This window comes from Rhinolophus ferrumequinum, chromosome 16 (genome assembly GCF_004115265.2).
Source record: "Rhinolophus ferrumequinum isolate MPI-CBG mRhiFer1 chromosome 16, mRhiFer1_v1.p, whole genome shotgun sequence".
Lineage (NCBI taxonomy): Eukaryota > Metazoa > Chordata > Mammalia > Chiroptera > Rhinolophidae > Rhinolophus > Rhinolophus ferrumequinum.
The window spans coordinates 8,380,761-8,524,278 of NC_046299.1; the positions used below are offsets into that span (position 1 = coordinate 8,380,761).

Consider the following 143,518-nt stretch of genomic DNA (forward strand, 5'->3'; position numbering starts at 1 on the left):
TTTCTCTAGAACCACGAGGAACATCTGAATAAAAAGGTCTTGTCACACTTTCACTTAATCCTCTTAGTGACCCTGTTAAATAGCTACAAGATAGATACTATTATTTTCCTCATTTTATACCTGAGAAAATGGAAGACTCAGAGAACTTCAGTAACTTGCCCAAAGTCACATAGCCATTGGGTAAAGAGAGCCACACCTTGCCTGTTGGAACTAAAGCCTGTTGGCGCCTGCCTGTTGGCGTTTGAGATTCAGTTCTGTGTTTAAAATCATTGACGCTGTTCAGTGCTGGGACCCATGATTTTCCTTCAGTTAAAACGCATAAACTGGATGGAGCTGTCAGGGGATCACGCCCCTTCCCTCATCCCAAGAGTAACAACTCTTACCGATGTCCTTGGATTGTTCTATATTTATTCTTTCAAATATTTCTTTTATGCTATGGACATTATTGAGATAACCTTAAAGAATGAAGTTCAGTTTTGCAGGAAGCTCAGAACCACATGAGGAGGGCTCATTTGGCACTTAATTAGCCTTTATTCATCTAACTTCTCTATGGGATGAAGGAACAGCCACCCATTAAAAAACAAGTTATAAAAAGAGAAATTCTAAATCTTTAAAGGGGAGGGACTCATGGCAGCGAGGGTCCCCACCTCTTTCCCCTTTCTTCTCCCACAGCCAAAGGGCTAGCGACACAGTTTGTTTCTGGAAACTTGGGGGCACTGGCTCCTTGTGGCCTCATTTTTCTTTCATCCACTGATGCATCATTACTCAAGTGAAAAAAAGAAGAACATCTCAGGGCTTTTGAAAAAAAAAAAGGTAACTACTCAAGACGTTTTGTAAAGGGGGGAACATTGTGACGAAAAGGGCCCCCAGGAGGTGTGGAGGGTTTGTGAATGTGGCTCATCTGGTGGTTCTTTCAGCTGAAACCTGGTGCTGGTGTTCGGAGTTCAGTTCAAACTGTCACCTTTAGTTCTTGCTGGCTTTTCTGCCCTCGGCCCTGAGCCTCAACAGATTGGGGCTGATTTACCTATTCACACTCCGCCATGGAAGTTCATTAATAGGCTTATTAGCAACACCGCTCACAGGAGGCCATTGACAAAGGGGTTCCAGCCGCTTGAAGAGGGTAGAGAAAAAAACTGTGAAGAGACTATTTTCTCATTCAGATGCCTCGCTAGTGTGAGAGCTTTCTTAGACCCTCTGAGGTCACTTGAAGCCTACATATGATGACAGAATTTTTTTTTTTTTTAAATTCCACACATGCTTTTGCTTTTCTCAAAACCGAAGAGTTTGCTGTTGTTGGCCTGTGGGCTTCGCTCACTTAAAAATGAACGCTCTGAAGGGAGTGAGGGGCTCTTGATGGGTTGGTGTCGTTTCATCCCTATAAAGGATAAAGTCTGCCAACTGCACCTGGACGTTCAAGTAGATGTTCTTATTTGTCATTTTCAGTGGAAGGCTTCCTTTTTGTTCAGCGTTCATAAAGCTATTGATGACTGGGGATAGGGACGATGGCTTTCTGCACCAGTAATTTATGTGAGAATGTGTTAACAGCATTTTCAATGGCTCATGGATACGGCACAGGATGGGAAAGGAATCTGTCCTGAGCCACTAGATTTTCCCATTGGAGGGTAATATAAAGATGTAAGAGCCAGCCTCTCTTCTGAGCAGGGGACAGTCACATCTCTTTTTGTGACCCCAGGTCCGAGAACCTGAAAAGGTATTGGTTTGTTCAGAACAACCCTGGTGGGAGTGGATGGCTGAGGGTTACCTGGCTGAGGTGTCAGTTAATTAAAAGGTTCTGGGACTGACACAGGTTAGAAGACTTGACCAAAAACATACCCCTTCCCCAAGCATATAGACTGATAATTCTGCTTGCAGATCAGACTATCATTTTTGCTGTCAAATTTCAAAAATATAATTTCATAGCCATTTGCTTGAAGTATTTCAATGGATTTGTTATTGCTGACTTTTGTGTAATTTACACAAAAGTTTTCTATGATGTATTGTGAAGAAAAATGATTTCCTAATGATGTGGCACCTTGAAAGAAATATTTTCGTAAATGTTATGAAGTGTGTGATGTCAGTGACCCATGAGCAACTGTATTTATAAATGCAGGGAAAGTTGATTTTCCAGGTCAGTTTTGTTTTCACTGCTCCACCTATCTTTAGGCCTCAAAAGCATTCTAAAGCACTTCTGGATTTAATGAGCTTTTCTAACGAAAAATAATTAAAGTTTTTATCCATACTGCCTTGAACTTAAGCACCATGGCTTAGGAGCTGGATGAGTGAGGAGGGAGAAAAAGCATATTAAAAAATAAATTATCCCATAGGCATAGCGTAGTGAAAAAGGTAAATGGAAAATATGACATTTAACCAGTTACAGCTTGACGTTCAGCTGAAGAATTTGATTTTACAGTTGAAGAATCTACGATTCAGAGAGGGAAATTGATTTGCTCAAGGTCATACAGCTATTTATAGCAGAGTTGAGTCTTTAGAATCTTTCGAATTTCTTTTTATTAATCCAAATATGTATTACTAAACAACAGATTTTTGTTGCAGTTTTTGACTTTTTCTACGACAGACTCAATGCCAGGCTCTGTCAGTAACCAGCTGTGTGGCTCTGGACAAATTACTTAACCTTTCTCATCTTCAGTTTCCTCATCAGAAACTGGAACTATTATTCTGCAGGAGTGGCTATGCTGATTAAAAAGAATGTGCCCTACCCACAGTAGGGCCACAGTAGGGCTCGTTTCTTCTCTCATTGCTATTGTTTTGAAGAACAGAAAAGTGCGATGTCCTGCAAACGTCTTCAGGTTGTTTCCTCTCCTCCCTAAGTGTCAGTTGCATTATATTCCTCCTTCCAATATCATTCAGACGCACTTTAAAGTCTCTTGAGGGGTAGGGCAGGCATTCTGTCATTTGTTTTTCTGACTTGAATTAAAACAACGTAGCACAATCATCTGGCAAACCGTTGGTCAGTCTTAACTCCCAAGAGATGGAAGAGGGCGGTGCGCGGGACCCAGCCTGATTCTCAGAGGATGCTAAGATGCTGCTGCAACTCTCGGTCTGGATGGTGGCGGGGCCCCTACCCTTCCCCGCGGGTGTCTCGGGCGGCTCGCAGGCGTCGGGAGCAGCGCGGAGTCGGGGCGGCCCCGCGCGCGGCGCTGATTGGCAGAGTGGGCGCCGCCGTCCAGGAAACGGCTCGGGTTTCAGCGGGGGCGTGACCCGCCGGGAGGGGGCGGCGGCAGCCGCGGCGCGGGCGGCGGCAGCGGAGAGCCGAGCGAGCGAGTGAGCGAGTGAGCGGGCGGGCGGGCGAGCGAGCGAGCGCGGCCGCCACAAAGCTGGGGCGCCGGGGGGTCTGCGTGCGGCGTAGCTGGCCCGGCGCGGCGACTGCTCTCCAGGCTGGCGGGGTCCGGGCGCCCCGAGGCCGCAGCTCTCCTGGGCGCTTTGAGCGTACGCAAGTTGCGAGCAAAGTTTGGTGTAGGAAACGCCAAGCCTGAGTTCTTTCTTCCTTTCGCTCCCCAAATCCGAGGGCAGCTCGCGGGCGTCATGCCCACGCTCCTCCTCAGCCTGGGGTGCGTGTGAAGCCTCTGAGCTTTGGCACCGGCGAGGACCCCAGGCCACTTTTATTTTTTGGAGTTTCCCGGGAGCTCGTCGCTGGCTCCATCCCGACCCACGCCGGGCGCGGGACAGAACCGATCGCGGAGGAGCGTTGCCATTCAAGGTAATCGCGGTGTCGGGCGCCTGGGGGAGCCTCGCCAGCGGGGAAAGTGGGCGCCTTGGGAGCTTGGGACGCCGGGTGTACGCTCTTCTGAACGGAAGGAGAGGGGCGCTGGCACTGGAGGCTGCGCCCTGTCCTCCCTCTTTGGCTGCATAAGTGATGGGGGAGCAGGGTGCGTGCTGACGGCTGGCGTTTGAGAAGTTCTGCCTCTCCCACCCCCATCCAGATGCTGACATCTGCCTCTTGGCGCTGACGCCCCCCTCCCTGTCAAACTCTGGCCGGCGCTGTCCCGCCGACCGGGCGCGATCCTCCGACCCCAGAGCCGGCGGGCGAGCGGCGGGGCTGCCTTTCTGGTGGCACAGCCCCGCAGGTCTGGGGCTCAGAGGGGCATCTTCGGGGTCCCTCATTCCAGGACCCGGGGAACGCCCGCCCTGTCCCATCCAGGCCCTGGCGGGGGGCCCTTCCCCGGGAGGGAGTCGCTGGGATGGGGCGGGCGACAACTTCGTAGGGTTGGCGATGCTCGGGGTGGCATCTTTGGGTAAGGGGCTGCTTCGGTTCTACAGTTTCAGTGCCGGGCGCCCCTCGCCCGCAGCCGCCTTCGGCGCTGCACGGAGCTCAGCACACCTGGGGCTAGGGGGCGAACTGGACCGACTTTTTCTTGTTCGCTGCCTGCTGCCGTTCCGAGATGTCGAAAGCGCAGGCGAGTGCTAACTTGCGCGCTCATTCTTTCAGCGACCCGGCTGTGCAGGGGAATCCACCGAGGCCCGGCGAGGCGGTGGCTCCGACCCACGCGGCTACAGGGCGGCGGGGCGCAGGGGTCTGGCCCCTGGGCGAGGACGAGCCTCTGCCGCTCCCCTCGCAGCCGGCTCCCTTGCAAACTCTTCTCTGGGCCTTCCTTCTGCTCGGCCAATTCAATAAAACCTGCCCTTAAAGGCAAACCTGCTTTCACACTCTGGGCACCCATTATGTGTTTGGTGTGAAACGCTATCAACATTTAAAACCCTATTGTCCCCTTGGTCCCAAATCCCTGTAAATCTTCCTCTGGCCTCGACTCATTTTCATCTGAAAAGCCTGTTTAGTTTGAATAGAAAAGCAATCAGGCGCCCCTCTCCCTTTCCCTGGAATGTTAGTTAAAATGCAGATTTCTTTGAGCTCTTTAGCGCCCGGAGAAGGGGGAGAAAAACAGGATATTCCAGGCAAACAAATGAAAGAAATGCTACAATGAAACCGGGTTGGTGATGGTGAAGAGTTTACCCCGATGTGCTGCAAGTTCTCTTCAGTTTGCAAGCGTGAGCCGGGAGGGGATTGTGGTCCTGCGTCAGCCTGCATTTTGTGTTTTTTGAGATTTCAGTATGTTGAGGAATTCCCCCAACCCCAGATTTGACCACTTAATAGCTGCGGCCCCTGCTCAGCCCTGGGGAAAAGGGGAGCAGCAGGGAGGCTTTGAGTCAGGAGATAGGTCTGTTCCCTGGGCATCCCCCACTTGCCTGGCACTGTTGACTTTCCTGATGTGAACTCTCCCAAGAACAAAGCGCCCAAGTGCTTAGCATGGGTGAGCCACCTCTGGACAGATGACTGGTTAGAGGTGGAAGTTCAAAGCGGGCACTGTGTCGGCTTGCCTTCTTGGAGCATGGGGGGTTTGGGGATGTTCTGGTAAATTGGGAAGCCCAGCATAGAACTGGCACAGAGACTACTCCTCAGCCAGGCTTTCTCGCTTGTCACTTTGCCTGTCTTTCGGGGGCAGGCTTGTGTGGAGGTGAAAATGGACCAGGGGAGCGGGTGGTCATGGAGGGCCATCCATCACAGGGAGGGTGACGACTCCTCCCACGGCCAGGCTGAGAAGAGAGTTCCCTTTCAAGGGGAAAAATAAACACGCTGGGGCTTTCACTGAGGCTCAGACTCCAGGAAGGATTATGGTATTGAAGGCAGGAAGCCGGGATTGTGGTCGCCAGCAGCCTGCTGGGCCTGTGTTCCCAACACTGAGCCTCGGGACCTAATTATCCTGCCTAGGAGGTCCCTCCATACTTTTGTCCACTCTGGTGAGGACTTGTGCATACCTGCCACCTTAGGCCTCCAGAGATTTCAGGAGGGGGCTGCTCTGGGCCGGGACAGGTGGGTGAGGTGGCTGCAGAAGCAGCCTGGGTGAAATCTCCTGCTAGGATTTAAGATTGTTCATGAAGTTGTGTGAGAGGCAGAAAATTCCCACGCATTCGGGAAATGCTCAGTAAATCAATGAGAATGTTTGTGTACTTTCCTCCCACACGTATGTAGAAATAGATACGGAATTATCTTTAGCGGCTTTTAACTTGAAGAGGAAGGAAAAAAGTTTTGGGGAAAAAAAATCCTTCAAGCGCTCTGAAAACACGGTGTGTACACACACCACGCACATGCATGCGGTCGCTTTTGCCGTGAATCACACCATTTCACATGTGCTGTCTTGGTAGCAGAGATTTTCTTTTTCCCTCCTCTGGAAATGGTGCAGCGTCCTCTTTTCCCTTACCCATTTTAATGCTTAGACAAGGCTAAAAGGAGCAGTTTCTCTGATGTAGCTTTGGGGAGGCTCAGGCAGTGTTGAAATCCTGTGTCACACTTTGAAACGCCAAGTCGGCAAGCAAAAAGCACAGGGTTTAAAAGATTTTTATATTAAAGGTCTCACTCCCCAACCCCCGATCTTATAAAATGCGGTTCGTTCATATTATTCACAGACTCTGTGATTGTTTTAATCAAATTCTCTAACGTTTGTGCATTTCAGCTGTACACTTAGTAACTGAGAATACTGAACAAATGTAAAGTCCTTTGATTATTTTAAGCTTGGAAAATTCTCTTTGCCTTTGGATCAAATGGGTGAACAGAATAGTAAGTTGAGCGCCCCCTTGTAAAATGTCTACTCTGAAGTTGAAGCCAATAGGTTAGCGTATTGAAAGTTATTGGCCCAATCACACACCATGACAATTGTCGACATGTCATCATCACTAAGAAACTCCTGCATTATTCATCAGAGTTCACATCAACTCCATTTCTTAACCCACTCTGTGGAGCTCGAAGACATTGACTAGGCCTGGGCTGCCATCAGTCACAGTGGAAGGGGATTCAGTCTGCGTTCGAATCTCTTTTGGATCAGCTGCTTTGAATGCATTGCAGTTCCGTTCATTCTTCGTAAGTGGCGGCTTGCTGAAAGACTGCATTTGAAAATGAATCTTGACAAGTGTAAACTGGTGGGAATTTTTGGTAGCTTTCCTGGGATTCTTTTCATTTTGCTGCCCTCCTTTCTTCCTGAGCACTCACTCCGCTCAGCTCCAGCCCCATAGAAGCAGCTGCCTCCACGGTTCAGCTTGCTCAAGCCCACTTGGCCTAAGAGAAGTGAATGAGGCTGGTTATGCCAATCTGAGAGTTGTTAACTTGCTTTTCTAGTTGCCCTTGAAACTCAGGTCACGTGGCTTTTGCTTTTCGAGGGCGGTAAAGGTCACTTGGATAGGAGAAGAGCATACACTTTGCCTAACTGAAGTGGCCGTGCGTATCTGTGTCCTGTAGCTACTCTTTTTACCTGTTTCTTAAAAGTATGCTTTTTCAAAGATCAGCCTCACACGTTTTGTGGACCTGTCTGGTGGAAACACCTGGGACTCTGAGGTGCCAAGGGAAGACTTTTGCAGATAATTAAAAAGAACTGTTTGCGGAATAGTTGAGAAGCTGACAACGGTCTGAGCCCACTTGGGTTTAATGAATTGGCATTGGGGAGGATTTCACTGACTCGCCGAATCTCTTTCCTCTAGAGGCTGCAGCGGAGGCAGCAGCAAGACCGGCAGTGGCTGTAGCAGCCCCGTGGTTCCTGAGCCCACTGCAGGCTGAAGGCTTTGCTGGCAGTCCATGCTCGTAGAGGAAGTGTGCAGATGGGATTAACGTCCACATGGAGATATGGAAGAGGACGGCGCATTGGCACCGTAAACATGGTCAGCTGGGGCCGCTTCATCTGCCTGGTTGTGGTCGCCATGGCAACCTTGTCTCTGGCCCGACCCTCCAATTTAGTGAAGGATACCACATTAGAGCCGGAAGGTAAGTTATTTAATTTCACTTTCAGGGTACCAAGTTTGTTTTGGGATTTGTCTGGGGAAGTGGCACTTAGGTCAAGGCCCGTTTCAGAATCAGCTGCCCTTGCATTGGATACGAGTCTTCTAAGAACAAGGGAGAGTGGTTCCCCCCACCCCCCGTGGAGTTAGAGATTATGAGGGAAGGTTCTTTTGCTGTCAGACTGCAGCAGAGTGGTATAGTTTGGTGGTGTCTTGGTGTGTATTTCTCTGTGCTGGGTGAGGGAGGCTGGCAGTTCACCTTTATTCAACGCCCTGGAGAGCTCTGGAAGGGGGAGCGTGTGGTGAATGTCATCTCCAGCTTCCTGCAGTAGTAGTATCACTGGAGGGAGCGTCTTGCTTACAATGTAAAGAATTGCTATTTCCTGACAAAAGGCGCCACTAAGGGAAATTGCCTACATCTGAAATGCTGACATTTTATTTTCATTGTCTAAGGAGAAAAGCTTCTGAAGTTCAGCACCGAGATGCTTGACGTGTTAGATTTTTTTCTTTAAAGCCATTCTAATTCATAATACTTAAGCATTACATCACAGAGCGGCAAATTCTATTTTAGTAAATTTGAAAGCAAATATACATGGGCGTCTCCCACACCTATGAGAACTTCCAGATCTAACAGGGCATGCATTTGGTGTTTCAGCTTGGGAAATTCAATTTTAAAGGCCTAAAGGCCAGTTGTGAGCACTAACCGAGGCTGAAGTATTCAGCTGGGCAGATTTGGAACCTCTTTCCCAGGTCCTTCTGTGACGACGGGTAGCCAAGCCTCTACTTGGTGCAGCATTGAAATCTGTCATCAGTTGGGAATATTGGTAGCTGACTTATTTTTCCAGTGGTAATCCGAGAATAAAACGGCAGATCCCAGCACTCATCGCCGCTTAATGAACCTGTTTGCTGAGAGCCCACCTGGTCCCTGCTTAGCTTCGGGGGCCCGCCACGGTCCTGAGTGGTCTGGGGTCAGCTCAGCTGGAAGAGGACAAGAAAGCCCGTCCAGGACAATAGGGGAAGGAGGGCTATGTTCCCGTGTGAGATAAGTGTGCTGAGAGAGGGACTCTCCATGAGACCCTGTGCATGAGTCATAAAAGGATAAGTAGGGCAAAGCTTTCTAAAACGGAGGCACTTACGGTACTACCTGAAGCAGGCAGGTAAATGCGAGAGTGAGGCCGGTGCCCTTTTTTCTAACACAGAGGTATGGCGGTTTCATAATGAACAGGTGTGGTGACATCGCAGTGACTGCCATGTCCCCAGGAAATGAATCTGGTAAGAGTTGGTGTCCGAGGCTCTAGCTGTGATGGTTTTGGGACTGCTTCCTTGTGACATGTGCTGTGACACAAGCACGAATGTTATTTGCAGTGGTGATGCATTTGAAAGGGCTTAAAAGTGAGGGAAAAGGTTCCGGGTTTCTGAAAGTCATGCCTGTACTTCTTTAATTTTGCTAATAATTATGATGGATGTTTCCCTAATTACTGGTTTTCCCCTGAGTTCGTGGCTCAGCACACACCGCAGCCACTGAGCTTGGACTGCCAACGGTGTGAGCCCAGCACCGGCCCAGGTTAGGAAAAAAACTGTCATTTTTCATTTAGACTTTCAGGGCAGCATTATTGGGAGTTTATTTCAACATAAAGTGTAAAATGGTCCCGGAGGACTTCTTTTATCGTATTTAATTATTGAAGAAAGTTTAAAATATGTGTGTACATGCAGGAAGAAAAGGTGAGGGAGAAACAGTGGGCAGGAAGGGAGTCCCCCCGCCGCGGTTCTTTGTGTAAAAATTTGTATCCAATAACAGTGTGAGTTGAAAGCAGGTCTTCCTAACCTGGGTTCTGAGGATGCATCCGGGGGGAGGTCCATGAATTCCCTGAAATTATAAGTAATATTTTGCAGATGTCCTTCTGTGCATTTTTCTGGGTTCATAGTTTTCTGTGAGGTTTGTGTCTAGGGCTGTGAGAGGTTTAAAAAAAAAAAAAAAGGTTTTGTGGAAGGTGCAAAACCCTGTGAAGACGCAGGTGGCTTTGGAAAAGCATACAAACCCCTGGACCCTCACCTGCAGGTTCTCTTTCTGTTATCTGACGGTTTGATAAGATGATCTTTAGGGTCTCTTCATTAAATGTTAAATGAATATTAATATCCTCAGAAGCCTTCTGATTACCTCCAAAGGTTGCTAGGAGATTTAAATGTGCCTGGGCATAGAGAGAGCAGTTAGCTCAGGGCCTCCCATCCTACCGTCCAGTAGGCAGCCAGGACATGCTATCCTCATTATTCCCAGTGAGCTGGGCACATGTGTCTTCCCATTCCAGTGGGCTGGCCATATCAGTTGCCACAATGTCATGAAACGTCTAGGCTTTTGGAGGCCGTCGAGAGAAGAAAGTTGCTCTCTGATGGAGAGGCCCTTCGTGTTTCTAGGCAGCTGTGTTTGCTTTCTATAGGGTCTGAGCTTGGCTTGTCTCTTAGCCCAATACTGGCAACTGGTTGGAGCCCTAAGACGAGTTCTTCCATTGCATGCAGTTTTGCTTTGGTGTCAGAGGTTATTAGGAATGAAATGTAATAATAGATGAGAAAAGAGTTTTTAACAACAGAAGCGGACTGACTAAGGCAGCTCCAGTTTAGGCTGTTGTAGTCCTGCCGGATTGGGGGTGGGGGTGTGGTGGGGGTTGAGAGAGAGGGAGAGAAGGAGACAGACACCCTTTGGTGTGTGTTTGTCAGTGCCTGCCTGTCCTTCTCTGTTACTATAACTATAGCTTTGGTTAACAATAAGTTCAACCTTGACCTTCTATTGCACAATGCCTTATCTTGGAAGACTTTGTGGTTGGCTAATTTGGAAGCTTAGTTTAGATAATGTCTATTGGGCTGGATCAGAGGGAAATGTGTCCAGAAAACAATGCGATTCAGTTCTGGGAAGGAGCCTGAGCCATGATACGAGAGGATTCTTTTCCAATCGTCTAGGCTTTGTGCAATATCACGTCATATGTCATCATAGCATCTATCATTTCTCTTCTGGACATTTTCTGAAGTGGTAACAGTAGGGTTGGGTCTACTCAACTGACTTAAGAAGAAAACAGTTTCTAGAAGATTTTAATGGTTAATATTCCAGATTAAAAATGGCTATTTTCAACGGGTCGTTCATTGCTGTAGGGGACCAGCTGAAGGGTGGTCAGTTAATTGACACAGTGGAGGGCAGTCCTCCATGCTGAGTATTGCTCCATTGATTAATATTCTAATGAGTTAATGTATGGTCAAGCTTGATTACCCTGGAGAGGAGGCAACTCTTACTTTCAAGTTCTTCCTTACTTTGTCACCTACTCGGGTTCATTAAGTCAGTGTTGACATTAAGACATCTTTGTTTACACCATCCCAGTAGGAGCTAAAATGAAAGGGCTTTTCTAGCCCCAAACCTTTAATTACTTTCCCACCCTCCACAAAGTGTGATTCTGAACAGCAACAACTTGGGAAGAAAGTAGTTTGCATGTTTTTTGTTTTTTTTTTTAAACCGATTTCTGGGTAACCTTCTGAGAGGTGATGCTGTCCTGGTCCAGAGTTGGTCCCCAGTTCAATAGCAGAGAGATCAGTGAGGGTTGTGCATGGAGTGCTCCTTGACTCAGATTATTCCAGTATGGTTTTATGTCTTTGTTAGAAGTATTGTAAATGCCATAATATCAGCCATACGCATTTAATTGCAAGTTAAAAGAAAAGAAAAAAGAATATATCCGCATACCAAGAGTGAATGATTTAAAATAATCTTCTGTTTTGTATTATCTGCATCTTTGTTCCTCAGTATGAGTGTTAATATTTAAGAGTTGACTGTAACTTGATAGCTTAGGAACAGGGACTTATTCTTGGTCAATTAAACCAAATGCAGGCTTATGCAGTTAAATACACAATGAAGTACACATTCTTTATTAGTATATAAAGTATTTCACAATTCATAGACAAAGAGCTGTGTTTAATATTACTTCTAGAGCAAAAATTTGGCAAGCCCAGAGAACTGGTATTTGTATACTGTCTACACTGGCTTCCTCTGACCCCAATTCGTGTGTGTGTGTGTGTGTGTGTGTGTGTGTGTGTGTGTATGTGTTGCCTGTATATTTGAACCAGTTAAAACACTGAGTACCTACTAGGTGACCAGCCCCACCTCTAGGCCATAACTGAAGACTTGTTCCTTTCAAATCTTTCCGACCCTGTTGAGGGTGAGAACTGATAACCAGAGTTCAATATGGGATGTTTCCAATATTAGACTTAATGAATAATTACATGGTTATGAAATAACTGGGGTAGTGTTTAAATAGGAAGTTTTGTTTAATGTTCACATTCTTAATAAAACGTATCTAGTCGCTCTTTAGCTTGCCAGTCTGTTTGGGTGTTTACTTATCCAGGGTAATTGCTAAAGGGCTACCACCCTCTTTCATCAGAGTCTGACTTAATTTTATATTTCCATTTAACCTGTCTAATTTCAGTCTTTAAAGGAAAATGTGGGAAATTGATTTGGGGGTGCCAGCATGTTAGAGTAGGTAGGAAACAGATATCTGGTGTGCTACTCCTACTGTACTGGTTGATTCTTAGCAAGGTGACTTGTTATAGTAGGCAATTCAGAAATTAGGTTTTGAAAGTTTTTCAGGCTGTCCCACAAATGGTTCTGGTCCAGTGGGTTTTACGTGGCTGTGCAAAAACACCCATGGTCTGTATTATTATTATATTCTCCTTGAGGGATGACTTAAGCCTCAGGTTTCCCATTCTTTTTATCCTTTTGCTATATCCAGGTGAGATTTAGAGATGGCTGTGCTCTTCCAGCTTTCCAGGCATTGAAAGGCTTGATGGTGCTTACCAGGCCACACCCTTACCCCATGTCTTTTTCCCTGTCTCATCTTCTTCTTCACGTCGTTTCTTTTAACTGATGCTGATGGTGTGAAAAGCTCTATGTGACTGAACATCGAGCTTGATGTATAAGGGCTGTACGTTGGCCTTACCTGAAGGTTTCTGATCATTATATCCAAGGTGAACAAACCCCTGAGAACTCAGCTTTGACTTGATAGGGGCTCTTGAACTGGAGTTTTTACAGCTATGTATAATTCATGTTCCATTTGGGGGAAAACGTTTATCCTTATGGGAAGCCTTAAGGCTCTCTGGCAGCCTCAGAGTCTCCACAAACTGGCTTCCTCCTGCCTACCCAGGTAGACCAGGAGTGACCCAGCCCGGTGCAGCTCTGGCCTTCTTGGATTAGGAGAGGTGGAGGAAGTAGGGAAGGTATCCTGAGGCTGAGTTCTTTAAAAAGGTCTGGTTAAATGTGCTGCTGGCCACTTCTCTGTGGTGGCCAGCATGTCTTGGAGATGTCTCCTTCTGAAATTAACAAAGGGACACTTTCCCCAAGTTTTTCTGTTTCTTTTTGCTTGCTGTGATGCATTACTAACCCCTGTTGAGGGCATGATAGAAAAATCCAAAATGGTAGCCACATCAGTGGTGCTTGCAGGCTTTCAGCGGCCTCCCTTTATGACTTCAGGCTTTTACCAAAAGGATACTGAATTATTGGGGTGCAGACCACAGTGGTCCTTGAGTCAAGGAACACAGGCGCACTTCAGGTTTTCCGTAATGTTGGTTCTGGGAAACTTGTACCATGACGGAGTTTTAACATATTGGGTGTGAGCTGTTGTCATTTATTCCACTTTGGAATACCGTAAATGACTACGCCCCACTCTGGACTTTGGCCACGTCATGTGAATTGAATATTAAAAATTTCAGATTCTTTTTTGACTGTACTGAGTCAGGGAACCAAGCCGTGGCATACTCTGTCCTTTAACCCCTCGTCCAGCTAAAGAATGGTAAATTCCAAGTCATGTCTGAATGGAATGCAGGCATATATCAAATTTCAGGTTATGGCGAACGTGTTTTATGAGGAGGTCAAAAAATAGCTTATAAGGAAAATACTGACAGATTAAGGAATGAGGACAAGGGATGTATTTATTTGTTTGATTTATATAGCACCTTTCCTTGAAAGAAAGAATTCGATTCTGAGCCTTATAAACTCTGTATAGAGTGTCATGATAATATTTTCTAACACTACAACTTGTAGATTTCTGTATGTGGCCTCTTTTTACCCATGACTGTTTACTGTTAAGGTTTTCCATACATGACCAGCTGTAATGTTTTAAAACATATCAAGACGTAGAAAAGGCCAATTTTGTGTGTTGGGGCGTGGAGTGGGGTGGTGCTATGAAATGAAGGTCTTTGCAGTGACAGGTTTGGGGTTTAAACTTTTTGAAAACCCTTCAACTTGAGATTGTTAGTTGACGGTGAGATTGCCCCAAAGAAGTGTGGCTTTCTTTAAGGCACCTCCTTCCTGTCCATTGAACCTCCTGGATTTCCACCAAAACATGTTGTTTTCTTAGCTGACTCAGGTGGGTGCACCATTGAAGATGTATCTTAAATGTCGTAAATGTTTCAAATTGAAAACCGCTCAATTCTTTAAAAGACCAAGAATCCCTTATAAAATTAACCTAAATTCTGCATCGGACATTTTTTAATATAAATGAATACAGACATTTTGAATGGCATGTGACGTGCTTTCTGGGGACATAAACTCACAGAAGGAACTTGGCCTTTGGAGCTAATTAAGTCCGGTTTGCGTCTCTCCACTATCTACTGGTGCTGTGACCTTGGACAAGTTAGATAACCTCTCTGAGCCTCCCTTTACCTGAAATGGGGCTGATAATATCTATCTTGAAGGGGGACTATGAAGATTAAATGCAGATGGGACGTGAAGCCGCTACTGTAATTCCTGGCCTGTGGTAGGTGCTCAGTAATGATAATTTCCTCTCTACTCCACCCCATTTCCTTTCCAAGGTAAAAACCTGATATAAGAATTAAAACCAACATTTCAAAGATGTTTACCCTACAGTGAAATGATAAATCTGACAAAAGCATTTACATTAATTAAAATAGAAAGAGCTCTAGACCCTGGGTTTGTCCAACCATTTTTATCATCTTGGGTGTTTGCATGTCTGGACTTAAGAAATGTGATCGATCATCTTGCCACTTGCAGTTCAGATGGTTCAGGGTTGACATTTTTTTTCCCTGTTGAAAAAAGTCAGTTGCAGCTAATGCAGTCATAGCAGGACATGTACTTCTTGAGGAGCCATGTGTTTTGGCAAGGAAAGACTTTTCTGTTTGAGGCTTCCAGTGGGTTGTCGTTAGGCCCTGTGGAGCCTGATGCAGAGAAGGCTATGGGATTGGTTGAGGGTCAGGTGGGTGTAGCATGCTCTGCATCTGTCCTGGCTCGTGAGGGGAGCGCCACAGTATGTCACCATCATCCCTGCCACGTTTGCTTGTAGTGACTTCGCCTGGTCAGCCTGCTGGGCATTCCTAGGTACACAGGGAGCTGGGCTTCCAGTCTTCATGGAGTTCAAGGAAATTGTTTTGGGACCTACAGTACTCGAGGGGGAGGGGCTGGGCACTCATTTGCATGTTATACCCCTGGGATATAGCACTTGATAGGAGAGTCTGGGGTGTGGGGGCGCGATTTCCCAGTTGACTTCTTTTTCATGTACAGGAAGATCTTTCCTGCAGTACTCTGATGGCCTTCTCATTCTTTCCTAAATCTCTACTTCTTCCCCACACATTCACACTATTCACCTATAGCTACTTGCCTGAAAAAAAATCATAGGCAATAAAAACATTCCAATAATGACCACTTTGTGATTCTTCTAGAATGGCCTCCAGTGGAATGTAGCTTATTGGTAAGAAGCAAACCCTCTCTGCTGCTGCCCAGGAGACAAGCAGGGAAAGACTGCTCTGAGCCCCAGTTAGTGACCCAGGCTAAGTCACACGGAAGGAGTTCAGGACAGGAGAGGCTGGCCTGGTATTTGTCCATTTGCTCATAAGCCGCCTCGATGGAGCAGAAGCAGGCCCTTCCCAATTTTTTCTTGTTCCAGATGCTTCTGGCAGTTTGCCCTGGGTCCTACTAAAAGTTAGGCTTTTTGGTTGTCACTTTCATATTGTGTCAAGCTTTTCCTCCCAGCATTTCTGGTTTGTGATTGGGTCAGGGCCCATCTGCCGTGTACCTGGGGCTCCTGTAACCTGTGGTCCTGGAAATGCCAAATGCCAAGCCCTACCTGGCCCCTTCTAATGTCAGACTAGGAAAGAAAAAAAAGAAAAGGGAAAAACTCCGAGAATGAAAGGACAGAAGAAGCAGCAACACCTACACGTTTAGCTTTGGTCAGGAAGGGTGTCCCAGGGGCAAAGGGGCTGGGGTCAAGAGCCCATTTTTAAAGCAAAGACCAGTTTGGTGGTTGGAAAAAAAAAAGTGAACTCTTGAGTGGTTCTAGCTAGATGTGGAGGTGAGTGGAGGCTGGTTTAGTTCGCTGAACTTCACACTGGCCACTGGCACAGTGAGTGCAGGACACTCGGGTCACCGGTGTTCAGAAGGGGGGTTCGGTGTGGAGAGAAGGTGTAGAATGCTTGGTTGGAAGGAGAAGGGCACTTCTCCCTCTTAACTTTGCAGCCCAGGTGCTGTGACAACTCCCAGATCTTGGCTAAGACGGCAAAATTCTTGGTATAGTGTGCTTTTCAGGTTGCAGGGTGACTGCTCTGACTTCTAAGAGTTTGTTCCCCCAGATAAGTTTTTTGACACCTTACTACGTGCCAGGTTCTGTGGGCATAGAATGGCAAGCAAAAAACTGTCTCCAGTCCTGTTGAGTGGGGGACACAGGCATTGGTCACATGACTGCAGAAGTGAGGGCCAGTTTCATTCCCAGGTCACGGTCCTCTGAGGGAAATGCATGGCGTGTCTCAAAAGGGATTTGGGAAACCCCAATGAGGCCTGGGTGCTGGAGTGACACCAGTGGTGCTGGAGTGATGAGACGCCATGTGAGGAGGCGAAAAGCAGGCCAGGCTAGGCTGCTGGGCCTATGCTCCATGTTAAGGATTTTTCTGGAAAAAAAAATCTAACTTTGCAGCTTCCTGAGGCTCATCTTCAAGGAGGTGGGCAGCCACCTTGATTCTTCAGCAAACGCAGCCCGCGTCAGCCCTCCTCTGCACCAGCCAGATGAGCCGGCTAGGTTGCTCTGTTTGAAAAGTGTCCAGGGCCTGGTCTCTCTGCTGTCCACTGTCACTTGGTACAGGTGGTGTCCACCCTTATAGGTCTGGCAAGTGAGGAGGTGGTCGTGGGCAGCCCCCAGCCTACACTTGTGTGGGTCATTTCAGCCTGCTCTTTGACTGTCTCTTTCCTGAGGCTGCAGTTTTCTTGTTAGGCCACTGTGGAGCCCGGGAGCTGGCCCGAAGGCTGGGCTGCCGGTGTGTGTAGGGGGCGCGGGTTGGCGGGGCGAGCAGGCGCACCGGGGCTGCGCAGGGAACACCCGTTCAGCTCCCCTTTTGTTACAGGCCTCTCCTGGGGACACCTTTCTCCCTGGAGAGAGGTCACCATCTTGGTTTAAAAACAGGAAGCCAAGGTGCTAGGGAGCCTTGCACAGCCCTTCCAGATCAGATGCTCCCCAGGATTCTGAAAGGGGCACTCTGGTGGGGTAGGGACGCTTCAAAGTTTGTTTGTTTCTCAAAGCTTTTACCTCTATGCAAATATGTGGCTTAGGACAGGGGAGAAAGGTTAACCACGGTGGCGCCTATCTTAATTTGGAATTTCCTGAATTAATGTGGTTTCAAGTCCTCTGGCACAGGATTCCCCCAGGGGGAATTTTCTCTTTTCTCTGCAAATCACCGAGAGAAAAGTGATCCCTGTGGCTTTGACCCTCCTTTCTGGGTCCTGCCGGGCAGAGCCAGCTGGAAAAGTGCCCCCTGCGCCTGACATCCACTGAGGGCAGCCTCTCCAAGAGGTCATTCCAGCTGCTTGCTAAAGACCCCTCGGGCTACGAGTCTGCCTTCATCCTGAGCACGAGTGCAGCGCTGGCCAGGCCCGAACTCGTCCTGGCCTGAGCTGCCAGATCAAACCCATTCAAATGAGGAGGGCCATCTGTTTCTCAGTATCCAGCTGCTGTCCCTTCATTTGCAAATGCCTGGGATGCTGCTGGGGGGACCAGTCTGGGGGACACATCTGCAGGCTCTGAACGAGTGTTGGAATTGGGGTCCTGCTGAGAGAAGAAAGGCCAAGCCCTTTAAGTAAACTTGCTGAACAATACACCCGAAAGTTCCCAGTTGAAAAAGCATGAGGCAGCCTTGCCCTCGTGGAATAACTTTTACTCCCCCTCTCCCCACTTTCCTTTTTAATTTTTCTTTTGTCCCCGGGGCCACTTTAAAAGTATTCATTTATTCAGAAAGTTCTTACCGAGGAGGAGCCTGTTCCATGGGCTTGGGGAAAATGTCAAACAGGATTTGGACATCGATCTGACCTTTCAGAGACTTACAGGGCAAATGTGTCCACTGACTCTGCATCATTTATGGACTGTGTATGTCAGTATCGGGCATGGGAGCGAGCAGGGCCCAGCAGCAGCTTTCAGCAGCCACAGGTAACACTAAGTGTGAAAAGGTGACGGTCCCTGAAAACTCGCTTCTGGAATGTAGTCAGACTGCTGGCTTCGGGGCACGCTCACTCGAAAGCAGACCGAGTACTCCACCCGCTGTAACCCAGGTTCTCAAGCTCGTGAGCTATGCGCGGTACCACCCCCCACCCCCCACCCCATGCTATGGGGCTGTGATAAGTCACCTCTGAGCCCTGCTGGGATCCTGTTCTCAGGGGAATGGTGAGGGGTTACTGTACTGCCACACACCACTCTCAGGCGTCTCAAATTGGTTGGCTGAATGAATAGCAGATGGTATTTTAACCAACCACAGGCCTCTCCCCTTACTAAAGTGATCAAACAGGGTACATGGGTGTTGATGACGACTCACAAGATCCTTGGATGTTTAGTTCCATTTGGGAACATTCCAGAAATCCCCACTTGGGTAACGGACATATATTTGATGTGACAGATTTGTTCATTTGAAAGAAAACCCTGTTTTAAAGTCAGAGGAATGCAAATTGAGGTTCCCCTGTGGTTGGAAAAAAACATTGTGCTGATGAGTCAGTATTAATCCACAAGCCACAAACAGGGACCCAGGCCTGCCCTGGCCAGTGTGGAGCCACAGGCAGGCAGGGGGACCCCCGCCAGGGGACCCCCACCGAGGTGAGGGCTGCTTTCTCTCAGATGTATCCCCACTTTAGGGTTTATAAAGGCGGCCCCACGCAGCCTCTGGTTTTGTCTTGTGCCTGACTGGCAGCAGGCGAGCCCGTAGGTGTCTTCCTGTTCTATAAACCAGGACGTTGAGGCTCGGCGATGGGAAGGGCCCCCCCAGGTTGACAGGGTTCATCACAAACTCTTGTCCTTGGACACTGGAGCTGACTGGCTCACAGCGTGGCCCTTGGACCAGCACCATCAGCGTCACTTGGGAACTTGTGGGGCATTCAGAATCTTAGACCCCACCCTATTCCTACTGACCCAGAAACTTGGGAAGTGGCGCCCAGGAAGCTGTGTTTTTACAAACTGTCCAGGTGGTCTGTATGCGAAATAAAGTCTGAGAGCTGTGTGCTGATTCTCCCTTCAGAAGCGCTCAGTTGAAATGGGTGGGTAGGTGGGTAGGGGAAGAAGTACCTGTTGTGTATATACCAGGTGGAGAAACAAAGGCCTTGGTGTGTTGGAGATGGGAGCAGTGCAGTCTGTCTGAATGGGAATCAGGAATTTTCCCAGGAAGGTATTTGAGATGGGCTTTGCAGGCTGGATAGGAGCTTGCCAGGTAGAGTTGTGGGACGGGGGATGTAGGTAGAGGGAACAGCGCCTGTGTGGACAGGCAAGCCTCAGGTGTGAGGGAGACGGATCTGGGGCCGGGAGCAGCCAGGGCCTTGCAGGTGATGTCCCTTGAGTTTTCCCCTGTCAAAGCGTGGAGTGGTCTGTTTCTTTTTTCTTTTCTTTTTAAAGTGGAGGTTAGATTTGCTTTGCATGAGGTCACTCTGGTGCTCCGTGGTGGGTAGGACCATGGGTGATGGGTTAGGGGGCTTACAGAGGTCTTTTGGAGAGGTGGTAGAGGTCTGGAGTGGACCTGTGGGCGTGAAATCTTGCCCTTTCTTTTCAGAGCTGTTTCAGGGACAAAATTAATAGGGATGGGGTGTGGGGACTGATGGGTTGAGAGGCAAGAGGGACTAGAGCGGCTTTGGGGCCCACTGGGAGCTTGGCATGAGGTGCCCTGGCGACTGCATTCAGCAAGGAGGAGGAGGAGGAGGAGAAGGAGGAGGAGGTTAAAGGTCACTTGCCTATTTTGGATGAGGCCCTCTGTAGACATCCAGGTAATGCGTTCCCTCGGGCACGTAGAAATATGAACCTGCAAGCAGGGACTTGAGTGGCATTAACTTGGAGGGGGTGGGGAAGCTGCAGAGATGGAGTTCTGAGATTATCCACAGGTACGGGAGGAGTGGGAAGGGAGGTTTCCGGAAAAACAAGACGACCTCCATGGAACGTTCCCGTTCTTAAGAAAGCTGCACGCATGCACGCACGCACACGCACACGCACAGAAAACAGAATGGCCCTGTAGATAGGTACGCACTAAACTGTGTGTTGGGGCTCTAGAAATATAGTAGAAGGTTCCTCTTTTCTAACGTCCCCATCTTTCCCCGTTGAGAAGACCTGGTCTGGTCACGTGGCTTTTCCTTCTTCCTTGCTGAGCCTCCTGCAGCTGAGGAATAATGATTTCCTTTGGAAGGCTTCCTGGTGGCAGATCCATGTGCTAGGGGCTTTCTGTGCACCATCTCATTTCGTATTGTTCTTGGTTTGCAGGTGAAGAAATGGGAAATGATTAGAAAGGTGAGGGGCTTGTCCCAGGTCACACAATTTGTAAGTGGCAGAGTTGGGACTTGGGTTTGTTCTACACTCTGGTCTGTACTTCTAACACCTCCAGCCTCTCCTTGCTTTTTCTGAAGAGTCCCCAGGGAGGGGACAGAAATGACACTGGAGCCTTAATGCTCAGGGACCACGAAGGGCTCAGGGAATAGCCATGGGAATCGAGGGAGCACCTGATTAGAAAGGTGGCTTGCCCCTTTATACAATAAAGAGGGCTGCCACAGGGGCAAGTGCTGTCATCAGGACTCAGGGCAGAGGGTTAGGTTTTCAGAACCGGAGATGATGTGTGTTTATTGTACAGGTGACACCTCTGCAGGGCCACTCTTGTCCTTAAAGATTGTGTCAATAAAGGTCAGGCAAATCCCGCTCATTTCTTCAACTGCTCGTGAGGCCAAACACCTTGGCTCCCCTCCCCCGATCATTCCCGTCCTGCTTTCGATGACATGGAGTACAGAACCTTCCAGCTGAGAGAGGTTTCCCAGTGGTCTCTGTAGGTCGGCAGGGCCAACGTTTCAATGCCGTGGTGTCCCCTAGAACAGTGTGCCCTAGGAAGCCCTGTAGGTCCTAAGAAGTGCCAGTTTCCTCTACCATGTCTGGCGAGCGTGTCTCCGGAAGGCAGGAGGTTTGGAGTCTGAATGGGGGAAGGGCGACTGCGTAGGTTCCTCATTGTACATCTGACCTGAGGGTTGAGCCCCTTTGGCATAACCTGCGGTGCCAGGTTCTGCTCCCTGGGCACTACTGGGTCATCGATGGCCTGTATGTTTGGGAAATGCTTTGTGCACACAGGGTTCAGTTTTGAAATTCTCGCTCAAAAAGCTGCCACTGTCTAGTGATTTTATGCAGGCGACATGAGCTTACGACTTACATGTATCCTGGTGGCCCAGTGGGAATTTTGCTCTCTTGAATGTGAGTTTGATGCCAAGTATTGTGACCAGGGAGAAAACCTCCCCTTTTGTCTCTCTCTCTCTCTCTCTCTCTCTCTCTCTCTCTCTGTCTCTGTCTCTCTCTCCCCGCCCCACCTCTCCTCTCTCTCTCCCGCCTCTTTTCTTTACCCCCTTTTGGAGAACACGATAATTAACAGCCTAAAATGTCAGAATCACAAGGAGAGGGGATGCTGACAAAATAGGGCTTGCATATTTGGCACCTCCCTCTGAAATGAGTACATTCTTAAGCATGGTGCCATTTCTACATTTTTCTTGTCTCTTTCAAACTCGGAGAGCTGTTCACCGTGTTTGTCAAACACAGCCCTAAATTATACGAGGGGTGTGCCTAAATATATAATTTTTAATGGTTACCACATTGGAGACATTAGCCATTATCCCATCTGATCACGAGGAATGTGAGCCAGTCTGGAACAGGCAAGCTACTGTGGCAGAGGTAGCTATTAGTGGTGGTTACGGCCCCGTGATACTGACAGGGAGAGTTTTAAGTCCTGACGTGTGTCCACAAGACATTCTGACAGTTGACTGGAAAGAGAAAGCTGCAGCCTTTCACCCTGCTTACTTACCAGCCTTGACTTCTTTCTGTGCCCCATCTTTATGCTGGCAGCGTTTCTCGAGGAAGAGAATTTTCATGTTTTCTATTGTGCAGAGTATTTGTCTCTCCCTCCCCCATTTCAGGACAAGTAGTACCTATGCCTTATAAGGCCTCCGTTTGATGTCAGGCTGTTCTTCCTTCTGCAAGTCTGTTCTTGTGAAGGGGAAGCTTTGAGGATGTGTGAGCTGAAACAGCCAGCTCTGCCGCTGCCGTCGTCATTGTCTGTGTGTCAGCAGGGCCCCCATGCCAGGGCACGCAAGGGCTGTCATTTCTGACTTGATGGTGGGGACCTCAGTACCTTTATCTCTTTCTGTTGGTAAGTTTTGATGCCAACTAGGTTGACACTGTGCCATAGCAAAGTGCCTAGTGCCGTACAACATTGAAAAGCTGCTGGAGTGCCAGGTGTCTGTCTGTCCAGACTCCCTTGATTCAAGCTTGTAAAAAAGGCGCCAGAGGTGCTGTGTATATGGGGGTTCTGGGTGCTGTTCCAATGGACAGAAAATCGGGTATCGGCCCGTTAAAACGTCTCACCGGGACCGTGGCGTGTCCACTACAGGCCATCTTAAAGACCCGGAGGGGCGAGTTGAGGTCAACTGGAACAGACAGGACCAGCCGCCACTTATTTGCCTGTGTTTTGTGTACTGTGTGACATTGCAGTGACATTTGCCGCTTCATTCTGTGTGTTTCTTCTGCCAAGCCGTTGGCAGCCCCATGCAGCAGTGATGTTTACTCCGCTTGTACAAGGTGGCAGAATACCTGGACGGCACCTGGAAACCCAGGCCATCTCACTGGTCTTGCCCCAAATGCTCAGTTACAGTTCCCGTGGGAGCCCCGAGCTGTGCCAAGAGCTCCAGGTCTATCCCTGCAGCCCCAGCCCACACCCGCCTCCACAGCACACGCCTCCGCTGTCTGACACATACCTGCCTGTTGTCTGTCTCTCCCTCTCCTCCCCTTCTCCTCTCATTTCCCTCCTTCTCTCCCAGAGGAATCTCTTTCTGGATTTCTCTCATTCTCCCCCTTTCTGGAGGAATGTGTTCAGGGCTGAACACTCCTGACTTTTCTGAGAGGAAGAAACCTCAGGGGGATGCATTCTAGGGGTGACCCCATGGTATTCTTGAAGCTGGGGTTCCTGTTTCTTAGCTGTGATTAGTCTTGACATTTGAAAAGACACCGTCCTGAGGAAACCCCAGAAAAGGCTCAATTTGTGAAATGTGATCTAGTTAGTTGTCCCATTGGCTTTTTTTCTTCCTTAACTGTTTAAATCTGTTGTCCGTTCCCCATGAAACGATTGGACAGGGCAAGACGTGGGTTTCCCATCTGTTCTCTGTTTGCATTTGGGCGCCATTTCAAAAACCACACGGGAAAAGTTTATAGGCAAACATTATAAAAAGTGACAGTCTGAAGTGCTGCTATCGCTGGTTTGGCAACATAAAGTGTTACCTGAAATAACTTACTGTTCCAACTCTCGGTAGTGCTTCAGTTGTCTTAAGATGACATTGGTGAAGAATTCAGCTGGACATGTACAGTGCAGTCACATAAACCACAGCCTTTTCTGGATTTCACAAGCTTTCTCCTCCTAGGGCTTTACTCACACACAGCTAGAATTGGTTTCCCTGGGCTTACTGCCCGACAGGTATATTCATGCAGCTTGTAGCTCATGACTTCAGCGTGACGTCACACTGAGGCAGGAGGTCATGACCTCTTCTACCCTGATCTGCTAAGGGACTTGGAGAGTCAGGTAGCCTCTGCCTCAGGTTCCGTCTCTTCCCAGCCCAAGGCCCCTCAGTTCTAAATTCCCAATGGCTTTGGGGGCATAATGGCCTGAGGAATTTCTTAGAGGGGAGGGAAGGGGACCGAGCTCAGGGCAGGAATGACACACAGACTATGCCATGTCTGCTGTTATTCACACCTTTCCTTTTTGGACTAGGTATAGAAGTGCCCATCTCTTTCTGCTATTTTTAAATATCAGGGTAGTCAATTTATGGAAAAGAAGCTGTGCGATCACATGCTGCTGGCGCTTCTCAAATGTTTGAAACTTCTGGGGATCAAGTTCAGATGGATGCAACTAAACGTCTACAGAGTTGAGCTGTTGGCTGCTAGTCGTGTGGTGGTAGCAGGTAGAAACAAGTGTGTTGAGCCCTCCCAGAAGGTAAACTCTTCGCCTTGTTTGTCTAGCAATTTTAGGTAACAGTGACAAAGAATGGCCAACACTAGTGTGTGTTTGTTCCACCTTTCTCTCTTCTTTTCAAATTTTAATTTGTATCGTGAAAGATGTGTGGAAACATACTTTTTTGTATGTCTGTGGAAGCCTCTGAAGGAGCATTTGGTGTGTAGCACAGTGGCTTCTGGAATCTTCCCTTGTTGTGTTTTGGCAAGAAGGGATGAAGGAAATGTTGGACTGTGAGCCCGTGTGGGTTTCTCCCCTCACCTCTGCCTTGGAAAGGTTAAAGGTGCCATAGCACCAGCGCCAGTAAATCCAGCGAATGTTAATATTGCTCTAGGAGGTACTGTTTAAATCTCCCAGGGAGTACTTTACCCTGTGTCAGCCATCAGGTCGTGTAGTGCATCTTGGAGTCAAGTGAGGCACTGGCCTGTGTGGGTGGAAGGCGATGGAACTTAGGGAGGCTGCTAGGGTATCGCAGAGGCAGGGTGCTGACACCCTCGAAGTCAGGGAGCTGGCGAATTGTCATGGCTTCCCACAGAGCAATGGGAGGTAAATGCCACTGCAGGGAAGTCACCCGAAGGACTCAAGCATGGAAGAGAAACCAAAGCCCCAAGTGGTCTCACTGCAGGGGTGGGGACAGAATTGCTTCCACTGAGCTGGCTGTTTGGGTTCCAGGCTGTGTTCCATTGTTCTTGGCACCTTGGCCTGAGATGTCTTTGATACAGGGACCTGCAAGCGTGGCCCCTGGGAGCTGCTGGGTGGCATGGGAGGGGAGCATTGTGGCATTGTGCCCCATCATGTGACCCACTGGCCCTCCCCCTGACTCACTGTCCTCCCTGTCCTTGGCATTATTTCTCCCCAACCTCTCTCCCCTTTCCTGGATTTCTCTGGCTTTTAACGGCCCCTCCGCCCCTCCCCCGGTGGTGCACTTGGAGTCCTAACATATGCAGAGATATTGCTGGCTTCTGCTGAGGTTCACCAAGGATGCCGGGGACCCCAGATGAGCCTTTTGTGAAATGGTCACTTAGGGAAGGGAGGAGCATAGCTTTCTGAATTTACCACGGCAGCAGTTCCTGGTTTCAGACTTTGAAGGTGGAGCGCTCAATTGTGTGCATGAACATCGTTCTTATTGATGTATTTTGGAGAGTTATTTTACTATCCTTGAAGCTTATCACCGAATCAGAAGACTGGGTGACAGTTTTGAATGGGTTTAAATGGAAATGAAAATCATTTTTAGTACCTCAAGTCATCTTACTGGTCCATTGAGATGGGAGCCCGTCAGGAAAATCATTTTGTATCTATGGAGGTACAAATCCAAATATTCTCTGATTATCCTCGGAAAATAGTGGTGCTTGAGGTCATGGCGAGCGTCTTCAGCCTTGAAGAATGACAGTGATGGTGACTGTCGTGGAACCAACAAGTAATAGTTTGGAAAATCAGTTTCATGTGGTTGGTTGGGTCCTTATTAGTAATAATACCGTGTTATTCGGGCATTTTTCTTGCTTGTCAGTAGATGACTAACGGATGAGAGATGAAGCGGGAGCGGAGTGGGGTTGGAACTCAAGGCTTCCACGTTTCATGCAGGGCAGCACCCACTTACCTAGCGCATCTCCGGTGTGTCTAGCCCCCAGGGAGATGTCGTCCCTGCCCTTGAGGCGCCCCGTACCATGCTCCTCCTCCTCCAACAGGAGGTGGTGTCCTTTTGGTGACACTGGTCCAGCATTTCAGGCACCCTTGGTTTCAGCAAGACTGTGTGGTTTACCTGTTTCAGGTGAAGGAAAGGATTTTCAGTGAAATGCTTTCTTTTGAAAACGGATAAATCATAACTCCATCTAGTTGGGAGAGAGATTTTTCTGCATCGTAATTCCAAGTGTCTGTTTTTTAAACAGTCTTAGAGCATGCCATTGCCTCCATGAAATGGGGACATAGCTTCTTCTTATCTGAAGGCCAGGACCGAAGCAGTTTGGCTGCCTGGGTCCCAGTCTCTTCTTTAAGAGAGGGAAGCGTTACTGCTTTTATCCAGCCACTTCCCTGCTTAGTAATCTCTTGATGACCAGTTCTGGCTCAGAGGAAAGCAAATTCCGTAACATTCTCGGTGACTTGCGCATCGCACAATGTGGTCTTAGTAAATATTATTTTATGACCCAGGCTAATCAATGTAAATTTATTCTAATGATGTGGGTGCTGTTTCTGTAATTAGTTGTTGGAAACAGGGGACCCAAATGACATCTGATCTTTGCTTTGAACAGGTGTAAAAAGGTTTGGACCATGTGGCCTTTGGCGTCCTGTCCTTTCTGGTGTTCCATGAATCTGTGACTCTAGGACGCTGGAAGTGGGAGATGGTCTGAGATTTGGGGTCAAACTGAAATTTTTTCCTCCCTTTTTTCCCCTCCATCCCATATTTCTCTCCCTCTCCCTTTTCTGCTTAGGATCCAGAGTTCAAACTATCTCTATTAGTGACTCAGTTCTGCTGCATGAGGACTTATTAGCCTCAGAAGCTGTGGCCTGAGGACTTGCCCACTGAGTTCCCAGCAACAGCTCTTTCCCCGTCACTTCTCTTTAGAGACGCTTTCCCTGACCATCCTGTACCACTCGGGTTGGCAAACTTCCGGTAAAGGTCAGAACTATAAATATTTTAGGCATTGCAGGCCATAGGCTCTCTTGCAAGCAACTGCACCACTCTGCTGATGTTAACACGACAGCACCAGACAATGACAACAATTTTCATTTTGCAAACAAATGAACATAATCGTGTGCCAATAAAACTTGTTTATAGAAGCAGGCAATGGTGGGGGTTGGCCAACTCCTGCTCTAGAAGGAGCTCGTACCCACCAACGCCCTGTGTGCCACCTCGCTGTGTATTTCCTGGCACTTAAGACCACCTCCATGCTTTATATATTTTGTAGATTTTACGTTTATTGTCTGTCACCCCCACTGTCACTAAAGCTCCCCAACTTTTAAGTGCACGGACTAGTCTTGTTGGCTATGGCTCCCTGTGCATCCAGAATAAAGTGTGGCCCATAGAAGGTGTTCATTAAATAATTGTTCAATGAGAAACACAAACGTTTGGAACGTAACCTGCCTGTCTGTCAGTTGGGGCTCTCTGCCCTTGTTTTGGGGCGTGTTCATTCATGTCAAATTTGACTTCTGTTTTCTTCCTTTGGTTGGGCTTCTCTCTTGATGTTCACGTCCTGTTCAACAACCCTCTTGGCTTGTATGCCTCCGTGTTGGCTGTGGTTGGAGGTGGTCAGGAGGATTTTTAGAACCAGATGCATGCCACCCTCGCTGTTCCTTCAGCATGGGACTGAAACATGAAGTGCCTTTATTTCAGTCTTATTTGGGAGATTTGTATAGACCACACTCAGAAGGCAAAACAGTTGCCTTGTGATGTTGCCCAGATTTGGAGCTGCCCCAGAGCTCGGAAGCTTTGTGTGTTCTGGGCCTGGGACTCCGGGTACCATTCGTAGTTCTCCCTGTGAGGTATGAAAGCTGACCCATGAACCCTCGTGGGTGCCATCAGTGGCTCTGGCTGTTCTTACAGGCTCATTGTTCCTTCTCACTTCTGCTCACAGAGGTGGCATGGGTTGGGCCCCCTTGGGTCCCATCCTGCCCTGCATATTTGGGTACTGCGATCCATGTGTGTGCCACCTATGGCCCCGGGGGAGGGAAGGGACGCCCAAGGAGCCACGAGACCTGAGCTCTCCCTATAGGATCTTGGTGTCTCCTCAGGAGACAGGACAAGTTGATCAAGGGGGTGGTGAAGTGGGCAGGTGGAGGAGGAGGGTGGATCCACTTCGCTCCGGGTCCGGTGACTGATGACAGTCTCTCGTCCAGGCAGGCACTGCAGGATTTGGGCCTTGAAGGATGAATTGAGTTTGGGGGCAGGAAGTGGGGAAGGAATGAGTAGTCCTAAGGATTCACAGGCAGGGGCCTGAGGAGGCTGGAATCCAGGATGTGTGGTGGGGGCTGGCGGGCAGGGCAGGATTCTCTTTCACTGTGCAGTGCCCAGCGGTTTCACTTCAGGATCAGTTTGAGCTCCATGGAGACCACCTTTGGGCTGTCTGGGGCATTTTCCTCTTTTTGTTCTTGGTGTTAAGGCCCGCAGGCTTTTATCATGTTAAGAGAAATAGCTTGTCTCAGCTCACCCAGCACGGAATTAAATCTCCAGACCTGCAAAGTTCTGATCTGAGAGCTCATGAAAATTCAGATGGCCATTTTGTAGAAGCACCCATTGGTTTCCCTTGAGTTTGAGGCATTTCAAGAAGCTTGGCTTTGTGACAACAGGCAACGTCCAGCTCAAATAAATAGAGGTGTGTGTGTGTGTGTGTGTGTGTGTGTGTGTACACAGAGCCATGCAGTCATGTTGAATGACACATTTTATAAAACGCACGTCCTTCCACATAAAAAAACACCCCAATAATGAGATTTCTCTGGAGGGTTCCGTTGCAAGCAGGCTCTGATTGCCAACTGACTTAAAAGTTTTCTTGTACAATATCCATCCATGCTGGCTTTTGGGTTTGTATTTAAATCCCTATAGTTTGTGGTAATAACTAAGTGGGGCAGCTTCTGCTGGGTGCTTCCTCTGGTTCATGTTTCAGATACTCAGCTCTGTGTGTGAAGGCCCTTTTCTTGGGGTTGCATTTCCTGGGGTTTTGGGGAGAGGCCAATGCCTGCCGGGGCCATTTGCAAAACAAGAACTGCTGTCCTGCGAATAAAGGGGCCTCCATTGACCTTTGTTGGACGTTCTCTCCTTCTGCTCCTTCCCATCTGTCTCCATCTTCTCTCTCCCACCTCTCTACAGAGCCACCAACCAAATACCAAATCTCCCAACCAGAAGTTTACGTGGCTGCGCCCGGGGAGTCGCTAGAGTTGCGCTGCCAGTTGAGAGATGCCGCCAGGATCAGTTGGACTAAGGATGGGGTACACTTGGGGCCCAACAATAGGACAGTGCTTATTGGGGAGTACTTGCAGATAAAAGGTGCCACGCCTAGAGATTCCGGCCTCTATGCTTGTACTGCTGCTAGGACTGTAGACAGTGAAACTGTCTACTTCATGGTGAATGTCACAGGTGAGTTGGCCTGCGAGCCCCTCTGCTCTCTCTCTTCTCTGTAGCCGTTTTCTGGGTAAAATTTCATTGGACAAGTGAAATCATAGTGGGATCTGCTGATTGGATGCCAGGCACAGAGCTTCATAGTTTGTTACCGATCTGCTTCTGAAGTTCTTCCACAGGACCTGGTGTATTAGAGAGGCTGGTTGTTAAAAAGGACACGATTCTCATGTGCAAAGTAACATTTTTCTTTTAAGACAGCATGCTTTTATATAAGTAAAAACATATTCCCCCCAGCCCCCCAGACCCCCATACCAGTGGCGTCCTTGGCATTTAGAGTATAGGACTGAAATTTGGATGCTGAAGATTTCTCAGCCCTTTTATTAAAATTTGAGTTTCTCTCCTGGATTTTTTCTTCCATGCAGTGAGGGGGGACTGCATAGACCCCTTGGTGGCCAAGTTTACAGTTTTGCTTCCAGAATGTTAGTAAACGGTTGGAAGGCCACACAGGGGCTAAGTTTTTCTGGAGACTAATTCCTTTCTTGAAGGGAACCCTGAACACTAAAAGGTTGTGCTGGAAAGAATCTTTGGATATTATGCAATGAGTAAATTTGCTGGGGAATGAAGACTGTTTGAAGCTTAAAATCCAGATTCAGTATATCTAATTTTATAAAATGTTTAAATAACATAAAAGCAGAAAACATTGGGAATCATAATATAGGCCAACTGTCATCATGGAGAGAAAATTTAAGCCATTAAAACGATCTTAACTAAACATGGTCTCAGACTTTTTGCGTGGGTTCCTGGGTTGTTGAATTCCCTATCCGGAAGGACTAAGTTGTAGATGATTGTGGCCTTTTGCTTGGCAAAAACACAACCATGGATATGTTCTTTTGAATACAGATGCCATCTCATCCGGAGATGATGAGGACGACACAGATGGCTCCGAGGATTTTGTCAGTGAGAACAGTAACAACAAGAGTAAGTAGCAGCCGTCTCTGAACGTCCCGACAGAGGATTGCTCGGGGGCAAGTCCCCACTCTCACCTGTCTTCTTGTTGGCTCTTCTCGATGCGGTGGCTGCGGCCCCCACCTTTCTCCGCTGTGTCTACTTTCCTGACTTTCAAATCTGAGAATAAACCAGTGTTCCTGTACACGCTTCTCTACTGTTTGTCCTTTCTTACCGTGTCAGTAGCTACTGTCTTTTGAAAGTAGTTATGACTTGTATTTCCTTGGTTTTCTTTTTATCCGTTGGTGTCTCACTATTCGGAGACATAAAGCTAGTTGATCCACAGAACATCCTGGTTTTCTTTATAACCATCGATGGTGCATGGCTTAACCCAGTGGTTCTCCACTGGGGGCGATTCTTCCCCTTTCCCCTTGTTGCGGGGAACACTGGGCAATGTTTGGTTTTCTCAGCGGGGTGGGTGGGAGGCTAGTGGCATGAAGTGGGTAGAGGCCAGAGGTGTTGTGGTTAAAACATCCTACAATGTAGGGGAATGATCTGATCCAAAGCGTTGACAGTTAATGTTGAGAAACCATGGCTTTTGTAACATTATTGCATGTGGAGCAGAAATAAGGAAAGCGGGCCTTACTTTGCCAATAGGAAAGGGGACCAGTGAGTGCTATTTGCCTATTTAAAGGCAGTGAACACTGAGCATTGACACATAGGAGGCCTTTACTTGGTGAATAAGAACATGGCTGCTCAGAGCTGGGCAGCCTGGGTTCACAGCCTGCTTCCCGAGTTGGGTGAACTTGGGCAAGTAATTTAACTTCTGTGTCTTAGTTTCTTCAACTGTAAAATGGGAATGATAACAATACCTGATGGGGTTGTAAAGAGGGCTAGGTGAGTTCATATTTGCATAGTGCTCGGAAAAATACTTGTGAGGGTTTGTTCAATAAAGAAGGTAAAACATAGCATTAGTTGTATTTTCCCATAAGGTGGCTGGAATGTTCCCAAAGTGATTTTATGTTAGTCACTGATGTTTGTTGCTTAGATTTATACTCTACATTTTCTTAAAAAGGATTTTAGTAAGTTTATTAAATTTAAACAAGGGCTAAATAATAAGGCAGTTAGATATTAAAATAGGCCCAGGGCTTTTTCAAGGAAGAAGAGAAAATTGATCTTGTCAGGCGTCTGGAATAATGTGTTTCTTAAGTGGGGAATCGATTAGTCTCTGCGTCTCCTAGCAGCTTGGGCAAAAAGCGAAATATTTTGGTTTACCTAAGTTTTCACTTTCTGGCAAGAGAAAGCTTGGGACCCGGATCACTAGCCTCAGCGTCCTCTGAGAACTTACTAGAAATGCAAATTCCCAGGCCCCACCCCAGTCGCACTGAATTAGAAACGCTGGGGGTGATTCTCACAGCTACAGTGAGAACCACTGGCCTAGGGATTCATGTGTACAGATCTGCTTCAAACAGGAATTTTACTGTTAGAGATCTCGCTCATAAAACCGTGGGTAATAAGGTGGGTGAAAATCTTTTCCACTGTGACTTGTACCAGCCTTCTAATAAGGTTATTATATTTTAATAATAAAACCCCGGTATGTCAGAAGACATCACTCACTTCTAATTAGTTCGTTGGCTCCAGCAGGGGAGGCAATGAGTGACCCTGGCAGTGATGATGAGCTCCTGCTTTGGGCAGTCTCTTTGATGACTGCTGGCTCAGTCAGTGCCCCCAACAACCCAAAGAGGGAGGGGTGTCGTTCCTGGATTTTTTTTTTTTTTTTAAAGTTTTCTTTTCCAGTTAATCCTGTTTTGTCAAGTGGAAATTGATGAATCGGTGCACAAAAGGCAAAGCGGCAACTCAGTTGTAGGTCTGTTGCATGTTAATCACAGTGCCCCTCCCCTAATACCCAGGGAGATGGTGGGGGAAGAGTGAGGATGCTAGCACTGTTATTTAGAGCTCTAAAGTGGTACCCACATGTGGGTGTCATTGTTACTGATTGGGACGCCATATTCCATCAGCTCGGTTGTATTGGCATGCCTGGGAACTGTGTTTTCCTGGTGGCCTAATAGCATGTTACCATGAACACTTGGGAGATAATGACATGTAACAGCAAGGAAGAGGTTACATAACAAGTAGGCCCAGTGAACTGACTCTCTGTCTCATAATTCAGAAGGATTAGCTGCTATGGACCTCCAGGTTTTCATCCCGAACACTAGCCCCGACTGCCCCGTTCCCAGGTAGAAGGGCCAGGAAGTAGAGTGCTCCATTTAACGAATGCCAGTTCTCATTGAATGAGTCGCCATGCCTTCACCTTGCAGCCAGGGTTCTTTGTAATTAGCTCTCGAATGACACCAACTCTGCCCCGAAATGGGTGCTCTGTGGTGATTAAGGGCTGGTGTTAGCTGTACCAGAGAGATACTGCTGTCGGGAGCTGCCTCTGTTTGGTGCCTGTGAAACATTAGACGTGATTTAAAGTGATAGCAGTTCTTAGCTGGCTACTCGGCCTCTGCCATCTGTTCGTGTGATTAGGCTGGTCTGATTCACAGGTGCAGCCTGGGGCAGCTGAAATTAAGCAGCTGTGGCCTGGGTGGACAGAGGAATGCCATGGCCAGTGTAATTGGCAAGCTGGGGAAAGGGATGTTGCCATTAAAACAATTTTTTTGCCACCTCAAGTGTCAAATGCCTGACCTGATTAATAGGGAAAATTGTAGAAGCACCAAATTCTTTGCATTTTCAGCCACCTGGAAAACACCCCAGTGTCCAAATTGATTCCTTGGGTGCCTTCTGATTGTCTGGAAATGCCACTGGGGTGTGTTGGAAAGTTCCTCTTCAGTGAAGTTAAATGATGCTTCAGTGACCCTGTGCTGACAGCATTGCTCGGCTTTTCTGAACCTTTTTTTTCTCTGTGGGGGTTGGTATCTGTTAATTCTGTAGCTCTTGGCTTGAAAAATACTCTACTGCGGGTTGTTCCCTCTGCTGGGATGCTGGATTTTTGTTCATATAATTTTGGTGGTTAACTCACTTTTGTTGGAAGGCAAGCTTATCTCCGTGGTAGAGTTCTTAGATTCTGTACAGAAAGCCCAGTGGTCAGATACAGTGGCAACAATATCCGTCAAAAATTAAGACAAAATTGTTGAAGTTTCGCCACGAAAGTTGTATCCGTTGACATCAAGCTCTGATGGGATTTTTGTAGGAACGTTCGGCAGCCTTTACAGCTCTTGATCTCAACTCTTCCGTCATCATGAGACGCGGCTCAGAAATGGGCTCCTCTGTAGAGGGTTTCCTCGTCTACACGAGCAGATCGAGCGGCTCGATTTTGAGTGGTTGTGTTCTGTTCTCTTGTAGCATGTTCAGTATCACATAATATCTCAGGGTTAGACCCACCTGTGGCCGTAGATTGCTTCTGGAGGGCGAGGACCAGCCTGGATGGTGAATGAATATTTTGTGGAATTATAGCCCTCACATCCATCTTTTATGGATCTCATGGAAAACAGAGCAGTGTTCAGGTCTGGTCTCTACATTAAGAGAATAGGCTGGTGTTTCCCAAAGAATATCCCTTGGAACCCTAGTCCACAATAATTCTCTGCCAAAAAATGAATTGTATTTTGGAATGAATTTGGAAAATACCTCACACTGTGACTCTTTCTTGGAGACTTACAGTGTCCATCGGCATAATACAAGCTCTGAAATGTTCAGTAGTAAAGCGTGTTTAATTTTGTCTTTTCCTAGGGTTTTCCAAACTGATTGAACCTGAGACCCATTTTAAAAGACAACATCTATTAACATCCTGTTGCACGTGCTTTGCAAATCCCCTTGAGGGGCTGCTGTGACTTGATCTGACTTTCCCCACCCCCTTAAGCTAAGTTTTTCCACCACAGGTGTGAAGGGCGTTCTTTGGTCATATTTTCGCAGCCGACTCGCTGACGACCTCACTCCTAAACAGCACTAGACATTTCCCTGAGCAGAACAATCCTGTGATGTCATTACAGGCCTGGCTTTCAGGAAATAATGCTGTTGCACATTGCCCTTTCGTGAAACAGACTCTCTGGACAGAAAGTTGCCATTTCAAATGCCAGTTTTTGAAAAGCATCCAGGTTGAGGGTTTTGACAGGTTCTGATTTTATACTTTAGCATAGGAAAGCATAACAACAAGTCCTTGCCTTCCCTAGGTACTAAGTATCTTAAATGGGTTATCTGGTAGCAAATAAGTAGATGCTTATGTCCATTTTTGGGGAGTGTTTTTTTTTTTTTTTTAATCTCCAACTTGTGTTTAAGTGATGAATGTTGCCAAAAAGCCCGAGACTTCGTTCTTGGGAAGACCACGATTGACAAAAAGTTCGGGATGGCGGCTTAAGTAGAGGGAATTGATAGTGAGACAGCTATATGAAGATTCTTGCTGCTGGAGTGGTTTTCTATCGAGTGAAGAGAGCGACAAGGTAATTTTCTGTTTTGGTTTCATTCCTGTTGAGACCTGCAGCAGATGCCCATACCAGCCTCAGGGAGAAAGGCAATTTTTTTGTGGAAGTAACTGTGGAACACGAAAGTTCTTGGCCTGAGGTTCCAAACTCCTTTCATTGATTAATCTGCTGATAATAACCGTTTGTAGTCACCTTTGCTCTAATTTGGAGTTTTACGTGGTAGAGATTATATCTAAGTTGTAAATGTTGGCTTCTTAGTTGTGTTGAACTTTCCAAGAATTGAAAACAAACAAACAAACAACCCCAAAGTGCACAGGTTTCCTAAATTTTTTGAAATTCCTTTGTGATGAAAACCTCATCATAAATTGGGTTGAGTGTTTTATCACAGTGGCCAGCAGTGGTGTTCCATCCAGTAGGCTGGATTGAATATCTCTTCGTGCTCAGCCTCACCTCTGGCCAAATAGCATCAGAAACCACTGGAGGGTTTTCTTTTGAAGGCAGATCCTGGGAACTCCCACGGGGCAAGTGGTCTCCCAGTGGACTCGGGCATTTCACACATGGGTAACTAGCCTGGTTTGCTCTAATGTATTATTGAAAGCTTTGCTGGTCAACAAGTCGTGGTTTTACTGAGACTTCTCCTTATAAAGCAAAATCCCATCAGAACCATAGCCTCACTCACATCTCCATGTTTTGTTAGGTTTCTTTTCTCTTAATCTATGAAAAACCGACACAGACGAACTGCAGTCTACAGCAGGGATGGAGAGAGGGTGGAGCTCGCGGAGACAACTCCCCACCCGGGTCTCAAAGCATTCAAAGGTCCTGATTAGTGATATTTTTAAAGGCCCTAATTATAGACTTAAGACAGAGGCCTTAGTGGGGCTTTAGGGAGTTTGTGAGACTTAATCTAGGAGCCAAAACAGGCTGTGGGTTTATTTTTTTTTTATTTTTGCATCAATAAAAATACAGTTGGCAGTCATCAGCGTCCACAGCTCACATAAATCTTGAACTTTTGGCTTAATTACCATGGGAGAGTTCAAAGGGCAGCCTAGAGTGGTTGAAAGAGCACTGCTCAGGGAGCTGGAGACTGGGTCTAGCCTCAGCCCAGCCTCTGGCCGGGTGACCTTGATCAAATCACTTAACCTTTCTGGATGACATCGATCACATCAGCCTTTGGGCCAGATGGTCACCGAGCTTGCTGTTGGTACAGTGGTAATATGATTCCATGTTTTCCTTTAAACTGCTGGGCTGGATTCTCTTCCTTTTGATTTCAGAGAGAGATGGAGGAGACCATAATAAACCTTAGATGTCAGTATTAGGGTATGTAAGGGATTTTGTTGGGGGCAGGCTCAGCAGCCCCTATTTTTTCATTAACTTTAAATTGCAGGGTCAAAATAAATCCTCTAACCCTACCATTTGTTGACAGAAATCAATATCTGCCTAGAATATAGATACCTGGAAAGAAGGTTAGAATTGGGAGGGACCTGATCAGAACATTCAGTTCAACTCCCTCATTTCATAGCTCAAGCTTTTAACAGTTGTCCGTCTGGTCCGTCTGTGTATCCATCCATTTATCCATCCATCCATCCATCCGCCCATCCATCCATCCACCCACCCACCCACCCACCCACCCAACAAACGCTTGAGTGCCTACTCCGCAGGCTAAAGGCAACTCAAGCTGTATCCTCCAGGTGCTACATTCTTGTTGGTCAGCAGACATTGAAAGGAATATTTTTCACTATGGAAATACTCTGGTGATGGAAACACACATAAATAACAAAGCGACGGCCCAGAGAAGGAACGATGAATTTTTACTATGAGGTAGAGGTGGTAGAGAAAGGCTGTGTTGAGGGAACTTTGAGGGAAGTTTCTGTGGGGTTATAAATCTCTGCTTAACCAGCCGCATCTTATGAGGCTTCTGTATTAAAGTAAAATTCTTTTTTAGCATTGTTCCTGATACACAATAACTGTTTCAGTATAGAAAATGATAACGAGTAAGGTATACTGTACTTTGATGATGAGATTTTACTTACTTATTTGGCAGATCTTACTATTCCTTTCACCTGCTCATGACTAGTATTTAATAACTGCAAGAAGCATTGTTCTTTTAATACATATTATAATACATCAGAAGATCCGAGAATGTCAGAGGACAGGGGGCCATCCCTATCATCTAGGTCAACTTGTTTACTCCTGCTTTAGTATAATTCATTTTTATGCCATTGGAGGTTGATGTCACAATTCCTCCTCCATTGATTGACTCTCAACGCACTCCTCATACATCCCTGAGGTCATGCTAGGGAAGGTCTACAAAGTGGGTGCTCATACATATGTTTTAAGCAACATGGCGTGGCCTCGGCTTGCAGATTCATTTTGAAGTTGTTGAGTCAACATCCATACTGAGCACCTACTATGTGCAAGGGTCATCTTTGCTTTTGCAGATCATTAATTAGTTGACTGAGCTCCTCTCTAGATGCAAGTTATTAATGCTGTTTACCAGCCTTGGTTGGAAAGAGGCCTCCTTAGGTAAGTAGAGTTGGTCAGAAGCCTGGCTGCTGTTTTTCACCCATTGCTCTATAGTGTTCTTTTTTGGGGGGGGGTGATAGGGGGAGACCTGGCATTTCCATGTGTCCACACCACAGAAATGAAGACAAAAAGAGTTTGCAGAGGACATGAGGCCATTGATAAAAAACAACAGGGCTATTCCTACAGTGTAATTATTTTTCTAGACCTTCCAGGTTCCTCAAGCTTCCCATTAAACTAGTTTATTTAAGGAAGAGCCATTGTAAAATAATAAAATAATTCCTTCCCTCCAGCATTCTACTCATTAAAAACATTTGTGAGCTTGACATCTTGAAGGAGACCTAGTCACAAAAGCACATCGTGCCTCTGTGCTGTTAGCACTCACCCAGAGTGGGGTTGGGCAGAGGGTTGGGGGTGGCCCACCACTACCAACCACACAGGGACCCTTGAAAACTTGGCTTGAAGGCCCTTTCTGCTGAGTCATGACTTACAGTTAGTTAATCAGGGAAAGAGAATGGTGTGAATTCAGGTTTCGAGCTGTAGGTGATCTGTTTCTACCTTGTTGATTAGATTTCCTGGTGCCCCACCCACCTGGATCACTGGGGCATTCGATGAGAAGCATGGTGTCTGAACCCTGTCATATGGCTGGCTGGCTGTTTTGCATGAGCAGAACTTATAGGTGCAAGTGTGATGATTGAAACTTCACTCCAGGGAAGTGGCTACCTGCCAGAAATTCCAGCAAAATTCTTTCACCCTCACCCTTAAGTCCCTTTATAGGTGCCAAGACAAAGGTGCTGGTTGCCAGTGTGCTGTTGCCATAGGCCAGGTCCATCTGCAGTGATCCCTGTGTGGGTTGCACCCTTACTGTTCAGCCCAGTGAGAGGAGCAGAGCAAACATTCCTGGTGCCTGAAGCTAAATCCTACTTTTTGACATTTTGGGGAACATGAACATCGTACCTAATGGTATAAAAGCATGTACCTGTTCATTTCTTTTGTGTAAAAAAAGAAAACACCGTCCACAGGATCAGCTCAGCTGTAACCAATACTATCTGGAAGCACTACTCCGTTAATATTTAGCTAATTCGTATGAATAGGCTATTGTGTTTACTTAAATGACAACAAGAGTGCAGACACCTGACAGCATGAGGTGTGCTTTCCTTTTAGGTCAGATTCAGATTCGTTCAAGTCTTTGCGTAGCGACAAAGCTCATTATTTATTTATGTTATGCTCTTAATGGTTTCTTTTCAGTGGCTGTGGATGGATTTTTCTAGGTAGAACCTTTTGACATGAGAGATGATTGAAATTGTTTCAGGGAGTCTTGTGATAAATAGGAATCGAGCATGCCCTGGTGAACCCCTCAAAAGAATATGTGTGTTTACGGGCATTTGACACCTGAAGCCAAATGGCTACCAAGTTGCCTTCTCATTGCAGAGGCAACTGGGTTCAGAGGAGAGAACGCAGTACCGTCCCCTTCTCCCTCAGCCCCCCTGCCTCCCTGCAGCCTTTCTGGGGTACATGACTGACCAGTTTCGCCTTACTTGGCTCTGTCTTGGATCATGTAGACACCACGTGTACCCCACCACCGTGACGCTTAGATAAGCAGAAGGATAAAGAGGATACAGCGTGCCCTTGTTAAGAAATCCCAGCTCCACCTTTTACAGGCGGTTTTGAGAGCAGGGGTGAGGCACATAGGGGTAGGAGTTTTGAACGCACTTATGCCAATTCCTAATTCCACCATGAAAGTCTGGCTGTTAAGTGAAGGGGGGAAATGTTTAACCTCCAGGAGCGAGCTGTGCCATCCACAGAAAAGAGGACGAGACATCTAAGTCGGTTCACATCAGAGACCAAGCCCCTGCCCGGGCCCCTTTTGCCTCTGGCTTGTGGGGTGTGTGTGCTGGTGCCCAGTCAAAATCTTCATCAGAAATAAGCAGTTCTGAATCGATCTTCTAGAATTTCAGTATTCTAGAATGTTCTAGAACGTTCGAGGTCCTGGTGATGGCTGCTTTTAGGGGAATTTTGGGATTTTTGGCTACCTGTTTGCTAAGACAGAAACATACATGTGGAAAGTGAAGTGCTGTACAAGAGTCCAGTGGAAGTTCCCGATAGTAATAAGGGAGGCGGTGTGCCTTTGACCCAGACTGCCTGTCCTGGGCTCGAGCCTTACACATCAGAGTGGTTGAAGATATGGGTTCCAACCCCCTGGAGAAGAAGCTGGTTCTTAACTAGCAGTGGACCAGAGCGGGGATGACGACAGTGGGCTCTGGAATCAAATGCCTTGGCCGAGGTCCTGGCTGCCCCTCTTCCTAGCTTCGGAGTGTTGGGTAGATTACTGCACATCTCTGTGCCTCAGTTTCCCCATCTATAAACAGGGATTGGAATAGTGCCTTTCTTGTCAGGTTGTTGTCAGGATTAATATGTTAAACGTGTAAGAGCTTTTAGGGCTGTGTTTATCAAGTAAGGAGCACTCAATCAATAGTGGCCATTGGCCATGACTTGCAGGCATGAAGGATTTACAGCAGCGTTCTGGATTGGTGTTGCGGCTCTTATTTACATAAAATGTCCTTTATCTGGCAAATTTAAATACCGCTCTTTCTGAGTTTAAAAAATCACTTGTACCCATGACTTTGAGGGCCATTTAGAGGGCAAAAGTTTATGTGACATTTCATTGGTAGCCTTCAATTAAGTTATGTGCTTAGACATGGTAGTAGAATTATGACATTTACAACCACCATTGCAGAGGGAAAAAAAAACCTTTTTTCCATTTTAAAAATTAAAATACATATAACGATGTGGTTTGTTGGCTGTCATAAAAAGTGCTGGGAAAGTAATGATGCCTCTGTGAATTTTATCCTACCAGGCGGATTAGGTTATGCTATTGATTATCTTTTAAAGTAAAGCCCTGATGGATATGTTGCTGTGGCTTTTGAGCACAGCTTGTTTTTACTAGTGTGTGTATGTGATCATTTCATAGATCATTTCATAGGTGCGGTGATGCATTTTGGGAGGATCAGCTGTTCTTGTGTGTGTTGTCACAGTGTGTATGAAGTAACATTTTAAAACATGCTTCAACGTAAACTGAAATTCTGGCTCTGCGGCACAAGGGAGAAAAGGTTCCTCAGATACTTTATTCTCCCGTTAATAGGCATAAACGAACAAGCAGTTCATCTCAAGGGACCTTCTGTTGGGCCAGCTGGATGAGACTTCACACAATTTTTTTCCTAATGTAAATATTACTCAGAGATTTTGAAAACGTCAGATCGTTCACATACAAAATAAAATGATCTTACCTAGGTGGAGTTTGAGACGAAGCTGTCCATCTGACAACATGCTAATGTTGTTTTCCAAAACAGGAGCACCGTACTGGACCAACACAGAGAAGATGGAAAAACGTCTGCATGCGGTGCCTGCAGCCAACACTGTCAAGTTTCGCTGTCCAGCTGGGGGAAATCCAACACCAACTATGAGGTGGCTGAAAAACGGAAAGGAATTTAAACAGGAGCATCGCATTGGAGGTTATAAGGTAGAATTATGCTTTCAGAGTCGTCTGTGTCTTACCTTTTCTATTTGTTCCTTTTGTAAGGAGCCACAGGTTAGCAGGACCTAGAAGGAATTAAAAAAAATAATCAGTTATTATTATAATTGATCATTTCCATGTTTGCTCTTTCAAAAACGTTACCCTGGACTTACATGTAATTTTAAAGTACAACCCCCATTTGCATTATTCTTTATATGAGGCAAGTTTAATAACAGAAGGGTCAAAAGTTGAGAGTCTGTTTTCTATATGCTTTATAGTCTGTAAAACTACAACTGGGGCAGAATTTGAGAAGCGTGAGTACAGTTGCTTTATTTGAGTAGGATTGTATGACTGGTGGATGGATTTGGAGTAGAGACTGGAGGATGACATGCTCTGTACTAAGAGAAGGCTGCGGAGGTGACAGAAGCAGCCTCCGTGTCCTCCATCTTCAAGGATTCTACAGAACCCATTACTGACTGGTGCAATGTGGTCTTCCCGCTCACTGGGGTGGGTGTGAGGGGTGGAAACTGACAACCGTCTCCCTGCAGATGCCTGTGAATGCTCGTTCAGACCTTGGCTCATCCATTCAGCAAACACTGATTGAACCCCCTCTGTGGCTGGCACCATTCTAGGCTCTGAGCGACGCATAGGTCCACCTCCCAAGGGCTCCTCGTCCAGCAGGCAAGGCAGACCAAAAAGCTGGCTGTCAGGACACTGATACGGGAGAAATCAGAGGAGCGTGTTGTCCTGTGGATGCACAGGGAGAGGTGATGTTGGCTCTTCGGGAGACTAAGGATAAAGGACCAGGAAAGGATTCTGGGCTGAGTGTCAAGGAAGTTGTCTCAGAGAGAGGGAGAGATGGAATCTCCAAATTATTTACTGTGGAAAGGGAGAACTTGAAGAATTTAGTGTACGAGGAAGACTTCAGGACGTCATTATGAAATCCTTTGGTGCATTGGGAACATGAATGGGCATATTGGTTACCTATTGCTGTGTAACAAATTACCTCAAGACGTGGTGGCTTTAAACAACACTGTTTATTATCTCACAGTTTCCATGGTCATGAATCCAAGGACAGGGCCTTCTGTGTCAAGGCGTCTCACACGAATGTCATTAAGGTTTCAGCTAAGGCTGGATTCTCATCTGCAGGATCAATTGGGGCCGGGGAGGACGTGCTTCCAGACTCACTCATATGGTCGTTGTCAGGATTCACTTCCTTGTAGGTTGTTGGATTGAGGGCCTCTGTTCCTCATTGGCTGTTGGCTGGAAGCCTCTCTCGGTTCTTTGCCATGTGGGCCTCTCCATGTGGCAGCTTACAGCATGGCAGCTGGCTTCCTGAGGGTGAACAGACGACAAGAGTCAGGGGGAAGAGTATGAGGAAGACAGAAGTCACAGCCTTCTGGAACCTAATCATGGAAAGTGCTTCCCACCACTTTGGCTGTTTTCTGTTTTTAAGCAAGTCACTAAAACTTGCTTAAATTTTAAGGAGGAGACGACCCAAGGGCATGACTTTCAGGAGACTCAGGGATCACAGGGAACCTTCTGAGAAATCGGCACAGTGGGTAAAATAGAGGACACTTCTACTCAGACCACAGCTCCTTAAAATCCAGCTGGGAGAGGCTTTCTTGGAGGCGGCTGTGAGGTACCCGGAAGGATTTCCTTGGTGCCCCTCTCACCCGTGTTTAACTCAACGAGCATCACGTTAGGTGACATGCGTGCCCCTGCCCCACCACTGCTGTGGTTAAATGAGCCTTCTCTCCACCCCAAAAGTGCCTTGCAGTCCTTTCCTGAAATACCACACACACTTACTCATCTTCAAAGAATTGTTTTCTTCTGAGAAAATTTTTGATTTTTGTTTTAATGTGGAAAAATGAATATCTAGAAGCCAAAACCCAGGGGATGATAGGGAAAGACGATGAGTAAATTTCTAAGGGCAGTGTCGGTTGGTTTACTATGCTTCTCTGAAAATAAGACTGGGTCTCATATTAAAGTTTGCTCCAAAAGATGCATTAGGGCTTATGTTCAGGGCATGTCATCCAGAAAAATCATGCTAATGCTTACTTTCCGGTTAGGTCTTATTTTCGGGGAAGCATGGTGCGTGTGAAACTGCTATGAGGCCCATCTGCTAGAAGGGGGTGGTGCTTTGAAGCTGGGATCCTTGGAGTACTTCAGTTGCCTTTCACAACTCCTCATTGGTGGAAGCAGTGGGCAGGAGGGTGATTTGTCTCCTTGTTCTTAGTTCAGTCCTTAGACCAGGTACAATGAGATTGGAAGGTTGGCTTTTCTTTTTTTTTTTTTAAAGAATGAACAGACAGAGATTTCATTAGGTGATGGTGTTTGTAGAGGAAGAGTTCAACTGCTAAAATCATCGTGGCCCCTGGGATTGTTCGAACTACCAGATGCTCTCTGAACACATAGTTGATGCAGTTCCAGTGACTTATATTTAAATACATCTTAAGTATAAGTATGATGGTCAAAATCCTGGTGGTTAACTAATTTCCTCCCTTAAGACAACCTTGGAAATAAGTACAAAGGGCTGATGAGCCTCCCGAAAGGCTTGGTCTCAAAATAAATAGGACCAACATCATGATGATGGGTAAGGAGCTTTTTTTGCAAATCTGAATTAGTGATTGCGAATATGCTGGAAGACTAGGGGTGCCTAATGAGAAAGTGCAGCTTGATGTTTAACAGGTGCAGTTCAGTTCTAATGACTGATGACACTGTTCTGCTAAATGAAGAGCACCTCTGCTCTAAAAGCAAAATGAGGCGCTGTCAGCAGAATGCCTTCAGGCTGTCCTCGAGGAGGCGCACAGGACCAAAGTATTCTTGTTGTTTCATGTTTGCGCCATTTCTGGAGTGAAAGAGAAATGGAATTTGAGTGCATGAGAATACAGATCTAAAGTATATTTGGCCTAAGAAAATCGAGCAAAGAGGGAAAAGGGAAGGTGGCCGTGCTTTTGGATCATGGTGTGCTGGCTGGCAGTGACGAGGCAGCGTTGCCTGCCTTCCTGGGCTTTCTCTGTGGAGAAGAGGCTGTGGTCGTGGGCCTGAGTGGCAGGGTGACGAGGGAGGGAGGTCATCTCATCATACGCAAAGGTAGTCAACCTGGATCCGGGAAGGGGTTTTCACAATGGTTGTGGCATTAGACATTCCATGTGGGGATACTAGAAAGTTAGCAATTTCTTTGAGCCCCACAGGCTTCTGGGACTTGAAAGGGAAAGACAGAGATCTCCTATCTCCTGGGAAATCGCAGTTACCTAAAGTAGAAGCCACACTAATGAGGTGTTAGACCCACCCCAAGCCCCCAGGCCATGAAGTCATTGGAGGTGAGAAAATGATACCCTCCTGAGACCTGCAGGTCTTCCTGCTGGTCCAAGCTCCTTGGCTGGCACAAGCCTGCCCCAGGCTCATAGGGCCGGCCACCCTCAGGGCCTGAGTCTGGCAGACTCAGGAGTATGCTCACCGATGTTGGGTTTTCCCTCTGATGTTTATTACCTACATAGACTATTTTTTCCCTACATAAAGTTTTAAAGAACCATGCTTCTAAACATGTGACCTGAGGGAACTGTTGTCCAATTTGTAGTTTCTGTTCCTCAGCACACCACGCCCCCCAAAAGCAAAGAGACCTAATTGACATGCGGAGGGCCCGATGTCTAAATGACTCTCTCCCCCCGACTGCCGCCCTTTGCCATTTTATGTAATGAAGAAGCAAGGTGTCAAGTTTTCCAAGATGTATTTTTCCAGAAAGTAAGACCTGAGAGTTTCCGCAAATAAGCGTGTTATTTCTTTGATTTTTTTTTTCCCCCTTCATAAATCTCATTCTATAAACAGTGGTGGTGCTTTCTGTGGCCCTGCTCTCTGTCTAGCTCTTCTACCTGTTTATGCATTGGGCACCTTGGCCCTCATTCCTTCCATTTCAGCTTGTTTTGAAGTGGTATGCATATGTGGCCAATGAAGAGAGACGGGAACACACACACACACACACCAAAATTAGAATTATGGAATGGGACAGAAAGCTCATTTTCATTAAAATGACCTATACAGCTACTTGGGATTTTGCAGTTGAGTCTTATTTATCAAAGAATTCACACTGAGCCTCCTTAGATGATTAAGAGTCAAATTATTATTTTTCTTAGCATGTGGGCAAAGGTTGGTTGGATGCTATTAATTTATTTAGAGTGATAGAGCTTGACCTGAAACATAACTGTCTCTCCCTAATTGTACTGGTACTTGCGCTTGACAGTGGGCAAGGTGTTTAAGCTCTGTCTCTGTGCTTCAGGTCACGTGTCCTTAAAATGACAAGATTGGATGTATCGACTCGAACATCTGATCTCGCCCAGCTCTAAAAACTGATTTAAACTGGAGCATCACCATTACACAGCATCAACCGTTTCTCATCTTAAACAACAGCACAGATTTTTTTCTTTTTTTTAAGAGGTTACCTTTATTGCTAGATATTTCATAGGGCTCTGAACAGTAATTGCAATTTAATGCAGAAGAGCAAGGAGATGACTGAGATAATTAATGGACCACCTCAACTCCCAGCTCTTTCTTATGTAATGACTTTTAGGCATAGAGCGGAAGATTGTCCTTACAAACCATCTTTCATGCCACTTATTCCCTGAATGAGACCCAGGAAAGATCGCAGGATGAGGCGCTCTGTGGAACTGGCACACAAACCCACGCCTCCAGGCATCCTGATTTCCGTGGAGCCCCTCAACAGCGGGAAGCATTATAGAGTATGGACTGTTAGTGTCTAAGCATATTTCAGATCTAAGAAGAGACAAGTTGAAAAAACTGTTTTCTTACCGTCACAACTAAACTGGTGGTTTTGATGGGTAGGCTAATTAGATTTGCAGTTTTCTAGGTTACTTATGTCATTTTAAAGACTTTGGATTAAATGTTATGCTTAACCCCAAAGTATACTTACTTGGAAATATCACTGTTAATGTCCTTATTAATATTGTTACATTTTGTTGAGCTCTTTCCTCAGCCAAGACATTTCAGCTGTAATCCCAGATCAAAGAGTCTAACGAGGCAGCAGGTGTATGTTGGTATCGGCCAATATGTCTTGACCGCTCACCTGTGTGTTGACTATGCCAGGTGCCTCCTGGGTACCATGCACTTGGTCCCCTGCACAGTGGGCGCTGTTATTTTGCTCCTTTTATAGGCGAATCTTGTCATGCGCTTGCTACAGTGGAGCTGCCATGTGGACTCTGGCGGTTTTGCTCCATATTCATGCTCTTACTAAACTGTTTTCTTCAACTGCGGGTCTGTGTTTTATCAGAATACTGTTCTGATAAAAGAGAAACACAGAGATAGTAACGGCCCCCCAAAAGCATGTAAATATCGGATGGGCAAAGATAGGCTGTTGAGAGCAAAGTTGGGGGTATTTTTAATTATGGCAGAACATACAGAAGGTGCCAAAAAAATGTGTACACATTTTCAGAAAGAAAAAAAGCTGTATTCAAGTTGTAATAATATATGCTGATAACAAAAGATGAATACAGGTGAATAAGTCATATTTGACTTCTGCTATTACAAGAAGTGCTCAAAAGTGGTTACCGTTAGTGTCCAGACACTTCTGATTACGGCGAACATTAGTAGACTTCTGTGGCGAGCGTGTGAACTGTTCCAACACCAGAGCAGAAGCAGCAGGACGTGTTGCTGTGCGAGGCCTCCTGAATCTTCCCTGGTGCACGTCACACACAGTACCATGCGTCTCAGACTTACCACGAATGTGTGCAGTTGTTAGGCATATACGTTGGAGGTTCTCTTGCATACTCAAGCCTCCCTCGTCCTTGTACTTCCACAACGTTCTCGAATTTCAAATACCACTTCAAATTGGTCTTGCGCTCCTTGAACAACACCTATGCTTCCACCATTTTCTGTGACTGTCCTGCCTGTCACAGGGTGACGCTAGCATTCATTTAATTAACGCCGTCTTTTGAGCAAACATCATAGTACACATTGCTGCCGTAATTCAATTCAACTTCGAAAAGTAATACATAAATAACCTCTCTTGAAATGTGTATACATTTTTTTGGCACCCCTGCTACATAACAGAAAGTTTGTCATTAATTTTCAAAAGTTTTTCATCACCTCAAATGGAAACTCTGTATCCAGTAAGCAATAATCCCCCATTTCCAACCTCACCCATCCGCCCCAGGCCCTGGACACTGCTCATCTACTTTCTATCTCCATGAATTCTGTCTCTATTCTAGGTATCTCAAATGGAATCTTAGGGTATTTGTCCTCTCGTATCTGGCTTCTTTCACTTAATAGGTTCGAGGTTCATCTAGGTTGTCACATGAATCAAAACTTCATTCCTTTTTCTGGCTGAATAATATTCCCCTCTATGGATAGACCACATTTTGTTTATCCATTCTTCTGTTGACGGACACTTGGGTGGTTTCTACTTTTTGCCAATTGTGAATGATACCACTGTGATCATAAGTGCGCACGTGTCTGTCTGAGTCCTTGCTTTCAATTTCTTTGGGTATGTCCCTGGGAGTGGGATTGTTGGGTCACATGGTAATTCTATTAAAAGCTTTTTGAGGAGAGTCTTGAGAATTTTGAAGAGTTAAATTCAGGAGGCGGTTGGTGCCCTGCTGGCACTCTGCCCCCTGGGCACCTTCCTGAGCATCTTCAGGGAACAGGCTTCTAAGAGGGCAACCTTGCATTTCCAATTCACTTCCCACCTCCTCTGGAGAGATCCGTCCATTGGAAACTGAGGTGGGGGTTGGGAGGAGAGTTTGGCCACTGCCTAGATCAGAGGTGTCCAAACTGCGGCCCGCGGGCCAACTGCGGCCCATGATCCATTGTTAATTGGCCCGCAGCAAATTCCAAAAATATATTTAGTTTACTTAAATAAACCAGGTGAGGCAATATATTCTTCACCTCGAATGAGTGGCCCGGCTGTTTGTGTATTTTACCGCATATGGCCTTTGGTAAAAAACGTTGAAAAAAGTTTGGACACCCCTGGCCTAGAGGATGAGAATTCGCCCAGCCTGTTCTCACACCTGAAAAGCAAACTTCTTGGCATCTAAGTGGATATAAGCAGCAGTAAGTGCTCCAGCCCCTGACGCACTTAAGCTCAGTTCGGGCAGACACATCCAAAAGAGAGGGCTTGCAGTCCCCCAGGAACCTGCAGAAAACTGGGGTCTGGCATGGGATGGTAAGATTTTATTATGCATCCTAATGACAGCTGCTCTGAGTTGAATTGTAGTTGATGTGGCACTTTGATGAAGGCCAGGGTTAAAGGGATTGCTGTCTTTCTGGGGAAATTGGGCCCTGATACCAGTGGAAGGAAGTCTTGGCAGTATTTATTAGCACATGGACATAGCATTCATCAACTTGGCAAAGGGTGAAACTTTCCGTCCAGCTTCTGGATGTTTATCCCGCTGGTTATCGAACACCTGGGTATTTGGAAATGTCTGGATATTTTTGCAATGTGGAAACCAAACATCCAGGTGACAGCCTAGGTCTCTGACCTTTCACCTTTCACCTAGGTGTTTTGGTGTCACACAAACAAAATCTACATTCCCAGTTGTCACCTGAAGGTAGCTGGGGGTTTAACGGTGCACCTTGGAAGATTTAGGTAACAGAAGAATTCCACAAAAACCTGCCTGGGCCACCTTTTGTCTTTGCAAGGAGAGGGTGTGGAATGTTTGTGGAATTACAAACAGTTTTTGTATTAGAAGCGAGAGAGTTTAAGCCATTCTCAATCGGCTTTGTTTCAGCTTTGAAATGTTATTTTTAAGTGTTCAGTGAACATAGTTTTGAAGCCTCTTGCTCTCATTCCGCTCCTTGGCAGATGCAAAATAATGATGAATTGCACAAAGATTTGGCCACGGGCAGGAATGAAAAGAAAGAATTGTGCATGTGTCTGTTGGTGCAGGATGGATTTCTCTTCTCCCCGGCTTTCGGCTTTCGCATTGGGTCTGCCAGAGAGTGACAAGTGCAGTGATTCTGCAGCAGATCAGCTAGTACCGAAGGGAGGCCCAGGGAGCCGTTTCATTGCACTTTTTTGTTGTTTGTGCGTGACATTTCTGTTGCACGAGATTTCTATTTAAATTAGAAAAGTGAACATGAGAAAAAAGTAAACAGCATTTATAATCCCACCACTTAATTATATAAAGTATATTGCTAGCAATTTAGTACATTTTCTGTCTGACTTTAGCTATGTGTATAGACATGCTAATATATTCAGGCCTGTATGCATCTATAGAGTTGTGTGTGTGTGTGTTTGTGTGTGTGTGTTTGTGTGTGTGTATTTTTTACAAAATGGAATTATGAATATACATATTTGTATTCCTCCTCCTTTTTTCATTTATCCATAACTAGTAATGATACCTTACCAGACCTGAACATGAGAATCCCTCATTCTTTTTAATGACTGTATGCTAATTCTGCTGGAATGAACTACACATTTGTGCATATAGGATGAACTATATATATCATTGATGACTCTCTTGGTGGATTCCTGTTGTTTTTTTTTTTTTTTTTGCTGTTACATACAGTGCTTGAAGCAACGATCTTGTTCATGTGCCTTGAAGGCATTCCGCTATTTTCTGTGTAGGTGAGATTTCTAGAAGTGGAATTAACTGAGTCAAAAAAAAAAAAAAAGCCGAAAAACGTGTGTTGCTAATTTTAATAAGCACTACTGAATTATTTTACTGGAAGGTTTTTTTCTAGTTATATTCCCCTTTTTTTTCTATTTCCCTACACCCTCACCAAGTACTCAATGACATTGATCTTTCTAATTTTTGTTAATCAACTGGTGAATAACGGTGTCTCATTATTATTTTAATTTGCATTTCCCTGATCGTTAATGAGGTTAAGCATCTTTTCGTATGTTTATTGGGTGTTTACATCCCCTCTTCTGTGAAAGCAAAGGTGGTTTATGGGCATTTGACTGAACTGGCAGAAAAACAAGCACTAAAACCTGAGAAATTGAGAAGAATGTGTTGAAGAAGACATCTTGCGTTTTTGTTGGGAGGGTGGTTTCTTTAGGTTTACACTGAATCGTGATATGGAAGCAGTGTTTTTTAAAAAAAACAAAACCCAAATCTTTGTGCCTTTGTTCTCCGCCTTTTTGGAGTTACTGTTTGTAGTCTCTTAGCTTGTCATTAAGCAGCCACTATTAATGGTAGGATATCCTGTACAAAAGTGTCAAACAGTCCCATTAATGGTGGCTTCTAAGGGCATCCATTTGGAAAATGCCTGAGTTCATAAAATTTAGGATTGGGGATAGGTTAAGGAATCAAATGCTGGAGCAGCATTGTTGGAAAATAAATATTAACAGCACTGCATGGGGCAGTATTGATTGAGTACCAAGGTCTCTGAAAGGGCAGAAATACTTTGTTTGGTAAATGTGTTTCTCATTGTGAAAGCATTGTATAAATGTTAACTTATTAACATTTGTAGTGCATCTCCAGGAAGTAAATATTCAGGAACATAGGCCCTTGCAGAGGGATCTTACATGGAATGCCAGAGCCCTAACGAGAGACTGGACCAACCGTAGGCCCTAGGGTTAAAAATGGCAGCGATATGCTGAGCTGCATATGCCAAGCGTTAAAGTCTTGGGCAGAGGCAGATGCTGCCCTCCCCATCCGTTCAGGTTCAGCCCCATTTGGAATACTCCATGTGCCAAATCTGGATCCAGGCACAAGAAAGACATTGACAGTTTGGATGGGGTCCAGAGACAGGCACTAGCCATGATTAAGGGCTTATGGGCATGACATTTGAGTAGGGGCTCAAAGAACTGAATATTTACAGCAGGGCTAAATGCTGGATTACGGGCCTTGGTGACGTTAGGGCCTATGGCTTCATCCCTAAGTTACCCTCCACGTGACTGGTTCCTCAGAGGCCACGACTGTCCCATCCCTGAGACACTGGGGAGAGGGAGTGTCTCCTGTGGGCCCATTTGCCTCGAGTTAACTTCAGGAGCTCTAGTACCTGTCTCTTCATGCTCTGTCTGAGCACACAGCTCCAGAGCAGCACCCAGGGGCCCGGGTTTAGAGAATTTCAATTGCACTGGAAGATTTAGCACCCACACCTTCTCCTTCAGAACGCCTCTGCTGTGCATTCTGCATAGCACGTGCTTGTTAGCCCTCCTAGTAAGTGGAGGCCTCACCTCTTGTTTTTGGTGCTGCTACAAGGCTGTGGCCCAGCCAAGAGCAGAAAGTGAGTCTTCTGCAGCGTGGCGAATAGACTTTCTCAACTCTAGGCCTGATGCCTTCAGGTTCATTTTACTGCCAGACGTTTCACCTGTGCGAGTGAGAATGAATATCGTCATCAGCTCATCGTCATCGTGAGGTCAGACTCGGAAACAACCTCCACGGTTATACAGGGTGGGCGGTGACAGGCAGCCATTGAAGCACAAGTGACGGTCTGTCCAGAGCTGAGTCTAAATTCATTGCTTGTACTCTGGTTAAGACGAGCCCAGTCTTCTCCCGTGATCCTTCGTAAGACTGTCAGTGAGGAGCAGTGAGTGTGGTTTTGAACCTGCCATCACTAACTCCACTCTGTAGTAAGGGCTTGCACAAGCTGAACGCCTAACGTGAAAAGAGTTGTGCTGTAGCGTGCCCTTATAATCTCTCACCTCTGCTGCCACTGCTTTTCAGTTGCTTTCTCTGCCCTCCTGGTTTTCTAGTGGAGCCCTCATGAGATGAGATTTTTTATTCGCTAGTTTAGTTCCTTGAATCACTTGTGTGCTTGTGAAGGCTCTGCCTGTATTATCGGTTTTTATGGGATTAAGGCAGAAAACACTAGCAGTGCTCAGGGAATCACTCAGAAGGTCAGTTGAAATTCCTGAAACGATAGTTAAAATGAGTAGTAGGCTCTAGCTTTTTATTTTTTCTTTCTAGTTCTCCCAGAGTGCCTTGTCCAAAATACCTTTAAAGAATGATAATTGGATTCGGAGAGAAATATTAAAAGCCTTAACCTCCCTCCCGCCCCCCAGAGATGAAATCTGCATTTGGTCCTAGTAAGGAAAAATCATGCTTGCTTGAAAATTTGAGTCTATTAAAACATTTTAAAAGCAAGGTGGGAACATGAGAGTCTAGGCTGTTTGCATGTTGACAGAACCATGGGTAGGAATCATAATAACTTATTTTCATATGTGCTGTTTATCTTTGAAAAGTCTCAAGGAGTTTGTAAACAGATGGATATACAACTTAAGTTTCCTAAGGATTCATTGCTCCCATGTTTGGAATTCTGAGTATATCTCTTAGGAACATGTAGCATCTATTCAGCTACCCCCTGGGATTGGAAGGGTGGTCCTGTGTTCCGGAACAATCCCAGCACCTACCTTATGGGCTCCTGGGGAGAATTAAGTGAGCTGAGGCGGGAAGGAGTGCTCAGAGCAGTGCCTGGCATACACACAGTGAGTGCTCACTAGCCTTGGCCCTAGATGGATCCTTGGGGCCATGGGGCTGAGAGTTCTCAGTGGATAAGCAACCCGGTAGCTCACTGCTGTTACCGTGCAGGCTAGTGTTCAGGTTTTCTGGCGACTTGGCCGCTCTTGGAGGAACCCTCAAACCTATGACTGTGACAGACCCACTCGATGCATTCCTGGGTATTGGAACCTGTCAATATCAGCTTGTGAGATGGTCACCATGATGATAATTATTGTTTCTATTTATCGCCATTCTGAGTACTTATTCTGAGGAAAATTTAGAATTCGGCTGATTCTTCTCTTGTCTATCTTCCTTGTCTCCCCCAACTTCTCTTTAAATCAAGATAGCAAAGGACCAGTATTCTGTGCTAAGATTGTTAAATGAGCACTTCTCTTGTGATCTTTTCAGGTACGAAACCAGCATTGGAGCCTTATTATGGAAAGCGTGGTTCCATCGGACAAAGGAAATTATACCTGTGTGGTGGAGAATGAATACGGGTCCATCAATCACACTTACCACCTGGATGTTGTTGGTGAGTTTGCTTCTCTCGGAGTGGCAGCTGTACGTCTGCCTGCTGTAGCTCGGCTCATTTGAAATCGAGAAAGTGAGTCCTGTGTCTCCCCCGGTTTAAGGAGAGTTGGTTCATTTTAATTCTTTATAAATACAAGCTGTCATTCGAGAAGGATTCTCCTGTCACTTGACAATGTTCTGTTTCCTGATAAGCCAGGTTTTATGTGTTTTGTGTGATCCTCTTGGTTCCCAAGTGTCCTCTTGTATAAAATGGATGTGGTATGAAATATGCTGACATACTGGAAGCTTGGATTGCTCTGAAAAATAGCATGTGCAGGGAAAGGGTACAGATATGTTGTTGGAGAACTTTGTTTTTAAAAGTGAGGCAACATTATCTAAAGAAAGGCAACTATAGGATGCGGGCTAAAGAGTAAAGGAAAAGGTGTTATGATGACTGTGCTTATGGCTGGCTGTAGGGAGGTTACTATCAAGGGTTCTTCACTTCCATCAGAAGAAAGTCATCAAGACACTACAAGTTCAATGTCTGTCTAGAAGCTCTTTCTTCTGTGAAAAGAGAAATGTGTATATGGATTTATAAGTGCCTTTTTATCTTAAGACCTTATAGCTTGTTGTCCTGGAAACACAGATTTCTTCCCTCGCCTATTACAATGGGTTTTGTCATAAGTCATAAAGAAAGGGTATTTCTCTGTCTTGTTGGAGGGTTGATAATACATGGAACTACATGGAGGACATGTCTCATTGTTGCAGGGATGCTGGGCTAAGATTTTTTTTTTTGGTAGAAGTGATTTTTTTCTCTGTGTTGTCATCTGTCCTGACTCTCAGTATTGCCACCTGTCCTTGAGTCCTTGCTGTGGGTTACCTAATCAGTTTGCCCTTCTCCACATGCAGGTTGCTGACTCCTGCTAAGGTCTCACAAAGCTCACTTTGATTCATTTTGCCCTAACGTGACCCTTTGTGATTCTGCAAACTCATGCCCACCCACTGTGTGTCTATAAACAAGCCTTTTCCTCCGTCATTTCTGATGTGTGTGTCCCTAGTGTTCACATGGGGACCTTTCTTCTCCTTCCATAAAATATAAACTCTTTGAAGGGAGAGATCCCAAGATATTTGAATTGCCCAAAGAACCATTACAAAACTTTCCAAGAGCTTAATTAAACAAATTACATAGATTTGGTTAATTGAAGTTTTAGGTTAACTAAAAATTAGGAAACCATTTTGACTTTCTACCAAGTTAAAGAAAGTTAAATCTCTAAGAAACTCTGTCTTAGAAAGCATGGCATAGTCTTTATTTCCATTTGTATGTAAATATAAATATTCAGTGAAAAAAAGTATTCGTAATTTTTTTTTTGTTATTTAAAAGTCTTAATGTGAAATATGATAGGTTTTTGTATAGTGTACATCCTACGGATAGTCATAGAAGACGGAGATTTAGAGCCCTCTTTTCTCACAGATAGTTATGGAGGTTACTTCTTAATGGGAATTACTATGTACAGCTATTTTACAAACACAAACACAAAGAGAAATAACCCTCAAATATGAGAAGAAAATGGTTAACATTTATTTTGGCATTGATATGCTATAAGTCCATTGATTTAAAAGCACATGACTTGGATTTTTCACTTTGGGCCTCGTGGGTCCTGAATTTGACATGAAAATGTTTCTATTTAAGGAAATCAAGATTTGGGGCTTAAAGTTCTAAATACCTAGTTCTGAAAATAAGTAATTTATTGTGGGAATAAAATAATGGTGCTGTAGCCGTTTTGGAGGATTATGGCTTCACCTATGTCTTCTAATCATTCATTAAGATTGGTTGGGGCCCTTCCAGCAATCGGGGAGTCAGCGCTTGGCCACTTCAGCCAGGGGCTCTTGTTCATAGCAGGTTTTAGGTTCAGTCGTTATGTAAAACATTCAAAAGCCCCTCACCCCACCGCTCCTTTGAGCTTTCTGGCAGCTCATCTCTGTGAAACCCTGAAATCTCTCTTAGAGTTTAGGCTTGGATTTGAATTGGGCAGCTGAATAATGGAATTGTGCTGTCTAATGTTAATCCTCTGGCAATCGGTCTTGTTGAAAAGAGCATATGATTCAGTGGTGTAATGTGGAGGGAGGAAGAGTGTATGGAGTAATGCAGAGAAAGGCCTGATTATGTCACAAATTTGGGAGCTCGCCCAGCTAAGCGTGGGCCAATAATGACACAATGCTGGTTGGGAATATCCATTAAAGCTCAACCCTAACAATTTTCCAAGGCTTGAACCTTCTTTATAAATACAAGCCAAAAGTCAGTGGAGTATAAGACATTTTCAGGAAAGATGGAGGTGTGAAATACTCTCTTCTTTGCTCAAAACCCTAGTAATTGCTTTGAGAAGCACTAATAAAATAAGAATTGAGTCGGCTAAAGAGTTTCATGTAGACTGACAGGATTGGCAGACTGTCATTCTGCACATCTCAGCAAGTGGAAACAAAAGGGATTCAGGCTTGAATGGTGAATTTCTGGTGGCCCACAGGTCCAAGCTCAATATATCGCTGCGTGATCACAGCTTCTCAGCTACATCTCTGTTTCACGGAAAATCAGAGACTGTACCAGCGGACGCGAAGTCCTGTGCTCATTCTCTGAGGTTTTTTTTGTTGTTGCTATGATACATAGGTTTGTGGTTCAGATATTAAGGAGCATCAAAATGGGTGAGATCTTTTTATTGAAAGTCTTCCTTGGAAAGACATTCCCGTAAGCACGTTAATGTAAAAGCCATGTAATTTAAGTGACGTCCTTGTGTTCTGGAATTAAAGAGCACACCATTGTTGTGTGTGAGGGAAATACTTTCACGTATGGGAGCCCTTTTCAGGAGCCTTGCTTGATCCTCATTAAAATTGACACCATTACTTTTCAGCCATTTACTCGCAGGGGAAAATTAGTGTGAAGTCCCACATTTTGGTAATTGCGGCGATAATAAAATGGGCTCCCCTCAGAGAGCTGGCCCCAGGAGGTGGTAAGTCTTTGCTCTGGTTTGTGAGCGAATGAGGCTGAAGCAGTGGATTCTGACAGGTTTTGCCACCAAGAAGCTGCAACCTAGGAGAAGTCGTTTAACTTGGCTTCACGATCCTTATGTCTGGAAAGGGAAGGAGCTGAGCGAGCCTCACTAGTGTTAGAAAGGGCAGCCTGTTGTTGTGGAGAGAGTAGTAGGTCTGTCAACCCACACACTAGGGCAGCAAGTGAATTGGGACACTTACTTAGCTTTTCTAAGCCTCTTTTTCCTCATTGGTCAATTTGGAGTGACAATACTTCATTCCTAGGATGGTTGTGTCAGGCCCTACAGGGGCTGCTGTAACAAACGACCACAAGGTGGATGGCTTAAAACAACAGAAATTGATTCTATCTCAGTTCTGAAAGCCAGAAGTCTGAAGTGAAGGTGTCAGCAGGGTTGGTTCCTTCTGGAGACTCGGAGGGAGAATTTGTTTCAGACTCCTTCCTAGTTTCTGGTGGCTATCTGCAGTCTTTGGCTTGTAGACATGTCCCTCCAATCTCTGTCTCTGTGTCCCTGTGGCCCCTCTCTCTGTGTCTGTCTCAAATCTGCCTGTCTTTCTCTTATAAGGATACCTGTATATTATATTTAGGACGTGGGCTTATCTTGCGTGGGCCACAGTGCAACCCATTACCTGGTTATGAGTAATCAGTTGAGTTAACAGATGAAAACACCAAATTGGCAGCTAGGTGGCCAGCAAAAAAATGCTGGTGTCTTCCCTTTTTAACCCGGACACTTGAAGGCAAGTTAAAGAAGGCATCTTTAATAACTTTTCTTAGACTCAATCCGAAATTTATTGAACAACGTGAATGCCACGTTGGGACCAATGGAAGTGGCCAGTGCCTGACATTTGCGTGTCCTGCTGAGCTGACCACCTTTGGTGAATGCTGTCATCATGGCTGTCCCAGTACTGTCATAGTTGCTGGACTTGGCAGAAGAGGCTCATAGAGTTCAAGAGCTCCAAATTCATTGAGTTGGCCTCCATCTCCACCTCTCACCCCATCTACAGTTGAGGAAATTCAGGTGCGAGATAAGTGGTTTGCTAAGGACTTAGAGGAACTCCAGCTCGGGACCTCCATCTGGGTTTTCTCAAATCCTAGATTCATGCTCAGGCACCACAGGCTGACGTCTTTGTTAGCGTGACTGTGGTGTGGACCAGCGTCGGATGCTGCAGCAAGATTGTAAAAAGGTCTGCTCTTAGCCCCACGCCATGTTCAGCTCTTTGTTGTAAAAAACGAAAAAGGGAGAGAGATGGGGGAGAGAGAGAAGTATTCAAAAGACCAGTTGCTCTTTCTTACTCATGTACAATCTTTGGTTTTGAATTCTGAAATTTTCTTTTTTGGGGGTGTCCAGTTCTGCATTCCCAGAGGTCATCAGATACCATTTGAGCTTTTCACCTGGCATTGGATGTTTGGGGCGGGGTTAGAGTGCAGCATAGGTGGAAATGGTGCCTGTGGATTTGCCAAGCCAGCTGTGTGCCTCCTCCTCTATCTAACTTTCCAGGAATTTGTCCTCCCCTGGGACAAGAGCTGGTAAGTGGCACACAATGTCTCGGGGATGTTTGGGAGCCGGTCCAGGGCCAGGCATCCCTCTGGCTACATAGAGATCACTCAGACCTCCTCACCAGCCCCAACTTGCTCGGCGGCAGACCAGCTGTCGACTGGCCCTTGACATAAATCCGCCGTTCACTCGGCTCCAGACATGATGGGACGCAGCCTGAAAGCACGAAGGAATCCATCCCGATGCTACCTCCCCCTCAGGTGTGTGTTCAGGAGGAATGAAGTCTTTTATTCCAGGCACTGACTGATAAGCCTGACCGTGGGGTTGACACCTGGCGCAGAGCTTTTGGCAGCCTGTCCCCAGAGGGAGAAGGAGAAATTGCATCAATTGTTTACTGTTTGGGGCAGCCTCTGTCCTGAGGAAACAAAGGCTCCAGTGTGATCCCCGAGCAGAAGGAAGGGACTGACGCACGTTAGAGACCCACCAGTCGCGCTTTTCCAGTGTGAATTTTCAACTCTTTTTTTGGGTTTGGAACAAAGTCGTGGTTAAGTAAATGAAGAAGCGGTGGCCTCGTTAATTAATTAATCAGTGGGTTTATGACTGAAGCTGTCAAAATGAGGATCATTCCTGCTCACTTGCTGCTCATAGAAGACCCCTCTGTGTCCTAGTTTCCGTCAGAATGTGGCTTCTGGACAAAGCTTTTGTTTCTCTGTGTCACGAGGGGTGACTTTGATAGGTAGCGTTACACTACACAATACCATGTATCCGGAGATTTTAACACGTTGAACACCTGACTCTCACATTCTAAGACATTCTAAGTCACAGTGCCCGTGCATTTCCCTTCCATTCACCAGGCTCAGCTTCACAGAGCCTCTTGGGGTTCTGAACTTGAAGCATCTTGACCTAGAAGCTTCCTGGCCAGGCCTCATTTGATTTTCCATATTCATGATCTTGCTGCCAAATAATTCTTTTCCATTTCTTGCCCTGAGTTTAAGACTTGTGTTTATCCTGATACTGGTTCTGCGTGCCACCTCTGGAGCTGGGAAACCTCGCTGCGGGGAGGTAGAAAGCCTCTCCACTGAGAATGGGCTGAGGTGCCATGCCAGGTAATGGGTCACAGCGAATGCCTTTATAAGTGGGCTTGTGGAGTGAGCCTAAAACCATGGAATGGGAGCTGTGATCGAGTAGGAAGCAAAGTTCTGTTGCTGTTTGGTGGCTCCATCACCCATTTCCTCCTTTTCTTCCTAACCACTCCCACCACCTCATCATCCCGCAGGGGTCTCCACTTCTTTCGGGATAGCACTGCTGCAGGTTTGGGTGGGGGTTGCATGGGAGAACGGTTCAAATTCTGTTCCCTTCCTTTGGACGTCATGGAACCTCTGAGCCTCAGTTCTCTCATGCGGACAATGGGGGTGATGACACACTTTCCTTGTAGCACTTTTGGAAGGATGAAATAAGAGGGCCATGTGGTTGTTAGTTGCTCTCATTAGACGGTCCCATGCCTCCCCTCGTATCTCTAGGGAGAGACACATGCACGCAGCCCAGCCCTGGTTAAAGGAGGGGTCAGTCCTCTCCTTCCAGAAATTTCAAAACTTCCTTTGGTGGCTACTGTTTAATGAGCTTTTGGTTGCTACAGAGCGGCTTTTCATACCTGTTTCACAACAGGTATTCCAGGGGGCAAAAGCTGGCCACTGGGCGGCTACATCACCCCAAATATACGGACCAGCAATTAAGTGCTTTCCTGCAGGACTGATACCTGTCAGTGCCTTATTCCTTGTAGGCATTGAGAGTAGGTGGTGTCTGTGGGTTGCCAGCTCCTGGGGTTGGAGCAGGCACATGCCAGCGTGGAGGGGGCATGTTCGAACTTTGCAGTATCAGCACTTTGGCCCTGTTCTTTGCAAGCCATCAATTGCCCTCTGCCCCACAGTTGAGGAAGGGAGCCTTATTGATTGATTGCTTTAGATTCTGGCGGGGGGCCTGGCTGAAGTGGCTGGGCAGAGGGCTAATATTTGAACTCTTGTCTGATCTTTGACATTGCTGTGGACAAAGGATGTGGAAGTGTTACAGACAAATTAATGTCTTAGAGCATCTTGTCAGAGGAGGGTCTCTTTGCCATACCTGGAGATCATGCAGGTGGGGGAGGGGCTAGAGAAAGCTGCTGCATTCAGCCTGGGCAAGTAAGCTTGATATGAAAATGTAAATTCACCAATGGCCGTCAGTGCCCAGTAATGATTTACAACTTAGCAAGATTTCTTTCAGTACGTGTTTAATGGAGATAATAGAAAAACAGTTTAACGAGTTATTTACATTTGGAACTTTGTGGTTCTTAACATATTGCAAATTCTCAAGCAAGACATCTTTAATTTCTCTCTAAACTCACTTATTCATACAGCTTGGATGAACGGTCTTCTTTATAAAGCAAAGACCCCATTTGGGATGTTTCATGCCCACTTTCCTTAAGACGTGAGTGTAGAAATACCATCATCTTCTTCCCTTTTTAAATGATTCATCTACCAGAGCATTTTTTAGGAGTTCCCCTCCCTTAGAACACCCCACTGGTGTAGTCATGGTCTTCATGTTTGGTTTAATTTCATAGTCAAGGAGAAGGCAGGGCAGACACGTCCTAACGCTGCAAAAGGGATGGAGACCCAACTTAGAGGGCAGGTAAGTTGGAACGGTGGCTCCTAGAGTCACTGTCATCTTTCACCACAATGAGGTCAAATGCAGGTGGGAAGTGGCGAAGAGATGGCGGAGGGAGGGGCGTTGGTCTATGGGAAAGGTTTTCTGTTTCTCCTGAGAAGAGAGAGATGAGGACATGAGAATATCGTTGCCTTGGTTTGGAGGGAGAAAATAGCAGAGCACTGTAGTAGGCATTTCATTCTCTGTGTTTATTGTATTCTGATGATGAATTCTCTATCTATGGAGCAGCCCGTACTTGGCTGAGAGGGTGACGTGACAGTTAGTTGAATCAGACACAGGCTTTGCCCTCTTGGAGTTCTCATATCACAGCACAAAAGACCCCAAACTGCCGCAGTGAGAAGATGAGAACTAGGGCTGGAGATGCCTGGATCTTGATAGAACCACTTTTCCTTTTTTCTTTCCCCGTGTGGGATTCTCTCAAACAAGGGATTCTGGCCATCCCATATAAGTGTTCAGATCAACACATCAGATCAAAGCCCCAGACACAGTCCCCATTATTTCAGGATGAAAGTGATCTTTGCGAGCCAGGCGTTGGGTATTCTTCTGGAAGGATCTTTTGGAAGTTGTGCTTTATTCAAAAAAGTCCTCATTGATTTGGTTCAGTATATACTTTGCGCTGAGACTGAAAGGCGAAGGATTTAGTCCTTTTTAGTTTTACATTTGGGCCAAAAGGAAAAGAAAACCATTCAGTGATGATGATACCATCACTGAATGTTCAGTAGGGATCGGGCTGGGCTGCAGGTTGGCTTGTGGCACCCCGGGAACGTGGACAGTGAGAAGAGACGTAGATTTCAGACTTGAGCCTTTTGGTCAGGTGGGTGACTATTTTCAAGCTGCTCTTTAGATGATGCTTCTAGCTGGGAATATCTAGGATCACTTTTATTTTCAGTGTCTGAGTTTGCCTCTCGGAAAACAAATGAGGTTTTATTGTTACAACTTCTCATGTGGTTCCAACCAAAGGGAGGCATTTTTTTTTTGTTTGCTCAGATGGGCTGAAAGCTTTTGCTTCTGCTTGAACCACCCCAGGAGCAAAATAAAGCATCTGAGAGATTAGCGTGATGTATTTTTCTAGACTTCCTCCAGAAGGAAGGACTTTTAACGGTAAAAGTTGATGAAACCTGTCAATATTATTACCGTGGACATCTTTCCACGTCTGTACATCTCAATCTTCTCCATTACTAGTGAACCATGTCTTCTTCTTCTGTCGTGGATAAAGTATAATTTATTTAATCATTCCCCTATTGGTGGGCATCTAGGTTGTATACATCTTTTTTTCCCACTTACCAAAGAGGCTATAATGATAAGCTTCATACACACCTATTTGTTGGGCATCTGGGTGAATATTTTTCTGGGGCAAGTTTCCAGAGGTAGACGAACGGGGTCCTTTTTTTCATAGATGTCAGCAAAAACATTTTTCATGGAAGGAGCTTCATTCTGAGGCTTTGGGGACTCCCCAGCAGTTTGGGTTTTAACTTTTTTGCCAATCGCTTAAGAGAAGATACTCCAGAGGTCAGAAGATAATTCAGAGGTCAACTTTTGTAATACAAGGGTGTGTTTAATTCCTGGACTGTTTTTTTTTAAACCTTTCCAGCATATTCTTCCCATGAAGGAAACCCAGCTATGCAGACACCAGCTGATCATCTCACTTTCTTGAAAGATGTTTGCACCCCTGTGGCAAGTGGCGGGGTGCTGAGGCTCTGATGGAACTCCCCAGCATGACTGCCCTCAGCTGTGTTTACCCCATCTCCTCAGGAGGGAGCCTGGGGAGACTGACGTCTGAGTTTTACATCAGTGCAAACCAAGTACAGTATAGGGAGGGACCTTGTGCAGACTGTTTGTGTCCAGAGAGAGAAAAGCTCTCATTTAGTAAACTGGACAAGATAAATATACTCAACTAACTGGGAAGGCAGGTTTTATATATCTAGAAATATCTGTTCACTCTGTGATATTGTCACCTTTGCCATGTCTTTTTCTAATTATAAAATATCCGTAATATAAAATGTACCATTTTAACTATTTTTGAGTGTACAGTTCAGTAGCATTAAATATATTCAGAGGGTTACGTATGCAATCATCACCACTGTCCATCCCCAGAGCTTTTCATCATCCCAAAGCCAGATCCCCTTTTCAAAAAAGGAAAGAAATTTTTGAACCTAAATGTAGCATAATTGTGGTCACCAAAGAGTCTTCCGTTCAGGTTTAACGTTTTGAAGGAACAGAGCTCAGCGTATCCCAAACATTTAGGGTGTAAATAACACACAGCTCTGCTCCTGTAATTTGCCCAAGGAGACCTAAATTGACACCCAGCTGGTAGAAGCCACTCAACCCTCAGCCAAATAATACAGTCTATGACGTTAATTAGGGAAGACACTTTGTCCGCACCTGCTTTGGTCTTCTCACGCGGCCCAGCCGCAGCCAGCACTTCGCTCGGCTTCTCCACCTCAGCGAGCAGGCACAAAGGAATTACTGCTGTTTTGCTGCTAGCATTTCACATGGTGCAGCCTCCATAAGTCACGGGGCGGGCGGGGGGGGACGGGGGGGACTTTGGCCCTGGAGGGAAGACATGTCGGCTTGCCCCAAAGATGCTTGTTCCACAGACTCTGCTCTCTCTGCTGAGAAACACTGATGTTTTGGAGGGAGCTGGATTCCCAGCCCAATTCCACAAGACTTTCTGGAATCAGATGTCCAAGCAGGAGGAAAGTGAGGCTAAGCCTCAGACGGAGAGAGAGCGGCAAACTGGTCACCTTCTACAAAAATGCCTTTTTCCTTTTTGTTTAGAAAGGGATTCCAGGTGCCCAGCCTCTCCACTCGTGTGTTGTAGCAGGTGACAAGCCATCAGATGACAAGTGATGGGTACTTTGACTCACCTTCTCATCCGACATCCTAGCCTTGCGTTTCTCCACTGGTTGTTTTTAGTTCTAACCTCCCTTTGTGCCAATCTCTAGAGGCTGGAGAAAGTTGAGGGAAAGCAAAATGCAGAGCTCAACTAGATTTTTAGCCTGTCGGGCTTGAATGCATTAGGCAGAGTCTTGACAAGGCAATGAACTCATTCTACTAATTGTAATTAGTGTGAGGTCTTTAGCAGGTTATTGGGCTCCTCCAACTTCAGAAGGCTTTGATTGGCCTCCCCTAATAACCATGCCTCATGCTAACTGGTTTAGTGCGTTTTTATGCAACAAAAGCAACCACCGCCTACTCTTGAGAAAAAAGCTGGGCTGGGCTTTAGAAAAAAGAATTCTTGGTTGTTCTCACTTGTCCTCCAAATCTGAGTGTTCTTTCCCTGTTCAGCCCCTTGGAGTTGCTAAGAAACTGCCGTTTTAGAGGAAGGGTAATTAAATTTTGATTTTAATTTAAAGACAGGGCAGGCAAGGTTCTCTCCGCTCCTTAAATGAATGGATGCCTGAGAGCAGGAGACTGGCTGTTACCAGATCAATACTGGGCACGCAGTGTGATTTGAGTCTCTTGGTGTTTTGCTGCCAGAGAGAGAGCGCGGCTTTGAAATGGTTCTTTGTGGCAAGCGCTGCTTAACTTTTCGGGAGAAACACTTAGAAGACCAATGTGTGCTGGGAAACCAGCAACTCTGGGCTTGATTAATTTATAGGTGTAATTTAAGAACCTGGTTCTCCTTCTGATCCCGGGGATGTGTAGTTACCGAGGCAGTAGACATAGGCCTCTCTGCTCGGTGGACGTTTTTTACGGCCTTTGCTGTGTCAGAGCAAAAGTTGTAGATCTCTTATGAGCAAACATATTATTACGTCCAGAGGAGGACTGGCGTGTTGTAAAGTTTCAGTGGTCAATTAACAAAGATTTATTCTATGTCACTCAGGTATTTTCTCTTCTCTCTCTCTCTCTCTCTCTCTCTCTACCTCTTGGAGTGAAGCACCCTGTTTTCCTTCTGCCGCCCTGGTCTCCCACCTTCAGAGCAGGACTTGAGAGAAAGTCAGGCTCGATGTTTAGACTCAGCAGCTGGGCCTTCTGCTGTGGTAAAGCGGATTCATTTGGAGCACTTGACGAAAGGGAGTGAGAGAGAGAAGGCGGGGGAGAGAATATTTTTTACAGCACTTCAGTCTGTGTTTACTATGCATTTATTTGGTGGGACCTCATTCCAGCAGTGCAGCCAACTGTCCCATCGGCAGCAACCGCACCCCTTGGGCTGCTTCCCATTCTGTCTTAATTTGAAATTCACACAGGGACCTTAGAATGGAGATTTCAAAGGTTCCTATCCCCTTCAGGTCCATGTACTGTACATCTGCAACCTGCTGAGCTCTGAGTATCTATATTTTAAAATTGCAGTAAAGACACAGGTGAGGTGCTCGTCAGCTTTTCTCTTTTCCATGTATTTATTTCACTTCCCTGTAAAAAGAAAAATCTGTTTTACATAATGTCTGAGAATTAAACACGTTGTAGGAGAACCTTGCCTAAAACTGTAAATCCTTCCTGGTGGAGATGATGTGACTTTTGTTATCACATAGAACGAGATGAGCAAGCTCTGGGTTTTGTTCTCATCCAGAGATAATTCATCGACTGAGTCTTTTTATATTAGCTTGCTGCCAAAAGCGTTGCAAACCCGAGAGGTTCGGTTTGCACAGGGCCTGGGAGGTTCTGGGAGAGCATGTTCGCTGTTGCAGGGTCTTTGTGCCCACCATCCCTGCCGTGTTCCCACTGGGCCCGGCCCCGGGGGCCACCTGCTCTGCCCATGTCCGTAGGACCTGCCACCCAGCTTGCCCCCCCAGCTGCCAGCTGCACCCTGCTTTTACCCCAGTTTTTTGGAAGTTAGAACAGGAGTCCATGCGCTGTCATCCCCTGCTACTGATCACTGTTCTTAGGGGTCTGATGGGACACCAAGGAAGAGTGATCGCTGAAGGATTTGAGGAGAGGAGCGCTGTGCTCTGCAGCTGCTGGCATCCCGGGCCTTCTCCAAGATGTTTCAGGCCTCGTTCCCCGACTTGTTTCAGGGCAGAGAATAAGGTTGCAAAGGAAATCAAAGCCTGATGTGGAGAAACGAAACATGAGGCCTACTGACTTTTTAAAAACATTTTAAATAACATTCTCTAAGGTTTCATTTTATACTGAAGGCAGCTGTAATAAGTTTTGGAAGATGGTGTAAGGTTTCGATTACGGAGTGATCCGCTTGCAGTTTCTGTACCAAAAGTGAGAAAGGGCCGAGGGGGAGTGGGGGTGGTTAAGAGGTTATTTTGTATAAGGTGAGAAAATTTGAAAGGATGAATTCAAGACTGTAAGCGGGCAACATTTGGTATGCTGTAATTTGCAAATGCAATAACATTAAACCATTGCAAAGTTTTTTGTTTTTTTTTAAATAGTCCGGATAGCAATGGAATAACTTAATAACTGGAGCTCAACAGTACGCTGACCACAAGTAAAACAAGACTGCAGCTCTGTAGTGGGCCCTGCCAGGGTTGCCCCAGTGACTAAACTCCCCGCTGAAGGCTGGCGCGGGCCAGAGATGTCGGGCTGCATGAAAGCACCCATTGTTCGCAGGGCACCGTGATTTGGTATTACACGCACAATGTTTGCTTGTGAAAAGATTTATTAGAAACAAGTATGTTTAAGAAAGAGGACGTGGTTTGAAATTCAGTTGATCTGGCTTATGACATTTAAGATTTTATAGTACCTTTGTTTCTAAGAATAAATATTTAGATCCACTGTAAATATTTATCTTTGAACACACAAACACGTGTGCGCAGAACTGGAAAACTGAGCCAGAGAAGGAATTGATACCTAAAATTCACTCCTATGGGAAGGAGTAAACCACCTCAATGTTTGATCGGTACAGAGGCACACTTTGTGAGGTTGGCTGACAGTGTCCAGCCCAGAGGACAGCTCCCCGGGCGTTGTTAAGTCTCTTGGGAGGAGCAGCGTGTGTGTGGAATTAATTCTGTTCTCACGTGGATGGGGCTAGCCGGGGTGAAGCCAGCCCTCCGTCCCTGCCAGCTGCAAGCAGGTCCCTGTGGCATCCTGCTGGCTGCCAGGCCTGACCAGGAGGCTCACACTGGCTCATCCCTGGATGCTGTGGGGTGTCAGGCAACGCGTGAGGGTGTCTGGTGATGTTTGAGGGGATCCAGCTTTGAGATTTTCTGCCCACAAAAAATAGGAGCCTTGACTTCTGGGCTCGTTGCTTAGCCTGTCTGGGTGATATTGGGGCAAATGAATGATTTCTTTGGGGCTCTGAAATCCTTATCTTTTTCATGTGAAAATGTAGGTGTCTGTGAAGTGATTTCTGGAATGAAATGTGCTGAGAGTAGCTATGAGAACTTTTTCTTTTTATCTTTTCTTTCTTTTTTTAAGTTTTTAAAGACCAGCAACAGGCTTATGCAGTAAAATCAATTTGCACATGGTCTGGCTCTTGTCCAACAAATTCCACCAAATGACATTTTAATCTGAAAGGCTCAAATATAGAAAGGCTTAGATATCTATCATTCAAATTTGCTGTTCCCAACCCAGTGCACGGGGATACCAGGTGCAGTGGAGACATCTTTTGTGTGTTGGCCGCTTGCAGTCTCCTCATTTCCCCTGGCAATTTTTAAGCTAGAGTTTAGAGGCAGTGGTACCACCATGCAGAGAGGGAGGTAGGGAGGATGGCCTGGTGTGTGCAGGTATGTGGGATGGGGTGATATTTGTGAACAGATGGATGATGGATGTGTGTGGCTCTTGACCGAGTTGCCATGTAGGAAGGTTCCAGTTAGTTTGTAATTATAGTGCTTTGTGGACAAGATCACACAGCAGACTGGCCTGTTACTTGATTCTTGAGGACGCTTGTGTATAGCTGTTCATACACCTTGACACGGCTGCCTCTACAAGAGTTCTGCAGAGACCACCTCTGAACAGGAGAGGAACCTTTCCAGGCATGAGACAAGAGGGGGTGTCCTTTCTTGGGAACTCTTTCCCTAGAGAGAAGAGAGATAAGGCAAGTGAGGGTGGGGAGTAATTGTGAGCCTACCCTGTATGGGGCCTCCTTGGAGACAGTATAAAACATCACCAGGATTTGGGATCTGGTGTCTCCTTATGTTTCTTTTTGGTGTCACATCTGAATAAGCCAGGGAATGTTTGTTTACTTGTGCATCTAGCATTTGCCACACAAGTAACACTTAATATTTCTCCAGGAAATAAATGGATGGATAAAAAAAATGAATGAATGGAGTAAATTCCATGATAAAGAGAGAAAACCAGTTGTTCATTCAGTTTGTACGTAACTTTGGGCTTTAGCTTTTAGCTTATTTTCCTATTAAAACGAGGGGTAAAAGTCTTCTCAGAGCAGCTTAGAAATGTATTGGGAGGTACTGCGTATAGGAGCCATTTGTGGTGACCGTAAGTCAGTGTTGTCACCTGCCTGTGATACTAAGCTTATGATCAAGGTGAGTTTCCGATGTCCCAAAGGGAATAAGTGAAGAGGTGCCATGCCCCTGCCACGTGTCTCTGGGATTGTCAGAATCTTTTCCCTTGTTCATTAGGTGGCCATGGACAACCAATAACTTGAGGTATAGTAAGTTCTTTTCTCGGTTTTCTAAATAAGTATTCTTTTTACGAGGGTTGCGCTCCAGCAGTCTCCTTTGAAGTCGTTTTTGTTATGCGTTGGGCGGCCGTGTTATTTCAGAGACGTCAGCCAGCAGACTTGAGAACTTTTTGGCTTGAGTTCACAAACAGCCTTCTGGACAACACCACTTATGGGTTTGTCTCCCCCCCTCCCATCCCCACGGCCCCTTTCTTCCCTCTCGCCATCAGAACGATCACCACACCGGCCCATCCTCCAAGCTGGACTGCCCGCCAATGCCTCCACTGTGGTTGGCGGTGACGTGGAGTTTGTCTGCAAAGTCTACAGTGATGCCCAGCCTCACATCCAGTGGATCAAACACGTGGAAAAGAACGGCAGTAAATACGGTCCTGACGGACTGCCCTATCTCAAGGTTTTGAAGGTGAGGACTTTCTGAATCCACAGGTACCTCCGACGGGGGTTTCCTGAATGGGTTCTGCCATGGGTCTTTGATTTCCTATTGACTTTGAGAGAAGATGGTTCTTTGACTCGGCTGTCCAGTACAGAGTGTGTTCGGGAATTAGGAGATCAGTAGGCTTGCTAGTAAAATTTCAGAACGGCATTTTGGGGTACCGGAGGGACGACTGCAGTTAGAGTCAGAATAGTTCCCCATCTATCAGCCCTGAGATCTTAGGCGAGACGTTTACACTCAGCTGCACATCTATAAAAGTGGGGATCATGATATCATCTCCCCTCCAGGGCGGTTGTTCGGAGTAAATAGGATGGAGTAGAATGAAAGAGCTTTGTAAACTCTAAGCCTTGTACCGATGTTGACTGTTAACGCTGATGTTGTTTTCTCTTCATATGACATTAGGATCAAATTTTAGTGGCCACTTTTTAGAAACAATTTAGATTTTTCCTTTTCCAAGAGGAATCCCTTATTCCTTTGAAAGTTTACTGTCTACATTGCATGTGAATACGATTGCATTCACATGCAATGTAGACAGTAGACTTTAGAAAATGGTTCTGTGCTAGTGAAACCTTGAACAAGGAAACTACCTTTCTCCTTGTGTTTCTTATTTGGGTCCTCGCAAGTCCTGGTTTAACAGCATCAGCCTCTTTATTTTTTAGATCTGTCTTGCTATTCAGGATGGTGATAGCAAACGGCAGCTAAGTCTGTCCAGCTTCCTAGCCCACTGCCCACCATACGTCCCCACGCTGAGTTGCTCATAGAGCATGTCCTTAAAAAAGAACAGCCTGCCAATAGAACATAGGTAGCTCAAGTAAGAACTCTCAACCAATGAGGTGTTCTCTCCAGCTGGGAACACCAAGGGTCACAAAGCCAGAAAAAGGTGACGGACCTGGGGGAACCGCTAATCCATTCTGCCAAGTATCCATCGCACCCTTTCACCCCTCTCTATCGGGTCACCTCCTTTATCCACCAGTTGACTTGTTTTGTTCTTCCTAAACCCATATCCCTTTAATACTGTTGTTTACATGTAATGGAGGTTGTTTTCTTGTGGTGTGTTGGTGGTGGGACCCTAGACAGTGCGAAGTCCTTCCTGGCTGGCCGTTATATTGTTCTCCTGTGTCTGTTCCAGCACTCGGGGATAAATAGTTCCAATGCAGAAGTGCTGGCTCTGTTCAATGTGACTGAGGCGGACGCTGGGGAGTATATATGTAAGGTCTCCAATTATATAGGGCAGGCCAACCAGTCTGCCTGGCTCACTGTTCTGCCAAAACAGCAAGGTAACAACGTTTTTTGGTTTTTTTGTTTTGTTTTTTTTTTTAAAGAAGGCTGGATATAGAAGCTGAAAAGACTTGGTGCTTTGGGAGACTGCAGGCAGCTTATAGGATAATTCTGAGGCCTCGGTATATTCATAATAATCTTTCTTTGGTGATGCAGCTGGTATGATGCCAGCAGCCATGGAAAAATGCCCACAATGTTCAAAGTGCTTGCTCTAATTTCTTCAAAGATTACCCTCCACCCCACCCAGTTTTTAAGTCATTCCTTCTGGTTTATCTTGTTTGGGCTGCACAGTTCCCATCATTACTGCCCGTAAACACCATTTTAAACCCACACCTGCATGCCTGTTGAATTTGTGGCATTGCCTATCAGCAGAACTCATACCTCCTTCTGCCCCAGTTTTTTTTAGAGAAATATTGGCATGGTATAATTTCTTTGACAAAGCATCATTTCCTTGGTTGTGTAACCAATACTTATGAGATAACTGCCCTTGTCCTTGCTATCCCAAATTCGGAGGAAGTCCATTTAATGAATGTACTGCTGGAAACTACTGAAGGCAGCAGATTAACATTCTTAGTTTGTCATGACTAACATTCAAACGTTTGTATTAAAAAAGAAAGAAACAAACAACAAGTCCAGTTCCATTGCTACCAAGATCATGCTTTCTTCCATTTTTTTTTTCCTCACATGCAATGTAAGTCAAGATGGTTATGCAGGAGTAAAAGTAACCAGAGCCTGGTAACCAAGATGACCCTCCACCCTGGTTGGTTCCCACAGGGCCAGAAGGACGTGCAAGATGTCCACTTGGGCTTATCTGCAGTGTTTTGATTTACAGCACAATAATTGAGACAGGACCATCCTTTTCTCAAGGTGGGAATCTGCAGCCAACAGAACCAGAACCCAACTTGGACTTTTGGGTGCTATACTTTTGGAAAACTTTCCTAAATCCAAAGCAAAGCCAACCAGTGGCCAAGAGAATGGATCTCTGTGGGTTGATTTTTCCATGTGTTTGATTGCATGCATGTCTAGGTGGTGAAGCTGGTGTGGTGACGGGCCTGTGGAGGTGAGCTGCTCAGTGTCGCTCAGTGTCTCTCGGTTGTGGGCTTTGTGGATGGGCTGCAATCGGAATCTTCCGGTGGCCAGCACCCACCGGAGCCCCCGGTGCGACGCCTCATGGTTCCATGGCCCCCTCCACAATCATTCCTGTGTCGTCTAGCCTTTTCTCTTGCTTCCCTTGTTTTCTAGGCCGCCGGTGTTAATACCACGGACAAAGAGATTGAGGTTCTCTATATTCGGAATGTAACTTTTGAGGATGCTGGGGAATATACGTGCTTGGCGGGTAATTCTATTGGGATATCCTTTCACTCTGCATGGTTGACAGTTCTGCCAGGTATATACTGCTCTTTCTCTCCATGGTTTTTTTCCTTTTCGTGGTTGATTGCTATAAAATTAACACAGCTTCTGTTCTCAGAAATGGAACCTTTTAGCCTTGTATAAAGATTTTTTAAAAATGTTTAAAATCATCCCCCAGGGACAAGAAAGTTGTCTTGGAAATTCACTTACAGTGAGATCCCCCACTCACATTTATGATCAAGTGAAATTTCACCCTTAAAACCTAAAGGGGTCTTATGTTTTTTGTGAGTCATTGAGTCAATGTATAAATTCACCCATCCCCATTTCTCTTGAAGTTGAATTACTTTGTGAAATTCAAAGTAATTTCTTCTCATTTCAAATTCCATTTTGCTAAAATCCCATTTGTATTTTTATTCCACTTACTATTTTTAACGACATGTAAATAGATGGATGTATGTTGAGGTGCCTGGGGAGAAGCACCCCTGCCTGCAGGGTGTACAGAAGCAGTGTGGTACCTTCCTTGGAAATCGGTGGCTTGCTGCATGTGCCGACAGAATGGAGTCTCAGTTTGCTTTTACTGCAAAGCATGCTCTTGCCATCTTGGGCTTGATGTTATTTCTGCCCTGCAGAGAAATCAACATCAGTGAAGCCCTGTTGCCTAAATATTGCTGCTGTCTGAATCTTTAACCAATGTCTCTATCCTCGTCAAACTTGCCTGAAAATCGGTGTCTACTTCGGCATAGCTATCTCTTTATCGTTTCCTTTGTGAAACTGCACAGACTGTCGTTTGCTAGCTCATGATGCTCCACTCAAGTTATTAATTCCTTATGTTTAGAGTACGGTGCCTACCTGCATGCTTATTTTATATCTAGTAAAAATAAATTGATCATTTCATTCTGTGCTGTGCTGCTGAGAGTTTTGACTGTCTTGCAAATATTTTTCTGATTTAAAATGTGTAAGCTTTAAATAATACTATTGCATCCATTTTTCCTTTGGTTGTGAATCTGGTCCATGAATATGTGCTTTGAAACAATGAGAGGCCTCTTACATTGAGCTTGCTTTTACTTCCAGTACTGCATTTTGCAAGTGCCTAAATGGCGCTTCTTAACCCATTTGCCTGACAGTACTAGCACATTAACTAAACATGCAGTTTGAGAAAAATACTATTTGGAAATACACTGCTTGTAGATTGACCACTGAGGACTAAGGAGGGGACAGACATTATTGGAAGTTGCTATAAGAATGTTCTAACTCAAGTCATTATATGTATATTCTCGTGCCATCCCATTTCTATTTTTTCTTTAAGACAAAAGTTGTAGTGATGTATCACTATAACCAGATGCACCAAAATTTGAATGGTTATTCATTAAGGAATATTACAGATGTTTTATGGTGCCGGCATAATGATTCTATATTATGAACAACTCAGTCTTTATAGGAAATGCATTTGTGTATTTAGTTGAATAATACATATATATTAAAAAATTGGACACTTTTTTGGGCCAGCCTACTAGATGAATACTTTTATTTCATTTCACATGGAACTGTGTTCATCTGGGGTAAGTCACCCTGTCACATTTGTACAAGCTTACCTAAATAAGACTGAGGCACTGTCCCCTCAGAAACAAAAGAGGTCATTGTTCATATGTAAGAATTTTTTATTTGGCTTGCATCAGAGACCATCATGGAAGACATTCCTTTTGTTAAGAATGCGGTTGACTGTCCTATTTTGCCCACATGGCTAACAGAAGGTGGTCTCGCAGGCTGCCCTTTGTGCCTTGGTGGCAGCCAATCCATCACGATCACTGGATTGCAGCGGCCCACTGAGGCTAGAGATAGTGTCAGCTTGGGCCTTGGTGGTAAAGTGAGGAGCCCTTCGTTACTTACCTTCATTCGGGAGAGTTACATGGCAGGCCCACGGCCCACACCACTCTGCAGCACTGAGTCACCGGGAAGCCCATCCTCGTGAATGGTTGTTGGCTTTTGCGTCCTTTAGTGATGCCAGGACGCACCAATCCAGTGTCCTAATTCTGTGGCTTGCTTATCTGTTCCTCCCCTGTGATCTGCACTTCAGCTCCTGTAAGAGAAAAGGAGATCACAGCTTCCCCAGACTACCTGGAGATAGCCATTTACTGCATAGGGGTCTTCTTAATCGCCTGTATGGTGGTGACCGTCATTGTGTGCCGAATGAAGACCACGACCAAGAAGCCAGACTTCAGCAGCCAGCCAGCTGTGCACAAGCTGACCAAGCGCATTCCCTTGCGGAGACAGGTAACAGAAAGTAGATAAAGAGTTTGAAGAAATTTACTCCTCCTGCATGCCCCAGCCAGCTCTTGGGTCTTTCCTTCTGATCTGATGCCACCTACTTCTGTGAGCGTCTCAGTGTGATCGGTTCCGATGTGGCTCTTAGTGGCCGTTGGATTTGCGTGTGGGGCTTGGAGAGTCAAGTCCTCGTGTGTCAGTGGGGTCAGTGGAATCAAGTTCCCAGGGCAAGAAAGTACAAGGGTGTGAGACTCAGACAGCTAATCAGCAGGACTGAAAGTAACATGGGGAGGCAGGGCCCTTGTGTGTTTGATGAGACCAAGCGCAGCGGTCCCTTTGAAGCGTAGGCCACTTTTGTCCCCTGTGATTTAATGCTTTTTTTGAGACAGGCTTATGCCATTAGTTGGAAGGGGAGGGACTCTAGTTCTCTTTGACTCATTTTTTAAAATCAAGGTCAGAAACCTATGCGCCGGAGGTGAAGCTGAGCTACTCCTTGATTTAAATCGGCCCATGATGTTTTTGCCAAAGCTGAATTTTGGCTCGACCTCTCTGAGTCTTAAAATAGAACTGTATGCATGTATTACGTTATTGTTAATCGTTCACAAGTGTGACTGTGGGTCGGTGCTAGAATGATTTCTATATTGAATAGGCCACAGATTGTTGTTAACCTGAACTTGGTCGTTGGTGGTTCCTTTTTGCTTATATGTGCCTTCTGATCAGCTTAATTTTGCTTTGGGGAGATGGGGCAAGATAAAGCCTACACCTCCGCCTCAAATATAAGCTCTGCAAAGCCAAGTGGGACAGGAAGTTTGTTGTCTCTTTCCTCTTTGTTCATGAAGATGGAAGGAGAAGGCAGATGTGAATGCAAAGCGTTTACGAAACTATTTGGAACTTGGTTCAAATAAAGGTTGTTTTTTTTTTCTTTCTTTCTTCTTGAAACAGCAAGTAAAAACAGTGAACACTGGCTCTAATTCAGTGTGTATTTTAGTACAATTTACAGGGTGCTTGTTAAAATTGCAGTCCTTAGTCTCAGCCCCAGAGATTCTGGTTCTGTAGGGGTTGAATGGGACCAGGAGACTGCATTTGGAGCAAGTCCTCAGGTGATTCTGAGATGGACTTGGAGAAACTCTGGGTTAATCCCAGACTTACCCCTCCCAGGACTTAAGGTGGCGGCGATGACAATTTCTGGACAAGGCATTAGGAAGGATTAGGCACCAGCTGGTCAGCAGCAGTTTTGGCACCGAGCTGGCTGTTCTCAACCCAGCTCCAAACTCTGGGCTGAGTGGGTCCTTGCGGACTTCTTTGAAGCCATGTTTCAAGCAGATCTTTTTTCATAGAGGCTGAGGATATCATTTGTAATGTGTGTTAAGTGCAGGTGAAAGCTCAAATTGTATTAAGAGTAAGGGGGGCAAAAGGTATCTATCTGTTGAGTCACTCCCACCACCAAGAATACTACTGTTATTAAAATGACACCACTGTCATCCTTGAGGCCAGGGCAATGATGAGGCCACTTGCCTGATTCTGGGAGAGTCCAGTCCTAAGGTGGCTCTCACATGGCCAGTGACCTTCAGGTGGTCTAGCCACCCCTACCCATCCTCCCTTCTTTCCAGTTACTTCTGGGCCCTTCTTACAGCCACCATCTTGACAACCTGGCCTTAGGGAATTGAAAAACGGTGTTTTCATCTCTATTTTTATTTTCCTAATTGGGGGAAAACGTTACCTTCTAGAGGAAACCTGTAATTAGGTGTAGCTAGACCACTGTCCCATAATTATTTCATCATCTGTTTTTTTTTGCAGCTGTTACAGTGCCCTTCCTTTTCACTCAATAAAAGAAGGCAGATGCCCTTAAAATCCCCTTGACTCAACCCTAGTCATGTTTTCATTTCTCCCTGGCTGACTGACTGGCCTTTCTTGATTGTCCATCTCCACCTAACTTGGTCACTTTCCCCACACTCCCTTGTGTAGTTGAAGGGAACGTTAGGATTCTTCCTCCTATTTTCTCCCTCCTTCCTCCTGTTTTCTCATCATAATCTTCTGAGTGCTTTGTCTCACCCAGGCTCCATGTAAGGCATGGCCTGTCACCTTCACCAGTGGCTCCAAGGTTATTGGAGAGGGTGGGCTTCGTTAGAAATGTAATTGCCTTGTGTTTCATAGGGTCAAGTAGAATAAGAGAAGCAGAGGAAAGTGGGAAAATACCAGTGCCCTGGAGAAATAAATCTCTGGGAGATTAATTTTTATATGGAGGAATGGTGACACACCACAGCTCATCATACATGTCAAAATGGGATGCATGATTCTTCACAAAGAACGCTTGGTCTGGAAGCACAGTCCCTTTGGTGGAGAAGGAGATACCTATCAGGTAACTGGATAAAAGAGGGTTATTGGACTGTAGCTGGAATGAAATCCCCAGAACGGCCGGCAGATACGTTGATGAAAGACAAAATACCACAGGGATGCCAAGCATGCCTTCACCTGGCGACAGGTGAGCCTGTAATCAGATGCCTTGCGGATGGGCTGTCCGTAGGCATTTAGGAGGCCACTTTTCATGCTGCATTCACCCAGCCTCCTCTGTCGTATGGGTAGCACTTAGTGACTTCATCGTGGAGTCTGAGTTTTATCTTCTTGGCCCTGACCCTCGCCCTTACCTGACACACCGCATTTCCCTCAACGTAATCAATTATTGTGTTATTTTTTCTGGATCCCATTGTGAGTTTTTCCTTTTTGACATTTATTCATCTGTACTGGACTTACCGGCACAAGACAGACATTTCAGTGTATTACTCTGTCAAAAATATTTTCCTCCCGATACCTAAGAAGAAATTCCTGGTGATCATTTCCCAGTAACCCCTGCGTTTTTTGAGACTCTGGATGGGCTTTGATATCTGGGGAAACAAACAGCTTTTTGGTGGGTAGGTGGGTGGCCCTTGCTCTGGACACTGCCAGTCACTTGCTCATCTGCTCCCACTCCTTGGCCACCCAGTAAAGGGACCCAGCAGGAGGGCATCTTGGTGAGCTTGTTGGATCTCATACAGGTCTCCAGGGCTGTGAGTGGGCAGCCTGGCCATTGGGAAGCAGCCTTTGCAGGTCCACGAGTTGTGAAGGGCGCTTCACTTTCTGTGTTTTGCACCAATCAGCTAGCAGGGGAGGGGTGCATAGGGAAGTGAGGATATTTGTTGAGGAGGCATGTGGTGGTGCTGGGTTCATTGAATCGGTTTTTCAGTGAGTACGTCAGATTCTTTCTCTGGAGCCAGAGGTTTCCATAGGGCAGGATGGAGATTTACTGTCTCCACAAACAGATAAACCCATCTCCTGGATAGGTAGACACGTGTGTGCAGTGCACTCACTCCCACCACCATTGGCATCTCAGAAAGGGGCTGCAGGGTATTTTTTTCTCAGACTTGAGTTTCACCCTCTTGTTTGCTGATGCAGGTCGATTGAAAACCAGAGAAAAATCAAGGGCAATCAAGGTCATGTTTTAGAACAACACCTTTGAGGCAAATGGCACCTTCCCAAGGACGTCAAGAGCAGGACCACGATGCAGGGGGCGTGGCAGATGCAGGGGGCGTGGCAGATGCAGGGGGCGTGGCAGTGCATGTTATTCCGGAGCCAGCTCTTGGGGCTGTGTATTAATGGTTATTAAACACACCAAATTCCATGAAGGCTAGGTCCACTTCTGGAAGCTCATTTACTACCTAGCAGCTAAACGGCACGATCTCAGAACATTTTCTGTATTTGGGTCAATCACATGGTCTCATTGAAAGCTCGTTGGTTCCAGGAAACATTTTGGTAATGAGAGTGGTCATGGATGGCTTGGCTGGAATCTGCCCTTTTGTGTGGGCGCCTCGCCCTTTCTTCCCCCCATTTGGCTATTCTCTCCTCTCAGCCTCCAAAAGATATGCCCATTTAAGATCTGACCTGGATTTTGGCGGATGTGATCCTCTAAGAACCAGCCTGTGTGGGACTGGCGAGCCATTGCTCTGACAGGTTTACTGTGAATCTTGGGGGGAGGTTTGAGGGAGAAAAGTGAGTGTCTGATAAACTGCCTAGTTACCTAAATTTCATTGTCGAGGGGAAACAAATCCAACCCTTTGAGCCTTTACCTCGCCACCTGATTTGAGGTGGTGAGATTTTGTTTGGCTGGAGGGCAGTGGTGAGCAGGGCTTCTAAGCAAATGAATATTAGAACTCTAAAGCCTTATGTTCTGGTTTGGGAACGTGGATTCACAGTCTACTCCAGTCAGGGTTTCTGTGGCTGGCTGTGGTCCGCGGGTGCTTGTTAGTTCTCAGGAATAAACACACACATGTTCATCACTACTCTGCCTGCTCTGTTCTCTCTGAGGTCCCTGCTAGTTAGTTGTTCAAGTTAATCTAGTATAAAGAGATAACATGGTTTCCTGGTGGCCCTTTAAAAAGAAATAAAATTAAAAAAACCCACTTCCTCTGCGTAACCTCCCATATGTACTGTGGAAATACACAAACAGCACATTTAGTTAAAAGTTTGATTTATGGCACATGTAAAGAGATTCCGGAAAGTGAGGAAGCTGAATTGAGACTGTGAAAATACATGCTGAGAAAGTGCCTGCCAGGATTTGGGATTGGGAAGACAGTTTATTAGAGTGTTAACGTTGATTGTTTATAGATAACTTAATTATCATCATCAATGGAATATTTTTAAGTTAGATAAACAGGAAACCCTGGAATTGAAAAAGACTATCTGATAGGGAAGATGCTTTTGTGCAAAAAAAGAGGGGGTGGTTACAATCTGATAGTGCTGGATTAGTCACAGGATTTGAGGTGGGGCAGTGGGGGTTCCTTGAAGGCCATGGTCTGGAGGAAAGACACCTCAGTAAAACATGGCATTTGAACCATGGAAGAATCGCCTGCAAGGGCTCTTGCCAGACCCTGGAAACACGTTAGCTCTCAGAGTAAAACGGAGTGAAGAGAAAGCCAGTCATACTTTACAGTCCCAGAGGGGATTTTAAAAGCATAGTAAAAATGCATGGAGGTAAAATTAAGACATACCTCCTTAGAGCGATTGAAATCTATAGTTGCTTAACTTTTGGCGTTTTCTTACCTTTTTTTCCCTGTGTGTTTTTTACAAAAGTATTTTCTGAGTTTGTGTATTGAATCTAAACCTCTATACTTAACCTGAACTAAATTTCCGTAAGTAATCCTTTTTGTAAACATAGTTTTTAAATTTTAATAATAATGACAGCAACCAAGTTTGGAAATCTTTTCCATTTTATGAACTTTCACGTGAGAACCTCGTTGAGAGACGCTGTTTAGGAGAAGATGGATATGTGTGTGAACTTCTGCTACAGGTTTGTGGGTGAAGATTCTCTTTTGGGTTGTAGGTTAGCCACAGAGCAGTTAACTTCTGACTGAAGGTTCAGTTTTTCTGTTCTTACGTTGCCTCTAAGCCATATTTGTCATTAGGACGTTCTGACGGTCCACTTTGCTCCTGTTCTGGGACTGTCCCCAGATCCTCTGTCCCCCGAATACTTTATTTACTGGGTTTGCTCTTCCGTTCGCTGCAGCCCATCCTGGCTGTGAGCAGAGGGTCTCATCTTCCAAACCAGGAAGCAGAATATCCTATTGTGCAGTCAGCCTGTAAAGCCAGCGGGTTTTCTTTCTTCCCCAGGGCACACAGTATGACATATGGCACATTCTGAGGTTCCAGAGAGGGAGCATCAGAAGTTCCGCAGAGGGAGGTGCCATCATAAGCGCCCTTGGATCTGGGCAGCAAATGATTCTAGAAGGGTGCTAAGTAAAATGACTGGTGCTCGTAACAAATGTTAAGTCTTAGCAAGTGCTAGGCTCAGCACTAAACACTATAAAGAGGTGACCTCATTTCATCCTCACTGTAACTCTGTGCAGGGAGAAACGTTCCAGTTTCCTTTTAACAGATAAGGAATCTTGAGTTTAGGAAGGTTAAGTGACTTCCTGAAGCTCTCACAGTCAGCGAATGTTAGAACTGGGTCGGGGACCCCGACAGTCAGACTGCACAGCCCCCCGTGGGTGCAGTTGGTCAAGATGCTGCCTTCCGATGCAAGGTCCCACTTCATAAACGATTAGCAGAGGAAGGGCACAGCTAGGGTTGGCTGCTTGGGTAGGGGGCCGTCACTGGGGTACCCGCATGGAAAGTGCCACAATACTCAGCCTGGTAGCACAGAGAAGAGGTGAAAACAATGATCTCATCATTTTTAACTCATTTAAGAAGTCAGTATATTGCAAGCATATGCTCTCCATTTTCTTTTCCCCGAGACATGCCTGAGTTGAGATTCTTATCATTCTAAAAAATATTTTTATTGTTTAAAAAATTTGCTTTTTTTAAAACATGAAAGAGAGATGTGTGCATGGTCATAAAATTCAAGTGGTCTAGAAAGTTCTGAAGTGAGACTTATTCTACCCCCTCCCTCAACTGCTAATCTTTCCCCCCCAAACTGCTAAGTCTCTTATATATCCTTCCTGAAACAATCCTCAGGGTTCTCTCAGCTCACCGTTGGAGGCTGCTTTCGCACATCGTATTCCAGAAGCCTTGCTGATGAGTGCATGTTCTTTGCCGACAAGGCACAGAAGTCCAGATGTGGCTCTTCACCCAGAACTGTGCCCTCCCGTTTTTTCCCCCGTGAATTTCTCCTCGCCATTGACTGCCGCCCACCCTGCACCCTGTAGTGGGGTCCTGGGAACCCGGCCAGTCCCGTGATGATGGCTACGCTGAGGGACTGTCCCGGCTTGGGAATCTGCTGGATCTCAGCCTTTGGGGGGGGGTCTGTCTCATTTCACTGCGAGGCTGACTTGTACTGGTTTTCTGGATCTTTTTGCCCGTGACCTTCAAGTGCAAGTTCCCAAAGGGTGGGGATTTTTGCCTCTTTATGTGGGAGAATATTCCAGAAGACTTTTTGGTCTTTGTAAATACCAGCCTCCTTTTGCATCCATAGCCTATGGCTCTGACACGGGGCATTAGGATTTGGGCAAGTATCTTTAGCCAAACCTGTTTCTGAAGCTTTCTGAGCCCTTCACTGCACTGGACCTTTTGACATTTATGTGGTCAGTGGAAACTGGAGATTTGATGGATCCTCTGATGGCCCTGCAGCTGAGGTCAGCGCACTGCAGTGAGATCGGGCCCCATGTGGGGTCTGTGGAGGGGTCTTTGAAGCTGTTGTCTGTTTGGCCAGGGCGGGTCCCTGCCTAGTTCATGTCTTCAGTGGGGAGGCAGGGATGGATTTCATGGCTGTTCACATTTACCTTCCATCCTTTCCTCCTTGGTTACACCATTTGTCTGTGTGACCCAGACACTTGGGTGGGAGGCTTCCGCCTCTTGGAGCCTAATCTATCCACGATGCTTCTCTTAGCTCCAAAATGAATGATTTTTCAGTTTCTTTTGGAAAAAAATTATTTACAACGGTCGCAGTGAATAAACGTTGCTCATTTTGTCTACATAATAAAATTTAGGACTAACTCCCTCTGCCAGAAGCCTTCTCTGAGGGCTCAGAAAAGTACTCGTCTTAAAAGGTGATAGAAATTTTGCCTTAAAAATTACCTACTTCTTGATTTAATACTGAAACGTGTTTCCTATTCTTAAAGCGATTTTCCTCCCAATCATTCTTGGTCCTCTTCTCGGGTTTCTAATTAAGGGCAACCTGGGTTTACGAAGGAGAGAAGCAAGTTTTCTGAAGAGGACGTTCCCAGAGAACTACAGGTTCCCTGTGGGAAGGGTCTGGGCTCCACCTTGTGAAAGTTTATCCCGACTCAGTTGGTCCATCTGCACTCAGTCTTGGCTCCTTGATTTAAAAGGTGTTTGTAAGCACGGCTGGGGAGGACGGTTGACATGGGCAGTCAGGCAGGGGACAGAACCAAGGTGGGCGGGCGGGTGGGCTGCTTTGACAGGTCATGTTTAACCCCAACCATCTTGGGCCAAAGTCTTGATCATGGTTTACAGTAAGGTGGTGTTCAAGCATCCCATGAATGGACCACATTGTGTAGTGATCCTCTGAGGGAGATCCTCAGAGGAAGCACATGTTTTGCTTCCTAGAAACTAGCACAAGGAAGATGATGTATTTAAGAAACGACCATTTTGTGAGATGCAGACTGAAATGGGTGAGGGTAAATGAGAAACCTCACTGAAGCCCCACACACCGCCAGGTAGGAGAGGAGATATCCCCGTGCGATGAGGAATAAAGGCATATTTTTCTTTCCCTTGACTCTTCATCCCATTCAATCCACCAGGTCCTGAAACGGAAGTTGACAAGAGGTAGTCATTCGATTTGCACTGAATGGCATGGGCATCAAAGGGTACCCAGAAGGACTGGGGGGAAGCAGGAATGGCCCCCAGGGCCTGGGTGTCAGGTTACTTGGAATAAAGGCACTTGGAGCTACTGGAATGCCTTTCACATTCAAATCCTAAAGCTAGTTCCTGGAGATATTCTCTTTCACATTTCAAAAGACAAAAAATATTGAAGAGCTGATAGCTCCCAAATTCTTAGGGAATTTCATAAGCGCAACATTGATTTATGATCTGGGCTGGTCTGCAGGGCGACTGATTATTGGGGGTTCCGGGACAGGTAATAACTGAGGCATCAGTGAAGCCCGTGGGGTTTGTCTCTATGCCTTCAAGTGACCGTATGGAGGAATTAGGACGGAGAGAAGACTTAACATTTTGATCAGGCACTGTCTGCAAATGTTGTGTGAAAACCAGGCCTTAGGAACATGTAATTTGGATGAGATCTAGTACTACATCGATAGGAGGAGATGGAATCCAGTTTTGGTTTTGGTCTTACATTCGTGATTTTGGCCACTTTTCTTCCTTTCTAAGAGTTGACCATCTGGCTGGGCTCTGGCCAGCTTCCAGCCTTATCAGGTGGAGCCAGGATTACATCTGTGTCTCTGCATTTTGTATCCAGGTTTCTGCTGAGTCCAGCTCCTCCATGAACTCCAACACCCCACTGGTGAGGATAACAACACGCCTCTCCTCAACAGCAGACACCCCCATGCTGGCAGGGGTCTCTGAGTATGAACTGCCGGAAGACCCCAAGTGGGAGTTTCCAAGAGATAAGTGAGTATTTCTATCGAGCACAGCCCCAAATGGAGACTTAGGTATAAATGGGGATATTGGAGTGACATTTTCTTTTTATGACCCATAACTACAAAGGTTTTGTTGTGATGAAGTCAACCGGAGTGAGTAACATTGTATTACTAAATAACCATCTCCTGGAAAAGAAAAGAATTGATTCTTTCTCTCTGGTCTCTTTTTTAAAAAATAGTTCTTTTAAAACAGAGCTACTAAGCCATGACCGGTCTCCAAACAAGATGGTACCTTGTTAGCATTTTTTAAAACTTTCTAGACAATTCAAACCCAGTCAAATGGAATAAAAGTGGAATTATCCTATTTTTTAGAACAGATCTGGCATTCCGCCTTCAGGTTACTAGAATTTGACTGTTCTATAGTTCATTTCTTTGGCGATATTAGGTGTAGGATAGAAATCATCTTAATCTTTACTCAGTGTTACTGTTTTTTATTGGTTATTAATGTAATATCACGCTGAAAAGCTTCAGATGTGGTACCTGATGTTGAATTTCCTGTGGTCCATAATATTTTCCTTACTGGATGATGTAGAGATGTTCCAATCGGATGTTCAGTCAGAGCGTAGCACCTGGACTCTTTCGAAGGCATTCTAGGGAGTTGTTTTTTATCTCCTGGTCTGGCTTCAAGTTCATGTACTTTGGGCTTTGTTGGACTGGATTTGAATCCCAGCTAGTGGCTGGGCAACCTTCCCTGAGTTATCTGATGCACTTAAATTCATCGCTATGAAATGAAGGTCATGCTACAGACCTCCCAGGACTGAGCACAGTTCTTAGCTCATGTGAGTTTGCCTCCCTTTCGTTTCCCTTTCTGCCTTTGGTAACCTGGGAGCTCTGAACCGCAAACCTCAGCAGTCAGTGGGACAAATCTTGGGCTAGTAGCCTTCTGTTTTCCAGGTGGGGACCAACTCCCAGGCCTGCCTCCTGAATGGAGTACGATGGTCATTGGAGGGCCATCAGCTCTCTTTTCCGGGTACCTCTTGTGGTAATGAGAGTCCAAACAGCTTGGGAGTAGTGGAAGGTGGAAACGGCTGACTGCACATCTGCGTCAAATCAGCTGGAATAAGCTCTTGACTTGCTTCCATGCAGCTACCCTACTTTTCTTGACATTTGCAGTATCGCCCTGAGATTATGTCAGAGAAGTGTTTAGTTACTATAGAAGGCGCTCACACACAGATTTTGAAATACCACAGAGATCAGCTTTTCCAGAGGCTGGATGATGAGCTCTGTTTGGAAGGAGAGGTAGCTTATACAACACTTGGAATTTTGATTCCCACAACTCCACACCAGTTTTGTTTCCCAGCAACCAATTTAGAGATATTAATGTGCACCGTAAGCGAGGACCAAATACCTGTACAAGTATCATTCTGTTAAAGTGTTAATGAAAGTCGTTTCTAGTTTGTTTGTGCACCAAGTAAAATGACCATTCATTCATTCATTCATTCATTCCGGACTTGTTTACCTGGGGAGGCACCAGAGGAAACACAAAGCATGGTTTCTTTACCTACAGAATGTGGAGAGAGAAAAGGGGTATTTCTCGGCGTTCTCCCAGCTCCTTGGTTTGATTCTCTAAGTAGGTGGGTGGGTTCATGTGCTCATTCCTGTGTAGACATAGGGCTGAACTGGGGAGCTGTGATCACATGGTAAGAAATGGCAGCTCTCGGGTTGTCCGTGGTTTTTGCCACCTGTGTGTGATGCCACAGTCAACAGTGGGAGTCTGTATGTGCCGAGCTGTTAGCTCCCACCCCGGGGTACCCCTAGTGTGGAAAATCTGAGTGCTGAGCATTTCCAAACAGTGTTTAACACAAACGGAGGTGGAGCAGATTTCCAATGAATGAAGGCTATTTAGAAGCAGTTTATTAGATTGGAGGCAGAAGTTATACAAAGAAAGGATTGTTATGCTTGTAGTAGCAGGGCAGTAGGACATAAATTAGCCATTTTTCCAACGCAAATGTTTATTTTCTGCCAAGATATTAAATTTTAGTTCAGCATAGAAATGGAATGACCTCAGCATAGCAAACGTTGCCCTCAGTCTTTGCTTAGCTTTTGCAAACCTTGTGTACTCACCATAAATACAGTTTGCTAAGGTCAGCTCAGTACTTTGCTGTGTTAATGCTTAAGAGGAAAAAAAAACCCACATTCATATGTACTCCAAAGACTTCTCCATTCTCTTGGTTTCTGGAATGCTATTAGTATGATGTGTATAGAGCTTCTGAGCTTAGAAATTTAGTTTGTTGTGTTCACTTTGGGTTTTCTTCATTATTAATTTTGGGTAGTCATAAGATTTTCTAAACTGTTACGTCAAAAAAAAAAATCCCCTCCCCAAGTTTTAGATTTTTTTTGGCCTTTAGTGAAAAATTAGAGAGATGCCTTGAAGTGTGTTTAAGATTCATAGTATCATGTAACTTGGCCCCAGAATGTGACCGTAAAATCCACTGGTATTTGAAGAAGAGTGATTTTAAAGACATCACTTCAGAGACAAAAAATAAAAACAGCTTTAACGGTATTCTTTGCGGTATTCTGAATTACGAATATTCGATTGGCTCAAGATCAAAAGCTCCTCCTTGTTACCACTTAGGAAAGCTGACCATCTCACTAGCAAGGCTCCCTTCCGTAAAGAAAATAAATCCAGAATACAAATGTGAAACTTAATAGCTGTTCCGCCAGTAATTGACATTCTCTAAAATGTCACTAAGAAAATACTCAAGCGCGCGTGTACCCCATGTCTCATTAGTTCCATATGATAAATGCTCCATGCTTTTGCAAGCCGCTGAAAGATTTTTATATTTAGTTCTGGAATTTCCCTCGCTGCAACCCCTTCACCAGATGCTGTGTGCTAATCCCCTATTTACACATTTAGGCTGACGCTGGGCAAACCCCTGGGGGAAGGTTGCTTTGGGCAAGTGGTCATGGCTGAAGCAGTGGGAATCGACAAAGAGAAGCCCAAGGAAGCAGTCACGGTGGCAGTGAAGATGTTGAAAGGTGAGTGGGGAGGGGCATAGGTGGGGGCGGGGTAGGTGGGGGTAGGGACAGGCGGGGCTGAGGCAAGGCAGGAAAGTCTTATCAAGAATGTTCCTTTTGTGGCATGTGAACTCTATCGTGGCAGCGGGTCAGAGGGCACATAGTTGACCTAGGGGTTGAGGAGTTTTCAGTATAAATCAGCATCTTGGACAGACTATTTATCTTGAGCTGTGTGCACTTATAAAAAAAAACCCGTTTTGTCAGAAAGTGGTAGCCTCCCATTCTTCATTCCCTCTATATTTGTTTGTGCTTAGAAGACACCAGCTCACATTTAGTCAGTTAATTCTGATGAGCGTTGGTATGTTGGTCTCTGGGCCCAAACCTTAATTTACAAGTTAAGGGAAACTGGCATTTTTGCAGCGAGCAAGGAGGGTTGGGGAAAGGAGGCCACACCTTCTCTTTCGTGAGAGGAACGAAGCAGAAATGACACTGGTCTGGGACAGTCCTTAGAAAGCTGAAAGGGAACTAACGGGATTGGTGCTGGTGCAGAACCTTCTGGGACGTATAAATAGTTCCCCTGCGATGTAAATGTCAAGTGGCATTCATGGAACCTGAACATTTCTGCATTAACCTTCCAACCCTGCATCATGCGTAGGTCCAGGGAGTATAAAGAACTTGTAACCATTAACTGCTTCTTTCTGTGGCATTCTTTTATGGGAGGAGTTACAGGGAACAGTCACATGATAAATTCAACGGTAGGGGTCTCAGAAAGGACAGCCCAAGCTGAGATTGTCCCATGGGTCCCGGCAGAGAGGTCTGTTCGGAGGATGTTGGGTTCCTGACACATTGTAGGCGCTCGAGAGTTAGGCCTTCTCTTTGTTTTGTGGGTTCTCCTGGGATATTCATCATGTCCCTCTCTGAGGGAAAGTAGCAGGCTGGAAATAGTTTAGAAGCTGTTGAATCTTAAAGCTATTGATCGAATGGCTCCCAAGGAAAACGAGGGTGTTTTGAGCTGCTTCCCACCTGATGGTTTGATGCAGGGGAGGATACTTGTTGGCTCCACCCACAGAGGCAGCCTCCTGCCTGCGTCCTGCGTGGCCTAGGCCTGCCTTGTATGGCAGGTGTGGCGCACTGTGTGCCCTGCACAACCCAGCCTTGGCAACCTCTGGCCACAAAGCAGGGGTGAGTGTTGGGGGAAAGGCCCAGACTTCCTGTTTCTTGCAGCAGAACTTCCCTTTTGGGTTATGGAGCTGAGTTACCTGGGGATATTGCAGGAGGGGAGGTCTGGGAGTTCTGTTCTCTTGTTACACCCCAGCCGGCCTTCTGTGTAGGATGGAGAAGGACGTTAGTCCCAGAGCCCTTGTGACGTGCCCTTTTTATAGCCAGAGACGAGAGAACACCCTGAGCGCTGAGACACTGGTGGGGCCCCTCCCCGCACACAGCAAGAGCTCAGTCCTCCACACACGTCAGTGTAGATTTTACACTTCAGTCAATTGTGTTGCTCTTCCTTTTGTGAAACTCAAAAGCTTTATTCAACATGGCTCCTAGCCGTGTTGTAATCTCACTTTTTTAATACGTCCAGATTTTTACATATTGAATTAGCTTGAAGTGGGGGGGTGTTGCAAACAGAAAAGTCTTGCCACGTTTTAGAAGCTAACTATGGGCCCGTGGATGCAGGACCTAAGCCATTCTTGCCTGAGATGATAGACAGAGGTTTATAAAACTTTAAGTTTTTAGGATGGGGATCACAAATCCCTTCGAAAAGCCTACAGAAGGCATTGGACCGTCTTCCACTAAGAACGCATGTGCATCCACACACTTTTTAAAAAATTTTTTTATTTATTTTAAGTGTGTTTTTCCGGACCCATCAGCTCCAAGTCAAGTAGTTGGTTCAGTCTAGTTGTGGAGGGTGCAGCTCACAGTGGCCCATGTGGGGATTGAACTGGTGACCTTGTTGTTAAGAGCACCACGCTCTAACCAACTGAGCTAACCGGCCACCCGCACCCACACACTTTTTTACATAGCTGTGGGGTGTCCCCGAAACCCATCTGTGAATGTTCTCAGGGTTCTGAGGGCTTGAGTTACCAACACGTGGTCTGCAGACGGTCTGTAGTGATTTGAGGTGTCCCATTCTCCCTCTGCCCCCTCTCCACATGTCTGCACGGTTGCTTTCAGGCACCATGAAGTTTGATGTGGTTTTCTGAGGCACCTTGGACCTGCCAGAGGATGGGTTTATTTCACGATTGAGTTCAACACTCCACGTGTATGAGGTTTGCTGGAAAAGAATTGGCCTCCGTGGCAGGGGCCTCTATTCTAGGTCTGACTTTTGACCCTGTGGACCCCAAATTAGCTATTTGACGTGGAGTAGGGCAGTTCCCCATCTCGACTTTTGCCCAATAAAATGAGGGAGAGGACTTGGAAAAAGTCTTTTTTTTTTTTTTTTTTTTTTTGCTGGAAAAGAATTGGCCTCAGTGTCAGAGGCCTAAAAGTCAATTTCATGCTGTTTCAACTAAGTCTTCAGCAATGAACAGAAGAAATGAACTGATTTTTAATTTACCTACTGTTCGTAGATGATGCCACGGAGAAGGATCTTTCTGATCTAGTGTCAGAGATGGAGATGATGAAGATGATTGGAAAACACAAAAATATCATAAATCTCCTTGGAGCCTGTACTCAGGATGGTGAGTAGCAGGAAAAATGCTTTCATTCAGAGTCTCCACAGGTCAATGTTAGTGTCATGTGGGAAACAGTTGGACTTTTGGGTTTGCTCCTAGGGACACCTCAAGTGAAGTTTAAGTTCTCTTTAAAATCCCCTAGGGGAAAATAACAATCCCCTAGGAAGATGTGCCTGGCCCTGAACACGAAGGGGACTTTGTGACGGTTCCTGGGGGACTGGGGAAAGACGGGGGTTGGGCGACTTTGGACGGGAGGCCTGTAGGGCCCTACTGTTTGGAGGGCGTAACCTGGAGGGCGTCTGGAGAAGGCGGTCTCCTTATGTTTTTGTATTGTGAGTGCTAAGAGAAGTTTCTCACAATAAGGTCCTATGTTTTGGTTGACAAGTTCTCTTAAAATGGGGATTGAGGAAGCCAGGTCTTGCTCTGGGCAGCAGATGCCCACAGAAGGGCTTCCAAGAAGAGCTTAAAAGAGGAGTGAGGTATGAAGGGACATATCACCTTCCTTAGGGGGGAGAGACCCCTGCTCCTGTCATCTAAGAGCTCCCTGGCACTTTGACAACAATTAATCAGTTGCAAATGCCTCTGTTTGCCTCAGCAATGTCTCTTTTAGGTCTATACCAGGAGTCGAGGACGATTGTAAATGTTTTCGGCTGTGTGGCAACTACTTATTTCTGCTGCTGTAGTGTGAAAGCAGCCACAGCCAATACAGAAATGAGTGGGCCTGGCTGTGTGCCAAAAAGTTTTAATTACAGAAACAGGCGGTGGGCAGGATTTGGCCTGTGGGCTGTAGTTTGCCAGCCCCTCTTCTGTGGTGTCCATGGAGAAATGACTGCACATGCGTATAAGGAGACATGCATAGGAATGTTTGTTACACACTGTTGATCAGTGATGGCCCCAGTCTGGAAGCGTCCTACAGGGGAATGGATAGATGCGGTGGTGCATTTATATGGCAGACTATCCAGGCGTACCTTGGACATGCTGCAGGTTTGCTTCCAGACCACCTCAATAAAGTGAGTCACATTTGTTGGTTTCCCAGTGCATATAAAAGTTACGTTTCCACTCTCCTGTAGTCTGTTGAGTGCAATAGCATTATGTCTGAAAAAATGCTAACTGTAATTTAAAAATACTTTATTGCTTAAAAAACAAATGCTAACCGTCATCCGAGCCTTCAGCGAGTCGTAATCTTTTTGCCGGTAGAGGGTCTTACCTCGATGTGGACGGTCAAGAGTGGTGGTGGCTGAAGGTTGGGGTGGCCGTGGCAGTTTCTTAAAAAAGGCGGCAATGAAGGGTGCCACATCGATCGACTCTTCCTTTCCCTTGAACACTCACAGGCCATTTCAGGGCTATGAATTGGCCTGTTTTCAACATTGGGTCTCAGAGAAGAGGGAGGTCGAAGGAGAGGGAGAGAGACGGGGAACTACCGGTGGGTAGAGCAGTCAGAGCACACACACCATTTATCAAGTTCTCAGTCTTATGAGGGCACAGTGTGTGGTGCCCCCAGTTTCATTTGCAGCATCAAAGGTGACTGATCACGGATCGCCACGGACACATATAATAATAACGCAAAGTTTGAAATGTTGAGCAAGAATTACCAGCATGGGACACAAAGTGAGTCAGTGCTGTTGGAAAGTGGCGCCGACAGACTTGCGCCGCACAGGGTTGCACAAACCTTCCATTTGTGAAAAATGCAATATCCGTGAAAGTGCAGTAAAGTGAAGCTCAATAAAGTGAGGTATGCCTGTGTGTCGCTGTTAAAAGGAATGGTCTAGATTTATTATCAGCCTAACTGGATGTCACAAGGATAACGTGTAGGGGAAGCCTGTTGCAGAGTTATGTATCTTTATTACTCATTCCTGTGATGAAAATAATACACTGTTTATTGATCCATATGTGTATGTAAAAGAGTGCAGATGAGCTGGAAGGAACAAATTGATGCTCTCCATTGCTTTCCAGGAGGGCGTAGGTGAGAGCGTGGGACTGATGTAATTTCTTAAAGACTTTGGAGGCTGTCTTGACCGGGTGTCGACTGTCATTGGGGGAGATTAGAAAGCAGGCGTGTGTGCTTTTCTGTGTGTTTAAATGAAAACACACAGAACAAGCACTGGGTGTGATAACTAAAACTTCTTTGCTGAGCTGCCTGAGGGCAGAACCTGGGTTCAATCTCCCCCCACAGGACCACTCTACGTCATAGTTGAGTATGCCTCGAAAGGCAACCTCCGCGAGTACCTCCGAGCCCGGAGGCCACCTGGCATGGAGTACTCCTATGACATCAACCGTGTTCCCGAGGAGCAGATGACCTTCAAGGACTTGGTGTCATGCACCTACCAGCTGGCCAGAGGCATGGAGTACCTGGCTTCCCAAAAAGTGAGTCCTTCACGTTCTCCTCGGTGGGCTGGATCCCACTTAAAAATGTCTTTGAAGAAAGCAGGTGATTTGGATGTGCTCGTTTGCTAAATCAAGCCCTTGCTTGTCTTGTGCAACCGGGGAAACATTTCTTGCATTATGCACATTAGGGTTAAAAGCTAAGTGGCCTCAGAAGCCTTCAGTGATGCTGTAGACAGGAGCAGAAAAGGTGTCTCTTCTCTGAGAGTGCCGGGCGTGACCGTCCCAGGACTCAGGCCTCCAGCTTGAGAACAGCTGGTTTAGAGCACGCTGCCATTAATTCTGATGATTTGGGGGCTTTATTTGTTTGATAGTTAGTGAGTTTTTGGACACAGACTTTCTTTCAGAGTGGTGGTTACAGTTTTGAGTTTGAAATGTGCTAAAAATGATGATCAAGAGAAGGGATATTTTAGTAATATTGAGTCCTGGATATTATCTGGGTTTATTTTGTCTCATTCAGTGGGTTGACCCTCTGTGGTTAGAAGTGGGCCAGGTCCCCTGAGGTGAACCCCCTGCATTCTAAGAATGCCACTTGTCATGGAACTTGAAACATCTGAGTTATTCCCAAAGCAGTTAGACAGGTGCCCACATGTCCCTCTGGGGCATTTAGGATGACACTTGGGTGGGTGTGGTCTTGCACAACTCCCTTCTTGGGTGGGGTCAGACCCTACCTGCATTGGAGCTTGATGCAGCTTTAGGAATTCCTCAGGTCCCCAAAGAAGAGAGAGTCTCTGGCAGGAGTGGACCTCCTGTCACCTGGGGGCCCGGGCTGGGTCGTGGTCGTGTCAGTCACACGAGTGAGTGAAGCAGCCGCTGTCAGATCACACAGCATGTAGGCATTTGGGGTGGGTTTGGGGTGCTGTGTTTCAGTCCCTGCTGTCTGTGGCCACATGGGAACATTGCCAGAACTATCACACGTTCTGTGTTTTGTGTTTTGGTGTTTTTGTTTTCAAAGAAGTCCAGAGCTGAAGACTTTTTCCCTGTAAAATCTCCCAATGTATAGATTTTAGAAAACGAAAGCACAGTTTTGCATTCTGCGGTGGTGTGTGTGTGTGCATGTACGGGGCGGGGTGGGGGGGTTGCCAATCAAAAAGCCTTTGGCACGAGGAAACAATTTGATTGAGAATGTGGAACATGCGACAAGACATCACTTCAAAGTGTCAGCATCATGAAAGACAAAAAGTGCTGGGGACACTGTTCCAGATTAAAGGCGGCTAAGAGACATGACGTGACATGCAGATGGCTGATCCTAGACTGGGTCCTGTTATGGTGGGAGATGGGGGACAGCTTTCATAAAGGACATTGATGAACAATTGAAATTTGAATATGGACTGTATATTAGACAATACAATTGTTGGGGTTAAAATTGGGGCATGGTGAGAGTGGTATCGTGTTCAGGTAGGAGGTACATGCTCAAGGATTTAGATGTGAAGTATCAATGAGGTCTGCAACTCACTTTTAAATGGTTCACCATAAAATATGCCTGTGTGCACGCGTGTGTGGGGGGAGGTTGGGTGTGGAGAGAAAGAACGAGCAACCAAACAGGCGAGTGGCAAGCATGGATATCTATTGTTCTGTTTCACCTTGTCTGTAGCTTTGAAATATTCCTAAATAAAACCCCAGAGAAGGCAGCCTGCTGCCTGTTCTGACCCTCTGGTCTTGGTCACCCCGGGCACTCGCTGTGTGGGAAAGGGGGAAACATTTTTTGGACGCAGCGAGCTGCTGCTGCTAATACAGAGCTAGCTGGTAGTGGAGCTGCCTAGTCATTTTATTCATCCTCAGCGAATATTTCTGAGCATTCCTGGTTCAGATGCCTCGTGCCCCAGGTTGGCTGTTACAGAAATTGGCCAGAACGGACGCAGTCTTTGAACTCTTGGAGCAGGCACTGTGTGTGACAGTAGGAGAGGTGAACAATAAATGTGGAAATAAACATATGTAAAAAGCTGAGACAAGTACTGTGGAGAAAGCAAACAGTGTAGAGGCGGGAACAGTGGGGGCTGGGGTGGTTAGGGAGGGAAGGTGGCTGGCTGCTGAGCACGCCCGCAGAGGGACACGCAGTTCAGAGACTCTAGGGAGGAGAGGAGGGTGTGAGATGTGGCTGGAGACAGGCAGGCCTGGCTCGTTCAGGATCGTGCAGCTGCAGGCAAGGTCTCTGGACTGCACTCTTGGAGCTGCAGGAAGCCCCTGATCAAGTCTGTGTGGTAAAGCTCACTCTCGTGTTGCATGCACAGTGGGTTGGGAGTTCCGAGTCCTATGAAAGGTGGTGGTGGTGGTGGTTTGGACGAGGGTTGTTGGCTTCAAAGACACTAGAGAAATAGATTGATTTTGGATACATTTTGCTTTCAGGTTAGTGAATGGATTGATTAGATAGGGGAGGCAGAGGAAGAGAGATCCGGGATGAGACCTGGGTTTCCAGCTTGAGAAATTGCATGGTGTTGCAACTAGCCAGGATGAAGAAGACTAGGGGCTGGTCGGGGGAAGATGGCCGGAATCGATGTCGTTGAAATTTCAATGCGAATTTAGAATTTGTCTGAGAATTCACGGGCAGATGTCGACCCGGAAGCTAAAGGCGGAAGCTTGGCTGGACTACACTTTGGGAGCCAGCAAAGGAAGGTGTAGGTTCAAGCCATGGGAATGGACGAGGTCATTGGTGGGGGTGGGTGGGGATATGGTTCACAGAGGCCACAGGAGGAGTTTCAGGCAGGTGACTGGTCAGCGGGGGGCCCTTCTGCTCAGAATGAGGAGAGAAGAACGTGCGTCGGAGCCGGCTGGTGGAGCCAGTGGCAGACGCCCCCTTGCCCCCCAGTCCAGACGTCTTTGACATCCTTCCTGTGTTAGAGCTGCTTGGTATGGTGGAGAGAGAACCACGAGTCGGGTGAACTGCGAAAAAGGGCAAATTGAATACATTCTAGAATGACAGACTGAAAATACCCTTATTAATCGTGTTACGATAATGGAAATTACCATTATTACTGATCGCTACCACTTTTTGAGACCTTAACATCTGCCAGCAATGGAGGCAAGCATTTTATTACATACGATATCATCCATAACCTCAGAACAACTCTGAAGTGGGTGTGATTCTACCCCCATTTTGTGGCTAAGGTGCTAGACTGTTAGGAAGCACCAGCGACGCTTTGAGCCAGGTGCGTGTGAATCACTGTCCTCATTGGAGGTCTGCAGAGCCAAGTGGCTGGTCCCAGACCGGGCCCTTTGGTTCTCTACCCAGCCACCCATTCGGCTCCCCAGCCTGCCCTGCTCTCAGGTAATCCTGCCTCCCTCGGGACTGAGGGGAGGACCCACGAGATGCCTGGTGTAGGGCTTTGTTCACTAACATGGGGGAGGGTGTAGAAGGGACAGAGCCGCGTGTTCTTGGGCTTTGCAGGGTTCTGACACCCGTGGCTGACAGCCACGTGCAGCTCAGCACCTCGACCAGGTTTGAAGAGGTAGATAAATGTCTTCAGAATGGTCCCCATGAGTGGAGCCTACTTCCAAAAATGGAGGGCTGATTCCTGAAGGTGGACAATGAAGGATCCAGACAGTCAGATGCCGGCCTCCCCACACCCATTGCCTCATAGTGGGTGGGATGAGCCTGGTAGAGACCTGTGTCTGGAAGGAAAGGGCACAAAAACAAAAAAGAACCTGACGAGTGAGATCTCTGGCTCGTTACTGAGGGAGTATGACTATGAATTCAGCCCAATAAACACTTTCTGGGCCAGGCTGTGTGCTCAGCGCTGGGAAGATACAGGTGTGTGGGGGAGGGCGGGTGGGGGCCGGTGACTATGGGCAGACGAGTGAAGAAACAGCGTGATGTATACAGTAACGCAATTAGGTGATGGGGTGTTTGAGTCTTCTGCAAATTATGAAAGCCTTGCTATTTTTCAGTTCAAACTACCCTATTTTTACCAAATCCTCCAAACAGTTAAACCTCCAAGGTGTTAAACCCGAGTAGGTTTTTTTTTTCTTTTAAGTAAGTGCCAGCTTCCCCGTCTCACAGGTTGCCGTGTGCCTTGAATGCGGTCAGCAGAGGTACCCAGCACACTGTCTGGGTCAAAGCGGGGTAGTTTTCCTTCCCTGAGTGACCCAGTGGCTTTCACTTACTAAAGAAATGGGAGACCAAACAGTTGAGGGCCCGAGCTCTGTAAAGTGGTCAGCTCTCTGCGCTGGAAAGCAACTCAGATTTCTGCACGTGATGGGGATTTGGCTTGATTTCTTTCCTTTTCTTGGGTTTGGTTCCAAGTCTCTTCTTGCTCAGCCCAGCGTGAGGGCCTTGGTGTTTGCTCGCACCCTGGGATGCAGGAGGTGGGTGCTCGATTGGGCTCTCGCGGAGAAGGTGGTGGAGGTCGCCGTCACGGGATCGCTGAGCTGAGCCCCGATGTGTGGTCGGAGCCCAGTGCGTGGGAAGCCAGATTCTACTGACCACACATTTGCCAAACGCACAGAGCTGGTGTCGGCAGGGAGCACACTGCCGGGAGAGTTTGGCCCAGGCCTTGGAAGTTCAATTTGAAGAGGCCTCCAAAACCAGGAACGCAGCTCCCACCCCAGCCAGCTCCCCAGGCGGCTGCTGGGAGCTCTCACGTTTCCTGCTTCCGTCCTGGCGGGGCTCCGGCACGCTTGTGGGCTTTCCTGCTTTCCCTCTTCTGATCTTAGCCTATCCAGGGGGCCACAGAAGCATATAAAAACAAGGAATGGGGGTGGCGTGAGCAGAACAAAAATTCCCCACTTACTCTTCAGAGACAGTTTGGCTTGCAACTTTTTTTTTGGCCTTTTCGTGGAGTGCCTATCTAACATCAGCCCACTTGAGCCTTGTTGAATGGATTGTTAAGACTCTCCTTCATATGTTTGTTAACCATTGCTGGGAACCTGTGAAAAAATGTTTGATACGGATGTTTTTTCACTTCTTTATACCTTTCCCCAAAATAAAGGGATGATGATTTGGGAGCCTAATTACCACATATTGTGATGAAATCTTGGTATACTAAAGTGCAACTAAAACTTTAACAAATGAGTGTGTCATTTGTAGAAAGGAAAAATAGAAGTTATAATGACCGGATCTTTATGAGGCCAAAGAATTAGTGTCAGGACTATAAATCCAGCTGCCCTGGAGTGAGCATTCCAGCTTGTTTTATCCCCATGCTTGTGGCAGACATAGGTTGGGCCCCTTGTGGGGGCTAGGAGTTGTGCTAGGACTGGACTGAGACTATGTATAGACAGGTATCGTCCATGATACAAGGCAGGAGAGGACATGATCGATCCTTTCAGAAACACCACACACATGCAGGCAGCATAGAAGGTACAAATAACTCTTAAGTTTGGGAGCCTGGGGACCTGTTGGGGAGGCAGCGTGGCCATCTGTGAGTGTGAGGGCTGGGCGGTGATGATGGACTGCAATAAGCAGTTAGCAGTGAGAAGGCAGTGGGGTGGACAAATTGGAGAGGCATTTGGAGGTTGAAATCAACAGAACTTGGGAGGAGTGTATAAAGAATTCTGGCGTATACTCCTCTGACCAAGAGAGACCAAGAAGACAAGAATCAGGGGAGTGGGCCATCGATGTGGAAATGGCCCGTAGCCTGCTGAAAGTGAGAACACGGTCCCAGGAGAGAGGTCAGGATGGAGAGAGGAATTTGCAAATCTCGAGGATGTACCTAAGAATCGAAGCCCTGAGGATACGTGTATATGGAAATATACAAAATTGATGGGACATTTCTTCTACCTTGGGGACGGGAAGAGAGGAGGTGGCCAAGGAATCTGAGAGGGTGGGGAGAGAAGAAGAGTGTGAGCCTAGAGAGGAATGGGGTGACTCAGTGGGGGGACAGTTTTCAAAAATGAGCAAGAAGCCAACAGTGTCCGGAACTGCAGGGAGGGAAAGATTTGAGGCAGTAAGAAGAGGACACTTGGGTCTGACAAGAAGCTCTTCATAACCTTTCGAAGGGCAGGGATGGGAACAGGTTGGAATGTTTGAGGAGTGACCAGGAGGTGACGACCATGTGATGTCGGAGTTCAACCAGCTCTTCTGAAAGTTTGGCTGTAAAGGGCAAGAGATCAAGTGTTGAGATAAAAGATTTTGGGATAATCTAGTACAGATCTTGTGTGCAGGAGGCTGGTGGTCTCCGTCAACTGTAGATAAAAGAATGTGGTTACTTAATTGGCCTGTGTGCTTTTCTGTCTGTTGTAAGACAGTATATTTCTTTTTTAGCCTTGAAGTATTTTAAAATGAGGTGTGTTTTTTTTTTTTTCCGATTTCAGTGTATTCATCGAGATTTAGCAGCCAGAAATGTTTTGGTAACAGAAAACAATGTGATGAAAATAGCAGACTTTGGCCTGGCCAGAGATATCAACAATATAGACTATTACAAAAAGACCACAAACGTAAGTCTATGGCAATGATATAGTGGGGAGGGGTGGAGGTGTCACAGAATGTTCCAGAAGAAATATGTAGAAGCACTGATGAGGGTTCATTCCTCTGCCCTTCATTTCTGTTCTCTTGCCTTACTCTTCACAAACTTCTCAATAAGCAAATTTTGACTATCTTTAAGAAACATTCAGTATATGTGAAACATTCATACAGAATAATCAGCAGCCTCTAGGATATTCATAAGACTCTTTGCCAATAACTTTTCCTTGCAAAGATTAGGGCTTGGGCGTGTCTTTTGCCTAGAAGTTGGTCAGAGTGTGTCTGCGTCCTAGGGAGATTGATGATAAAAACAGTCCAAGGGAAAAACACTTTGTTTTTAATGTGCCTGAATCTGTGCATCTCACACGTTATGGAGTTGTCCCACTTGGAGCTTATTTCTGCTCTGACGGGCCAGTGAAAGTCATTGGAGCGTCAGCTCTTAAAATAGGGCACAGCCCGGTTGAGACTGCTAAGTAAACTGGTTTCAATATATTGGTTTGCTTTTTTTTTTTCATCCACACTCCCAGGGGCGACTTCCAGTCAAGTGGATGGCTCCAGAGGCCCTTTTTGATAGAGTGTATACCCATCAGAGTGACGTGTAAGTAACTCCCCTTTCTCTGGCTTCTCCATCGGGTTGACTTGCAAAAATAGTGCATGTTTATTGTCTTTCTTCATTCTTTGGTGCTTGCTGCGTTTTGTACATTCATAGAAGGTGCGGGAGCTGGCCTTCTCTAGAAAGGATGGATTTTATGGTAGGCTGGTCACCAGTGCTCGGTTGTTACTAACCTGCCTGGCTTCAAAGTGCACGGGACGTAGGACGGCTCACCTCCTCCTGTCAGAGCAGAAGTCCCCCCTTTGAATTTATTCACGGACACGCAGCTACCAATCTGCTATCTCATTTGCCAAGCTGTTGGCGTGTTCTTCACTCCCTTAGTGAAGGAATCCTGAAAGTTTCCTCCATGAAGGTGGTTTGTTGAATTTCTCCAAATTTCTCCCAACCCAGGTTTGTCCTTAGAGGTGGAGGCTGAGTGGCACATGGTCCTGCTCAGGTGATCTCTGCAGGGTCTGCTCGCTGTTTATCTTTTGAAAAAATTCTGACTGTGTCTTAGCATCTTTGATAATTATAGAAATATAGTGAGCCCCGTATAATATTTCTATCTATTAGGATTCACTTAAAAGTACTATCAGGGTCAGGCTCCAATTGGTATGTTCGAATTACAGATTTGGCTGAAAGATGTTACCATTGTGGGAAGCTGGGCGAAAGGTACAGAGGATCTCTCTGTATGGCGTCTTGCACATTTCCATGAATCTCTAATTATTCCAAAATAAAAAGTTTAAAAAACATCAGCTGAGCTGTGTTTGTGCGAGCAGGAGGGTTTCTGGGGTAGGCACGATTCCACCCTCTCACAGAGGGGCCTCCTCAGCAGTCCTGGAGGGAAGGCATTTCTGCAGCACGCACACTGCCTGTGTTGTGCTCCCGCTTTGGCTCTGCACAAACTGGGGACAGTTTCATTTCTGAAACTTACCCAGATAGAGTCAGTAAGGCTGTGTTTCCAGAGCCATGAGGACGTAGCTAAATGCAGGATTCTCGGCTTGATTATCCCAGAAAGTGAGCCTCCTGAATGAGACTCAGAAATCCAACTGTGGGTCTCTACAAGGTCAGGTATACATTCTGCCCTGTGCGATGTTTTCAGTTTCTGTTGTATGAAACTCAGCTGGGTGCAGGATGCTTCCAATCACAACGCCAGCCCGGTGCTAATTCCCCTCCGTGACCTGAATAGGTCACAAACCTTTGTGCCCTCAGATGCTCCTCTCGCCATGTCGGGCAGCTGTTACCGTGCAAAACGAGCTCGCTAGCCTTATTCTGTCATTTGCCCGCCCTGGTAGGTCATAGCCCTTGGGTCGGGCACGTAGGCCAATGGAAGAGTTGGTTGGGAGCGTGAAGAGCCTTGCAGCTTAGGATTCAGGGTCTTCACATTGCTAACACTGCATTTAAGACGAATAACTTTTGAGAGTGACAGAAGAAGAAACCCAATCCGAACTCTCCACCAAAAAGAAAAAGAGCGATGGTTTACCGTCACTTGTCTGTTGATGGAAAATTCAACTGGAACATCCCCAGAGATGCTCCTGGGGGGGCAGGAAGGGGCATGTAGGGTGAACTGCAGGAGGCCGCAGGTCGTCTGTCTTTGAATGGAAGGAGTGAGTGGGCATGTCTAGCTTTCGTGATTTGGGCGGGTTAGTAACGCTGTGTTTTCTCCCTTCTCTGCAGCTGGTCCTTCGGGGTGTTGATGTGGGAGATCTTCACTCTGGGGGGCTCGCCCTACCCAGGGATTCCCGTGGAGGAACTTTTTAAGCTGCTTAAGGAAGGACACAGGATGGATAAGCCAGCAAACTGCACGAACGAACTGTAAGGGCCGTTGTCTCCCTTGACACACAGTGGACCCACCATGCCAATAGCACTTCTCCCGACTTATTTCGGTTTTCTAAACACGCTCTAAAAAGAAGAATTGCTGAAGCTTTCTGGGCTCCATCCCAGAACTGAGATAGATAGCTACACTGACAGCCATGCCTGTCCAAAAGAAAGAACATCATTCTGAGGTGTATGGAGTGAGTTTTAAATCACAGAGGGTGTCGGGCTGCCCGCTGAGGGCTCCTGACTTTGCAGAGTAAGACGGGGTGACCTTCCTGGGCCACTGTGCTGTGCCTCGCTGTTGGCTCTCCTCAGTGACAGGAAGATACATCTGGCCCTCCCTCACACACGTGCTAGGAAGCCGTGGAGCTTGCCCCCGCAGGGTGTAGGATCAAAGAACGAACACGACCTTTCCTCACAAGTTGCGCCTGGCCCCAGCACAGCAAGTGGACCGCGTGCTTCTGCAGCTTCTTTGTGATCACTGAAAACTGCTATTGTAGTCTGACATCGACCGCCTTTCCTGAGAGCGAGGGAACGAGTGTCTGGTTCCCTCTAGTTTCCCCCATATTTTTAGGGCAGAGAATTAAAAATCTGTCCAGGTGCCATCCTTAGAGTACCAGATCTGACTCTAAAACTGTGAGCTGATTTCTAGAAAAGCCTGCCCCACACTGTTAGTGGAATTATGCTGTGTTTGTGACATGTGTCTTGTGCAGGAAAACCAGTGCTTTGAAAAGGGTCTCTCCGCCCTCCCCCAGGATTAACTAAGAAGAGTGATTGTCCCAGAGACTGCAGTCTGTGGTGTATCGTTTCCTGGGATTTTATATCTGTAATCCCGTGAGTGCTTTTTGGTGTACAGTGGACGTCTGATGAATGGCCACATTTTATAGCATATTATATAAAGGCATTTATTGTGCGCCTTGGTGTTCCTATTGCTCTCTTTCTAATAGAGCAGGCCTGTCGAAACCCATAATCAAGATAAGGCCTGGGAGCCTAGGCCGATCCAAGAGTTAATCAGGAAGTTAGTGTGCAGCTCGGCAACGGCCGATTAATTCATAAGAAACTTACCTTGACGTTGTGGTTTTCAAACTTCATTTTTTTTTTTTTTGTTTAACTGAGGAAGCTTTGTCCACTAGAATTGTTAAAAGAAAACCCAAAGTATCAGGCATAGATCCTAGAAATCCCTGTGACACTGAAAGTAAACGGACACATGTCTTTCTCGATAGCGTAGGTACCTTCGTCCCACATGTTGGGTAAAGGTGTTTCTGTCCATCCAGTGCCTTGGAGAGGAGCGAAGTAGTGGCTATTTTGGGAAAGTGACTCACCACCTTCTGATTTAGTTGCTTGAAAAGTTCCGATACATTTTCATAATGGAGGGCATACCGCCGTATTGCCTCTTAAAACTGGCTGATAGCCACGTAGCTGGTGCTTCACAAAATGAATTCACCAAGCAAACCCATGTTTTTCAGGTACATGATGATGAGGGATTGCTGGCATGCAGTGCCCTCCCAGAGACCGACGTTCAAGCAGTTGGTGGAAGACTTGGATCGAATCCTCACTCTCACCACCAACGAGGTAAGGAGCTCCTTCCCGAAGCCCGTGAGCCTTGCTTGGGAACCAGCTCGACTTTGTAAACGCAGCCTTGGCTGTTGGAGTCTGTGGCATCCTTTATCATTTTTCCACAGGGGTCAGGCAGAGTTAAACTGTGTTCCTCCCAAATCCTGATTTTTCTCAGAACTGCATTTTGAGAGTTCTGACTCACAAATCCAAAGACGGAGGGCTCTAGACGTGAGGCTGCCCTGCATTGTGGCTTTTGGGTGGCAGGTCCTGGTGTGTGTGTGTAATGGCGAGTCGGGAAGGGAAAGAAATGTCCAACTGCAGCATTTGGGTTGCATGGGAAGGAGCTTAGGATTATGGGCTGGTTGATTCTGTGCCCTGGTGACCAGCGTGAGAGCTGCTGATGTTCCGATACCCATGGACTTGGATGCACTGAGGTCCTGCCCTTCCAGCTGCCATATAGCACATGACCCAGCCCTCCGTGACCCTGTCCGGGAATGAATGGCGTGCGGCTGGTCTCCATCGATGTGCTTGTCAATGTACACACAGTTTCCTATCATGAGTGACTTACATGATTTTAAGGGAAAACCTGGACCTTTTGTTAAAATATTTTCTATGAAATACGTGTAATCTGCACACGCTTCTATCCCTCACCGCCCGAATTCAGCCATGACAGTGGCTGCTTCAGTGTGCAAATAGTGAACTCTGTGGTTGTGGAAAAGAGTCTGATCAGAGCAGGAAAGATGACATCCCACGATAGAGAGAAATTGTTAGGGAATGAATTTGTGATCTTTCACAAGAATGCAGAATAGTATTCATTCAAACAGGAAGAAACCCCAAACAAATCCACAGTTGTCTTAGCAACAACAAAAAGGTTAAAATTGCCTAAATATTTTAGAAAGAAAATAATACATTTATTTTTAAATCATACACTTAATAGTTTTAGAGTGATTTTTAAAAAAATTAAATGTTATATGCAGCCTTGCGCCAGCAGCATTATCTTATGAGTCTGACTGTGGCTGATAAAGGGAGAGATTGCATTTAAATGAATACAGCTGACCTTCAGAAGTTGAAAGGAAAGGAACAGTTCAAGGGGAAAAAAAACACAACTTTCTTCTCCTGCCAAAATTATTGTTTCTAGTATAAGTTCCTTTAACCCTAGACTTGGAATCCACTGATATTCCTATTTTTTTCCTATCAGATCTGAACATTTATGGCTTCATTTAGAAGCTGGGAAAGCACTAAAGTTCCATTCTAATGATCTTATGTCCATACGCACTGCTATATATTTATATGTTTACATTTTTAAAGTGGGACTGTTCATACTGACATTTACATCTAGCATCCTAAAATGAAAAAGCAGAATGCCCTATTGTCTGACGGATATAAAAATCGAAGTTTCTTTTCCTTCTGAAAATCATTACCATATGCTCAAGAAAAATGGTTCCATTTAGGACAAAATTTCATTTTTATCATTGTAAGCAAAAAGTTCGCTTTTGATGTGGTGGGCGTGTTTGTTTCCAGTTGTGTGGTTAATGCTGCTGTTGTTGGAACTGACACATCCCCCATTCTCGGATGGGGACTCTTTCTCTTGCCAACCCTGGTGATGAATTATAGTGGGGTTTTTTTTTTTGTTTTTTTTTGTCTTTTAAAATGTGGAGTCGCCAACATTCTGTGGGCTCTTTTCTGATAACACTGAGGCTGGTTGTGCTGTGGTCTGCACTTTTTTGCCCCCCTCCCCCAAAAGGCATGTGTCATAGGACAGTTGAATTCTGGGTGTGTGAGTACAACAACCAGCCCAGTGTGCTAGCCTAGTTGAGGCAGTTGAGACCCAGAAGTTCTCCAGTTGAGAAATCTTTTCATAGTTTCAGAGCAGGGGTCTGCAAACCTTTTCTGTAAAGAGCCAGACAGTAAATCTTTTCAGCTTGGTGGGCACATGTCTCTGTTGCAACAACTCATCTCTGCCTTGTGTCGAGAATGCAGCTACAGAGAGTGTGTAAACGAGTGTCTATGTTCTGGAGGCAACTTGATAGACCCTAAAATTTAAAGTTTATTTGAATTTTCTGTCATTTTATATCATTTTAATGCCATGAGATAGTATTCTTCTTTTGATTCCTCCCCTCCCCCACACATTTAAAAATGTTAAAAACCATTCTTAGCTCACAGGCTATAGATGCACAGGGAGTGAGTGGGCTCTCGCCCTGTCATAAGTCGAAGTAAGTGTCATCCTGGGGCCATCCGGTGGGCAACACCAGTGGATGCTCTTAAGAAGCAGAAGAATCCTTTTTGAATTTCAAACCTTCAAACTTTTGAAATTTAACCTCTGTCTTTCTAAACTTTTAACAGCCTATTGTGGATTTAATAGATACATGAGTATATCCAAGGCTTTTGCGAAACTGTTTACATTTCCAACTCAGAGAGCGTCTAAGAGTAATGAATCACATCTGTGAAATTACCCACTGAAGGAGGACGTATTCCCCGAAATGATCCTCGAAACGGCAATAGTCAAATGTAATTCATAAAATAAATATTCATGGTCCCCACTATTGAAAGGGGTCCTGGGAATCCACATGTCATGCTTTTACGTTGTGCTGGGGCTTGAATTTGAACCCTGTTCTCTAGCGAGGAGCCAAATGACAAGGAGGTCACGTGACTCCATAAGTCAGGTTGACAGCTGAGCAACTACAACCCAGCTAGGTTTTAGCATTCCCTACTTGTCAATTATTTATCCGTGATTGGTCATAAAAGAAAAGAAAAGGACAGCCAAAAGTGAATAGCGTCAGGGTCTTGAGGTCTTTGTGGGAGCCAGGGTGGGCTAGGTCTCTGAACCTTCAAGGGGCGCCTCCATCCTGTCCCGACTCCCATAGCAATGTCTCAAGAGCCTACATGTGAAATAAAAGTCTTCTCTTCCCTTCTTTCAGGAATACTTGGACCTCAGTCAGCCTCTCGAACCATATTCACCTTGTTATCCTGACCCAAGATGAAATAAAACGTCTCTCTTCCCTTCTTTCAGGAATACTTGGACCTCAGTCAGCCTCTCGAACAGTATTCACCTAGTTACCCTGACACAAGGAGTTCTTGTTCTTCAGGAGATGATTCTGTTTTCTCTCCGGACCCCATGCCTTACGAACCATGCCTCCCTCAGTGTCCACATATAAACGGCAATGTTAAAACATGAATGAGCTCGTCCTCCCGTTCCCCAAACAGAGCAGCACCAGGAACCTAGCTACACTGAGCAGGGAGGCCATGCCTCCAGGAGCTTGTTGTCTCCGCTTGTATATATGGATCAGAGGAGTAAATAATTGGAAAAGTAATCAGCACACGTGTAAAGAATTTATACAGTTGGAAACTTGTAATCTTCATCAGGAGAAGAAGAATGTTTCTGGGGCAATGGACTGCCATGGGCCACCACGCGCCCGTGACCCACTGTGGGTACTGGCTGTGGAGCAGCCGGACTCAAGGCAAACATATGTTTTTGCCTTCCTTGTGAATTTTGTAATAATTGGAGAAAATATATGTCAGCACACACTTACAGAGCACAATTGCAGTATATAGGTGCTGGATGTATGTAAATATATTCAAATTATGTATAAATATATATTATATATTTACAAGGAATTATTTTTTGTATTGATTTTAAATGGATGTCCCAATGCACCTAGAAAATTGGTCTTTCTTTTTTTAAAAAAATAGCTATTTGCTAAATGCTGTTCTTACACAGAGTTTCTTAATTTTCACCAAGCAGAGGTGGAAAAATACTTTTGCTTTCAGGGAAAATGGTATAACATTAATTTATTAACGAATTGGTAATATACACAACAATTAATCATTTATAGTTTTTTTTTTTTGTAATTTAAATGGCATTTCTATGCAGGCAGTGCATCGGACTAGTTAATCTGTTGCTCAGACTTAACTAGTTATCAGATCCTTTGAAAAGGATCTCCAGAAATATTTACAGAATATGACTAATTTGGGGAAAATGAAGATTGGAATTATTTGTGTTTAAACTCTGCTGTCAGATGACTGTTGTTACTCCGCCTCCCTGCCCATGTTAAAAGAACCGGTTAATAAGAAGGTGTTTTGTTTTGATGTGCAGCTACGTCATTGGGCCCGTGTAACCCTGAACTGTGCTTCCTGAGGCGAATGGGACCAGCGTTCTCTTAAAAAGATGCCTTAACCCATTCCTCAAGGATGGGCCTTACTTGAGATGCTAGCAGAACGTTCCTCTCTCCGGCAGCTGGCCTTGTGCCCTGCAGTTGCACATTAATCAGATTAGCCTGTATTCTCTTCAGTGAATTTTGATAATGGCTTCCAGATTTATTGGCAGTAGAGAAGCCTTTTAGGATCTTCACGTCTCATCATAGAGAATTGAAACACTGAGTTGTTCTGCTGATAGTTTGGAGGATACTTCCATCTTTTTAAGGGATTGCTTCCGTCTGATTCTGGCAGGACCTCACCAACAGATCCGGCCCGATACCAACGCCAGACGAAACATTGCCCTGTTGTTCGTTCTATATTCAAGTATTGTGTTTTGCTTTCGAAACACCTACTCACTTGCTGTAGCCATGCAACACGAATGCAGATTACACTGATTTTACGTGTTACGAGATCGGAGAAAGTATTTAATAAAACCTGTTAATTTTTATACTGACAATAAAAATGTTTCTACAGATATTAATGTTAACAAGGCAAAATAAATGTCATGCAGCTTATTTTTTTAATATTCGTGTCTCACCACATGGTTTCCTGTGCTCGGAGGTGTTGATCAGTGCTGTTTGGTGTGATTGCAGGAAAGGCAGAGAGCTGGGGGGCTCATTTGCCAAAGGGTGACTTGCCAGAGGGGTTGGCCGGGACTGAAGTATCTGGGATACGTGGCTCCCATGGAAAATCAGAGGTGGTTGGTTCAAACCCGGGCTCTGTTGCTTACTGGATCATGGGGCAGTCACTGGATCTTTCTGGACCCCAGCTGCTCCCAGAGGAGCAGGTGAGGGATGGGAGAGAGCTTTGCAAACGGAGAGTCGTTCTAAGGATGGGAAGGGTGAGAAGGGGACATGTTCAGAAGATCTGGATCTTGGGGACCTTGAAATCTTTTAAGCTGGCTTCCTTGTGATGTAGAGAGAGTAGAATTGCGTCAAATTTTCAAAAAGACAGCTTGACCAAATGTTAAAAGACTTTTACTCATTTCCATGCCACCAAGAACCTGAAGAGGGAAGTGGCATTTTGCTTGTTAACAAATGCAAATCTTGGACTCTCAAGGTTTCATTGTATCTGCTTGCCAGCCACCGTACCAGGAAAGGGAGACGAAAACAACTTGACTTCTTCCGAGCTTCAGCCATGCTCTCAGACTGACCTTATGGGATTGTTGGTGATTAAGAAGTGCCATCTTTGGGGTCATGATTGTGTTTGAGGCTCTTACTAGTGGAGTGAGGGTGTCATCAGCCATCTGGAGAATGATCTATAATCCTGGTTCCACATTTCCAATCTCCTGTGCTACCTCCCATTTATTTTCAGTAGAGTAGGGTTATAAGCCCACCCCAAAGAATGATTTTAGAAAGATAAGTGAAAGCAACCTTTAATCGTGTATAGGATGCTAATCCTGAAGCCCCTGGGCGTTTTTCCTGGGGGATCCCCTTGGCCGCGGTGGAGGAAGAACTCAGTCCAGCAGTTGTGTTTAAAGCAGGGCTTCATGTCCATTTTGGTGCTTCTCTGTGACGGTCAACGGTGTGTATGGTATGCTTTTGAGACTCAAGGGGGAGGTTATGGCTTTTCAGCGGACAATGTAGATTATAATCCTATACTAGCTATTGGGCCATTTTAATTTCAGAATTATTTTGAGAGAGAGACTTGCCATCAAGGGAAAGGAGGCAGTGTGGTCCATGAGAAGGACGGGAAATACTTTTTTGCCCTAACTGAACAGAAGCAGGGCATGATCGGAATCCTGGAGCTTGTGCCACCCCCTTGCAATGGGAATTACTTGAGCCACAATGTGATCAAGACATGATGAGATAGTCATTTGTGAAGAGCAGAGTTGGGGGCATCTTGGTGAGCAAGGGGTAGTGCCGGCCCTGCTGTCTCCAACTGGGAAAGGCATATGCAAGAGGCTGCTTCAGAAAGCTCCCCTGGTGGTGGCCTCAGGCAGGTTGGAAAGGACAGAGGAGCAGGGAGAGAAGCAGGGCATTCAGGAGGGTTCTGTGTATCCCCCTGGGACTGGGTACCCTACTCAGCCTCTCTTCCCTCCTAACCTCAGGGAGCTGTCCTCCACCAGGTCCTGGGGGAAGGTCTTTGGTCCCACACACAGGCAACCAAAACATGCAGTCACAGTAAGACATCTGGCAGACTTGAACAGCTGTGGCTTGAGGACCCAGTCACCAGCTCTGGAAAGAAGAAGGTGGTCTGCTAGCTTGTACTGTATAATTGAGGCTCTAGAAAGGTGGGATACAGAAGTCTCTGCTATTGGCAGGGTTAGGGACCTGAGGTTCCTGGAGTTCACATGGCTGGGAAATGGTCTGAATAAACAAGACGGCCACCGTACACAGTTCAGGAGAAAGACAATGGGTGGGTCACTGGGACAGAATTGGGTTTGTTTATGTCTTACAGCTGGGTGATGTTGGGCAAGTCATGGATTCTATCTGGACCTTCATTTCCCCACCTGTAAAACCAGTTATCACCAGCCTAGTGGTCTTACCATGAGGACGACTTGTGGGAGCTTAGCTCAACTCTGGCAGACCATACTCAATAAACGGTTTTATTCTTCTTAAGAATTTGTTCTTCTACATTTGTGTTTTCTTAGTGTATTCACAAGGTTGTGCAACCACCACCACCATCTAATTCAGGGGCATTTCATCACTCCCAAAAAGAAGCCCCATGCCCATTAGCACTCACTCCCCATGTCCTCCAGCCCTGGCAAACACAGATCTGCTTTCTGTCTATGGATTTGCCTGTTCTAGCCGTTTCACATAGATGGAATGTGCCTGACTTTTTTCACCTCGCATAATTTTTAATATTTATCTATGTCGTGGCATGTATCAGTACTTCATTCCTTTTTTATTGCTAAGTCGTGTATCTGTGGGCTATATACACGTTTATCTGTTCATCAGTTGATGGGCATTTGAATTGTTTCTACTTTTTAGCTATTAGCAATAGCGCTGCTGTGAACAGTGGTGTACAAACTTGTGTGTGTTCATAGGTTTTCATTCCTCCTGGCTGTACGTATACCTTGTAGTGGAATTACTGGAGAATATGGTAACTCTGTATTTAACCTTTTGAGGAACAACTAGACTGTTTCCCAAAGCGGTTGCACTATTTTACATTCCCACCAGCAATGTGGGAGTGTTCCAATTTCTCCATATCTTTGCCAATGCTTATTTGTCCATATTTTTTCATTATAGCCATCCTAGTGGGTGTGAAATACCTTCCTAGGGGGTGTGAAATATCTTCCCAAGTATTTAATAGCTGAGATACCACCATTCAGTTCATAGATCAAAGATACATAAGACCGTACTGGGTTTTCTAGAACAAGATACTTAATCTCAGTTAAATGGCCTGGCTTTTGCACTTAGAACGTGGCTGGGATAGTTACGAGGCCTCCGTGGAGGCTCATGGAGTGGAGGGGCTGTGAAACGGATCAGTCCCATCTCTTTCCTCTTGGCTGAGAAAAGAAGGAAGCACTACCCCATGAAGCTAAGGGATTCTGGCTGGAATCCTTGAGTGCGTCTCTTTACCCCATGTCCCCAGCTTTATACCAAATAAAGGCCAGTGAGCAGGAGCAACCCACCGGCCTGACTAATGCGCCGTTAGATATGTATGCACTTCAGGGCCCTCCTTATCCAGCTTGCGTTCTGATGTTATTTACTTTTTGATGTTTTAAAAGATGAATGCAAAGTTTATCTTTTCTCACATTTCAGCCCCAGGAAGCCTTGAAATGAGTTGGCTGGAGGAATTGCAGAAGCGTTCCAGTTTTAAGTGACATTCTGGAAGGAGGCCCTTCTTGTGTCCTCTTTTCCAAAGGGTTTCCGGGGGGATTTGATGGACTCCTCAAAATTGCCTTCTAAGTTCCTGTCTCAGAGGTCACATGAAGTGCTGTAGAGGACAGTGGATATGAGATGGTCTCTGTTGACCGTTCAGAAACTCCAGCAGGTCTTGCCATCCTCTCAGATCTTGTGAAATAAAAGGTGGTGGATTTCTTCTCATTTGCGAAGCTCAATCCTAAATTATGTAGCAGCTCAGTGACAGAATTAGGCTTATAGTACGTATGCAGGTAAGTGATTTCCTCCTGTGTCTCTGAACACTGTCTCCTTTTGGGTTGTATCCTTTTAGTCTCTTTCTCCTAAATCCACAGTTGAGATCACTTAGCTGCATCTTGGTTTTGTCCCTTCCGAATCAAAATCCTCAGCATGACGTACTTGGAAAGGGACAGAGAACCTTTATGGATTTATAAATTAAGAATAAAGGAGGAAATGTTTTCTTGGTCTGTAAATGGAGGGACAAATGATTTCGTTCTCAAATGATTGTTGGATTAAATGAGATTTTTACGTGGGAAGCCCTGAACACCATGCCTGCTACGTAGCACTCAAATATTAGTTGCTATTTTTCTCTACCTATCATCCATCTCTCTATTGATACAGATATAGACATACACATAGAATGTGGCAGGTATAAAGAAAACTATGCGTGTGTATATATATATTTATAATTATCATTACTGAAGAAGTTTGTGAAATTGCTAGTCAGTTGAGAATTTCACTAGGGGCATGTCTGCCCCCCCCCCAACAAAAACTTTTAATGATTTTTAGGTCAGTGAAAATAATAATCAAAATATTTAAAAATCATGAGATTATGTTTACAACATTCAACCTGTCACGTTCCCCTTTTAAAGAAGGGTTTGCTCTGTAGACACCAACAGGCAGTGCCCTGAGTGAGCTGTAAGGCAAAAGGCAACACTTTTAGTCAGAACTGTACTGACCCTCCCGGTGAATGGTTGAAGTACCGTGGTCAGAAAAGCAGACCAGAACAGAGGCCAAAAAAGCTCGGGAGAGTGTTTGCAAGGGAAGGTCCTCTCTGGCTCTGCAATGTGATGTTGTCACAAGCAAATTGAAATGGGTACCGTGACAAAAGGAAATGTCACATGGAAAAATGAGAGGCGGCCTGATGCAGCGTTCTGCAAGGCTTATGATTGTGTATTGTTCAGGGAACCTTCGGGAACTGTGAAATTAGTGTAAGTGACCTGACAGGCTGGAGAGGTTGGACCAAGCAAGCTTTGTGTGTTCGACGGGGAAGATCGTTAGGGGTTCTGGTCGATCACAGGCGTATCTCTTCCCTGCAGAGGTTTAAGTGGGAGAAGACGGCTAGTGAGTTTATGCAGTCTGCGAGCTGCCCTTCCACTTTGTTCTGTGACTTGACATGCTGCCCTTTCTGGAAGAAGGCTAAGTGTATCCTTGCATGCACAAACACAGCAGGAGAGGAAATCGGAAACCTGGATTCCTTCCTGGCATCATCTTTATTCCCCACGAGACTAACCCTTTGGTTGCTTTGTACTGGATTTATATTTAACCAAAATGCTGAAGGTCCGGGTTCATTGCTGGCCATCACCCAGTAGCCGCCAGAGCTGTGAACAAAAAAGGCGAAGTCAAGAACGTTAGACCACAAAAAGGGCAGTGATATCACTGGGGCTGGGGGTGTGGCTAGTGGGGAAGCTTGTCCTGCTTTTGCATACATAGATCAGGGATGGCCCAACTATGGCCCCCAGACCAAATCTGGCCTGCTGGCTGCTCTTATACTGCCTGTGAGCTGAGAAAGGTTTCTACATTTTTAAACAGTTGAAAGAAAATCAGGAAGGTTTATCTTGTGATGTGGGAAAACTATGTAAAACTCAAATTTCCGTACCCATAAATGAAGTTTATTGGAACACAGCCACACTCATTCATTTATGTATTGTGTATGTGTAACGTGTTGCGTACAGCTCTCCAGGGGCAGAGTGGAGTAGTTGCGACAGAAACCGCATGGCCCACAAAGGCTGAAAATATTTACTATCTGCTGCCCTTTACAGAAATGTTTGCCGGCCCCTGGCTTAGATAATGATGTACCAGTTGGATGCCAGGCCCGTGCACATGGCTTGTGGGCAAGGACGGTAGCAGATAACAAGGTCCTGAAATTGGGTGGTGCTTCCAAGAATGGGGTCCACTTGAAAGAGAGGCCTGGAGGTGGGGATGAAAGTCATGAGAAATCATACCCTGTGGCCAAGTGGGATGCTTTAAGATCCTTTGGAGACAGTTAGTGGCCAATGTGATGTGTCTAGACGGGCCTTCTTGGTGTCGGTTCTCCCCTGGAGCGCCATGTAGCAACATGCCCAGCGCTCTTCCAAACAAGGTTGCCACAGAGATCCGCAAACCAAAGGCTAAATAAACAATGTGGTTCTTCCAGGAGGGAAGGTGAGAGGTTGACCTTCGGATTTGACTGATGCTTGTTTGGCAGGAAGTAAATCTGATGTCTTCCAGCTAAGGAGCACCTTTGTACCGTAACACCGTCTTCCTCGGCAGGGCTGGAACACGGAGTTCAGGGGGCAGGATGGCCCTCTTCACAGTCTCGTTGGCTGGGTTTTATTTTCCATCACTCCGGTGATCTCATATGCATGAAGGTTTTCATGGCAGAGATGGCAGGCACATATCCTCATCCAAACTCTTCACTGCACACAGCGGCAATCCCAGGACAGATCACACTGGAGCTGCCTTAGTTCACCTGGACACATAACGAACTCACTATGGCTTCTATTTGCTTCCCAATAGCTGGAATCAAAGTCACCTCTAAAGGTAAGATTGCTGAAGGCTTGCGATGACAGAGCCACATGCTCCATAAATCAGCACGCAACTTCCCCACATAAACAGAGCTGGAAAAAAATCTACATATGCAATAAGTGTGCACAGGTAATGGAGACTGGTAATAAAAATGCTTGGATCTGGTTTCAGCTTGCCCCTTGTCTTCTAAATGAGGTTTAAAACAAATCAAGCACTAAGCCTTTATTTTTCTGACCTGAGAGCAGGTGAGTTTAGTCAAGTGCAGGAGATGTGAGATGAAGGGGACCCCTGGGAAAGGAAAGTGGGTGTGCGTAGCTGCTTTGGGGAAGCTGAGCCTCTGGCAGATCCCCAGGGTGAAAGCCTAGACTCTTTTCAAAGACAGGGGCGGGTGCAAGGGAGAAGGCAAGGATGTAAATGGTGTCCCTTGAAAGGTACACATTGTTGGCCTGACCTGATTTACATGGCCCCTGTAGACCCATGGAGAACCTGAGAAGGGGCCCTGGGCAGCGGCCAGGCAGGTATTTGTGGTTGCATGTGCGTGTGTGCACATGCACCATTCTGGACGAGGCTTCCACAGCTTTTCAGAACAATAAAAACATTTAGAATTCTTCTGGTGGCCCCATGATATGGGGCCTCCTGGTTACTTAAGATCTCACACGACCCAAGTGCATAGAAAGAGAGTTCAGATTAGCTCCACATCTGCAGAGGAATACACCAGCTACTAAGAAAGGAGGGGTGGGCATGGACAATTCCAGAATTTCTTCGTAGGATGAGTTGAGGTTCTGCAGTTGGCATCAAATGGGGTTTGGGAATTCAAGCTGCTTTTGCATTGCAAGCACCCTGCTTTTATATAAAACATAATTGTTGCTGCTCTTGCATTTGGGGGGCTGGAGATTGCACCGGGCCCATCAGAAGCTCTCCAAGCCACCCCGCCCAGTCCCACCACTACTAAGAGGTCTAATTAGCCTAAACAATTTCCTTTCTAAGCCCTTCCCCCCAGCTGGCTAACAGACCAAAGTTCTGACAACTCCTGACCACCCTTGCTCCCCACCCTCGCAGGTAAGAAGGAACATGGAGTAGCCTTTCCCCTCCCTGAAGAAGCCATGCCTTCTTGAGCTGCCTGTAGCCTTGGCTGTTGGAGCGAGAGCCACGTGATGAGCACAGAGCCCATCTGTCCTGCAAAGCTGAAACGCTATCAGAGTTTGCGCAAAGGGAGGCTCCGGCGGCGGAGTGTTTAACTTAGCTCCTATGAGGCAGGTGCTTTGACACTTGGCAGAGCCAAGGGTCACGGTGCATTCTAGAAATGTGTGGCCACACCCTGTTTCCAGGGGGGAGGAAAGGCTATTTGGGTAGAGTTGGCCTTGGATAAGGAGAAAGGGGGATGGTACCTTCAGAAATGGCTGTTTAAGCCTGTCCCAGAGCAAATTTATGAAGTTGGGCAAGCCAGGGGATGACCTCTGGGACAATTTCTCGGCTCATTCTACCCCCTTCCACTAACCCAGCCAGTCACGAGTTAGGCACCGTGGGCCCAGCTGCACTTGGGATGGGAGGGAGTAATGGTTACTACTCATTGTGGAAATAGTCCTACAGGGTGTTATATTAGTTCCCTATTGCTGTTGTAAGAAACTACCACAAACTTGGTAACTTAACACAACAGAAATTTATTGTCGCTGTTCTGAAGGCCAGAGTCCCCAATCAAGGTGTCAGCAGGGAAGTGCCCCTTCTGGAGGCTCTAGGGCCGAATCAGCCTCTGCTTCTTTAGCTTCTGGTCACTGCGGGCAAATCTTGGCTTGTGGCTCTGTCACTCTAACCTTTCTCTTCACATGGCCTCCTCTTCTCCATGTGGCTTTCCTCCTCTATGTGTCTCTTGTAAGAACACTTGTCATTGGATTTAGACACCCTCCCCACCCCCCAGGATCCATCTTGAGATACTTAATTTAATGACATCTATGCACAAAGACACTTTTCCCCCAAAATTACATTCACAGGTTCCAGGGGTTAGGACATGATGTATGTTTTTGGGCGGGGCGGCACTAATCGACCTGTAACGGTGGGTGTGTCCTCATCCTTATGACTTTATTTACCTTTAATTACCTCTCTACAGACCCTGTCTCCAAATAGTCACATATAAATGGAGGGTGGGATAGTTGAGACTTGATGACTCTCTCAAATAATTTTACAATCAGGTTGGCGGAGATCAAGGCTGGTACTCATGAAATAATTTGCTGGGAGCTTCCATTTTATCCAAGGGCCTTCTGGTTTGCCAGGTACTGACAAGGCAGTGAGACCCATTCCTACCTGACCCTGCTGAGAAGGGAATTCAGCTGGGTGAGTCTTCCTCGCATGTTTTCTCATTTCATCTTCACAGCCCTCTGCTGAGATAGGTGCAGGGCGGTCAGCCAACACATTCCTAATTATGGTTGCCACGTGGGAGAGCTGGGCTCCAAACCCCAGCTGGCCAGATTCTAGATCTGAGCGTCTGTTCTCAATACCTGCCCTTCCGGCCACTGCCCACGAGTCAGTCCCTCTCTGGTGGTGAGCTTTGGGTGAGGTGGTAGCCTGCTCTTGGCCTTCCTGAAGGCTACAACAAGCTGAGGAAGGCAAGTGACCCAGATCAGGGGAAGGCTTGAGGATCGTTCTCTGGTGGAAGAGCAATAGAAATAAAGCCATTATAGGAGGGAAACAGTGAGAAAATATGTCCACGGAGGAGGTAAGTTTTAAAGGAAAAGATGGTCACCTGAACTGACTGGGGCAGATCGCAGCCCAGGGCTCTGGGGAATGAGAATAGGATCTCTTGTGGCCTCCTGAAGGTGGAAGAGATTTTGGGGGGAGGGTGTTGGGTATGGAAACTGAGGGGTGAGGGTGACACGATGCACCCCAGGTGGTGGGGGGGCCACAGAGGTTCTCTTTCTCCCTCTTCTTTCGAGTGTATGCTTGTCTTGGTCAGCTCGGGCTGCTATAACAAAATGCTACAGACGGGGTGGCTTAAACATCAGAAACTTACTTCTTACAGTTCTGGAGGCTCAGAGTCCAAGATCAAGGCTCTGGCTGGTTTGGTTTCTGAGGAGAGTTCTGTTCCTCCTGGCTTGCAGACGGCCACCTTCTCACTGTGTCCTCACATGGCCTTTCCTCAATGACTGTGCTGAAAGAGAGAGAGAGGGGGAGAGAGAGAGAGAGATTGCTCTCTTTTGCTAAAAGGCTACCAAGCCTACGGGATTAGGTCCTCTCCCTCATGACTTTATTTACTTGTAATCGCCTCCCTGAAAGCCCCAAATACAGTCACATTAGGGAAGGGCTTCAACCTATGACTTTGAGAGGAACACAACTATCTCCACAGCAGCGCTTTGCCCTCCCTCTCGATCCTTTTTGTCCTGGTCTCATGTCCAGCCCTCAGACACTGTCCAACAAGATACAAGGACTGGATTTCTCTACCGTCCACAGTCAGGGGCAGTCGGCACTAAACCTTATCTCTCCAGGCCAGTGGGGTGGCTTCTGGCAGCCATCGGCTGCAAAGCCAGGCCTGGCATCTCCTGCCCACCCTCACTGCGGTCCACAGGGAGCTCCTCGGCCTTCAAGTGGGGCTCAGGAAGGTTCACAGCATGGCAGGCAGCCCAGCCCAGTGGAGTCCAAGAGCCGGACTTCAAACCTAGCTCAGCCCTTACCAGCCAGACAGCCCTGGCAAGTCACTCGTCCCTGTGAGCCCTAAGTTTCTCACCTGTAACATACAGGCCCCACCTCCCTAACACAGCTGTTGTTAGGTAACTTGGGCAAAACGCTAGAAGAGGTAAAACATGGTACAGGTGTGAAGGATAACTGTGAGTATGTGTGCGAATAAGAAACCGCCACGAAGGTCTGGGCCACGAAGACGAAGCCTCTGCTCAGACCCATGTTCACAGCTGAGCTTTGGGCTCCAGGGACCGAGTGTTGGGGTTTGGTCAGTGCACACGTCACAGGCAGGCATCTTTGTTGCAGATGCAGCATTGGAAGGCTCTCCAGCTCATTCTGGCTGCTCAAGTCATGTGGTTCTGGAGAACAAGAAGCCCCGCTCATTCAGGGTACAGGGAAATTTCACTTCTCCAGAGATAAAGGCATGCTGCTGTGTGTCTTCTCTGACGTCAGGACACCCCAGGGATGAGGGTGACCTGCCAGGCCTGGCCCCCGTAGATGTCAAATAGACATAGAAAGTCCTCTGTCTCTTCCCATATTGGGTTTTAAAAAGACTACCCATCAAAGAGAAAAAAGAAAAACCCATTTTCTTCATTTTCTTTCCAGGTGATGAGTCAGGTTTGTTTTTAAACTGAACCATGTGGAAGAAGGGTAGGCAACTTGGTTGAAGAAAGTCTTTCAGAAACACAGAAGTGTTGCTGAGGATTGGGTAAACTAAGTCAGGCAGAGCCCAAGCTGTTTGTTTTTTTAAAGGGGAACAGTGTGTTTTTCCAGGGCCCATCAGCTCTAAGTCGTTGTCCTTCAATCTAGTTGTGGAGGGTGCAGCTCAGCTCCAAGTCCAGTCGCCGTTTTCAATCTTTAGTTGCAGGGGGCGCAGCCCACAATCCCATGTGGGAATTGAACCGGCAACCCTGTTGTTCAGAGCTTGCGCTCTAACCAAGTGAGCCATCCGGCCGCCTGCCCCAGTCTGTTTTTACGTGGCCATAGGAGACGGGGTTATAGAAGGGGCAGAGTGTGAGATGATGCTGATAATGGCCCATTTTTAAGTGAGACGCTCACTCTTTCTGCAGTTTTTGGGTTTTTATTGCCCAGAAAACAGGCTGCCTTTTCTCCAAGACCAGCCTCAATTTACTATGGCCTTCCACTTGCTGTGTGCCCTTTGGTAAGATGCTTAAAACTTCTGAGTCTCCATTTCCTCATCTTCAAGATGCAGACGAAGGCATTGGCAAGGGTGCCATAGTTTTATTGTGAGGATAAGGAAGGGTGATGGAGCCGAAGTCTCAGCACCTATGCAAACCCCTACGGGGTACACATGGGGGGGACAGCAGGTCACCATAACCCTGAAGCCTCAGGATGCCGCCAGTTGATCAGTTCTCTTTCCTTCCCGAGGTTAGGGAGATTTGCCATGGCAAATCACCTGACACCTGTCAGGGTGGCGCAGTGGGTTTCACCTACCTGAATTCCCCATTAGCTCAAGGTTGCCTCTGCTTTCCAGAAAATGCCTTTTTCATGTTGTATGATTTTTATCAGTTGAGGGTATAGACTTCCAGGCTGTAAGAAGGTGAGCTCTGCGAGTTCACTTTGTCCTACTCCCTCTCTTCACAGAAGAGGGAATAGAGGCTCAGAGAAGGGGAGTAGGCAGCTGGCACAATGACACCCAGAGAACTTGGTCAAAGAGCTGGGACAGGAACCCAAGTCTCCTGACTTCCAGTGTCAGGGTCACGCACAGCAGATGGGTGCTCGCTCTTCTCTCCTTCTCTTGACATGTTGAAATTCTGCCTCGATAATGGTGCACAGGCCTCAGCTGGTGCCAGTGAGCTGTACTGCGTTTGGCCTATGTTGTGTTTACAATTTTGGGAACTGGTTCTCCATGTTAAAATTCAGAAGATTTCACATAAACATGCAGATTTCGAGCTTCTCTTAGAAATGCAGATGTTGGTAAAACTGGTGCTACACAGCCACCAGTTGCTAGAGTGGGTTAGCATTACTTTCCCTTAGACCAGACACAGGAGCTCCTCCTGGCTAGCCTCACCTGGCCAACCTCACCTGGCCAGCCTCACCTGATGTGCCCACCTGGGCTCGGTGGGTACCTGAGCCTGTGACGCCTGAGTAGAACTTGCTTATCCCAGATGCTTAATTCTGCCCAGCTAATCAGACGACAGGTGGTTCCTGGTTTTTTTTCCTGCCTCTTTGCTCTCTCAACAAGTTAACCTGGCTTCAGGTAAAAGCGAAGGCAATAAGACATCCCATTCCATAATGGAGTTGCTTTCCTAATGTGCATTTGACCACCACAAACTTTCCAGAAGAAACTCTTGCTTTCTCTCCCAGTTGACCTAGTTGCGAAGGAACGTCTTATTTTCTTAAAAAGCTGAGAGCTTGCTGGTGTGGTGTGTGGACAGGCTGGTCAGCATTTCCATTAGGAACAGTTTCCCGGGCTTTCAAACCCAGCCATAAAGATGTGTTTTGGCCCCAAATTGGTCCTCCCCCAGTGGAACCTGGGAATCTTTATTTCAAGGACTCTTTCAAAAGATCTTTCACTCTTGAAGTGCAAATATGTGTGGTTTGCGGCTCTCCAGACCGCACTTGGGGTTTTGGATTTTGCTGCATGAAATTTTTCCAACCTTTCATTTTGAAGCCATCATCTCCTATATTTATTTCCATGGTTAAAATTGGTATTTTCTCTTTTTATTATGAGGAGAGGGTTGCATAAAAGGAGACTTTGTCTGTCGTTCCCAGCTGGGGGACATGCTGACATGGGGCCTTGGCAGAATCCTGGAGTGGCTGTCCCTTAAGTGTGTTAATTTATGTTAACCGACAACATAAGTGGACATGGTTCCATCATAAATTAAGAGGAAGTGGTGCCCTAGCAGTGATTTGCTTGTTACTCTCCTTCTGCTTCTTGCCTGGCCTTTGCAGGTATTTGGGACTTGGCTGGGTTATCTTGATTGTTTCCTCATCAGGAACTAGAGCTCCAGGGATATGATTATTCTCAGGGAAATTCTGAAAATTCTCTCTGCATCACCTATTCCCTTTCTTCCCATCCCCCCTTCGCCCCCCCAAGAATTGGTTGACATTTTAAGTATAAAAAGTGTCCTGCAGAAAATGTAAACTTAACCGGCCCAGTGTGTAGCCATTCACGCCCACCTCCTTACGGTGGCTTCTCTTCCTATGTCCCCTGACTTGGTCAACGCCCAGTCTCCCAAGCTGGACACTCCACATGAGGCTGTGATTCCTCCATCTTTTCCTCATCAATATCTGGTTAGCCACTTCCGGTCCATTGTCCTGATGAAAATGCCCTGACACTGTCCCCTCTGCCCCGTTGCATGGCCATGGCCGTGCCTGTGTCCTCACCACCTCTCGCCTGGTCTCAGCCTCCTGACTGGCCTGGCTGCACCTGTGTCTCCCCAGCCAGCTCACCCCCCACTCTGCTACCAGTTATAATCCTGAAAAAAAAAAAGTCATTTCGCATCCCATTCCGTTTTCTTGCTTAAAAACGTTTGTTGGCTCCAGCTGTCTCAGGATAAAGTCCAAACTCTGCAGCATGACGTACCAAACAACTTGCCAGGCCTGTCGTACACCACGCCGTGCCCCGCCGGCCCTCCCCGCCCCCCCCCCCCCCGGAACCTTATGTTGCTGTCACTTTCCACCCATCTTTCCATGGACAATCAGGCTCTTTCCTAAAACCAACATTCTGTTCTCCACCTAGAAGGGCTTCCCCCAGACACCTTTTTGGGCAAACTCCTTCAAGGCCCATGTCGAAGGTCAAATGCAAGGCTTTCTTGGTCTCTTCCAGGTGGAGTTAGTGCTGCAGACACGTTCAGCACCGTATTTGTCATAATGTATTGTGGTCTATCTTCCCCTAGACTATGAACACTTCGAAGACAAGGTTCTGGATCTTTATTGAACTCTGAATTGCTGTCACTTAATACAGTGTCTGACCCATTGGAGGTGCTCTGTCAATGTCTTGTGAGTTGAATAATCATAGCTAATATTTATAAAGGGCTTGGCATATGCCAGATACCATTTCAAGTGTTTTACACATTTTAATTTTCCCAACCACCTTTCAGGTATAAGCACTCTTAGGATTCTATTTGCTGATGAGAGTGTTGAGGCACAGAGAGGTTATGTGAGTTACCCAAGGTCACACAGCTGGGTTGAATTCTGGCCGCCTGAGCACAGAGCCTGACATTATTCTGTTTTCCAGTAAATGAGTCCCAAGTCAAGTGCCCTGACCAACCTCTGGATAGATTTGAGGTGAAGGTCATAGCAGGGACTCAAACCAGGATCCATTCCTGATCCTAAGACTTTCATCTCAGACTATGGACCAAAGGCTTAATCTCTGTGCTGTTTACCTCCTCAGCTACTGGACCTGGGAGAGCCACAGGAGGCTTGGGTAGCAAGGTTGATGAATAGCTGGCCCACCTCTGGGAGCAAATCATCTAAAACCTGAAATCCTTTTCTGAACAAACTTCTTAGGGAGCGTGGAATTTTAGGAACAAAGGCAGGGACACACTGACTCCTCCATCATCATCTTTATCATCACCCTCATGACTTGCGAGTCTTTCTGAGGTCAGAAGATAGGCTTTGTGCAAGCCTGGAAGCCCAGGTGTGAATGATCGTTCTCTGTACTTTTATCCATGGTACATGTTTATACATGATGACCCAGTGTGACTATACCATGTGGCTAAAGCTGCCCCAGGAACACCAGTCAGGAGAACCAAGGTAATTACCTCCTTCCTGCAAGGATTTGGATGGGATTTATCTGTCCGGCATGTTTACGTACAGTCCTCCGTGGTGGTGGAGACCTGAATTAGGATGTATTTCGGCTGGCCACAGGAGCCTGGGTCAGGCAAACAGTGCCAGGGCTTGACCCTGTATTTAAATAGAGGGTAAAGGGAAATAGCCAGGTGTGCTGAAAGGCAGAGACCCAAGAGCAGGCCTCAGCTAGGTTCCAGTTCTGGCTCTGATACCACAGTAAGTGTTTGCTGCTTGTCCCTCCAGCATAATTCCCTCCCTTGAGCCCTTTCCAACTGTCTCCACTGTCAGTTTTCATGATCCATGTGGTTCTGGGGAAGTGGATTCACCACCTGGCCCCAGGGATGGGCCCCAAAGGCCTGGCCAATCAGCACATTCTGGCTCTCGGCCACAGTCACTGGTCAGGAGTGGTCATGAGACCTCAGTCAGTCCAATCAGAGGACTTTTGCAGGAAATGCAGGACAGTGAGACTCTCTTTTCCCTGTCAGTATACTGGAGGACTCCTGTAACCGTGCGTGCTTGTTAAAAATGCACATTCTTAGGCCCTATCCAGACCTGCGGAATCAGCCTCTCTGAGCCAGAGCCCAGGAAATAGGCCCTCCACGTAATTCTGATGAACTCCAGTTTAAGAACCACTTCTCTATTTCGTTCAAATTACAGATGATTTAAAATAAAACCACAAACAATAAAAAAACAGGCACAGAGGAGCAAGGTAATTTGCCCAAAGTCACCCAGCTAATGGGAACCCAAGGTGGGGCCAGAGTTGGCTTTGCTTCCACCCACACCATTTAAGGGGCATCTCTGTATTTTCATTAAGTTGTAAAACTTTTCTAGCAGCAGCAGAAGCACTTCTCACCTTTTGAAGGTCCTCCCCTACCTGGCCCTTTTCTCCAGGGATGAAAATAAATTTCGTATGCTCTGAGGTTACGTGGGGTGCAGCCTCCCTGTTACTCACGTGTTTACTTGCCATATCACAGACTCAGTGTCAGCTGCACTTAGGAGACCTTGGGGTCGGCCAGGACCTGAAGGGGCAGGTCCACCTTGGTGCAAGAACCAGGGCAGGCTGGGAGAAAGTGGTTGCCGTCATTTCTGGGGTCAAGCTGCTGGTTTCTTGGCTGGCTCCTTCCCATTGATATGGGCTCCCAGTGTTGGTTTGCCACCCCAAGGCTCTGCTCCATGTATATGTGAGGGTAGGTGGGGGTGGGGGGGGCACAGCTGGTTCCTGGCCAGAGTCATGGCTCCAGTCTGAAAGTCCAGGCATACCTAAGTCTCTCTTGTGGCTCCCCAATGCCATATTAGGCTGCCCCCTCTAAGGGGTGGAATCTCTGACTCATCCTCCCCCTCCCCCACACCCCCTCACTCCTGCCAGTTTTGGCTAAGATTAGATTTCACTCAAATCTGTGGATTCTAAGGTTTATGTGCTATTTCAGTTTGGCAAATGACTCCTTCTTGTTTCAAGTCAGAAAAAGGAGCCCTTTATCCCAAGGGGCTTGGGAAGGCTTTTCTTGGCGACTTAATGCTTTGTGCAACTGAAAACATGGTGATCTCAGTGCACGTGAATCAGAAAGAAGTTGATTTGTTTCTTCAGAACATCCTGGGGTTAACGAATGGGAAGCAAGGGGAGTTTCTCTTCAGAAAGACAATCAAAACAACAACTACCCTCCCTGAATGTCCTGTGGGTCCCCAGCCCCGTGCTAACCCACACCCCAGTCCCACCAGGTAGGCAAACGTTTCCATTTTAGAGATGAGGAAACTGAGGTTCAGGGAAGTCAGGTCCCAAGCCTGAGGCCACACAGCTGAGAGGCAGAATCAGGACTAGCTCTGGTCTCACATGTGCTTTGGCCATGCTGGTGAGCCTGGTTCTCGGGAAGAGGCAGGGGTCCTGCTCTGCTGTCCCAGGAGAACTGGAGAGGTGTGGTCTCTATCCCTTTGCCTTGGGATTTGGAGCATGAATCAGAGTTTTCTGGATGTGGGCAACAGAATAGAAGATTGAAAAAAGAGGGGCAGAATGAGAGAGAAGATGGGAGAGTTAGGGCACAGGGACTGGAGCCTGCGCTTCCCTGAGTCTCTTGGAGAAGCTGATGGGCGGTCCCTCCCTGGTGCTGCCATTGGAACCAGGGCACCTGCCAGGGCCTGCTTTGCTGACTGTTGTTGACGAATCAGATGCCAAAGAAACTCTGTGCAGTGGGCTGAGCTCTGGTGCCCACCTGTTGGCTTGGGGAGGGCAGGGCATCTTGAATGACGGTCTCATCAGACTGCATCCAAGCTGCCAAAAGGAAATCAGGACACTGTTATTAAAAGGAAGGTGTGGAGAGTGACGTTGGCTTGGGTGCCAGAAAGGCAGAAATGCACACAACACTGGGTGTTGGTGGGAAACTTGGAAGGCTTTGATCCTCTGGCTGTGGGTGAGACTTGTTCCTCCTCTCCTGAATGTCTGTGAGGCTTGGATTCATTTTCAAATATGGTAGACGTGAAGACATGTTTCTGGATGACTGGTGGCTTTGAGAGAAGGGCCAGTGTGATAACAAGGCTGAGAGATGACAGCCTCCCAGGACTGAAGCCCCTCGTCAGAGCACAGCCCCCCACCCAGCTAGGTGGAAGTGTGTGTGTGTGTGTGTGTGTGTGTGTGTGTGTGTGTGTGTGTGTGTTGTCATTCACACCAATTATGAGAACTCGCTGCTTGGTCTCCAAACTTTGAAGCGCTGGGGCAGAAAAGGCCAGCAGATGATGACAGGGAGCTGAACAAAACTGTTCTCTCTCAGCCTGCCAAGAACCACTCCTGAGATGGGGAGTGATGAAGAGAAGTCTCAGGCTCAGAGTTGAGCCGGTCTTAGAGATGCCCCAAGTCAAACTTTCTACTTTAGGGAAACTGAGGCTGGAGAGGGGAAGGCGGTGCCCCAGGTGGTACCTACCATCAACTGACTCAGGGTCTCCTCCCAGCCACTGCTCAGGCCATCCACCCCTCCATTTACTCTACCAGCTACCATTTATTAAGCACCTAATGTGTGCGTAGTTCTATGGACACACCAGGACTTATAAATCTACTCTAATAGGGGAGAAACAAGGGAACAAAAAATCATAAAAGGCTGCAGGTGAAGGGTTTTACCTCAAGGACTCAAGTGAGCACCTCTTTGGCTTCTGATGGACCCAAGGGCTTATATCTTTGTCCTGGGAAAAATGGTCAAGTTAGAATATTTGAAAGGGACAGAGCTGCAAAAGAGGCAGAGGGAGTTTGGTGCATGTGAGCATGCGTGTTAAGCACACACGTGTGACTGAGGCCTCAGCTCATTTCTCCTCTTCCTTGCTCCCCGTTAGGTGCTATTGGGAGCTGGTGTTATCAGCAGGGTGCCTGCTACATGGAGAGGTGGATATTTACGGTGGTTTCTGGGGTCAAATGCGTTCTCATGTTTTTGGCGTGGCCAAAGTTTTTAAGAATAAAGAATTTAAAATTCCCTGGCAATGGCGTTCTTGCCTGGGCCTTGGTGGCTCTCTGCCCAACCTCTCAGTTACCTTTCTCTACACCTGTCCTAATCCTTATCCTGGCCCTTTAAGTCCCAGGTCACAGGCCTGTCCACCATCCCTGTCCCAGGATCCTTCTCTTTGCAGATCCAGAGTCATGTGCCCAGGGCCGGCTCAGGGGTATGGCTTCCCAGCAGGGCCACTCTGCATACAGCAAGGATAAATGATGACTGGTCTTCTCTCTCCATGGGATCCCTGGTGTTTGCCCTCCCACTTTCCCTTTCCAGGTGGGTTCTCAAATAGTATGTACCCAGAAACACTCTCTACACTTGCAGGGCAAACATCTTAGTTTCACTCCAGGGTGACAAAAGGATTGAAAGTGTAAATTGTACTTTGTCGAAGTAGAATTTGGCAAGCACATGGTGGCAATGGCAGCGCAGTAGGTTGGAACTTGAAGTTCAAGCCCAGCTCTCCCAAGTAAATGCTGTGTCCCTGAGCCAGCTACTGCACTTCCCTAGGCCTTAGTTTACTGCTCTGTAAAATGGATAGAATTCTGATGCCTGTTTCACCAGAAGGATGTGAGAAGCAAATAAAAAAAGCATATCTATTAAAGTTCTCGGTAAGCTTCAAAGTACTGAGGAAATCCTCTCTTTTATGATTACATGGCCCCTTGATGTGGCCCATTTGAGAAAAGGTAGAATAATTCAAATCTCAGTGACTGGGACTAATCTTTATGATAAAAAGGGGGAAAAAGGAAAAGAAATCGAGTAACCTGTCGTCTTTGGCTACGTTCTCTTAAAATGAAGTTAGAATACAACAAGAAAGGCCTGGGAACTTTGAGCTGATTAGAGAATCCTCCCAATGGGTCCACAATCCTTTTCCAGGAGGGTGGGCACCGTTATCACTGAACCCAAACAAAACAGGTGTTGACCTTTCCAAGTGAATATTCCCCCACCCACAGAAAAAACTGGGCCGACGGGGTTGCCCAGCTGATGTTATCTTCAGGGTGTGTGAAGCAAAGAAGTGGGGGCACATCCATCCAGAACAGCAGAAGCAGAAACTGTGTGAGGCAGCCACGTGGCGGCCCGGCCTGGAAACACCGGGAACTTTGCCTTCCTTTAAAGACTCTCCCTCATTCCAGAAGCAGGAGGAGGCATTTAAAAGATTGTTCCCTAACCTGGTTCTCATCCAGAGAACACGGCAGCACTTTCCAAAATGTGGAAGGAAATGCCACGAGGAAAGAGGTCACTCCAGTTCCCTCTGGCCTGAGGACCGAGAGACCAAGGGCTCCGTGCTATGAAGGAGTGGTCAATGGAGCTGTCCCCAGAGAGAAAGGCAGTACTGATGCAGAGGCTGCAAGGCCCCTGGGGAGGAGAAGGGGGTGTGGCAGAGAATTCCCCATTAAACGGGAAGAAGGTCGGATGGGGAGCGGGGCACGTAGACTTAGGTCCTTCAATTTTTCCAGCTTTGAGATTTGGGGTTAAAATCGTCACACACCTTATGTGTGGGTGAAATCCACCAGAACCCATGCCCTCTGCACAGGGGCTTGGGCTCCCTGACATGCCATGGTGTCCCCAGTTCTCCCCATATGGGGCCCTGTATGAATAATTATTAGCTGAATAATGGGAAATACAGTCCAGTGGGTAAGTGTATCAGACAGCTTGGATTCAAATCACGGCCCTATTTCCTGCTACCTGTGACCTTGGCAAATTATTTAACCTCTCTGTGTCTTGTAGCCCTCATTTGTGAAGTGGAGCTATAAATCCACCCTACCTCGTAGGTTGTTGTGGGGTACAAATGAGGTGATGCATGCAAACTGCTTAGCACAATGCCCAGCATGTAGTAAGAACCCAAAGAAAGTTAGCACGGAGGTCAGGAGGACATGGTGCCCGAAGGATCGCCCCTCCCCCCACCCCCGTGAAGTTTGGAAGGGCTGTGTGATTTGCTCTGGACAGCCAAATATGAGTAGAAGTGATACGTGGAACTTTGTAGGTAAGAAGTCTCCACTGGGCTATCTTCCCTTCCCTTTACTGCAGCGGTCATGGGACGGATCCCTGGGTTCCCCAGAGACTACAGTGGGCAGAGTGCCTCTGCCTCCCCACACTGGACATGTGGTGGGGGAGAGAAAGAAACTCTCAGGTCTTTCTTGCCTGCCCAGAGCGGACTGGAGGGCTCTCCTCTGGTCGCACACCTGGGGTATATATGAAAATACGGATGCCTGGGCTGTGCCCCAGACCTGCCCTATTCAGATGCCTGGGTGGGGCCCAAGATTTGGGTGAGCAGACGCGAAAAGCTGTAGAGGAGACAGTTGGTCCCTGTGTTCATGAGGTTGTGATGCACTGATGTCCTGTGCGTTATGTTATGGTTGTGTGAGAAGCACGATTCTGGATGGGGTCACTTTCATGTATCTGCTCATTCAGTGTGGACATGTGTGCACGGGTGTGTGCATGTACGATAACACGCGCCGGCAGGCCAGCTGGTCTGCTCCATGTCCCCCAGAGAGGCTCTGTTCACTGCTCCCTCTGAGCCTTCATTCACGCTGTTCTCTCACAAGAACAGGAGAGAAATGCCCTTCCCTTCTGCTCCTGTAAATCCCCCCACCCCTGTCACGCAAGTCCCCAACTTCAGCCTGTTGTTGCTTGTAGCACACAGAGGGGGAGGAGACCTCATTAGTTATTTACTGTTGTTTTGTGCACAGCAGAACAACCCCTGCTGTATGTGAGCCTGGGAACTAAGTTTCACATTTTCTTTCTTCTTCGCTGCTGTACATTGACGGCCTCATCCATGCCAGGGACCGTGCAGGGTGCTTTTTTCATACGTCAGGTCATTAATCTTTGCGACCGCCCCATGAAGTAAACATTATTGTTACCGTTTTACAGATAAAGAAGCCCAGGCTCTCGATGGGTGGGTTGGAGGTAAACAACTCATCCAAATGGCAGAACTGGGGTTTCAGCCCAGGTCTGTCTGACTCCAGATCCTTCTATCAATCAACGATTCTTAAACTCTTTGATCTCAGGACTCCTTCACTTTCTCAAAAAATTATTGAGGATGCAAAAAGCTTTCATTGTGGGTTATAGCTATCAATATTTATCATATTAGAAATTAAAACTGGGAAAAACATGAAAGTATTTCACATAATGATAATAAACCCATCACATATGAAACATAGGACTTTTTAAATGAAAAGTAATTATGTTTTCCAAAACAAACAAATAGTGAAAAGTGGCGTTATTTTACATTTTGCAAAGCCCTTTACTGTTTGCCTTAATAGAAGACAGTTGGATTCTTATATCTGCTTATGCATTCAATCTGTCATGATACCACAAATCAGACAGGCTCTGAAAAACTCCACTGTATACGTCGGAGATAATAAGGGTGAAAAGGCAAATAACTTTTTAGTGTTGTTATGAAAATCATTTTGAACACAGGAGACCCTGGAAAAGTCTCAGGGAAGCCCAAGGGTGCCTGGGCAATATTTTGAGAACCACCGCCTGAAGTTGATAACCTCTGTCTTTTCTTTGTGTTCTCGAAGCTCTTTGGTACTTCTTGTCTGTCTTCTTTAGCACAGTGTGGACTTCATGCATGCCTGTCCTTGTTGGGTCATGTGAGGGTTAGAACATGGGCAGCCATTGAGCTTGACTCTGCGACTCGGCTCCTGGCGAGAGGTGGCTACGGGCTGTGGTCCAGTGAGTAGCGCATGTTCTCCACACCGTGCAGGAGACACGGGAGGTCCTGTGTGTCCTTAACCCGGCTTCACGAGAATTTGCGAGCTCAGCTTTATGATGATCCTATAACCTGAATGAATTACCACCATTTATTTTCAAAGGAAAAAAGAAAAATATACATGTTTCTCTAGCGAATTGGGAAGCAAAATACATTCCTTTCAGTTTGGGAGAAGGGAGGGACGAATAGGTGGAGCACAGGGGATTTTTAGGGCAGTCAAACTATTCTGTATGAGTCTATCATGGTGGATACAGGTCACCATACATTTGCCAAAATCCATAGAATGGACACCACCAAGAGTGAATTCTAATGTGAACGATGACTTTAGTTAATAATAATGTACTAATGTCAGTGCATCGATTATAACAAATGAACCACACTAACGGAAGATGTTACTAACGGGGAAATAATAGAGCGAAAGGCGAGAGGTTACACGGAACCCTCTGTACTTTCCCACTCTTTTTCTGTAAACCTAAAACTGCTCTTAAAAGACAAAACAAAACAAAACATCCCTGCCAGTCTGGGCCTGAGCCAGGGGCTCTGTGGTTCGGGGGGCTGGGATGGTCCTATGGAAACTCCTGACTGTGGCACGATGCTGGGAAACTGTCCCCACTCACGCATTATGGTCCCCATGGGACGTTCTCTCGGGATCTCTCTCCCATTGTCTGTAGCTCCCAAAAGTCTACAGTAGCATCAACTAGGATTTGGAGGGTGTAATTCTGATGGTGAGACTAGTAATTAGAGGATTGTTTTAAAAGACTCCTGGTGTTGTTTAATTACTTCAGAACTATCAGCCCACCATCACCGGGATAATAAGCCCTCTAAAGCACAATGCAGCAAGAATTCTGAGTGTCTACAGTCGGTGAATCTCCTGGAGTGAGATGTGGGCGGGAGTCCCATCTCTCTGTCCAGGCCACTTGGGACTTCCTTGGGTGGGGAATCCAACAGGAAGGCGTTTTGTGGTTGTGGGATGGGTCAGAAGATGCGGCTGGCGGAGGTGTGTGAACGGTTAGTCGATCACCGACTCGGGGAGACGAGCTATGACGGCCGGCACGCCTCCCTCACTAGGTCTTTGAAACAAGCCAAGTCAGGAGAGTAGCCTATTATTGCCGTCCTTTGTCCTTCGCGGTCTGGGCCCACAGGCCTGGGACGAAGGTGAGGCAAAAGAGACACCTAGGTGCCAATTTTAAGGGGCACAGTCAGTGCAGGCTCGGCACCTGAGAGGGGGCCTTTTGCACCCTAGGTGTCTTGCTCGCCTCACCTAGTCCTGACCCTATTGCACAATATGCTTACCTCTATAGCTGTTTTAATCTTCCCCACACCTGAGTTACATGCGCCATCAATAATTCTCAGCGTGAGCTTGATTTCTTCACCCTGCGTGCATCTTCTTCCCCAGCTCCTTTGGGTCTGACAGTCTCAGGGAATGCGCTTGACTCTGGAAGGTTCCTTCCACAGCCCAGTGAGCACTCAGGCTCCCAGATAAAAATGTGCTTAGGAGACAATAAGTAGTTGTTCTGAGATGGAAAGCGGAGACCCTAGTGACAAGGCATGGGGGAGGCTTTCTCAAGCACGTTTATAAGACTTTCTGCTTTCGGGTAGGGGGGTGGCAGGGGTGTGGTGTGTGAGGACAGGTACTGTGGTGGCTCTCTCAAAGAATTTGTTTGGTTTTTTTTGTTGTTGTTGTTCTCTCTTTGCTCAAACTTAATTGGTAATATTATAACTTTCAATTTAATCATTGACCTAAATGAGTTGTATTTTTATCTCAGCAGGAGTCTGGCTGAGCTGAAAGAAACAGCTGTGGCAGCTGAGTGAGAGGGAAAACTCTTACTAGAATATTTGGGCTGGCAAGTGACACCACTTCTGCTCTGAGATAAGATGGAGACTTTTTCAAGCTATGTTTTAAAATCATAAAAAACAGAGTCTCCTGCTGGAGATAAGATATATAAGTTGGTTTGGAGCTGTAAAAGAGGAGGGTTATACCAGCATTACTGAGATTATTGCTGAAACCAAGATTATGTGTAATTAAGGTTTTGAAAGTTTTCTCCAGGTGCACAATAGACTACTCAGTATCTTGGATTCTTGAGCTGGGGTCAGGTTAACTATTAAAAGAGGACAAAAAGTATTTCTAACAAAACCTGAAGTTTATTTCAAGCCTACATCGTCCCTGCTGCTGTAGCGAGACTTGCTTTAAGCCTTAGCTCTTTTCCTGGCTCTCGGGAGATCTCATGTTGATTCACTTCCATGCTTAGATTACTGGTGTTTTACTTCATTGTGATGTTAAATTAGCTTGCTCATTTTCTACCCAGTGGATACATGTCCACTCTGACCAAAGAGACTCACAGCCATAGGATAAGTGGGGACTGACAATCGTCGCATTTCTTCTCCAACTTGTAATTCTCTCTGCTAGAACTAAATGATGGGCCTGCACTGGACATTTTTGCTCCCTTTCTTATACTCAGAAAAAAAACAGACTGCAATTTTCATTGCAGAGGCACGCAAGCCATAATTTTCATGTGCCTAAAATCTTCGTTTATAGGCATCGTTTTTTGGTATCTTTGATCTGGAGGAGGCAGTCACATTTTTCTTGAAGATGTAAATCATCTAGAAGAACATAGGAGAGAAGAAATGCCCTTAAATAACTTTTCAAACCAAATTAAAAACATAAATTAATTATTTTGAATTATTCCCTAGTTCTCCCTTCTCTAGCTCCTGTTTTCATCTTGTATTTGAATGGGAAGTTTCTGGAGCTGTAAAGGGTCTTAGCATCAACTCTGTTGGCCATCCTGTATCTCAACAAGACAGCTCATTCACAAAAGGAAACTTTTCCTTTGGTTAAATTGGTATGGAATGACTCTCTCAGAATCAGGATTTTAAAAATTTGTAAATTATTATTTTTATTGTTTAGATATTTGCTTTTTGTTTTTTGAAGGTCTATTGACAAATGGATAAAGAAAACATGTACACACACACACTTACACACACATTGGAATATTATTCAGTCTTGAAAAACAAGGATGTCTTGCCATTTGTGACAACGTGGATGAATCTGAAGGACACTTGCTAAGTGCAATAAGCCAGATTCAACGACAAATACCACATGATCTCATTTGTATATGGAATCTAAATTAGTTAAACTCCTGGAAGCACAGAGTAGAGTGGTTGCTGCCAAGGGTCGGGCAGTGGGGGAAATGGGAATATGACAGTCAAAGGGTACAGACTTTCAGTTATGGAAGATGAATAAGTTCTGGAGCTCTAATGTACCGCGTGATGACCAGTGAACAATACTTTATTGTTACATGCAATACTTGCATTTGCTAAGAGGGTGAATCTTAAGTGTTCTCACCACACACACAAAAGTAATGTGAGATGAGTGACATGTTAATAAGCTTAATTGTGGTGATCACTTCACAATAGATACGTATATCAACCATCATGTTGTACATCTTAAATATACACAATTTTTATTTATCAATTACACCTCAATAAAGCTAAAAAAAAATCTTTTTTAAAGAAGAAATGTTAGCAATCATTTAATCAAATGTGCGCCATGATGGTCAGGACTCACTTGTGTTGCAGGTGCCAGAAACATGCTCAAGAAATAAATACTATTGAAAAAATCGAGGGGTAAGTCCTAGAATTAAAGACGAGGTCCCCTGGGGGCCGGCAGCTCTAGGGTCTCCAAAGCATGTGCTGGAATGTGAGCTCCATCCACTAAAACTCCCCTGCAACCTCAGAAGCTTATCCACCCTGAAGAACCAGTGCTGCCCACACCTTTGGAGCTTGTAGCCGAAAATAAAGGAGGATGTTTCCAGTGCATAGAGTTAAAAAAAAAATCCAGAGAAGCGGTCTGTTTCGCCCACCTGGGGTCATGTGCTCAGCTAGCACGGGAATGCTGCTACTGGAAAAATGGGGGCAGGCAGAGAATCGGCAGCCACAGCATTCTCCTCTCACAGGGGAGACATCGTATATCCACAAAAGAAACAAAAAATCCCCAAAACCCAAGAAACGTGTTCAAATGACTATGACTGCCCCTCAGGGAAGTTGCAGAGCTGCCTGCACACCTTCTGATGCCCCAGGCCATGCATTTGCCCTACCTCACAGGCTAACTTCATCCCCTGCATGCCCGAATCCTCCCCTCCTCTCCTTCTTTTAGGAAAAATGTGCAAAGAGGAAAAGACAGTGAAGCCAAGGCCAACTGGAGCCCTCAATTAACCAGAAATCTGTTTTTCATTCAACTTCAGGGGAAAGTAGAAGAAAGTCTCGGGGGCTCACTTCACAAGCTCACTCTTGCGGTAAATTCCAGGGGCATAAATATATGGCTTAATCTCCCATTGCTTTCAAATGTCTTTTGTATGCTTTTTTTTTTTTATTGTGATGAATTATACATAAAATTTACCATTTTAACCATCTTTAAGTGTCTAATTCGGTGGCATTAAGTATATCCACAATGTTGTGTAACCATCACCACAATCCATTTCATCATCCTAAACTGAAACTCTGTACCCATAAAATCATAACTCCCCATGCCCTCATCCCCAACCCCTGGAACCTCTAGTCTACTTTCTGTCTCTATGAATTTGCTTACTCTATGTACTTCATAGAAATGGAATTGTATAAAAATTGTACTTTTGTGACTGGCTTCTCTCACTTAGCATAATGTTTTCAAGGTTCATCCATGTCGTAGCGTGTATCAGAATTTCATTCCTTTTTACGGCTGAATTTATATGTATATCATTCATCTGTTGATGGACACTTGGGTTGTTTCCACATTTGGCTATTGTGAGTAATGCAGCTATGAACATTAGCGTACATGAAATGCCTTTTGGCAGTACTAGATAAATTCACTTTCATAAAAACGATGCTGTGGTATCTCCAGTTACAATAACAAAAAATTAAGTTTCCCATCCAAAATGGAGGCTCTGCAGGATCATGGAGAAAAGATGGGCTCCAGAATCCTACAGACTGATCTTTAATGCTCAGTGTATAATTTCCTAATCTGTGACATTGGGTAAATTATTTACGCTCTCTCAGCCTTAGTTTCCTCACCCAACAAATGACTGACAGAAAAAAAAAAGGCTAAAACTGACGTTTTTGAGCTGCTTTGAGAATTTGGTGCTTCCCAAATTCACTTAATAATCAAAAGAGTGCTTGTAGCACTTCTGAAAGACAGATTCCTGAGCCCCACCCCAAAACAACTGACTTACACAACTTAGGCCTTAGGTCTGGAAGCCCACATCTTTACCAAAACCTTTAGGTGGTGCTGATGAAGCCAGATTTAAAGCTCATCACTGAAATCAAGCCTATAAAGCCAACCCCTAACTCAGGACTTGAAACAGAGTAGGAGTTTGGCAATGGGGACCTGCCATCTTCCTCCTTCCACTTTGCTACACCTGTGAAGAAAGAACAGACAATGACTTTATTTTAAGGAACACTTGCAACAATGACCATTTTGCGTAACAACAACAAATATTCTAGTGATGGGTTGTTTTCTATTTTAAACAACTCACCAGTCACCTCTAAGTGATTTTGGTAATTCAGGTTATAAAACCATTCACTTTATTCATTAATATCTTTGGTGATGCATTTGGGTACAATTGCATTGTGTGCTGTTCAAATCTGCTAATCAGGGTCCTGAGGTGAAGAGAAGCTGGAGGAAGATACCATACCATATTATGTAGAAGAGAGAACTCCTGGGAGGTCACCATCCAAACCTGAAGCTTTAATGCAGAGAAGGGACTGGTGAATTTATATATTTTTTTAAAAAAACCAACAAAGCAGATTGACGTTCTTTTTTTTTTTCTTTTTCTTTTCTTTTCTTTTTTTTTTGTGCTCTTCAAATTATAAAAGGAGTGGACAGAGGGCATATAATAGATGGAATTTGTTCCAGGTTCGAAAAAGCACGTTTATGTCTTATGAAATCTTATGAGGAAAATGTAATTCAAATTGGCTTGGAGATGAGAGCTGTCAAATAGGTTGAAAGCTGGATTATAAACCAAGACTAATGAGAGCCTGCAATGTGCACAAAGTTGGGGATAGGGTCCAAGAGAATCACTAAAAGTTCTTACAGGGGAGGTAAATTACAGGGGAGCCTATTAATTAAGGGAGCAGATGGTGGTAAATTGGGAGATGTTTCAGATGCCAAAGACAGGAAAACAAAAACAAAAACAAAAAAGTGGGATCTGTAGTGGGTAGTTAGAATCCCCAGCATGAAATCAATGACAGGAAAATAATAAGAGCCGCAGGTTCTCTTGGAAGTGAGCAGTATTTGAAATCTTATGGGGGTTAGAAAGAGACTAGAAACATTAGAATGGCAAAGAAGCTACCAGAGGAAGTGACCCACGAGGCAATAGCATGGTTTCAGGGACCCAGCAGGTCTGCCTGGGTATGTGTGTCTAAGCTGAAGATAAGACATTTCTGGGTAAGTTGTAGTCTTAAGGTTTTCCTTGTGAGCATTTGCAGACAGGAAATTTCCTGAGGAGAAGGGACTAAATTGTATGTAAACTGAAGAAGTTAATTAGTGTGTGTGTGTGTGTGTGTGTGGCGGGTGGGGGGCAGTATGAAACAGGTGAGCTAAGACAGTCAGAGTGATTTGACCAGAGCAGGAAGGCAAAGTGAGTAGATAGGAGAGCTTTGGATCTCAGACTGGTGGGCTATCATTGACTTTCCCACTTGCCTTCAGTTAAGTACTTAGCCCATTTGAGCCTCAGTTTCCCCACCTATGAAATGAGGCCAAGATTTTTTTATGTTCTATAGATGTTGTAATGTGGATGATATTTGTGTGGAGATTACCAGGAACATAGTAAGTTTTGAACACATGCAAGCTCCTCCCTCTGCTTCCTGCATAATGACTGTGATCAGTCCACACTTATAGGTGGGGATGGTGAGGGATGTTGGGAAACTCTGGGTAGCATCCATACAGCTGTCCCCATGTGTCCTCATTTGCTACACGCAGAAGTTGGTTAGGCCCTGTTATTACAGTGCAGTCGCATCTAACTCGGGAGTGGAGTCTAGAGCCATCACATGAAGCAAAAATCACATATGGCCAGAATTATCCTTGAGAATCCCTGAAAAGGCCCATAAAATGCAGTACTTTGCTGTCTCTCTAAAAGTTCTTTTCAGCCAGTTTTCCTTCCAGTGTTGGAACTGATCATATATATATAATTTTTTTAAGTTGAGCACCAGGTGAAGCAGTTGGCTTGTATTTATGAGCCATGCTGAATGAAAAATACTGATCTTTTAACAGTAAATGGCACTTGGCATGGTGAGATACTCACACCAGAGGGGCACCCAGGACCCGAGGGCAGGGCTGGACTCCCCGTCCATTCTGACTCCACACCTGTGCTGGGCAGGTAGAACTGTACACCTTTGTTTTCTTCTGGGCCACTCTTTGAGCTTGTCTTCGTCTATTCAGGCGGCCATAACAAGATACCATAGACTGGGTGGCTTAAACCACAGGAATTTATATCTCATTGTCCTGGAAGCTAAAAAGACCAAGATTAATGCGCTGGCTGATTTGGTGTCTGACGGGAGGCTGCTTTCTGATTTACAGATGGCCATCTTCTTTCTGTGTCCTCACATGGCAGAGGGAGGAGCTTGAGTTTCCTTCTCTTCTTGTAAGGACACTAATCTCATTATAGGGCCCCACCCCTAGGACCTCATCTAAATCTAATCACCACCCCCAAACCCTACCTTTAACACCATCCCATTGGGGTTTAGGGCTTCAACATATACTTTCTGGGGAGACACAAACATGCAGTTCATAACAGAGTTGAATTGGACTGGCTTTTTTCACTTACATAATGTCTTTAAGGTTCATCCACGTTGTGGCATATATCAGTACTTCATTCCTTTTTAATGTCACATCGTATACCATTGTATGGATAGACCACATTTATTTTGTTTATTCATCTATTGATGAACATCTGGGTGGTTTTCACTTTTTGGCTATTATGAATAATGTTGCTATGAACATTTATATACAAACATTTATTTGAACACCTGTTTTCCACTCTCTTGGATATGTACCCAGGAGTGGAATTGCTGGGTCATACAGTAATTCTATGTTTTACTTTTTCGGGAACCATCAAACTTTCCCAAAGATACCGTATCATTTCACATTCCCATTAGCAATGTTTGAAGTTCCAAAATTTCCACATCCTTGCTCAAAACTTGGTATTTTCCATTTTTAAGTTATTATTATTGTAGTCATCCTGGTGGGTGTAAAGTGGATTCTTGCTGTGGTTTTGATTTGCATTTCTCTAATGACTAATGATGCTGAACATCTTTCATGTGCTTGTTGGCCATCTGTGTCTCCTTTTCAGAGAAATGTCTATTCAGATTCTTGCCCATTTTTTAATTGGGTTGTTTGTTGTTGAGTTGTAAGAGTTCTTTATATATTTTGCCTACTGGACCCTTATCAGATATATGAATTGCAAATATTTTCTCCCATTCTGTGGGCTGTTTTTTTACTTTTTTGATAATATCCTTTGATACACAAAAGTTCTTAAGGTTGATGAAGTCCAATTTATCTATTTTTTTCTTTTATTGCATGTGCTTTTGTTATTATAGCTAAGAATCCATTGCCAAATCCGAGATCATGAGAATTTACCCCTATGTTTTCTTTTAAGAGATTGTTTTAACTCTTAAATTTAGCTCTTACATGAATTTACATTAATCCATTTTGATATCATTTTTTGTTTATAGTGTGAGGTAAGGACCCAACTTCAATCTTTTGCATCCCTTTAAATATCTGCATAGCATTCTGTTCCATAGCTTATTTAACCAATTTTCTACTCAGATATTTGGGTGACTTCCAATCTTTTCCTACTGAAAACAATAATACAATACATATTCTTGTATAGAATCACTTCCTACATATCTGGGCATATTTGTAGGTGAAACTCCCAAAAGTGGAATTGCAGGATCCAAGACTGATTGCCTAATTGCTCTCCCTGGAGGCTGAGTGGATGTGCACGCCTTCCAGCCCAGGATACGGGTGTTTCCCCATATCCTTGTTGATTCTTGTAGATCTTTGCCAACTAGATGGTAGTTTTCATTTGGAATGTTTTTATTATGAGCAAGGTTGTTCACCTTTTAATATATTTTTAAGAGCCTTTTGTAATTTCTTTGCTATGAACTTTTCATAGACTTTGCATGTAATTTCTGTTGGGTTATTGGTCTTTTGTTGTTGTTGTTTTATAGGAGATATTTATAAAGCAAAAGAGGCCTGTGTTGATAATTTGCTGTTCATTTACCTCTCAGCTTTATTAATGGTGTTTCTTTTCTCCAGAGAAATTGCTTTATTCTTTGTTTTTAAGATATTTGTCCCCCCTTGGGTAAAGTGGCTACTTATAATAGCTTTTCCCATTCCAACATTACACAATAATTTTATGTTTCTTTCTTCTATTTTTATGATCTCACCATATTATCAATCTTTGGTATAGCTGGAATTTATTGGGTTATATGGTGTGAGGTAGGGATTCTTTTTCCCCTCTACCTAAAGTAGTTGTTTTTCAGGTCATATATGTGTATCCTGAATTTCCCAAAGCAAACAAAGCAGTAAAAGTTCAGTCCTGACCTGAGGGTGGCCCAAACCCACTTCATTGTTTGGCCCTGGCTGGGAAGGACCTCTCTGTGCACTGGAACCAGAGGGTGGCCTATTTTTGGCTTTACCTTCTTGAGGAAGCATAGAATAGTGGTGAAGAGCAAGACTCTGAAGGCCGGCAGACAGGATAAAAATGCTGCTTTCTCAATACCTAGTTGTATGAATTGCACCCTGCTCAAAATTTTAACCTCTATGTTGTGTTTTTTTCCAAAATGGGGATAATAACAGTACCTACCTCCTAGAATGGTAGACAAAGCCTGACATGGGAACTTCTCAGCACAGTGCCTACAAGTAGTAAACACTACTTGCTGCCATCATCGCGTCACTGTTATCATAGTCACCATTATTTGGACACTTTGTGATGGCTCTATCCTTAGGTCTGCCCTTTCTGACATAGAAAGCCCCGACCTGGTGTTCCTCCATCCGGACTGGCTCCCTCATTTGGCCAGTCTTCTTCCAGGGGAGCAAGTCGTGACCATCAAGTATCTGGCCTAGGCCACCTAGGGGGCTTCTGGGCTTTTTTTGTGCTCCCATCCATTTCCTAATCTTTTTCATCAGATAAAATCAAATAAAAGCATAAATCAAGTGTAGCCCTGAAGGGAGAAAAGATCCCACAAATGGTTGGCACTGAAGTTTGGTGATTTGTAGGTGGTAAGCGGAGGTTCAGAGTGAGAAAGGAGGTATATAACCCCAAATTAATGATTTCCTGGTAGACCAGACCTAGGACCCTGACTCCCTTGGAACACTCAAATGCAGCTCCTGGTCCCACTCTCTCATCAGCTTGCAGTGCAAGGAGACCTTAGACTCCCCCCCCCCCTTTTTAAAGATGAATAATAACGCCACTTCCTTATTTGGAGAAGTGGCATCATTCTCAAAGAGGAGCCCTGCTACAGGGTCACTTGGCCTCACTCACTGGCACCCCTCTGGGGAGTGCCTGGTAGTGACCTTTACAGTTTCTGAGAGCCCGGAGCTGTGTTGTTTCCTGTGTGCCAGGACAGTAATGGGGTGCATTAACCCTGGTGGGGTTTTGGTAACCATTGTTTTCTGTTATTTTGTCACCTTTGATGAGGCAGCTACTGCTTTCTCTTCCTAGCCTTAGGGAAGGGAGCCGCAATTCAGGAAACAAAAGAGGCAAATTCTTGCCTTTTGAGTTTAAAAGGAGAAATAGATTAGGAGCTAGGGCCCCATGGATCTCAAGACTTGGGAGAGACCCCAGGGAAGAAAGAGAGATTAGGCTCCGGTGGGGTCCCTGAAGGACTCGAGTCCCAGGAAGGTGAAGGGATCTGAGTTCCAGGGGGACTTGTGCCTCCCCTTACCCAGGGGATCTGGTTCTGGAGTAGAAATGGCTGCTAGGGAGGTCACTTTGCAGGCGGTCTCTGAATCTATGGGTGGATTTAGTTTTTACAGGGCTTGAGGCTTAAATATTTTGGGATAGTCTTTAGAAAACAGAATTCAAAAGATTGAATTCAAAATTAGGTACAGGCATGTTTCTTTGGAGGTGATGAAATATTCTGGAATTGGTGGTGATGGTTGCACAACTTTGCAAATATACAAAAACCCACTGAATTGTACACTTTAAAAGGGTGGGTTTGATGGTAAGTGAATTAGATCTCAATTAAAAAAATACACTGTTAAAAAAAATTAGGCACAGGGTTCTTGAAGGAGCCAAATAAGAGCGGGCCAGATGTTCCCTCTGCCCTGGCCTATCGCCCATACACAGGCCTGAGCTCCTGGAGCCTCCAGGAACTTCGATGCAATCTTGGAGGAAGAGAGGGAATTTGTGGTGGATGCTTCAGCTTTGCGGGATGGCACCAGGAAAATAAAGAAGTAGCATTTCTTGTACTCCTGACTTTATGAACTGAGATTCGAACCTGCCATGTATGTACCAGCTCTGGCTTAGAGCTCATTGACCTGGCCTCCCTCAGATACCACAGGTGACGGTGAAGCTGGGACGGCTTACACGCCACACCTTCTGTCCTGGGGAAGGCTGGCCAGAGCGGACCCCCGCTCCTACACTGTGCAGTTTTGGATGGAGAAACTGTCTGCAGTCTGGGCAAACAGATGAGGCTGTCTGGAGGCCAGGGATCTGCCACTGTCATATTTATAATCGAATCCTTGTTTATCTTGAATCAGACTCGGCTCTCTGCATAACTTCTGCTCATCATATTTTGAAGATTCGGGCCCAAAACACATTTCAGGGAATAAGGAGAAAGCTCATGTTTGAAAATGAACCAGCAAAATAAATCACTGTATTTCTGACATGATGCCCATTGAACACTTTTCAATTCTTAGCTTTGGCAGCAGCATGTTTAAAACGCACACACACACAAAACCTATCACATAATTCTTTCTGAAAGGCTCATTCAGCAGTCCTGCCCCTCTCCGCGCCCAGCCCCCCTCTTCTCTTTTCTTCTCCCTTGCCCTCTCTCTCTTTTTCTTTTAAACCAGCCCTTCTGGTGAGAGGGCAAGTGTACATACAGTCTTCCTTTGTGTTTGTAAAACAGAGCCGTATCAGTTGAGCAGTAATGATAACATTTGTAGTTATGCAAGCAGAGATAAGAGTAATCAGATCTCATGCTCTCGGGCAAAAAGCAGTGGCCAAAACCTCACAACGGGTCGGGGTGTTATGCTGAAAGGTGAGGGGGATGTGTATGTGTGTTTTTGTTTTAGTAAAGCACTGATGACTTTTTTTCTGCCAGAGGATCTCCTGGTTAAAGCCCAGTTAGGGGGACCCTGCCCTAACTGGAGAGCTGAAGTTCCTCTCCGTGGTCAGATTCTCTTGGCTACTTTTCCTTGCATCAAATAATTTAGGGCTTCCTTTGCTCTCCAGCAGGTAATCTGACCTCTCTATACTGGAAGGAACAAGGCTAATGAATTCACTCAAGCAGAGGCCAGTTGAATGATAGCATCAGTTTGCAATGCCATTTGGATTTTTTAAAAGAAAGGTGTTGTTCTGGAGTTGCCCGTATTCTTTCCAAATCTGATTTCCCTCAGGAGGTTTCTGTTGCATTGTTACCCAAACAACATGCAAATATACCTGGGAATTTTGACAGTGGCAAATTGCAGTTGTCAAGGTATGCCAAAAACAGAACCCAGGCATGTATGGGTTTGATATAAGAGACCAAGATCCTGAAACTGTGATCTACATTTAGAGATCATGAAGTTAAAGCCTTATTAAGTGTTGGGTGTCTCAGCTTCTCTGACAGTTCTGTGATTTCATTTTGGAGTTGCAGTTCAGTTATTTTTGGGGGAAGTAGTATTGAGTTTTCCAGTTGTAGCAAATAATGTCTTCATGTAGCCCAAGTGCCCCATCGTGGGATACTTGTCAGGAGACATATCCTGATTCTTATGTGACTTTGGGCTGAAACTTGGATCCACGATAACCGACATTTTCAACAAAATGGAGACCAAACTATTTTCTGTCCTGAAGCATTCCTCGTCATGTTTAAAACGGAAGGCATGCATTTCTACTTTTCTTCTGGACACCTGAAGACCTGTCCCATTTTGTTGCCCCTTTCTACACGTCTCTATCCCCCAAAAGAAACTGGGAATTGGTGAGACATATCTACATAGAATGTAGACATGGAGCTGTGAAAAGCAGCGTCATGAATCATGAATTGCTTGGGGTGGGGGTCGGAGAAATTGTATAAGGAAATAAACTTTGTTTCACTTTTTAAAGATAGATTTTCTTCCCTGACTGCAGACATAAGTGTTTGAATTAAAAATTATACTTCGAATGCTGTGTAGATGTTGGCATTTTAAAACCAAATACTATTGGCCTATTGATTGCTAAGCAACCTGTGCAACCCAATCAGTGTGGGTTTTAAAATGGAAACTGTCCCAACAGACAAACCAAAGCACCCATCGTCCTGTCTGGTGCATTGAGCCGGGGCGGGACAGGCAGACTCTCTTCTAACTGGCTCTAGTTAGAAGTTCAGCTCTCCTGACTTTCTTTGCCTGAACACGCATTTTAATTTCACTGTGTCAATTCTCATTATCTGTCAACATGGAATCCCCTTTTTGGTTTTCAGATATAATTAAGTAAAAAGTCCTTTCACTCACTGCATTTTTGGCATTGATAAAGACATTTCAGGCATTTCAGACAAGGCAGGGGCCGGTTTCAGAGCAGTCTTTGAAGATGTTCTTTAAAGACAGTTCTGACAAACAGAGGCAAACAGACCAATTAACCCCAGAATCGAAGCCCTGGCGGCTTTAAACTCCCTTCAAAAGGAATTAGCCCTACTGTTAATGAAGTGGGTGTTAGACCGTTTCAGGATATCAACTTGCGCAGCCTGAGTCAACTAGAATGGAATTATTACATTATCTTGCCAAAGGGGAGACTTGTGCTGGTGTGAATTCTTGTTACAGTTGTTGTCTGAAAGTTAGAAAAAAATGTCCAAACAGCCCAGTTGGAGATAAAATGCCAAGTGGAATAGTACAGGTTTGTGAAACAAATGACCAGACAGACAGACAAACAAAAATCACTAACTTTAAAAAAAAAAAGAAAGAGAACCAGAGAGGAAGGAGCCCAGGAGTGTGTCCTCTGCCTTGGGATTTGTGGTTAGAGTTGGGGTGATGAACTCCCCAGCGATAAGCCTCAGTAATACTTCTCTGCTTGCCAGGGAAGACTGGTGGCTCAGCGCTCGATTCTTTATTGATTTTTCACCTCACCAGGGAGACAGACCCAGATCTTCAGGTTCTGCAGGTACAGCTAATGAATTGCCAAGACCCGGGGTATTTCTTTGTGTGGCCTTGATGCTTTCTCATAAGAGAAAAAGGAAATTATTTGCTGGGGGAATTGTTTTCATCTGCTTGGGATTATACAGGTTGATTTTGTATCGTTTTGGTTAAATGTCCGTTTTTGATACTTGTGTCGCACTCCTGACTCTTTCTCAGAAGAGAGAAATAGACCTTGTAATCCATATATTCTGCAAGAAGAGGTAGTATTTTTAGTGTCTGCCCTGTGGGTGTAACTGTTTGACAACAAAGGGTAGAAAGAAAACAGCTGCCCCAGTGCCTGGGTGGCTGAGGAGGGTGGAAGAGGGAGCTGTCTCCTGCGAGGCACGCAGCTCTGAGAACTGGCAAAAATCTCAGACACAAGAGGGGAGACGTGTCTGGGATGATAAAACAAACACCTCTTCAGATGTGCGGTAGAAGCGGTGGCGGCCTATGCTGATGTGCCTGCAATGGAATCAGAACTTCAACCCTGAGGAACCCTTATGGATAACATATGTCTGTCTGTGTCGCTCTCTCCCCACCATCCCCAGTAGTTTCCAGAAAGGAAAACGAAGCTGGGAGGCGATGTAACTTGCTCAGAGTCATGTGGCTAACAAGCGTAGAGACCCCGTTCTCTGCCTTAACTAGTCCCGGATTCCTCCTACTGCACAGGGACCCTGAGGTGAACCTGCTCAGGGCTCAGGATTTCATCTGAAGTTGGCAATGAGAAGGCCAGGCTCTTGCATTTGAGACTGGTGCTTTTGCTCACTGCTGCATGCCTCAGGCTGGCTGTGTGTTAAGGCTGGGATTCCTCCTGGCAGGGGCCCTGCGTTCCGGGTAAGACTTGCCACGGCGGCCCAGGCCAGGCAGGGCAGGCCTTACAGACCATCTCCCTCCATGCTGTCTCCAGCTCCGGTTCTATCGCTAATTTCTCAGGCTCTGCCTTATCTCTCCAGATAATGCGCTCCTCTCCCAGGCGTGCACATTCTCTCACACCCAGTATAAAGCACTGACTTGGTAGGAAAAGGAAAATCCCTCAGTGCTATGCACTGACTCTCTGTGTTGCTTTAAGAGGCTCCTCGGTCATTTCTCTAAGTTAATCTGGGAAAAATATACGTTCCTGGCTTTGATTCACTTGGGAGAGCTGGGACATTCAGTCAGTCTCCTTTCGCTCTCCTTGCCCTTTGCCGAGGCTGTGGGTGATGCCCCAGTTCTCTGTGTAGGGGTTCATCAACTTAGGTGTCCAAAGGGTGATTTCCTCCATTTAGCTAAATTCTCAATTTAAGGTCTAGCTTGAACCCCAGCATGACAGAAATTGAATCTCCGTCAGTTCAGGGAAAACTTTCCTGGGGTTTGGTCTGAAAATTCAGGGGTTTTGACGCACCAATGTTATGGGTTTGCGGAGGCCAGGCCTTTATTAGCCACCTATTCATGCTGACGTCCTCTGAACTTCCTGTTGCCCCGTTGGACCTTGCTGCTGGGTTGTCCTCATTCTCTTTCCTGAGACTCCCCCAGGTACGATGGCTCTCTGTGCCATCCTGGGCACCCTGGAAACACCTGCTGCCCTCACACCCATGCTAGGGCAAGGGGAGCTTTCTGAGGGCCCGAGGCCATGCCTGCCTAGACACAGTCATATTTTGGGCTGGAGTTTGGCCACATTATTGGGGGTTCTACCCAAGAGGATATGGGACACAGGTCCCTGCATTCCAGGGTTCTAAAAATTATTCTTGGCTTTTGTCGTCCGCCTGCCACATTCAATTCTTGGCATGGGGGTAGGAGATTTGGGACTCCTTCTTAGGGACCCAATATTTATCTAAGTTACCTTTCCTGCTGATTCTCCCTTTCCCCCAACTTGGGAACCTTTATCCAGCACGAAGAGCAGGATTCATCTTGTTTCCATGGAAACAACGTGTTTATGCCCTGCCTGCTGGTCTTCTTGAGGTTTTGAGGTTCCTTTTCCATTTGCTTCCTTAGTGAAAAAATTGTGTGTGCCCGTGCGTGTGTGTGTTTGTGTATGTATACAGAGGTTGCCAAAAAAATGTATACACATTTGAAGAAAGGAAAAAACTGTATTAAAATTGTTATACTCAATATATACTAATAACAAAAGATGAATACAAGTCACGTTTGAGTTCTGCAATTACAGGAGGTGCTCAAAGTGGTTACCATCGGTGTAATTTTAATACTGTTTTTTCCTTTCTTAAAATGTGTACACATTTTTTTGGCACCCCCAGTATATATAATACACACACACACATGCACACACACACACGCACACACACACACACATATGTGTATACCTGTGACTTTATATATATAAATGGCTTTACTATGATATAATTTACATATCATAGAATTTCCCCATTTTAAGTCTACATTTGATGAGCATTTGTACAATTTCTATTGTAAAATTTAAAAAATTGTGTATCCCCACAATCCAGATTTAGAATGTTTCCCTCACCCCCAAAAAGTTTCCTTACACCCATCTGCTGTCAATCTCTGCTCACCCATGGCCCTGGGCAACCACTATGCTTCCTGTTTCTGTAGTTTTGCCTTTTCCAGAAATTTCATATAAGTGGAATCGTATACTGTGTAGTCTTTGGTATCTGGCTT

The 143,518-nt window shown here is 45.9% G+C and overlaps 1 protein-coding gene across 16 annotated transcripts; it reads left to right on the plus strand.

The window, feature by feature from the left end:
• Positions 1-3,282: 3,282 nt before the first annotated feature.
• On the plus strand, positions 3,283-104,915 carry FGFR2 (fibroblast growth factor receptor 2). 16 transcript variants are annotated; one of them, XM_033129899.1, is made up of 18 exons: positions 3,283-3,718; positions 7,486-7,765; positions 29,093-29,359; positions 30,242-30,319; positions 40,575-40,744; positions 52,549-52,672; positions 67,626-67,816; positions 68,976-69,123; positions 72,549-72,751; positions 81,639-81,790; positions 84,677-84,798; positions 87,348-87,458; positions 89,626-89,816; positions 96,081-96,203; positions 96,756-96,826; positions 98,498-98,635; positions 100,105-100,210; positions 103,206-104,915. In XM_033129899.1, exons 2-18 carry the CDS (start codon positions 7,603-7,605, stop codon positions 103,368-103,370), a joined length of 2,523 nt encoding a protein of 840 aa, XP_032985790.1. In that variant the 5' UTR covers positions 3,283-3,718; positions 7,486-7,602; the 3' UTR covers positions 103,371-104,915. The 16 variants fall into 16 exon arrangements, with proteins under 16 accessions (XP_032985790.1, XP_032985793.1, XP_032985792.1 ...); XM_033129902.1 differs by having other exon boundaries at positions 72,549-72,745; XM_033129901.1 differs by lacking the exon at positions 68,976-69,123 and adding an exon at positions 70,367-70,511.
• Positions 104,916-143,518: the final 38,603 nt, after the last annotated feature.

Bases quoted from the DNA above. Each gene is read 5' to 3' on its own strand.
- FGFR2 (XM_033129899.1), top strand. From the start codon at position 7,603: ATGGGATTAACGTCCACATGGAGATATGGAAGAGGACGGCGCATTGGC. The intron at 40,745-52,548 runs GTAGAATTATGC...TGATCTTTTCAG, and splicing joins ATCGCATTGGAGGTTATAAG to GTACGAAACCAGCATTGGAG. The intron at 81,791-84,676 runs GTGAGTATTTCT...TTACACATTTAG, and splicing joins TGGGAGTTTCCAAGAGATAA to GCTGACGCTGGGCAAACCCC.